Source organism: Suncus etruscus, chromosome 6 (assembly GCF_024139225.1).
Source record: "Suncus etruscus isolate mSunEtr1 chromosome 6, mSunEtr1.pri.cur, whole genome shotgun sequence".
Classification (NCBI taxonomy): Eukaryota; Metazoa; Chordata; class Mammalia; order Eulipotyphla; family Soricidae; genus Suncus; species Suncus etruscus.
The window spans coordinates 1214898-1340634 of NC_064853.1; the positions used below are offsets into that span (position 1 = coordinate 1214898).

At 58.5% G+C, this 125737-nt stretch overlaps 12 protein-coding genes across 15 annotated transcripts; 5 read left to right on the forward strand and 7 right to left on the reverse strand.

The window, feature by feature from the left end:
- Window positions 1-1439: 1439 nt before the first annotated feature.
- MRPL20 (mitochondrial ribosomal protein L20) lies at window positions 1440-6422 on the reverse strand. The gene is made up of 4 exons (XM_049774535.1): window positions 6274-6422; window positions 6075-6185; window positions 3789-3866; window positions 1440-1847 (listed from the first exon to the last, which is right to left on the reverse strand). The coding sequence occupies exons 1-4, from the start codon at window positions 6358-6360 to the stop codon at window positions 1674-1676; spliced, it is 450 nt and encodes a 149-aa protein (XP_049630492.1). The 5' UTR covers window positions 6361-6422; the 3' UTR covers window positions 1440-1673.
- Window positions 6423-15031: 8609 nt separating this feature from the next.
- ANKRD65 (ankyrin repeat domain 65) lies at window positions 15032-20069 on the reverse strand. The gene is made up of 5 exons (XM_049774556.1): window positions 20051-20069; window positions 17145-17405; window positions 16867-17041; window positions 16216-16753; window positions 15032-15496 (listed from the first exon to the last, which is right to left on the reverse strand). The coding sequence occupies exons 1-5, from the start codon at window positions 20067-20069 to the stop codon at window positions 15032-15034; spliced, it is 1458 nt and encodes a 485-aa protein (XP_049630513.1).
- A 362-nt stretch (window positions 20070-20431) lies between these two features.
- TMEM88B (transmembrane protein 88B) lies at window positions 20432-23089 on the forward strand. Its single transcript, XM_049774557.1, has 3 exons — window positions 20432-20925; window positions 22605-22847; window positions 22925-23089. Exons 1-3 carry the CDS (start codon window positions 20662-20664, stop codon window positions 23087-23089), a joined length of 672 nt encoding a protein of 223 aa, XP_049630514.1. The 5' UTR covers window positions 20432-20661.
- Window positions 23090-28507: 5418 nt separating this feature from the next.
- On the reverse strand, window positions 28508-76511 carry FNDC10 (fibronectin type III domain containing 10). The gene is made up of 2 exons (XM_049774529.1): window positions 75642-76511; window positions 28508-28522 (listed from the first exon to the last, which is right to left on the reverse strand). The coding sequence occupies exon 1, from the start codon at window positions 76442-76444 to the stop codon at window positions 75689-75691; it is 756 nt and encodes a 251-aa protein (XP_049630486.1). The 5' UTR covers window positions 76445-76511; the 3' UTR covers window positions 28508-28522; window positions 75642-75688.
- On the forward strand, window positions 30571-34189 carry VWA1 (von Willebrand factor A domain containing 1). Its single transcript, XM_049774518.1, has 4 exons — window positions 30571-30693; window positions 31339-31884; window positions 33171-33455; window positions 33772-34189. The coding sequence occupies exons 1-4, from the start codon at window positions 30621-30623 to the stop codon at window positions 34092-34094; spliced, it is 1227 nt and encodes a 408-aa protein (XP_049630475.1). The 5' UTR covers window positions 30571-30620; the 3' UTR covers window positions 34095-34189.
- On the forward strand, window positions 38721-47444 carry LOC126010913 (ATPase family AAA domain-containing protein 3). The gene is made up of 16 exons (XM_049774516.1): window positions 38721-38922; window positions 40219-40295; window positions 40421-40522; window positions 40618-40677; window positions 40803-40872; window positions 40963-41128; window positions 41221-41290; window positions 41576-41731; window positions 41908-41964; window positions 42068-42193; window positions 42303-42427; window positions 42594-42645; window positions 42919-42989; window positions 43287-43454; window positions 44163-44271; window positions 46938-47444. The coding sequence occupies exons 1-16, from the start codon at window positions 38721-38723 to the stop codon at window positions 47067-47069; spliced, it is 1743 nt and encodes a 580-aa protein (XP_049630473.1). The 3' UTR covers window positions 47070-47444.
- Window positions 47806-51336, reverse strand: TMEM240 (transmembrane protein 240). The gene is made up of 4 exons (XM_049774533.1): window positions 51232-51336; window positions 51019-51125; window positions 48341-48549; window positions 47806-47982 (listed from the first exon to the last, which is right to left on the reverse strand). The coding sequence occupies exons 1-4, from the start codon at window positions 51286-51288 to the stop codon at window positions 47834-47836; spliced, it is 522 nt and encodes a 173-aa protein (XP_049630490.1). The 5' UTR covers window positions 51289-51336; the 3' UTR covers window positions 47806-47833.
- On the reverse strand, window positions 52154-65332 carry SSU72 (SSU72 homolog, RNA polymerase II CTD phosphatase). The gene is made up of 5 exons (XM_049774539.1): window positions 65179-65332; window positions 58622-58765; window positions 52629-52768; window positions 52418-52536; window positions 52154-52264 (listed from the first exon to the last, which is right to left on the reverse strand). Exons 1-5 carry the CDS (start codon window positions 65256-65258, stop codon window positions 52163-52165), a joined length of 585 nt encoding a protein of 194 aa, XP_049630496.1. The 5' UTR covers window positions 65259-65332; the 3' UTR covers window positions 52154-52162.
- Window positions 76512-82789: 6278 nt separating the features above from the next.
- MIB2 (MIB E3 ubiquitin protein ligase 2) lies at window positions 82790-89087 on the forward strand. The gene is made up of 18 exons (XM_049775420.1): window positions 82790-83000; window positions 83685-83948; window positions 84030-84201; window positions 84466-84572; window positions 84653-84847; window positions 84934-85076; window positions 85812-85916; window positions 85987-86149; window positions 86229-86362; window positions 86476-86624; window positions 86702-86858; window positions 86942-87102; window positions 87196-87322; window positions 87411-87626; window positions 87894-88072; window positions 88325-88500; window positions 88588-88653; window positions 88738-89087. Exons 2-18 carry the CDS (start codon window positions 83702-83704, stop codon window positions 88974-88976), a joined length of 2736 nt encoding a protein of 911 aa, XP_049631377.1. The 5' UTR covers window positions 82790-83000; window positions 83685-83701; the 3' UTR covers window positions 88977-89087.
- A 208-nt stretch (window positions 89088-89295) lies between these two features.
- MMP23B (matrix metallopeptidase 23B) lies at window positions 89296-92449 on the forward strand. The gene is made up of 7 exons (XM_049775426.1): window positions 89296-90127; window positions 90376-90515; window positions 90582-90721; window positions 90786-91355; window positions 91457-91567; window positions 91645-91771; window positions 91856-92449. Exons 1-7 carry the CDS (start codon window positions 89960-89962, stop codon window positions 92028-92030), a joined length of 1431 nt encoding a protein of 476 aa, XP_049631383.1. The 5' UTR covers window positions 89296-89959; the 3' UTR covers window positions 92031-92449.
- LOC126011602 (cyclin-dependent kinase 11B) lies at window positions 92269-106234 on the reverse strand. Of its 4 annotated transcripts, none has more exons than XM_049775425.1 (18): window positions 106116-106234; window positions 105613-105728; window positions 104112-104209; window positions 102434-102572; window positions 96886-97022; window positions 96190-96315; window positions 95930-96025; window positions 95675-95851; window positions 95506-95571; window positions 94849-95024; window positions 94457-94547; window positions 94057-94178; window positions 93874-93979; window positions 93552-93781; window positions 93365-93481; window positions 93089-93237; window positions 92820-93009; window positions 92269-92735 (listed from the first exon to the last, which is right to left on the reverse strand). In XM_049775425.1, exons 1-18 carry the CDS (start codon window positions 106224-106226, stop codon window positions 92643-92645), a joined length of 2340 nt encoding a protein of 779 aa, XP_049631382.1. In that variant the 5' UTR covers window positions 106227-106234; the 3' UTR covers window positions 92269-92642. The 4 variants fall into 4 exon arrangements, with proteins under 4 accessions (XP_049631382.1, XP_049631379.1, XP_049631381.1 ...); XM_049775422.1 differs by having other exon boundaries at window positions 95675-95848; window positions 104082-104209; XM_049775424.1 differs by having other exon boundaries at window positions 95506-95568; window positions 104082-104209.
- A 3291-nt stretch (window positions 106235-109525) lies between these two features.
- On the reverse strand, window positions 109526-119390 carry SLC35E2B (solute carrier family 35 member E2B). Its single transcript, XM_049775803.1, has 9 exons — window positions 119270-119390; window positions 115525-115880; window positions 115316-115451; window positions 115065-115192; window positions 113598-113718; window positions 113288-113341; window positions 113005-113077; window positions 112000-112145; window positions 109526-110054 (listed from the first exon to the last, which is right to left on the reverse strand). The coding sequence occupies exons 2-9, from the start codon at window positions 115859-115861 to the stop codon at window positions 109814-109816; spliced, it is 1236 nt and encodes a 411-aa protein (XP_049631760.1). The 5' UTR covers window positions 115862-115880; window positions 119270-119390; the 3' UTR covers window positions 109526-109813.
- Between the last annotated feature and the right edge of the window lie 6347 nt (window positions 119391-125737).

Here is a 125737-nt window from a genome sequence, read left to right on the forward strand (position 1 = left end):
TTTCTGCTGCTGCTTTGTCCACCGCAAGTGCTATATGCTAACTTCTGGTGTTTACCTATGACAACTCTAAGGCTCTGGACAGTCTAATTTGTTTCCTCCTAAGCCTGGCATTATGCTCCGAGAAAATATTGGAAACCAAACAGCTGTCCAAATCTTAGTAGGCTGTAGCAGCTCTTGATTTTCAGAAACAGTGCAGGTTCCATACTAAATCCAAAACCACAATGTTACCCCATCTTCTACATAACTTTGCCTTAGGTTAAGGGTTTTTTTTCTGGGAGGGATCTTTGGGAGGTTTGAAGATTACCTGAGGGACAGAGAGTTTGGAGGATTGATGGAGTCAGCAAGAGAGAGCTGGCAGGATAGGCCCCATGTGGTGGCTAGGGCCCTGAATAAAGCTGATGTCTCCTGAAGCTTGAATGCCTGTGAGTTTTCTACCCACCACTATCCTGAACCTGCAGACTGCCAGGTGTAGGGGGTTGCAGATGCATGATGGAGCTGGAGGAGAAAGGCCCACCCCCACAATCCCATCACATTCCAAGGGCTTTTACTCAACAACACTGAGGCAGGAGTTAAGTACAGAGGCTAAGGCAAGGGTCAGCAGTAGTTCAGTGGACAAGAGCACAAGGCTCTGCATACCAGAGACCTGGGCCAATCTCTGGGACTGTATGGTTCCCCCCAATCCATATGGGGACCAATCCTGGAGTGCTAGTACAGTGGGGAGGGCATCTGCCTTGCATGGTCTACCTTGGTTCAGTCTCTAGTATCCCATATGGTCCCCCAAATCTGCCAGGAGTGATTTCTGAGCTCAGAGCCAGGAGTAACCCTTGAGCACCACTCAAGGTGGTGGCCAAAAAAAATCAGAAAAAACGAAATTAAGAGGTTTCAGGGGCTGGAGATCCAGTTCAGGTTAGACCCTTAGCACCCCAGAGTACTAATTACCACACGAAGTAATCTGCAACTCTGCTGGGTGTGACCTGAATCCTGTCCCCATCCCTTCCAAGAATCTGTCACCACGTATACAGATAGTTGGGTGATTGAAGACGTGAAGGGCTAGACTCCTAGTGGACATTGATGGAAGGGGAGGCACTAATTACAGGGGCATGACAAGCTGCAGCACAACTGCTTCCCAAGCCTTTGGTGTGCCCCAAAGGTGGTGAGCTGCAGACACAAGGCACAGGCTCTGTAGGAATACATATTTGACAGGTGGGAACCAGCAACCACAACTTCTGGGGAAGTGGGCGGAATGGGGTTTTCGCAGGCAGTGGAGTCTAGTCCCCACAGCACCGCCCTGCCTGTGTCTCCAGTGAGCCCCCGAGGACCCCTGCTGCAGATAATTAGTGGAGGGTGGCAGGGTGTGGGCCAGGTGCAGACTCCTCTGCCACATGCAAAGGCACGGCCCTACATGCGTCAGCCAACAGTGCAGAGAACAGAGCTTACAGTCCCCGGTACCATACTCGCTTTATTTGCAGTCCGCGCTGTATCTGGATCCGGGACTCAGCAGACAGGAGACTGGGCCTTCCACCTGCTAATATGAAGTGCGCAGAGATGGAATCCCACTTACACGACATAGGGCAACCGGCATCTGTTTTCCTGTCCCTGGGTCCAGTGTGGGGTTTGTGGGCAACCTCCTCTGTGCCACATAGAGGAGGGCAGGCAGCAGGAAGTATCTCTGTTCAGCGGTACTGTACCACTCTGGAGAACACGCCTTCCGGTTCCTTCCCATCCCCAAGGGCAGCAGCAAAACCTTCCTCTCGCCGCCTTTTGGCCAAAGCAGCCAGAGATTTAAAAGTCTTTGGTTCATAAATGGCAAGATCAGCAAGGACTTTCCTGTTGAGCTCCACCTGGCACTGGAAAAGAACCAGAGTCAGTCGTGAACCTCAGAAGCGGCTCTAGGGTGACATCAGGGATGGGTGCAGTCTGCAGAGGTAATGAGGCCCCTACCCCAAGGCCTGGAGAAGAGGAAATCACAGCACTTTGAGTTTTTTGTTTTGTTTTGTTTCGTTTTGGGCCACACCCGGTGGTGCTCAGAGGTTACTCCTGGCTGTCTGCTCAGAAATAGCTCCTGGCAGGCACTGGGGACCATATGGGACATCCGGATTCCAACCAACCACCTTTGGTCCTGGATCGGCTGCTTGCAAGGCAAACGCAGCTGTGCTATCTCTCCGGGCCCATAAGACCGAGTTTTATGAAGAACTGGCAGTCCCAAATCCTAGGAAAGCCAGGCAGAGTCATAGATCAACTCAACAGGCAGTTTCTCTCCAGAGAACCGATGAACAAACAGCCTATAAGTCTGCAGAGCAGGACTCGGAGAGATAGCACAGTGGCGTTTGCCTTGCAAGCAGCTGATCCAGGACTAAAGGTGGTTGGTTCGAATCCCGGTGTCCCATATGGTCCCCCGTGCCTGCCAGGACCTATTTCTGAGCAGATAGCCAGGAGGAACCCCTGAGCACCGTGTGTGGCCCAAAAAACAAAACAAAAAAAAAGTCTGCAGAGCAGACAAGCAGCCACCAGGGGAGAAGGTGGCATGGTCTGGCCCTGCTGTCAATTTGCAGAAATTCACTCCACTATGTGCCGCACTCAGATACAGCACCCAGACATCAGCAATCCACTGAGGAACACAGGGATGATGGGTGTCAGGAAAGAGGACTCTCTCTACCAGCTCTCTGCCCATACCACAGGCTCTCAGGACCTATGGTAGTGGGGACAGAAACAGGCTTGGTCAAAAACAAGCCAAGTGCTTTAACCCCTGGACTATTTCTCCAGCCCTACAGAGAGTGTTTCCATCTTCTTCCCCAGATAAGGAATTCCTAGCACTAAATGACATTTCCCATTTCATTACCAGCATGGTAAGAACAAAGCGAGTGTGATAAAACCCCAAAGAAGCCAGAAACCCAGTCTAGAAAAACGGACTTCATTAAGTTGCCAATGCCCAGGACTGACAGTGGAGGGCGATGGCTTGCAAGCAGCTGACCAGGTTTAAGCCTCAGTGTCCTATATAATCCTGCCTTCCCAAGACCCCCCATATCCCCCTCCAAGCTGCCAAGTATGACTCCAGAGTACAGAGCCAGTAGTAATCCAAATACTTCAAGTGGGGCCCAAATACCCCCATGGCCCCTCTCAAAAATACCTGAGGTTTGATTTCGTGCACTGCATGATTTCTGATCATTGATGCTATGACCCAAACCCCCAATCACCACCAAAAACACAAAAACAAACAAAAAAAAAACACACAGTAATACCACCACCAGAAAAAAAAAAAAAACACTGACCTAAGTTTAGTCCCTGGCACCACATATGTCCCCCCCCCCCCCCCAAGCAGGTCTGAAGACTCCTGAACAGAGCCAGGAGTAAGCCCTGAGAACAGCCAAATATGGCTGGGTTAGCCAGGCCAGGTTCTGTAAGCCAGTATTTCCCCATGTAGGTGACGACACACTAGGTTTTAATGATGGTAGAGGCCTTGGGCACAGTTAGCAAGGGGGTGGGGTACTTCTTTGGCTCACTTAATACATTTCTTTTGTTTTGTTTTGTTTTTGGGTCACACTGGGCAGTGCTCAGGGGTTACTCCTGTTTCTGCACTCAAAAATCGCCCCTGGCAGGTACAGGGGACCATATGGGATGCCGGGATTCGAACCACTGTCCTGCATGCAAGGCAAACGCATTACCTCCATGCTATCTCTCCGGCCCCTCACTTAATAGATTTCTAGGGGATGCTGAGTGACCCCTACACAGTGGAAGAAGTACAGGAGCTTCTGACCTCCAGGGCAGCAGGCCCGAAAGCTCATCCATACCTTAATTAAATTGATAATGAAGGCTGGGTACTTTAGGCCATGCTCCTGGGAAGCAGCGGTGATTCGATTGATCCAGAGCTGAAGAAAACAATAGTAAGCTTAGTATTATTCTTAGAGCTGAACAGATAGTACAGTGGGTAAGGCACTTGCTTTGCATGTGGCTGATCTGGGTTTGATCCCCAGCATCCCAAATGGTGCCATTCCACAAGGTGTCCAAGGCCTCTAGGAATATCATAGTAGGTGGGACACTTGCCTTGTACACAGTTCAATCCTTGGCACCCAATATAGTACCTCAACACCACCAGAAATAATCTGAGTGTAGAGCCACGGCTGGTCCAAAAACAAAAAGAGTGATAACCGAGTTCAGCGCCAAGCCTAAATCCTAAGCCAAAACCAAAACAAGACAGCATGGGGTGCAGCCGACCTCAGCTAGATCATCAGCAACACTCAGTCCCGCAAGCACTGGTAGTTCCTAAACATCACTGTTTATGGCCCAATTCCCCACCACACAAAATGCCTAGTAGAAGGGAAGGAGGGAGGAAGGTGAGGCCTGACTGCAACTGCCTGGACCCAAGACAGTCTAAGCACTACAGGACAAGTTCCAGAAAGAAGGTGTGAAAGATTCTGAATAGGACTGATCAGTCAAAAAAGAAAGTCTACATAGAGTAAATATTTGGAGAGGCCACACCTGGCTCTAATAGGCTTGAGTGTAGCTATAATCTGGGGGCCACTTTTATCATGTACAGGGATGAACCTGAGCCAGCACGACAAGCACCCTACCCAATGTGCTTGGTCTCTAGCCCCACACTTCATTTTTCTAGGTTCGTTTCTGGATCACCAGGCTCTGTGCATAGTATTAAGGACCATGTGGTGCCAGGATCAACCCTGGATCTCCTGCATTTACATGCCAGTTCCTTGAACTATCTGCCCTTACCCCAAGTAAGATTTTTTTTTTCTTTTTTTTCCAAGTAAGATTTTAAAAAAATTCTTATGGAGGCTGGAGAAATAGTACAGCAGGCAAGATGCTCATCTTATGTAGTCAGCGAAGGTCTGATCCTGGTACCACCAGAGCCCTGAGCGCTCCTGGTGTGACTCAATCCCATCCAACCTTAAGGAAGTCCATTGAGTGGGCAAGGAGCGACAGTACAACAGATAAGGCACTGGCCTCGCCATCGGATGCCTTGGGTTTGACCAAACCCAGAAATAAGCCCCGTGTACCCGCAGATATCATAGTTCCCCTCCCCCCACAACATAAATACTCCACTCCTTTTTTGTTTTGTTTTTTTTTTTTTTGGTTTTGGGCCATATCTACATGTGTTCAGGACTTACTCCTGGCTCTGCACTCAGGGATTACCTGTTGCTAGGATCAGGCCATCAGGATCTAATGAGTATCCGCCTATACCAAGGGTCTCAAACATTTTGTGGCACTGCCCTAGAGGAATCTTTTTTTGTTTTGTTTTGTTTTGGTTGTTTGGGTCACACCTCCCAATGTTCAAGGCTTACTACTGACTTTGCACTCAAGGATCACCCCGACTTTGCCTCCTGCGGCCCCCAGGTAAATTGAGTTTGAGACCCCTGGATACAAAGCAAGAGCTTTAACTCGATCCCCAAACACTGCGTCCCTTATTTTTGGCTTTGGGGCCACACCCATCTATGCTCAAATCACTCTGGGCAAGCTGGGAGGGTGGGGACAATATGGTTCTGAGAACTGAACTCCATGTGCTAAGTAACTTTCCTTCTGCAGTTAGACTATGGCCCCAAACACACACGTTTCTTTTTTTGAGGGGGAGTTTGGGTCACACCCAGCAGCGCTCAGGGGTTCCTTCTGCATGCGAGGCAAATGCTCCTGGCAGGCACGAAGTGTGTGTGTGTGTGTATGCTCCTGGCAGGCGCGCGTGTGCGTGCACGTGTGTGTGTGTCCACCGTCCTTCGGCATGCGAGGCGAATGCCCTACCTCCATGCTCTCTCTCCAGCCCCTAACACAAGCAAGCATTTCAATCATCTTCACGCCGGCTTGAATAAATGCCCACTCTCAAGACGTGCTGGGAGATCCCTGGACACCGTGAGTGGGGAGGGGGGAGAAGGAGGACGGACGCTGATCCCTGAGGAGGCTGCGGACGAAGAGGAGGGAGGGACCCCACAGAAGAACCTCCGCTCCCTCAGCCCCGAACTCAGCAGCAGCAGCAGCTCGCAGGGCCTGTGTGGAAAGCCATCCGCAGCGTGGGGATCCGGGGACGACGCGGCGGGGTCAAGGAGCAGCCCGCCCGCCCCGCACGGCCCGCTCACCGTGCGCATGTGCGCCTTCCTGCGCGCGCGGGCCTTGGTGCACTTGACGAAGGCGCGGGTGACGGCGCGCACGGCCAGGCGGTAGCAGCGGTTCTTGCGGCCCCGGAAGTGCTGCGGGGAGACAAGGGCGGCGGTTGGCGGGCGGCGCGCGGGGGGCGCGGGCGCGGGGGGGCCGGGCCGGGGCGCGCGGCCGACTCACCCGCGCGTGCCGCAGCACCTCCTGGATGCGCCAGTAGCGGTCGGTGACGCGGTTCCGCAGCCACAGCTGCCCCGTGAGGAAGACCATGGCGCGTCCTCTCCGAGCCCCCGCACGCGCACGCAGCCCGGCCGAGCGCCGCGAGGAGGCGACGGCGGGGAGCACTTCCGGGTCGGCGACCCCGCGCGGAAAACTTCCGGGTTACCGCGCAAGCGCTCTCCCGCCGCGTCCGCGTCCGCGTCCGCGTCCGCCGCAGTACGCATGCTCGTAGCCGGCTGCCTCCTGGAACCCTGCGCGCAAGGCACGTAGAGCGCAGCCGCCGCCGCCACCACCGCCCCGCTCTGCAGTGCGCGGGCGCGGGCGCGTGCGCGGGACGAGGCCCCGCCCAAGTGCGAGCTCGGTGTTGATGTTATTCGAGTCTTGGACTGTTAGGGCCAATCAAAACCCGAACGAGAGAGAATCAGAAATAGGATTTAATTAAGGGAGAGGCGAAGCAGGGAGCCCAGGGCCTTACGCCAGTCCCCCGAGGCCGAGAGAGAGAGAAGGTCAAAGGTGGGACTTGGCCAAGGAGTCACCCAAGGGAAAGAACACACACACACACACACACAAGGAAAAGACCAGACAAATACACACCCCACACACAAGCCATACACACACACACAACACACACACACACACACACACAGTTATCCAAGCAGACAAACACACACCCCGTTCCCCCTAGGCCGGGAAACAGAAAGGGTCAAAGGAGGGACTTGGGCAAGGAGTCACCCAAGGGAAGGAACACACACACACACACACACACGTGTCACCCAAGGACACACACACATCACCCAAGGAAAGGACCAGACAAACACACCCCACACACACATCACCCAAGCAGACAAACACACACCCAACACACAAGAGAGAAAGGTTCAAAGTGGGACTTGGGCAAGGAGTTACCCTAGAAAGGGAACACACACACACATACACACACACACACACACACACACACATGTCCAATGGCAGTTACAAGGGGCAGGCATCTGATCTGGTACATCACATCTTCACCCTTAGAGGGACTGGAGCCCACTTATGGTTGACCAGGGTCCATAGGAGTCTCTGTCTCCTTATCCTTACAAGCAGGAAGGGCGTGTGTCTTGCACATCACTGACCCAGTTCAATCCCTGGCATTTCTTATGGTTCCCTGAGTGCCACTGGGTGGGACCCCCCGGTAAGACCCCCCCAAAAAAAAGTCTTGCATAGTTGTCCTGTGCTGTTTTAAGGCGGTGTTCAGGTGGGATGGGGCTGTGTCAGCAACTTGCTCGACAAGCGTTATACCTACTGTATTTTTGCTCTGACCACAGGGTGTGCTTTTTTGTTTGTTTGTTTTTGGGCCACATGGCCAAGGGTTACTTCTGGCTCTGTGCTCAGAAATAACTCCTGGCAGGCTCTGGGGACTATGTGGGATGCCGGGGATCGAACCCAGGTCAACCACATGCAAGGCAAACACCCTATTCGCCATGCTATCACTTTGCTCCCCACCCCAGGTTGCTGTTATTTTTAAAATTGAAAAAAAAAATGGGGCATGATTGCTAGCACAGTCAGTAGGGCACTTGTGGTCAACCAGGAATACATTCAGGGCATCCCATAGCATCACCCAAGCATTGCTAAGAGTGATTCCTGACTGCAGAGTCAGGAGTAATCCCTGAGAATCGCTGAATGTGGCTCAAAATAAGAATGAATAATAAAGGGACTGGAGATATAACACAGAGGGTAAGGCACTTGCCTTGCACCTGAGTTCATTCCCCAGCATCCTACCATCCCCTAAGCCTGCCAGGAATAACCCCTGAGAACTGCCATATGTGGCCCCCCAAAAAATAAATAAAACAAAGCAACCTAAAAAAATAAAGCAAAAATAAAAAAAATAAAATAAAACAACCTATGGGACTGCAGAGACAGCATATGGATTAATGCAGTTATGTTGCACACAGATGACCTAAATTAGATCCCCAGCACTTCATAAAGTCCTCCAAGTACTACTTAGAGTGATCCCTCAGCAGAGTCAGAAGGAAGCAATGAGCACAGTTGGGTGTGTTTGTACTTAAAACAAAAGGATAACACCAAATCCAAAGCCAGTGACAACAGAATCGACACCCAATCTACAACATGCTAGACATAGGGGACCACTTATAGTAGCAACCCGGGTTGGGAGGGGGTAAAGAGGGGTATATGAGGGCCTGGAGAGATAGCACAGCGGCGTTTGCCTTGCAAGCAGCCAATTCAGGACCAAAGGTGGTTGGTTCCAATCCCAGCATCCCATATGGTCCCCCGTGCCTGCCAGGTGCTATTTCTGAGCAGACAGCCAGGAGTAACCCCTGAGCACCGCTGAGTGTGGCCCAAAAAACAAACAAAAAAAATTTACTGTGAAAGATTTGTAATCCACTTTGATAAAAATAAAAATTAAAACAAAAACAAATAAAAACACCTTTAAAACAATTTTAAACACCCTAAAACCTGAACCTTAAAGATCAGGTGGCCGGATCCAGAGGGATAGCATGGAGACAGGTCCTTTGCCTTGCATGCAGAAGGAAGGTGGTTCCAATCCCGGCATCCCATATGGTCCCTCAAGCCTGCCAGCAGCGATTTCTGAGCGTAGAGCCAGGAGTAACCCCTAAGCGCTGCTAGGTGTAATCCAAAACCAAAAAAAAAAAAAAAATCTGGTGGCCAGGGGCAGAGAAAAATTACAGCGAATAAGTCGCTTTCCTTGCAACAGACCTAGCTCTATTCAACATCCATTTTCTCTCCCGCATCTCTAGATTTGATTCTTTTTTTTTTTTTTTTTTTTTTTTTTTTTTTTTTTTTTTTTTTTTTTTTTTGGTTTTTGGGCCACACCCGGTGACGCTCAGGGGTTACTCCTGGCTATGTGCTCAGAAGTCGCTCCTGGCTTGGGGGACCATATGGGATGCCGGGGGATCGAACTGCGGTCCATCCAAGGCTAGCGCAGGTAAGGCAGGCACCTTACCTCTAGCGCCACCGCCCGGCCCCTAGATTTGATTCTTAAGCACAGAGTCAGGAGCATCCGCTGGGTGCGGGGAAAAAATAGTTTCCCGTTTGTGGTCACCCTTTGTTTTGTTTTGAGGTTTTTTAGTTTTGAGTCACACCAAGCATTGCTTACAGATTACTCCTGGCTCTGCAGTCAGGAATTACTCCGTTCAGGCTCTGGGGACCATATGGGATGCCAGAGAATGGCCAGAATGTCACATGCGAAACAAAATGTCCTTGAGCTGGAGTGATAGCACAGCTGCAGGGCGTTTGCCTTGCACATGACCAACCTGGGAAGGACCCAGGTTTGATTCCCAGCATCCTATATGGCTCCCCAAGCCTTCCAGGAGTAATTTCTGAGCGCAGAGCCAGGAGTAATCTCTGAGCGCTGCCAGGTGTAGCCCCAAAACAAAACAAAAACAAAAAGTGCCCTGCCGACTGTACTATGTCTCACACCCCTGTGGTTACACTAGTTATGTAGATATAATTTTATTTACATTGGGGCTTTCCAAGCAGTTCGCAGGAGGCCTAAAGACCAATCTCGGTGATCTCAGCCACCCTGGCCAGTGGCTTATTGTTTGCCTGTTAATGAGGCACTGCTCCTCCAGGATTCCCTGAGGTCTAGGACTCAAATGGCTGAGCAACCTAGAGTTGCTCCGGCACCATTTCGCTGCCTCCTAAGTCTTGTGGAATAGAATTTTGATTTTACAGAAAAGTCACTGTGCTGGTTCCAGGAACTCCCAATGTGCTTTACCCAAATCTCCAAATGTTAATATTTTGCTCCACTTTAAACTCGTTTTTATAAATATTTATTAACACACCAGTGGAGTTTTTCTGAACACTTTAGGAAACGTTGGATATTTTCTGAATACTTTGGGAAGAAGGAACAAGGACATTCTCTTCCCGACCACAGAGCTGCTGTCTGGAAATTGGGAAACTCTGCAGAGGCTCAGCCTGGCCGCCCCCCTCTCTGTCCCCAACCCTGTGTCAGGGACTAGATCAGCTTTTACCTTCCCATGGCCCTCCTGTGTTTAATTACTTTTTGGTTTTGTTATATGGGGATATATATATATAATTTTTTTTTTTTTTTTTTTTTTGGTTTGCTTGGTGGGTGGGGACATGCCCAGAAATGCTCAGAACTTATTCCTGGTTTTGCACTTAGGAATGAATCACTCCTGGAGGGTTTGGGGACCATACTGGAATGTGGGGGAATCAAACTCAGCTGGGCCTCATGTAAGGCAAATGATCTATCGGCTGTGCTGTGTGATCATTCAGCCTCTGTTTTTGTTTGGTTTTGGTTTTAGTTTTTGGGTCACACCCACTGGCATTCAGGGGTTACTCCTGGCTCTGTACACAGGGGTCATTCCTGGCAGTGCTCAGAGGATCATATGGGATGCCAGGGATCAAACCTAAATCAGCTGCATGCCCTACCCACTGTGCTATGTCTCCAACCCCTGGTTTTGCTTTTATGGTGAAAAAGGCTAGACTAGTTTAGATGATGCCAGTTTTGCTGGCTACGTGGATGTCATCCTCACTGAGAACTCGCTCACTTCATGCCTTCTCTCTGCAGGTCTGACCTTGAGGCCCTCAGCTATTTCAGGGGTACACCCAGTGCCAGCTGGATGCACTGACCTTGACACCCATAACAGCCAGTGCCCTAATGCCCTTCACAGCTTGGGCTAGACAGAGACTGGTGGGAACATGGTGGCTGAGCTGGTTCTTCCTGAGGATGCCTCTAGGGCTATCTTCTTGTCAAAGTTTTGGACCCTTGAAAGCTGGGTGAGGCCTCCCTGGTCCTTCTCTGTTTCTTGGACTCCCTTCAGAGCTACTTTATTTTTTAGTTATTTGTTTTGGGGCTTGAGGCCATACCCAGCAATGCTCAAGACACAGTCCTGGGTCTGTACTCAGGATCTCTCCCGAAGGTACTCAGGGACCATTTGGGGGGCTGGGATCCAACCCAGGCCAACTGTGTACGTTGGAGTCCCGGCATGATGGAGTAACCCCTGAGCATCAAACGGGTCTGGCCCCCAAAAAAATTATAAACAAATTTCTTTTTTTTGTTTTGTTTTGTTTTGGTTTTTGGGCCACACCCACACGCTCAGGGGTTACTCCTGGCTATGCGCTCAGAAATCGCCCCTGGCTTGGGGGGACCATATGGGACGCCGGGGGATCTAACCGCGGTCCGTTCCTTGGTAGCGCTTACAAGGCAGACACCTTATCTCTAGCGCCACCTTCCCGGCCCCGAAAAATTATAAACAAATTTCTATGCACACTGCATATATCTTATTTAGAAGTGAAGAAACAAAATGGGAATAAATTCAATATGTGGCCCGTGAGCCATAGTTTGAGGACCATTGCTATAGACCATCACTCAGTAGTCCAGGCTGCTGACCATCTCTGGCAATCTGACTCATACACCACGCACCCTAGATCACAGATTGGAATATTTATATTGTCTCTGCTGACCTGTTGTGTCTGATTCTTTTTTTTTTTTTTTTTTTTTTGGTTTTTGGGCCACACCCGGCGGTGCTCAAGGGCCACTCCTGGCTGTCTTCTCAGAAATAGCTCCTGGCAGGCATGGGGGACCATATGGGACACCGGGATTCGAACCAACCACCTTAGGTCCTGGATCGGCTGCTTGCAAGGCAAACACTGTTGTGCTATCTCTCCGGGCCCCTTTATTTTGTTTTGTTTTGTTTTTGAGCTACACCCAGGGTGCTCAGGGGTTACTTCTGGCTCTGCTCAGAAATTGCTCCAGGCTGGCTCAGGGGACCTATTGCGATGCTGGAGATCTAACCCACACTCCCTATTGCTGTGTTATCACTCCAACCCCGTTTGTGTCTGATTCTTAGTCCATTTGGTCTGTTTGTTTTGGGACCACTGTCTGGTGGTGCTTAGTGGTTAATCCTAGCTGGGTACTCAGGGGACCACGTGGTGCTAGAGATTTAAGCAGGCCACCCACAAAGTTTGTCTGCAGTGGAGGTATCAGGGTACTCTGGAAGTGCCAGTTGCCTGGAGCCCGACCTCCACAGCCCCCACTGTCTGGTTGCCAGCTCTATGCAGGGTGGCTGTCTTTTGCATCAATCTGTACAGGAGGCAGTACTGGGTGGGAGGAATTCAGAAGGCAGGAGGGGACATTCTGCAGCATGAGAGCTCTGGGACAGGAAAGAGTGTGTCAGTGGAGTCCCGAGTGTGCCTGGGATGTGTACAACCTGCCTTGACACTGAGGGACCAGTGTGCTGGTTGACGGTTGGAGCACTGCTGCTCAGAGGCACAGGGAAATCCTGTCCTGCATCAGACCTTCTTCCTCCCTGAGCACCGTGGTGAACTGTTTGTTTGTTTTGTTTTGTTTTGTTTTGTTGGGCCACACCTAATGATGCTCAGAAGTCACTCATAGCTATGAGCTCAGAACTCACTCCTGGCTTGGGGGACCATATGGGATGCCGGGGGATGGAACCATGGTCCGTCCTAGGCTAGCACTTGCAAGGCAGATGCCTTACCGCTTGCACCACCGCTCCAGCCCTGTAGTGAACTTTCTTTGTTTGTTTGTTCTTTGGGTCACACACATGGCATCGTTCAGGGGTTGCTCCTGGCTCCATGCTCAGAAATCGCTCCTGGCAGGCTCAGCGGACCCTATGGAATTCCAGGATTCGAACCACTGTCCTTCTGCGTGCAAGGCAAATACCTTACCTCCATGCTATCTCTCCAGCCTCAGTGGTGAACTTTCTTTTTTTTTTTTTTTAAACCCTTCCCTTTTCTTTTCTTTCTTTCTTTTTTTTTTGGGGGCGGTTTTTGGGCCACACCCGGTAACGCTCAGGGGTTACTCCTGGCTATGTGCTCAGAAGTCGCTCCTGGCTTGGGGGACCATATGGGACACCGGGGGATCGAACCACGGTCCGTCAAGGCTAGCGCAGGCAAGGCAGGCACCTTACCTTTAGCGCCACCACCCGGCCCCTGAACTTTCTTTAGCTCCGTCACTAACCGGAATGATAGGTTGCTTCAACACCAACCTTACCTTTTTTGGAATTTTTATTCTTTCTTTTGCTCTTTATTATTTATTTATCTTTTTTGGGTCACACCTGGCAGTGCCAGGAGCTTCTTTCAGCACAATGCTCAAGGTTTTCTCCCAGAGGTGCTGAGAGGAGTCCAGCCTATTGGGCCCCAGATCCTGAACATTCCAGACCCTGAAGCTATAACTTGCCTCAAGGAACAACAAGCCTGAAGTTGCTTAAAAGTTTCCCAGACCTTGAAGCTATAATAAGCATCTAGCCTGTAGAGGCTTGAAAGTTTATTTACCCCTTTCCCCTCCCTTCTCAGATACTGCTCCCCCTTGCATTCTCAGGCCAAAGCCTTCTTGTTATGAATGCCATTCTGTTTTTCAGCCCAAATGATATCGTATCATACCAGAAAGGGGGGGGGGGGAACAGGAGTTAGGACATCTGTGAGACGTGAGACACCTGTAAGGAATGGACACAGGGAATGAAAATGAAAATTGAACCAATCACATATACTGTGGAAGTTAAACTATTTGTATCAAACAATGAAATTCTTAGCCTGCTGAAGCCTGTTAACTCTATATAACCCGGATGTTAAGTTTCATGGGGCCTTTATTTCATGACAGAGTGCTCAGCTATAGCTGAATAAACTCCCTTTTGCATTTTACTTTATCAGAGGTGGTCTTTGACTCTCAGTGCCAGTCGGGTTATCTGCTTGGACCCTAACAAGCTGAAGGAGCAGGTTAAATATGGGTCTTCCTGTGTCCCCGCCCTTCTCTTTGAGCATCTCCCTGTCTCCTGGGGTGCAATTGCACATAGTGTTAAGAGTCTGCTGTTGGGGCCGGGCGGTGGCGCTAAAGGTAAGGTGCCTGCCTTGCCTGCGCTAGCCTTGGACGGACCGCGGTTCGATCCCCCGGTGTCCCATATGGTCCCCCAAGCCAGGAGCATCTTCTGAGCACATAGCCAGGAGTAACCCCTGAGCGTTACTGGGTGTGGCCCAAAAACCAAAAAAAAAAAAAAAAAGAGTCTGCTGTCACAGATGGTGTCTGTTTCCTAAAGAAGGATCTTTCTGGGCCAAAGCGGTGGTGCAAGCGGTAAGGCATCTGCCTTGCGCGCGCTAGCCTAGGATGGACTGCGGTTCAATCCTCCAGCATCCCATATGGTCCCCCAAGCCAGGAATGATTTCTGAGCGCAGAGCCAGGAGTGACTCCTGAGCATCACCGGGTTGGCCAAAAACAAAAACAAGAAGGAACCTTCTAATCAGGGCTTGCAGAGACCTGAGAGAAAGCTGTGCCTGCTAAAGGCTCTGCCCATGAAAAGGTCCATGTGGTCAAGTTTAGCAGATGCCAGAGGGTCAGGGTGCGTCCCAGGGTCAGGCCCCTGTGACTCATGGGCCTGAGAAGGAGGACAAGAAGTTTGTAGGGGTTGCCAGTGCCCTGTGGCCAGGCTGCAGAAGAGATCACCCTAAAAGGAGAGTCTTGAAGCAACCATTTGATTTGGTCATTCACTGCCTTCAGGACTGGGGACTTTGGGGGACTTGGTGGTCATGTATAACTCAGTCCTCGCAGAGCTGCTGTCTGCAGTGGAACCACCTCAGCCATGCGCTGCAGGATTGAATGAGAATCTCCTCCCTGGGGCCTTCCCTTATGTGGTTGAAACTGCTTCGGGGAGCCCCAGGCTCAGGAGTTGCACAACCAACGCTGCTTAGTGCTGCAGTGCCAGGGCACTGGTGAGCATCTTCAGGGCTTGTCCTCAGGGGCAGGACCCTGGTTTGCTGAGCTACTCAAAGCTGGGGGGCTCTGGGTGTCCCCACACTTCTCTGTGCACTGCTCCACGTCCCAGGCCACCTCACCCCATGGTGTCCTCGGGGCCAGGCTGGCCCCTCTGCCCAGCAGGAGCTCAATGGTTGGACGATGCCTCTGCTCCTGGGCCAGGTGAAGCGCCGTGGTGTGGAGCGGCCCCGCCGTGTCCACCTGGGCACCTGTGTCCAGAAGGTGCCTGGCCACCTCCACGTGGCTGCCACGAGCTGCATGGTGCAGGGGCGTGAGGCCCAGAGCATCCTGGCCATTCACCTTGGCACCCCGGGTAGTCAGTAGCTGGGCAGCCAGCAGGTGTCCATTGGCTGCTGCCCTGTGCAGGGCAGAGCGGCCGTGCCTGTCCTGAAGGTTGGTGTCGGCACCTTGCTCAAGGAGAACCTCCATATCCTGGAGAGGGGACAGGGCAGAGGGCACAAAGCAGGGGATAGAATTTGGCACAGCCAGAGCGACAGATGGCCCCGTGTGTGTGGGACCCCAAGTGTCCTCCACTGCCTCTCGCCCTTCACGCTGTTTCCAGGCAGCCCTGGCCAGCTAAATACCTTCGGTGTTCTCAGAGCCAGTCCCAGCCCCGATGATCTCCAACCCAGCCTGAAGACCAGAAGGGCAATGAAGGTAGAAACCCAAGATTAGTCACACCTGGCAGTACCAGGAGCTTTTTCCAGCACAAGCTCAAGGTTTTCTCCCAAAGGTGCTGAGGGGAGTCCAGCCGAAGGGGGCAGGTTAAACATGGGTCTCTGTATCCCCATCCTGCCCTTTGAACATCTCCCTTGCTCTTGGAGTGCAATTCTATTTATTGGGGGTGGGGGGCACATCCTGCGGTACTCAGGGGTTACTCCTGACTCTGCGCTCAGAAATCGCTCCTGGCTGGGGTGACCAGATTGGGGTAACAATACGGGATGCCAGGGATCGAATCCGCATCTGTCTTGGGTCAGCCGCATGCGAGGCAAATGCCCTACCCCTGTGCTACCACTCCGGGCCCTGGGGTGCCCTTTTAAATAGTGTTAGGAGGAGCCAGGTTCGGAGGGGACACCATAGGCCAGCCCCTGCGGTCCTGTCCACCGGGGTCCGGGCATCAGGGGCAGGTTCCTTCCTCCACCAGGACCTACCTGCTGGCGGCCCAGGCCGGCGGCCACCCCGAGCGCCGGAGCCCCGGAGCTGTCCCGGGCATCCGGGTGGGCCCCGAGTGCCAACAGCAGGCGCAGCGCTGCGCCCTGGCCGGCCGCCGCCGCCACCACCAGGGAGCCGTCCAGGTCCGCTGCCCCGCGGGTCGCCAGCAGCTCGAGCACCGGCAGCCGCCCGCCCGCCGCGGCCCAGTGCGCCGGGGTCCAGCCGCGCGCGTCCACCGCGCCGGGGTCCGAGCCCGGGGCGCCCAGCAGGCGGAGCGCCAGCAGCGGGCGGCCCAGCGCGGCGGCCCAGTGCAGAGGGCGAGAGGCCGGCGGGCGAGGTCGCCATTGGCCGGGGCCCCCGCGGCGCAGCAGCAGCTCGGCGGGCAGCGAGTGGCCCTGCCAGGCGGCGTCGAGCAGCGGCGTCCGCCCCGCGCCGTCCTCCGCACCCACGGGCGCCCCGCGCCGCAGCAGGAGGCGCACCAGGGCCACGCGCCCGCGCAGCACCGCCAGATGCAGCGGGGTGCGGCCTGCGCCGTCCCTGGGCAGGAAGAGGGGGCTGTGGGCGGCGGGGGTCGGGGAAGGCCGCCCTGCCGCGCCGTGCTCGCCTTCCAGGCAAGGCGGCCTCTCCAAGCGCTCCAGCCCCGGGCTCACCTCGAGGCCACGTCAGCCCCCTGGCGCAGCAGCTGGGTCACTCGGCCCAGGTGCCCTCTCCACACGGCCTGCAGCAGCAGGGCCCCGGGGCCCTGGGCCGGAGGGTCCTGGGCGATGGCTCCAGGGGGTCCCTCAGAGCTAAGCGCCACCCACTGCAGCTCCAGCTCCGGGTCCCCTGCAGCAGACAGAAACCTCTGACCCCTTCTTTCTGAGTCCCCCTGGATTGCACCATGGTGCACCCCACCCCGTAGCTTGGCAGGTTCTTGGCTCCTGGTTACCCTCAGGTGGAGGTTCCCCAGGGGCTCTGCCATCTGGTCCCACCGGCTGCAGCTCCTCTCCCATGGGTGGGTGTGGGGTGCATGTGTCTGCAGGGACGGGGGCAGAGCTGGCAACGTCAGCTGCCAGCTGGGCCTCACTGCGGGCAAGGTTGTCCTCCTCATGTTGTGGGCTGCCAGCGCCCAGCTCCCCTGTCAACCGACAGCCCCCCTCCTGCTTGGCCTTCCTCCCGAAGACAAAGGCCAGGCAGGCTGGGACAAGCCCTGCAAGGCAGCCTCTAAGGATACACCTGAGGGGCTGCACCCCCCTTTTCTGACCCAGCCCAGCCTCTTTTCATCTTTCTGCACCACAGGCTGGGGAGGCAGGTCAGCTGAGCTGTGGGGAGGGGATGGGGGCCAGCAGGGGTGCTAAGGACCCCTCCCGGGGCGTGGTCACATGCAGCCTGTCTCCCCATGCAGAGCAGCAAAACTTTGGGTAGTTACATCTACCCCAGTGTCCTGCATCTCACATCCCAAAGGGTCCCTCCGGTGCCGGAGCAGGAGCAAAGGTGGACCCTCACATGAGCTGTACTGATCACACCTGTCACCCTGTCTGCTCAGGGCCACCAGCCCCCACAGTCCTTGGACCCAACCTCTCAGACTACTCATCTTCCTGTTCTCAACTTGTTTTCCTCTTTGTATTCTCTGCCCCACCCTGATTCCACCAAGATTCCTAGCCAGCCCTGGAGAAGTCACACAGGCCTTTGGGGTGGGGGGGGGGATCCTGTGGATTCTCTCAGGCCCCTCTCTCACAGGCTGGCACCAGAGCATCTGGGCCATGTGGAAGATACTTGGTTGAGCATAGGTCAGGGACATCCTGCTCCCCCAGGATGTCTGGATTTGCCCACCAGGAGACTCCCAGTAGCCACGCCCCAAGACACAAGATGGGGCCCCAGCACACCCCTCGGACACGCCCACCAGGACTCAACCTCCTGGTCGAGCCCCCTGGAGCCAAGTCCTGCAGCACTAGAAAAGTGCCGCCTTAGGGGCCGGGAAGGTGGCGCTAGAGGTAAGGTGTCTGCCTTGCTAATGCTAGCGTAGGACGGACTGCGGTTCGATCTCCCGGCGTCCCATATGGTCCCCCCAAGCCAGGGGCAATTTCTGAGTGCATAGTCAGGAGCAACCCCTGAGCGTCAAACGGGTGTGGCCCAAAAACCAAAAAAAAAAAAAAAAAAAAAAAGTGTTGCCTTAGAGCTGGAAGGACAGTACAGCTGGGAAGGAGCTGGCCTTGCACAGGCTGACGGGTTTCTGCACCCTTCTGGGCTCCTGCAGCACCACCAGGAGTAATTCTTTTGTTTGTGCTTTTGGTTTTTGGGCCACACCCGGAAGCACTCAGGGGTTATTCAGGAATCATTCCTGGCGGACTCCCGAGACCAGATGGGATGCCAGATATTGAACCCAACCCCGGGTCCGCTGCATGCAAAGCAAATGCTCTAATCCCTATGCTATCACTCGAGACCTTACCAGGAGTAGGGTCATTCATTCTTGAGTGCAGAGCTAGGAGTAACCCCTGAGCACCCCTGGCAGTGGTTCAAAAACCTAAAAAACAAGGAGCCAGGGGCCGGGCGGTGGCGCTGGAGGTAAGGTGCCTGCCTTACCTGCGCTAGCCTAGGAGGGAGCCAGGGCCCAAAGAGATAGCACAGCGGTGTTTGCCTTGCAAGCAGCTGATCCAGGACCTAAGGTGGTGGGTTCAAATCCCAGTGTCCCATATGGTCCCCCGTGCCTGCCAGGAGCTATTTCTGAGCAGACAGCCAGGAGTAACCCTGAGCAACGCTGTGTCTGACCCAAAAAACAAACAAACAAAAAAAAAATCAGGGGCCGGGTAGGTGGCGCTGGAGGTAAGGTGTCTGCCTTGCAAGCGCTAGCCAAGGAAGGACCTCGGTTCGATCCCCCCAAGCCAGGGGCGATTTCTGAGCACATAGCCAGGAGTAACCCCTGAGCGTCAAACGGGTATGGCCCAAAAAAAAAAACCAAAAAAAAAAAAAAATCAAGGAGCCAGAGCTATAGGTGCTTGCCTTGCTCGCAGCTGATCCAGTAAGACCTGGGTTCGATCCTCAGCATCCCATATGGTCCTCCAAGCCAGGAGCGATTTCTGAGTGTATAGCCAGGAGTAACTCCTGAGCATCACCAGGTGTGGCCCAAAACAAAACAAAACTAAAAATCAAGAGCCATCAGCTGAGCAGGGCTGTGGATCTCTCTCACTCCTGAACACAACCCAGACAGAGCACAGGGACTGGCTGTAAGGAAATAACCAGCACAGAGGAGATACTGAGGAAAGGGATAGATCTTTATTAATTAATTACTTACTTAATTTGTCTTTTTGTTTGGTTGGGCCATCACCAGTGATGCTCAGGGGTTGTTCCTGCCTTTGCCCTCAAGAATTATTCCTGGCAGTGCTTGGGGGACCTTATGGGGTGCTGAGGATCAAACCCTGGTTAGTCACATACCAGGCAAGTGTGCTCCCCACTATACTCTCTCCAGTTCCCAGAAAGACACCACTTTGGGGGGAGGTGGAAGGGCACAGCAGTGGTGCCCAGGGGTGAGGGGACATGTGGGTGAAGGAATTTTCATGCCTTCACCAAGTCCTGTCTCCCTGGCCCCAGATGTCCCATTTCCACCTTCTCCTCCTCCTGCCTGCCCTGAGATTCAGTCCTATAGGGCCTGAGCCGGGGGCTAAGAGAACGTCCTTTCCATGGTCCCCCCTGGTTGAACTTGATGGCTAAAGAGGTAGCAATGCCCATGAAGACCTGGAGGGACTGAGCTGAGACTGGAGAAGAGCCCACCACCCCCGTGTGGTTGAAGGCCCAGGGATAGCAAAATAGTGCTCTGCCTAGCTGTAGGTGCAGATGGGGTGAACCCCGGAACACCACCTCCATCAGGGAACTCCATGGTCTTTTGCAGGATGTGGGAAAGTTCCCCTGCTTGGCAGTCACAAAGGGTCAGTTTCCTAGCTCGGGATGGAAGGTCCCAGCATGGAGGAGCCTCTGTCACTGCTGTCTCCGAGACCAGGCACCAGATCTAGTACCACACTTTGTTCCACCATGAAGATAGGCATGTAGAAGGGCTCAGATCAGGCTGTGGATGACAGACTAGGAGCAGCAGCTCTGGGATGCCATGTGGTGACCATCTCTGAGGGTGGCTGCCATGGAGAGGCTAGGAGATGACATCACTACGGGGCCCTGGGCACCGGGTGCCACAGTGAGGGAGGGGCTTGAGGGAGGAGGGCCCAGGGCAGGCTGCAGGGACAGATGTGCCTGGCCAGAGCACAGCGCAGGGACACCTGGTGCCTGAAGGAGAGGCTGGGCAGCACCAGGGGAAACTGAGGCCAGGTAAGGCTCTGGAAACCAGTGCTCAGGGCTTGACCTACCTGGGCCAGTGTCCTGCCCTCGTGCCTGCCCGTGACCTGCACAGTGGTGTCCAGGGCGGCTGGCCTCACGCACGGACCACCCTCGTCCTTACTGCCTTGAGTGCTGGGGAGAGCATGATCGAGCTGGAGAGGGAGAGGGAGTCGGAGGAGGATGAGGAGGGTGGGGGCACGACGGACACAGCTCCCATGCTGCCGCAGAGCCTTCCCAGCCGCCGGAGCACAGCTGCCCAGGGCCTGCGGCTGCTGCTCCACCTGCTGCTGTCCGGCCGGGCCCTCGCGGGACTGCTGCTCTACTTGCTGCTGCCGGCCAGCGTCTTTCTGCTGGTGCTGCTGCCCGCAGCCACCACGGTCTACGTGGGATTCCTGTGCCACTCCAGGGTGAGCAGAGACCCTCTGCACAGTGGGATCCGGGACCCAGGACGGGGGGGGGGGTGTGGGGCATGGCTCCTTGCCCCTTCCCGCAGGGCCTCTTCTGCCAAGTCCCTCCCTGTGCTTTTGTTTGCTGAAGAAGAGCTTTTGTTAGTCGCCCAAGTGGACAGTTCCCCCTGCCAAGCATCCCTGCCTCCTCGTACCAGGGGCCACCAGGGAGTGGGACAAGGAGGGGGACAGATACCCTGTCCCATGTCGTCATGCAGTCTCACAGCCCCTTCTGCCTACAGACTTGGCTATGGGGGGGGCACCACCCTAGGTCTCTCCCTCTGCATTGGTGGGGAGGAGACCTAATAGGAGTACCCATGGGGGAGACATGGAAAGGCTTTTGTCCAGATGCCAAGAAAGGGCCAAGGAAGTTCCCATGGAGGAGAAGGGATGAGGCAACCCCTGAGTAGCCTTTCAAGGGTCTCCTGCCCTGGCCACTGCCCAGACTGCTGGATGTTCGTTTCCACCCTGACCCACTCACACCACTGGCTGACAGTTCCTCCAGGGCCTGCTCAGAGACTCTGCCCCCAGCAGACAAGTATTTGCATAGCCCCGCCCCGGCAGAGAAGTTTTGCATAGGCCCCGCCCCAAAGCGCTCCTTGACCCGGCCCCGCCCAAGTAACCACCCAGTGATCCAGGCCCCGCCCCCATAAAGTTCCATTGACCCAGACCCCACCCCATAGACGCCCATTTTTTCATTCCCTCCCAATGAATGACCATTGGTACAGGCCCCGCCCACAAGCACTCTGGCTCAGGCCTCGCCCCCGGAGACGCCCATTCGCCTAGGCCACGCCCAGTGAGCACCCACGAGTCAGGCTCCGCCCAGCAAATGCCTATTGATGTAAGCCCCGCCCATCAGCATTTTAACTCAGGCCCGTCCCTCAAAAGGCCATTTGCTTAGGCCCCGCCCCATAGGCGGCCATTGGTCCAGGCCCCGCCCCCAAAGCCTGCCCTATAAGTACTAGTTGGTCCAGGCCCCGCCCCTGTAAACTTCCATTGGCCCAGGCCTCACCTCGTACACGCATGGCTTAGGTCCCGCCCCAGGCCACGCCCATACGTACTTATTGGTTTAGGCCCCGTCCATAGAGCTTATTGGTCCAGGCCACGCCCCATAACGGCCATTGGTCCAGGACCCACCCCAAGCCACCCCATATAGACTTATTGCCTTAGGCCCCGCCCCCGCACGCTTCCGTTGGCTCAGGCCCCGCCCATTGACGCTCATTGGTCCAGGCCCCGCCCAATAGCGCTCATTGTCTCAGGCCCCTCCCCTGTAAGCTTCCATTGGCCCAGCCCTCACCTCGCACACGCCCACTGGCCCTAGCCCCGCCCATCTATAAGTATTGGCTTATGCCCCGCCCCTTGCGTTCATTGGCTCGGGCCCCGCCCATAGACGCCTATTGGTCCAGGCCCCGCCCCATAAGCGCTCATTGACTCAGGCCCCGCCCACTCGCGCGCTTCCCGGGTTCGAGCACCCAGCCCCAGCCCCGAGACTGCCCAGTCCCGGGGGCTCACTCGGGGCCCCGCCACATCCAGGCCACGGCCCTGAGGGTGTCGGCCTCCGGTCCCGCCCCGTGGCCCCTTCGCCCGGCCCACCCTGGGGCCCTCCGGCCCGGCCGCCCTGACCCGCCGCGCCCCCGCAGGTGCACCCGGCGCCCCGGCCCGCCTGTCGGGCGCTGCTGTCGGACCGCGCGGCCGCCGCGCTCATCGTGTCCGGGTTCCTGGCGCTGCCCCCGCTGGTCGTGCTCGCCGCCGCCCTCCGCGCCCGCCTGGCCCGGCGCCTCCGCCCGCTGCTGCCGCTGCCCGCCTGGACCCCCGGGCGCTGCCGCTGGCCCGGCGCCGGCCACCCCGACGGGGAGCAGCCGCAGCCGCAGCTCTGCGCCCGGGCCTGACCCCGGGCCTGACCCCGCGCCTCGGAGCCCGGAGGGGGCGCCCCGGGCCGCCCCTCCGCGAGTCGCCCCAGCCCTGGCGGGACCCGGCCCGGGCTCCCCACCGGCGCCGCGACGCTCCGCGAGGTGGCACCCGCGTGCCTCGGACGGGACCGGCTGGGAGGCGCCCTGCCCTGCGGGCGGGCGAGGAGGGAGATGGGAGGCCCCCCGCACGTTGCCCCTCGGAGCGCGCCCGGTGAGCTCTGCCCACGCGGCGCCGGCCACCCCGGCCCAGCCTGCCTGCCGCGCCTTGCTGAGAGGCCGGTGCTCAGGACCAAGGGCTTGCAAGGCCCTGAGGTGGGCATCGGGACTCGGCCTAAGATAGACATGGGGGGCCCGGAGAGATAGCACAGCGGCGTTTGCCTTGCAAGCAGCCGGTCCAGGACCAAAGGTGGTTGGTTCGAATCCCAGTGTCCCATAGGGTCCTCCGTGCCTGCCAGGAGCTATTTCTGAGCAGACAGCCAGGAGTAACCCCTGAGGACCGCCGGGTGTGGCCCAAAAACAAAAAACAAAAAAAGACATGGGGAGGGCATTTGCCTTGCACTAGGCCCATCCGGGTTCGATCCCCGGCATCCCATAGGGTCCCCCCGAGCCTGCCAGGAGTACTTTCTGACCTCGGAACCAGGAGGAACCCCTGAGCACCGCCGGGTGTGGCCAAATACAAACCAAGAAAGGTACCAGGCGCCCACTCAGACTGGTCCGACTGAGGGTCAGCCTTGGCAGGGCGGACGGGGGGCTCAGCCTGAGACCCAGGACAGGCACGATGTCAGTGTTCTATCCCCCTCTGCATCACCCCTGTGCACTGAGCTTCTCTCTCTGGAGAGTAACAGCGTGTGGTCATCCTTCTCGCATCCACTGCCCTGTCTCCACGTACGCTCTGGTCTGTTATGGATCCTTCTGAGCTTCTCAGCCTCCTGTTTTGGTTTTGGTTTTGGGGCCACACCTGGCGATGCTCAGGGGTTACTCCTGGCTCTGCACTCAAAAATTGCTCCTGGTGGGGCCAGAGAGATAGCATGGAGGTAAGGCGTTTGCCTTTCATGCAGGAGGTCATCGGTTCGAATCCCTGCGTCCCATATGGTCCCCCGTGCCTGCCAGGAGCAATTTCTGAGCATGGAGCCAGGAATAACCCCTGAGCACTGCCGGGTGTGACCCAAAAACCACACACACAAAAAAATTGCTCCTGGTGAGCTTTAGGGGAGCCTAGGATGCCTGGGATCAAACTTAGGTCAGCCATGTGCAAGGCAAATGCCCTCTCTGCTGTGCTCTCACTCTGGCCTCCCTCTTCAGGCAGGGTTCAGGCTTCCCCTCTGGGACTGTGCCTCCCCCTGTAAGTAGCCTGTGGGGCCAGCCCAGCCACACACTTGCTCAGCAACGGCTCCCCCAGTTCCCTCACCCAGCCCAGCCCTTCAGTTCCCAGATTTAATGTCTTAAAACCCGAGAGAAAGCACAGTGTTGGTAAGTTGCTTACTGGCCAGGCAGCTGACCAGGTTCGGTCCCCATCCCTCTCACCCCACCCTGTACCATGTTTGTTCCCCCCAAGCACCACCAGGAGTGAGCCCTGAGCAGAGAATCCCTGAAAGCAATGCTAGGTGTGACCCCCCCAAGCCCCTCAAAATATATTCAAATAAATTGTATTTGTTGTGTATTTGATGTGTATCTGGCGGCCTTGGTCTTGGGTGCATGTGCTCCATTTGTGGGACCTAACTTTTGTCTCATCTCAGGATTGTGTTCCCCGGAATACAATCTTTGTGGGGTGCTTCCTGCTGTCACTGACTGTCTTGGAAGCTTCACTAATGTTTGTTTGGGGTCACACCCGACTGTGCTCAGGGGTTACTCCTGACTTTGTGCTCAGGAATCACTCCTGGTGGAACTTGGGAGACCACATGGAATGCCGAGGATCGAACCCAGGTTGGATGCATGCCAAGCAAAGACCCTCCCCGCAGTGCCATCTCCCCCTTTGGCCCAAGATCTGTTTATTCTGAGTGTCACCTTGGAACTCAGGCCCCCCCATACATGGCCTGGAGTTGTGTCCCCAGCACCATGCACAGCACTAGGTCTAGTGCTCCTCTGGGCCCACTGACTCAGGCAGGACACCTCTCTTCCCCAAGGCACACAGCTCTCCTTCCTCAAGCCTTGGAGTCGTCTGTTCAGAGCCTTCTAGCTCTTTGGAGGCGCCCTGGGGTGCTCAATTTCCAGGAAGCACAAGGAACTGCTTCTTGCACTTTGGACTTTAAAGGGGCCTTGGCCTCAGACTCGCCCTCGCCCAGCCCTGCCCTGTCCAGCAGTGCCCAAAGGTGCTCAGTCCTTTTCAGCAGCACCCAGCCTCGCCCAGGCTCCCTTCAGTCAATTGTGGGATCCTCAGGCCCAGCAGCAGGCCGACCGCTCTGGCCTAGCCTGAGCCCACCCTGATCCCGGCAGCTGCGCTGGCCCTGGCTGCTCCCTCCCCGAGGAACTGAGCTGCAAACAACAGCTGGGTGGGGGTGGGCAGGATTCAGCTCCTCCCTCAGAGGGAGCATTTGGGCAAGGGAGACACAAGGGGGCAACACCCCAACACCCTAGATCAGGGGTCTCAAACTCAATTACCTGGGTAAAGTCTGGGTGAGGTAGGGCCACATAAGGAATTTCAGTTACCGAATATTCGCAATAAAAAATCGCATTAGTGGGCCCAGAAAGATAGCACAGCGGCGTTTGCCTTGCAAGCAGCCGATACAGGACCAAAGGTGGTTGGTTCGAATCCTGGTGTCCCATATGGTCCCCCGTGACTGCCAGGAGCTACTTCTGAGCAGACAGCCAGGAGTAACCCCTGAGCACCGCCGGGTGTGGACAAAAAAAAAAAAATCGCATTAGTAAGAAAAAAACTGCAAAAAATCGCATTAAACATTTGCATACCCCTAAAGGAACTGCTCGGGGTATGCAAATGTTTAATGCGATATTTTTCTTACTAATGCGATTTTTATTGCGATTTTGAAGGCCGGCTGCGGGCCACAAAATGTTATACGGAGGTCCGCACATGGCCCACGGGTTTGAGACCCCTGCCCTAGATGGAGGTGGTGAAGGGTAGTGGGGTGGCCTGTTTCTGCCCAAGTCCTCTGAGGCCTTGGTCTCCCTCCTGGTCTTCAGGTTCATGGCTGCCATGAATCCTACACTTTCTTTTTTCTTTTTTGGGAGTTACTCCTGGCTCTGCGCTCAGAAATCACTCCTGGCAGGCTCAGGGGTCCATATGGGATGCCGGGATTTGAACCACTGTCCTTCTGTATGCAAGGCAAACACCCTACCTCCATGCTTTCCCTGGCCCCCAGGAGCGATTTCGGAGTACCATGAGCATCTCTGGGAGTGGCCCAAAGTACAAAAAAAAAAAAAAAAAAAAGCTCATCAGGGTCCAGTTTCCTCTTTGCATGACCCCACCGGCTCCTCAAGATGGGGACACTTGGGCCCGGAGAGATAGCACAGCGGCATTTGCCTTGCAAGCAGCCGATCCAGGACCAAGGGTGGTTAGTTCGAATTCCGGTGTCCCATATGGTCCCCCATGCCTTCCAGGAGCTATTTCTGAGCAGACAGCCAGGAGTAACCCCTGAGCACCACTGGGTGTGGCCCAAAAATCAAAAAAAAAAAAAAAAAAAAAGATGGGGACACTTGGCGGGTGAGCTGGGCTGCTGAGGGAAGCAGACAACTTCCTGAGGGGTTCCAGCAGTCCCAGCATGTACACATGTGTGAGCTGAGAGCATGTGCATGTTGGCATGTGCTGTGTGTGGAGGCACATGCATGTTTTATGGGACACATGTTTATCCATGTGTGTGCAAGTACACATGTATTGTGTTCACATGTACAAGGCTATATACAGATGACATGCATGTTGGTGTAGGGTACACCGTGCTGTTCAGATGTACATGTATGTTATGTGTTCATACATATGTCATACAGCTATACAGGTATGAGCTGCTCTACTGACTCGCCAGGGGCCTCTGACTAACATGCTGTCCAGCTCCACTGAGCTCTGTCCTTGGCCCTTTTGTTTTGTTTGTTTTTTGTTTTTGGGTCATACCCAGCAGTGCTCAGGGGTTACTCCTTGTTCTACGCTCAGAAATTGCTCCTGGCAGGCACAGGGGACCGTATGGGATTCAAACTACCATCCTTCTGCATGCAAGGCTATGTCTCTGGCCCCTTCTTTCTTTTTTAAACATTCTATTTATTTATTTATTTTTATTTTTTTGGTTTTTGGGCCACAGTCGGCGGTGCTCAAGGGTTACTCCTGGTTGTCTGCTCAGAAATAACTCATGGCAGGCACGGGGGACCATATGGGATGCCGAGAATTGAATCCAGGTCTGTCCCGGGTCGGCCACTTGCAAGGAAAACGCCCTAACGCTGTGCTATTGCCTTGGCCCTTCTGCTCTGCTCCCTGCTCTGTCTCGGCCCCACAGGTGTGACGCAGCCCTGAGCTCAGTTGCTGGCTGAGGTACCTTCCTGTCCTGGCCCCTTGGAGGCCCTGGGTCCTGACAGCTCTGTGGCTCCCTGCTGCATGGACATAGGTGGGCCTCAGGCAGTTCAGCTGAGCTCCTGGAGTCCGGCGGGGGCCAATTGCTCCTCTTGCCCTCACTCAGGCTTTTCATCCCCAGACACTCAAGTGCCTTATCCAGGCTAGACCCACAGTGGCCTATGGATTTCGCTTGGTTGGTTTTGTTTGGTTGGTGCTCAGGGCCAGCTCCAGGCTAGGTGCTCAGGGATCACTCGTGGGGGCTCGAGAGATCCTATGAAGTACTGGGGATCAACTCACTTGTACTGTCTGTGGGGCCCTTTTGGTTTTGGTTCTAGTTTGGGGCCACACTCTGCAGCTTCAGGGACACTGCCAGCCTCAGGCTCAACCTCAGCCTCAGCCCAGCGTGGGGGCTTAGCCCGCATGGCTCCCCGCACTCCTGGCCGCTGCCTTTCTGTTGTTCCCTGATGCCTTCTGTGGCTCACTCCAGGTCTCCACAGAAGAGACAGAGAGGTGCTCGTTGCCTGTGGCTGGTCAGGCTGACAGCTGGGGATGGCATTCCTGGAGCCAGCAGGACTGGGAGGGGAGAGAGAACAAAGTGAGGTCAGCATTCCCAAAGGGGGCAGCCACTCCAGGAGCATCGTTTTTGTACCAAAAATCATCTCTGGGGCTGCTTCTCTTTCTGAAAAGGGGTCTAAGCCATGGCAGGGACAGTTCCATCAACCACGGGTGTCACTTGCTCTCCAGGCTTTGGCCTTGACTCTCAGAATGTGGGGAAGTGTGAACTCTGGAGGGCAGGACTGGGCCCTGGGGGTGACAGGGACCTTCTGGCCCCCCAGCACAGTCCCTGAGCCCACCTTGCCTGTAAACAAGAGTTGGGGGTGGGCTGCAGCCTGTTCCAAGGGACTCACTGAACCCCAGCCCCAGGGCAGCTCCGTTCCTGTTTCTACGCCTCCTGGGTGTACTGGGGGGTGTGGGGGACACACAACACAGAAAACAGGAACAAACACGCGCAGGGAGGGGGCGGTGGGCGCCCCGAGGGGTCAGAGGCCCCGGCTGACCTCCCTGGAGGCCTTCGTGGCCCAGCGTGGACAAAAGGCCCTTCTTCTCCGCACAGGCCGATTGTGTGTGGGAGGCGCTGGGTGGGGGCGGAGCGGAGGGGGTGGGCAGGAGCACTTCGGGTTCCGGCTGGATTTCGGGAACCCCTCCACGTGGGGGAAACAGCTCCGGGAAGGATGCAGGGACTCCGGGCTGGCAAGGCAGAGCCGGGACGACGCCTCCACTCCAGCTGCACCTTCCTGTGGGGACCCCAGTCGCCAGGGCCGGGCTGGGGGTGTCTGGGGGCCATCCGGCTGTGGCCCCCCTGTCGGGCCCTTTGCTCTTAGAGAACAGGTTTCCCGGCCATTATATTTGCATTTCCTCTACGTCTGTCTGTGAGCTTCAGCCCGGCTCTGACGCTGAGCCCCTAGTCCCTGGGGACCCTCTGCCCAGGTCTCTCCTTGAGATTCCGGGCAGCTGGGGTACAGGGTGGGAGGCAGAGCTGGCCAAGGAGCACCGGGTGCTCAGAGCTGGGCCTGGGCAGCCTGAAAGGCCTGGGCAGAGCCGAGCCACGCAGGTGGTGGATGGAGCCCAGGGCGAGACAGGGAGGCCCTTCGGGACAAGGAGGGCAACTGTCCTCGAGGGCTGAGTCACGGCCAAGACGCCCGCTCACTTTTTCCAGAGGGACGGAAACTTCCCCATCAGCCCAGCTGCAGGCAGCCGCCCTGGGCAGGAGCAGCAGACAAGTAGGCACAGCTGCCTGGCGCTGGCTCCCGCCTCTGTGGTGCCGGGGCCAGCAGGTGGGTGCCCGGGGAGGTGGGCCCAGGGAGCCTGGCCTGCTGCCTGTCCTCACGCCCCGGCCCTGGTCAGCCTGGGAGTGGGGCACACCCTGGGCTGGAAGAGGCCCCCTGCGTCCCCGGCGGAAGCCCCAGCAGTCTGGTCCCCTCAGAAGCCTGTGGAGCCAGTGGAGCCGGGCCAGCGCCGCCACTGCCAAAATTCCCCAAGATTCCCGCAGCGTGAGGGGGGTGGCTGGGAGGCCTTTGGGGTGGCTGTGCTGGTTCTGCAGCCCGGGCTGCCGCACTTCCTTTTTTAGGCACAGGCCTGCTGGGCTCTCACCTGCCTCACGGGGAGGAAGGAAAACCATCCAGCCCCATCCGCCCGCCCTGCTGTGCATCATCCGGGGGCAAGAGGGGGTGACATCCTGGCGGCCTGCAGAGAAGAGGGTCTCCGGTCTGAGCCGCTTGGCAGCGGGGACGTGATGGCCTCCCCTAAGGGAATGTGCCTACTTGAGCACCCTGTGGCGTCCATCCTGGCGCTCAGGCCTGGGCCAGGGAGGGCACAGAGATGGTTGGCAGGATGGCATCAACCTAACCCGCCTACACTTCTTCCTTCTCACAGTGGGCGACACTGTCCCCAGACAGCCTTCAAATCCTCGGGGACACCTATACATATGTCCAGCTGCCCTTCACCAGTCCTGTGGTGTGTGTGTGTGTGTGTGTGTGTGTGTGTGTGTGTGTGTGTGTGTGTGTGTGTGTGTGTGTGGACCATGGGGACTTTGCTCCCTACACACCTACTGAGTCATTTCTCTCTTTTTAAAAACACGGTTTCGAGCCACCCCCGGCGATGCTCAGGGGTGACTCCTGCAGGGGGACCCTAGGGGCTGCCGGGGACGCCCTTTCTGCCCTTTCTCCCCCGAAGCCCTATGGCTCAGGCCCCGCACCAGCTGACTTGGGAGACCGGGGGAGGCTGAGCAGTGGAGACACGGCAGGGTTCTGCGGATGGCCCAGTCCCACGGCCGCCAGATGCGATCCTGGCTGGGGGCGGAGGGCGCGGGGTCAGGAAGGGGACAAGGCCCGGTGGACGCGCCCACGTGGACGGCGCCTGCCTGGAGCGCGCTCTGGCACCTAGTGCGCGGCAGGGGCGGAGCCTCGATGGGCGTGGTATAGGTGGGCGTGGTCTCCGCGGGGCGGGGCCTTCCTGACCCGCGCTGTTGGGCCCTGGGCGAGGCAGAGGCGGGGCGGGGCTTAGGTGGGCGTGGTCCTAGTGGGCGGGTTCGATCGGGCACACACGATTGGTCCACCGGCCGCGGGGCGGAGCCAAGGTGGGAGGAGACTGCACGGGCGGGGCCTCCATGGGCGGGGCCGGCCCCGATCGCTACCCGCGGACGCGGAGCCCGCAGCGAGCAGCGGCCGAGCGAGCGCGCCGGTCCGGTCCGGTCCGCGATGCTGCCGTGGACGGCGCTCGGCCTGGCCCTGAGCCTGCAGCTGGCGCTGGCGCGGAGCGGTGCGGAGCGTGGTGAGTCCCCGGGGCTCGGCCTCGCCCCGCGGGAGGTCGATCAGCCGGGCACCGGCGGCACCCACCTGCGGCTGCCGCCTGGCAGGTGCTCCAGCCCGCGCGGGTGGCGGGTGGCGGTGGCGGCTGCCCCGTCCCGCCCACATCTCCCTCCCAGCGTGGCCAGGCCAGCCCTGCCTCCGCTTCCCGCTCCTCGGGCAGGGCCGAGCACCAGGGCTGAGCTGTGAGGAGCTTCTCTTTGGGGAGGGCAGGGTGCCCTCGGGTCAGACGGCGAGGCTGGAGGCCAGGGCAGGGGCCTTGCCAGTTGCCCTGGGGTGACCCCTTCGGTCACCTGCCAGGGAGCCTTAGTCCAGGGCCGTGCTGTTCCCTCTATTCTGCTTCTCTGGGTGCAGCCCCCCCAGCCCCCCTGCCACTGCCCGGACCCCCAAGGGATGTGGGACTGGGTGGGCCAGAGCAGGCCCCTGTGCTGGGACTCCCGCTGCTTCCCCTCCGTTGGAACGGAGGCACCTCGGGGTGGTGCCACACTGGCCTTCAGGGCCGGGGTGGGTGGGATGGGGCAGTGCCAGGGTCTCGCGGTGGGGGTGGGTGGGTGGTCTCCGACTCGGCACCTGGCCCTGAACTCCCTCCTCTCCCGTCTCCCCGCTGCAGTGGCCTCCCAGGGGGACCTGCTCTTCCTGCTGGACAGCTCGGCCAGCGTGTCACACTACGAGTTCTCCCGCGTCCGCGACTTCGTGGGGCAGCTGGCCGCGTCCCTGCCCGTGGGTCCCCAGGCCGTGCGCGCCAGCCTGGTGCACGTGGGCAGCCAGCCGCACGCCGAGTTCCCCTTCGACCAGTACGGCTCGGCTGCGGCCGTGCGGGACGGGGTGCTGGCCGCGGCCCAGCGCATGGGTGACACCCGCACCGGCCTGGCGCTGGCCTACGCCAAGGAGCAGTTGTTCTCCGAGGCGGCGGGGGCCCGGCCGGGGGTGTCCAAGGCGCTGGTGTGGGTGACCGACGGGTTCTCGAGCGACCCCGTGGGACCGCCCATGCAGGAGCTCAAGGACCTGGGCGTCGCCGTCTTCATCATCAGCACCGGCCGGGGCAACCGGCTGGAACTGCTGGAGGCTGCCTCGGCCCCTTCCGACTCGCACCTGCACTTCGTGGACGTGGACGACCTGCCCATCATCACCCAGCGGCTCCAAGGCGCCATCCTTGGTAGGGGCGCCCCCCCCCCGGGGTGCACAGGGCTCCCCATGCATCCTGCAGCCGCGTGCAGCCACAGCCCGGAGTCACCCCCCAGCTCTTGGGCGGCTCAGGGGGTAGCACACTAGGCACCATCAGGCACTCTATCACTTATAGACCACCGGGGTGCTCAAGGACTGATGGGGAGGACAGAGCCTGCCATCTGCCTCCCTGCATGATGCCAGCTGTGTGTCCCCAGGAGACTGGATTGCTGCCCACCTCCATACCATGTCATTCTTTTAATTTACATGTTTTTGGTTTTTTGGGGGCAAGGTACACCCAGCAATGCTCAGGGGCTAATCCTGGCTCTGTGCTTAGGGATCACTTCTGGCAGTGCTCGAGAACTGAACCTGGGTCATTCACCTGCAAGACAAATGCCATCCCCACCATGCTATCATATCACACCAGCTCCCCACTTCCTTCTTTTCGTTTTACTTGATTTGGATTTGGGGTGACAGTTGGTGGTGCGCAGGGAGGACTCCTGCCTCTGCATTCTGGGCTGGCTCTAAGTGGGTTCCAGGGTGCGGTGCCAGCATTGAACCTGGTTGGCCACATGCCAGGCAAGTGCCTTCGTTCTTTGCCTATCTCTCTGCCCCTCCAACTTCTTCTGGACCTGCTGAGCCCTGGGCTCTGCCTGTGAGAAACGCTCTCCAAGTCCGTCGAGTGTCTCTGGCCCAAGGCCACTACTCAGTCCTGGACCTAAAGCCTGTGGCTGGGGGTGGCAGAGGGGTCATGCCTCCTGTGTCCCTTGGGGGCCCTTCCTGGGGCGCCAGGGCTCAAGCCCCAACAGTCTGGGAGGAAGCGGGCAGGCAGCCAGGAAGGCCATGTCTGGAGAGCTTGGACGTGAGTCTGGGTGGTGGGGGGAAAGCTTGGTGGGGGGTGAATCAGTGCCAGAAGCATGGGAGCCAGCGTAGCCCCGGGCTCTCCCAGTAAATGTCTGCAGTGGGCTGTTTGCTGTGCACCCTGGGGACCTTAGTGTCACCTCTCCACAGCCCTAGTGAGTTCTCCTACACTTAGGATTCCCTCAGGTACTCTCTGATGCACCTGGGGGCCTTGGAAGGGGGGAGGGGCATGGGGCTTCAGCTGGTGGCAGGTGACTGGGCACTAGTGGGAGCCGTGTCTCCTTCCTTCCCCTCCCTCCACCCACACTCCCAGGCTGCTTCTTCTCCAGGGTCTGACGCAGGCCCTGGTGCCTTCCTCTTGGGGCTCATGGTGGGTCCCTTCCCTGACACACTGACACCCAGCCCCGGCCCCCGCAGACGCTCTGCAGCCTCGGCAGCTCCGGGCGTCTGACATCACGTCCAGCGGCTTCGTCTTGGCCTGGCCGCCCCTGCTGGAGGCAGACTCGGGGTTCTATGTGCTGGAGGTGGTGCCCAGCGGGCAGCCGGTGTCCCCACTGCGCCAGCAGCTTCCAGGAAACGCCACCAACTGGGCCTGGACCGGCCTGGAACCCGACACGGACTACGAGGTGGCACTGCTGCCCGAATCCAACGAGCAGTTTGTGGCACCACAGCGTTTGCGGGTGCGAACGCTGCCACCCCCGGGTGAGTTGGTGGAGTCTGGCTAGTGCTGGAGTGGGTGTGGTGGAGGCTGTGGTGCAGAGCAGGCTTGAGGGACGGGATCTGAGGGTTGGGGTGTGTTTTGGGATATGATGGAGGGCAGAAACAGAGCACGCAGCTGGGTCTGGGTGCGTGCAAAGGGGTGGGGAGCCCCGGGGACTCGAGTGGGGTCTGGAGTGCAGGTCGTGGGTGGGTGGTGTAGGGGCCTGCGAGGGCCAGGCCTGGGGCGTGGTGAAGGTGGGATGGGGACTGGGTCTGGGGGTGCCTGCCCTCCCCAGCGCTCACTGATGCTTCCCCGCAGAGGAGGCTGGGCCAGAGCGCATCGTCTTCTCGCACACACGACCACGGAGCCTGCGGGTGAGCTGGGCCCCAGCTCTGGGCCCGGCCTCGGTGCTAGGCTACCACGTGCAATTCGGGCCGGTGCGTGGTGGGGCAGCCCAGTCGGTGGAGGTGCCTGCGGGCCAGAACAGCACCACGCTGCAGGGCCTGTCACCCAGCACCACCTACCTGGTGACAGTGACCGCGTCCTTGCGCTCCGGCCGCGAACCAGCGCTCTCTGCCAAGGTGTGCACGCCCGAGGGCCAGCGCAGCCGAGCACCACGCCCACTGGCACCTGCAGCCTGAGCCCACGAGCCCTGAGCTGTGGCTCCATCCAGAACCTGGTGCGCGTCCACGGCGGAATTCAGCTCGGTGTGGGAATTGGTCACTTTTGCCTGACGCCCCCAGTTCCGGTTCTTCAGGGGCCGCCTGCCTTGCTGCCTGCCAGCCTCACCCACTCTGGGGCACTATGCTTGCTGTGCGACCACACCCTTCCTGACCAAGCTGGACACACAGATGACCTTGGGATGGGGCTTAGCAGCGTGAGGCCAGGGTCCTGACCAGCCTCTCTGCAGGATGGAGACATAGACACTTGCCCCAGAGGCGAGGAGCCGATCCGGCCTGGCCACGGGTCTTCAAGGTGCTCCAAGGACCTGGGGGGTGGTGCCCTCCCGGCGAGGACCCCACAAGGCAGGCGGCAGAGGGCACTTTGCAGAGGACTACCCTGTGGCCCGGCCGATGGGCTCTGGAGAGGAGGAGAGGGCCACCCCAGGCCAGGGCGAAGTCCCTGCATTGTTTCCTGACCCCCTCTGGACCAGGTCCAGCCCTCTCCGCTTGACTCAACGCTCACTCGTGTCCTCTTGCCCACTAACACCCCAGACACCCAATACAGGCAGTCAGCTGTCAGCCGTCTGGTCTCCTTCGAGTCCCTGCACCCTCTGGGGCCTCTGGCTGGTGTCGCTGCCCTACTTGGGGGAGTGGTGGTGCACGTGGCCCTGCAGGCCTGGAATCTGCTCCCGACTTTCTGACTCCGCAGCGGCCTCTGCGGGGCAAGCTGAAAGTTGCAACTCTGGCCGCAGAAGATTGCAAAGGGCGGTGGGTGGAACCGCCTGTTATGGTTGGCCTAGCCCTCCGGGCCCACCAGGTGCATGTTTATGTGTAGGGGGGCTGGGTGCCCACCAGGTGCATGTGGCATGTGTGTGTGTGTGTGTGTGTGTGTGTGTGTGTGTGTGTGTGTTGCGTTGCTCCCAGAACGTAGACCTGTCCAGCCATGCCGAGACCCTGGAATTGCACTAGACTTGACTGTGTGTGACGCCCCACGCCCAGATCTGGGTATTGATCAGAGGGTCGCAGGGCCAAGGGTGTGGTACAGAGTGCCGGGCAGTGGGCTTGTGTTGGACTGGATGCGAGAGCAGGAGCTGTTCAGATGCAGGACTGTCCTTATACCCTCACACTGATCTGCATAGTGTGGGGAACAGCCTAACACAAGGGGGATTTGAGTATTTGGGCATGGAGGCCAGGACACTTTGTTTTTGTTTTTGAGTCACAGCTGGTAGTGCTCAGGTTTTACTCCTGGCTCTGCGCTCAGAAATTGCTCCTGGCAGGCTTGGGGGACCATATGGGATGAATTGAACTGGAGTTCATCCTGTGTTGGCCAAGTGCAAGACAAATGCCCTACTGCTGTGCTATCGTTCCAGTCCCTGGACACATCTTTTGCAGAACAGGATCCAGCTGGGCTCAAGTAGAGGGACAAAGAGAAGGGACAAAGAGACCTCTCATCCCAGTGCTGGGAGAGACCCCACCCCCAAGCCTGCACCAACATGACTGTGCCCGAAAACTCTTCCTTCCCCCTGCCTACTCTGGCCCTGGAAACTGGTCCTGTGACCTCAGCCATAACCAACCCCCGAGTTCTGACGTGCTCCCCACCCATATGCATCCCTGGGTACTCCATCTTGTTGGCCCCCAAGATCGCCACCCACTGGACCTTTATGAAGCAGCAAAAGCAGTAAGTGGGCTCCAGCAGTGAGGCTGGGGGTGGCTTTACCCCAAACCAAGGGGCTTCCCAGGAAGTCAGTGACCAGATCTTTCTGTTTTGTTTTGGCTTGGGGCCAACCTAGCGGTGCTCAGAAAGTCACATTTGGAGCTGACGATCAAACCTGGGCTGGCCGATCAGAGGGCCAATGGCCTCCCCCACTGTGCTGTCCCTCAGTCCACATCTTCTGTGACCACTCTCCTCAAGGCCTGAGAGGATGGGCAGTTATGTGGGGGGTCATTCCTGCAGGAAGGCAGGCAGAGCCACTGTGTGAGGGGCCCTTTGGGTGTCTTGTCTGGCCTTCGTGCTGGGACAGCTCTTGGAGATCTTGAGCGAGAGGACAGCACTGACTGTGCAACCAGCTGCCTGTCTGGGGCCAGAGCAGGCCCTTTGGCCATGCTCCAATGTCACTTGGCTTTTGGCCCCTTAGCTCTGCCGCTCCTTAACCTCTGTACTGGGAAGCACCGCTGGTCGTGAAGCCAGCTATAGACTCTAGTGCTGAGGCCCCAGCTGTCCAGAACGATTCCTGCGTATGGCCAGTCTTTGTGGAAGACACAAGGGCAAGGCCAGTTGCTGCTGTCTCAGTGTAGTGGGAACTTAGCTCTAGACTGTGGTCTGGACCTGGACTCAGCCCAGGCCAGTGGCCTGGCTCTGAAGGAACATGAGCAGAGTTTGCCTTGTGCCTGCCACTAGCTTGGGCCTGAGGGCAGCTGTGTTCCCTTTGTATGCTAACACTCAGGCTGTGCTTTGGGCGGGGTGTCAGCTGGCTACTGAGAGCAACTCCTCAGCCCTGGCCAGTCTTGGGGAGCCTTTGACCACAGCCCTAAAGCAGCTGGTGTTGTAGGAAAAGGCGTAGCTGACCTTGACACTGGCTCCTAAGGCTTGGGTGATTCTTTTTGGTTTTGAGGTCACCCCTGGAGGTGCCTAGGGTTCATCCTGGAATGCTCCAGGACCACAGGCTATGCTGGGATGGAACCTGGGTCAAATACTGGGTCGGAGAAGGAGGGGCCATCCCGCCTATGTTCCTTCAGCCGCCAACTGTCCGTCATTTTTTTTTCTTTTGGGGCAACACCCAGTGACACTCGGGGGTTACTCCTAGCTATGCGCTCAGAAGTTGCTCCTGGCTTGGGGGACATATGGGACGCCGTGGGATCGAACCTTGCAGGCAAGGCAGGCACCTTACCTCTAGCATTACTGCCCGGCCCCAACTGTCATTTTAGATTAGCGTGAAAGAAGCGTGTCAGTTCAGTTTTATTCTCAGGGCACTGATGCCAAGCTGCAGAGGGAGCCAGAGGTGGCGAAGGTGCCCCTCCCGGCCTGGGCAGAAGCTGTGGCCTGCACACACCTCCTGGGGGGTACTGTGGGAGAGCTCTTCTGTGGCTCGAAGCTCACTGGCATCTTCAGGCTTGAAACTGAAAATACTTCTTTTTTTTTTTTTTTTTTTTTTTTTTGGTTTTTGGGCCACACCCTGTGATGCTCAGGGGTTACTCCTGGCTATGCGCTCAGAAGTTGCTCCTGGCTTCTTGGGGGACCATATGGGACGCCGGGGGATCGAACTGCGGTCCATCCTAGGCTAGAGCAGGCAAGGCAGGCACCTTACCTCCAGCGCCACCGCCCGGCCCCGAAACTGAAAATACTTCTATTTTTTTTTCTTTTCTTTTCTTTTTTTTTTTTTTGGGGGAGGCCACACCTGGCAGTGCTCAGGAGGTACTCCTGGCTTTGTGCTCAGATATCACTACTGGCAGGTTCGGGGGACCACATGGAACACCGGGATTCGAATCAACGTTAGTTGGTTGTATGCTTGCAAGGCAAACACCCTACCAGTATGCTATCTCTCCGGCCCCTTCTTTTCTTTTTCTTGCTTTTGGGCTACATCTACCTATGGGGTTCCTCCTGGCAGTGCTCAGGGGACCATATGGGATGCCTGAGATTAAACTCGGGTTGTCCAAGTGCAAGGCAAATGCGCTCCCTGCTGCTGTCCTAGTGCTCCGAACTTTTCCTTTCCTTTTCTTCTTCTGGACGGTGCTCAGGCGTTACTCCTGGCATTACTCCTGGCTCTGAGCTCAGAAATCACTCCTGGTAGTGCCAGGGGGACCATGTGGGTTGCCGAGGATGCAACCTGGGTCTGCAGCAGGCAAGGCCAGCGCCTTGGCCGCTGTGCCAACGCTCCACACTTGCCCTTTTCTTACTGGGATGTGCAACGAGGCTGCGGCGGGGACTCTTCGATGCATGAGGAACGAAGACGGGCCCCAAGAGAACTTTGGCTCATGAGCCACGTGGCCTCCGTCCACCTTGATCCCTGCATCGGGCGCTGCAGCAGCAAATGACCTCGGGGCTGCAGAAGGACCCCCGGTCCTCGGCGGGCCCAGCCTTTCCTGGAGCCCTGGGCAAGCTCCCTCAGCGTGCAGGGGAGAGAGGTAGTCGCGGGAGGCTCTCACTCGAATCAGCAGGCTCGGGTCAGGGCTGCCCGCGGCCAATCCCGCGCTCGGATGCTCCGCGCGCCCATCGCATCCCGGGTTCTGGACCACGGGTACCGAGGGAGCCCCTAGCAACGGGATGGGGAAGCGTTGCTAAGCGGAAGCCACGTGTAACTGAGTTCGCGGCACTGATTTTGTCCCTGACTGCTCTCCGTAAACAGGCGCCCCCAGGTCCAGCCCCACTGTCCCGCTCCGGCCAATAGAAGAGCAGCCTTCAAAGGCGTGGCTGTCCCCTCAGCCAATCGGAGGGCACGCGCGGGCCGTAGCCCTCGGCGCTTCCGGGTTGGGGAGGAAGGGGCGTGCGCCGCGCCTGCGCAGTGGCTCTGGCCGCCGGCTCCCGGCGCGTGGAGGCTGCTCGGGGCTGAGCGCGTCCCGCTCCGCCCGGTCCGGCAGCTGCAGGGGCGCGCGCGGGGCCAGCGGGCCATGTCGTGGCTCTTCGGCATCAAGGGCTCCAAGGGCGAGGGCGCGGGGCCGCCGCTGCCCCTGCCTCCCGGGCAGCCCGGGCCCGAGGGCGGCGGGGAGCGCGGCGCGGGGGACCGGTCGGCGCCCAAGGACAAATGGAGCAACTTCGACCCGACGGGCCTGGAGCGCGCGGCCAAGGCGGCGCGCGAGCTGGAGCACTCGCGTGAGTGCGGGGCAGGCGCGTGCAGGCGACTCTGCACCGGGCCGGGCCTCCACGTGGAGCAGCCGCCGAGGGGCGTCGGGTGCAGAGTCGCAGTTTGGCACCGCTTGGCGGGGAGGGGCTCCGCCTCCAGGCAGGGCGATCGGCCACCAGCGAGACCACCCAGCCTCGGGGGACCCTGGCCCGGGTCTCCTGGGCCGTAGGAGGAGGCGAGCGCCGCCTCACGGGGACTGCTGCGGGGACGTGCCGAACCAGCGGCCTGGGGAGGGCAGGCGGAGAGGAGGGACGGAGGCTGAGAGGGGATTTCAGGGTCACTTGAAGCGTCAGCTGGGCTGAGAGTCCGGGGTGCTGCGGTTCTGCCGCTCCCCACACTCTCCCGCCCGCGTTCCCGGGACTTTGGCCTCTGCCCGCCCTCCCACTACCAGGCAGGCCCTGGTTTCCCACCCGCAGCTCATCCCGCGCAAGTCTGCGGCCCTCTGCCCCGGTGAACTCTCAGAGACCCCGCCTTTCCTCACCTCGTTGCCCCAGAGTACAGAGGCGTGGGCGGCTGTGGGCTGAGCCTGCCTGTGGCCACTTAGCTCCAAGCAAACCAGGACTCTTCCTCTTGGCATTCTCTGCACCTGGTTTGGGAGCTGGAGGGGCTGAGGGAGGCCAGGGATCTGCAGCTGCCATAGGGCCCATTCGAGTGCCCAAGGGAAGGCACTGACCTGGCACACAGAGGGCCTGTCCTATCCCATCCCTGCTTATGCCCAGAGAAAGCTAGGACTAGTGAAAGTAAGACTGGGGGACAAAAGGCTGGAGGACAGACAGGAAAGTGGGGTCCCAGCTGGAATCATTGTCTTTTGTGTGGAACAAGCTGAGGCTCTGGTGTGGGTTTGTGCTTCCCACGAGCCAACCCTGGGCCTGCCAGTTTCTCTCTGGGGGTGTCACCACCTGCTGACAGGACAAGCCTGTGTGGTTTGTGCTGGGTGGGCTGGTTGACTCCTCCCCCTGCTCCTGCTCTTCCTCCTCCTTCTGCCCCTTCTCCTGGCTCTGCTAGACGATGGTGCCCCGTGGGCAGTGCCTTGGGGGGAACTGAGGTGTGGCCATGCTGGCCTCAGTTGGAACGACCATATCTCTCCATAGAGCTCCTGTCCCTAGTGGACGTGGACAACCTCTTGGTGGGCCTCGTGGCAGGCATTGTTGGGAAAGCCTGGGTGGGCCGCTGTCCTATGGGCGAACAGGAGGGGCCATGGTCTTCCGCTGGGTTAAGTGCCCACATAGATGGCTGCTGTGCCTGATCGCCTCCTGTACCCCCAGGTCATGCCAAGGAGGCCCTGAGCCTGGCACAGATGCAGGAGCAGACGCTGCAACTAGAACAACAGTCCAAGCTCAAGGTGCGTGGGGGCCAGGCGGACAGGCAGGGGAGCAGGGGGTCTGGAGCTGGGCTGCGCCTAGGGTGCCTTCTGCTGGCTGCTGTGGGCCGAGCCCACCCTGAGCCACTGCCCGTCTGCTGCTGCAGGAATACGAAGCCGCCGTGGAGCAGCTGAAGAGCGAGCAGCTCCGTGTGCAGGCCGAAGAGCGCAGGAAGACGCTGAGTGAGGAGACGCGCCAGCACCAGGCTGTACGGCCCGGCTGGGCACAAGGGGGTGGGGGGGCAGCGGGGCTGGTGCGCCAGATCAGAGCCCCATTCGCATGACCACTCTGTCCTCCCCACAGAGGGCCCAGTACCAGGACAAGCTAGCCCGGCAGCGCTACGACGACCAGCTGAAGCAGCAGGTGGGCATCCAGGGCGCTGGGGCAGGAGGGCTCAGTGAGCATGTGCTCTGGGCCACTAGGGTGGTGCCGGGGTGGCAGCGCCTTCCCATAGCCCAGCCCTCACCTCTTCCTGTTTGGCCGCTCAGCAACTCATCAACGAGGAGAACTTGCGGAAGCAGGAGGAGTCAGTGCAGAAGCAGGAGGCCATGCGCAGAGGTGGGCCAGCAGGGCAGCGCCTGTGGAGGATCAAGGTCAGGTTCAGGGCCTGGTGAGGCTGCTCACCCAGGCCCACCGCTGTCTCCACAGCCACGGTGGAGCGGGAGATGGAGCTGCGGCACAAGAACGAGATGCTGCGAGTGGAGGCCGAGGCGCGGGCCCGGGCCAAGGCAGACCGTGAGAACGCAGACATCATACGCGAGCAGATCCGCCTGCGGGCCGCTGAGCACCGGCAGACGGTGCTGGAGTCCATCCAGTGAGGCGGGAAGGAAGGCCTTGCCCTCTGCTCTCTGCTCTTTGCCCACCGCCCACCTCTCTTCACTTACTCACTGCCCCTCCTTCCCACAGAACAGCTGGAACCCTGTTTGGTGAGGGCTTCCGGGCCTTTGTGACGGACTGGGACAAAGTGACGGCCACGGTAAGCCACAGTATATGGACTGTGATCTGAGTAGACAGGGATGGTCTTGGGACACCTGACTGGGTGGATGTCTCTGATCACAGTGGTGGTCGTTCCTCATGGTACTGGCCAAGCACCTGCTCACCAGCCCATTGGGGAGGGTGCTGAGAGCCCAGGTCCCACCTCACTGTGTGCTGTGGCTTCTCATTGGCTGGACCCTCTGTGGCAGTTTTTGGTCAGGCACATGGGCTGCATTGGGGGGAGGCTGGAGGCCATGGGGGCGGGCTTACGCTGTGCCCATCTCAGGTGGCTGGGCTGACCCTGCTGGCAGTCGGTGTCTATTCTGCCAAGAACGCCACGGCCGTTGCTGGGCGCTACGTGGAGGCGCGGCTGGGGAAGCCGTCTCTAGTGAGGGAGACATCCCGGGTCACTGTGCTCGAGGCTCTGCGGCATCCGATACAGGTGAGGGCAGCCCCTATAGGTCCTGTGCCACTCATCCCATCCTCTGGGCCTGGTCCTTCTCTTGGGTTCACAGCTGCCCCCTGTGGTCTGCTCTGGTACGGCGTTCGTGGCCAGCCCATCCCGGCTCTCAGAGCTGCCCTGTGCTGTGCCCCTGCTGACTCTGCTGTCCCCCACAGGTCACCAGGCGGCTCTTCAGTAAACCTCAGGATGCATTGGAGGGTGTTGTCCTCAGCGTAAGTGGGGCAGAGCCCCGGCCTGGGGGAAGCCGCCTGGTGCCGGGCCAGGGCTCGGGGATGGAGAGGCAGCGGTGTCCCCAGTCTGTGTGTCCCCTGGTAGCCTCGCCTGGAGGCCCGTGTGCGGGACATCGCCATCGCCACCAGGAACACGAAGAAGAACCGGAGCCTCTACAGGAACATCCTGATGTATGGGCCCCCTGGGACCGGCAAGACACTGTTTGCCAAGGTGAGACCAGAGTGGGAACTCCCCAGGCCAGGACTGCAGCTGGAGGGGGCCAGTGAGGCCTCAGCGGGGACATGAACTGCACGCGGCCATTGACCCTCTGCTTTTCCAGAAACTGGCGCTGCACTCAGGCATGGACTATGCCATTATGACGGGCGGCGACGTGGCACCCATGGGCCGCGAAGGTGTGACCGCCATGCATAAGGTCTTCGACTGGGCCAACACCAGCCGGCGAGGGTGAGTTCCCGCCCCCACCGTGCCATCACACACACATGCAAACACACCGTCTCAGCCACACACACTCTGACTTACACACACAATCTCAGCTACATGCAATGTATTTGGCAGTGACCATCACATCTGGTCACCTGATTGTGTTGCCTGGTATGTGTCCCCTTTGCAGCCTCCTGCTGTTTGTGGATGAAGCAGATGCCTTCCTCAGGAAGAGAGCCACGGTGAGCACTGAGCAGTGTCCACTGGAGCCATCAGGGCTGAAGGGCCGGTTATATCCACGGGTGGGAGCCAGGTTGAAGGTCCCGGGGCCTCTGCCCTCTGCTTCCTGGGAAGGTGACTGGCATCCCCCACTGTGGCTTGGTCTTGGTGGCCTTTGGTCAACTTGCTCTCAAGTTCTGGCTCTTATTTGGGCTCAGCTGTTAGGGAGCCAGGCCCTAGCTCAACTTCTCTGGGGCCTCAGCTCCTGGTGCCTGATGCGGGGCCCTTGTGTGCAGGAGAAGATCAGCGAGGACCTCAGAGCCACTCTCAACGCCTTCCTGCACCGCACAGGCCAGCATAGCAGCAAGTGAGGCCCGAACAGCCCCCTCCCCCTGCAGGCGTGTGGCAGCACCAGTGTGTCCATGGGGCCCAGGCTATGCCACAGCCTGCCTTGTGCTGGCATCTTAAGCTACAGAGAGATGCCCACCCAGAGCCTAGGGCCCAGTGTAGGGACCAGGGCATGGGCAGTGCTGGGGAGGTGATCATTCCTGGGGTCTCCTCTGCTTGCTCCTGGCAAGTGTGGCCCCAAAGGGACATCCGCAGGGCTCAGGGACTCTCCCTTCCCCCTGGACCTCGGGCCCCTCTTGAGGTGCCTCTGGTGCAGGTTTATGCTGGTCCTGGCCAGTAACCAGCCAGAGCAGTTTGACTGGGCCATCAACGACCGCATCGACGAGATGGTCAGCTTTGACTTGCCGGGGCTGGAGGAGCGGGAGCGCCTGGTGCGGATGTACTTTGACAAATACGTGCTGCAGCCAGCCACCGAGGGGACGCAGTGAGTATTCAGGCCGCCTGCGTCCCTTCCCTGTCCTCTGAATGTCCCCGGACCCTTCCCCTGCCCTGGACTGTTCATCCAGTCCATGTTTCTACCCTGCTAGGCCGGCTTGGCTCTTTTGGATCCTGCAGGCCAGTAATGGGGCTTCCCCACTCACATCCAAGGCCTAGACGAAGCCCCGCTGTGCCTGCTGTGACACCCGTCCCTCCCACCCCCAGCCTGCTCCAGATTAGCCTAGCCTACTTGCTTCTCTCAGGAACAGAGCTGCCCACAGCGGCGCCAGCCGGACCCAGGTCCTTGTTGCCTCCTAAGCCCCTAGGCGTGTCTCGGCCCCGCTGCCCTTGGTCAGGCCTCCCAAGGGCACTTTCTGCCTTTGGGTCTGTGAGCTTTCTGGGGCTCCTTGGCCCCAGGCAAAGGCAGCTGCAAAGGTTTGGCTCAGCACAGCCCCTATTCCTTGTGGACACTTGCCCTGCTGCACATGTTTGCATTCTCAGACACGTTGACAGACACAATGCTTATATTCAGAAAGGTTCTCACACTCACAGACTGCATGTTCACTCACACAGACATACTGACATACTCAGACACACATTCACACACAAACTCACACTCGCAGACATGCTGACAAAGATGCTTGTACTCAGATACACACACGGCACACACAGCCGGTGAGCGGGCACCATTCTGAACATCTTGGCCTCCTTGCAGGCGCCTGAAGCTGGCCCAGTTCGACTTTGGGAAGAAGTGCTCGGAAGTGGCACGGCTCACAGAGGGCATGTCTGGCCGTGAGATCTCTCAGCTGGCTGTGGCGTGGCAGGTGAGGAGGGTCGGTGGGAGTGACGGGCAGTCTCGGGGCGGTAGGCTTCATCATTCAGCTTCTGCTCACACCTGGCAGTGCTGGGCGGTGGCTCCTGCTCTGCGAGGGCACCATGGATACCCATCCCATCCTTACACCACCCCATCATGGCGCATGGTGGGATGTTTCATCTGGTGTGCAGGTCAGCAGGGCCCTGTCCTCAAGGGTCCCAAATACTGGCCTTGATATCTGGCACCCCACCTTTCCTCAAGGGGCTCCCATTCAGAATGCCTGTCTGCAGGTTGCCCAGCTCTGTACAGAGGTGGCCTCGTGGGCCTCTGCTCTTGGCCCTGGAGGTCAGTGGGGCTTGTCTGTGTTAGAGCAGCATGATGCTGGCCCTGGTTCTGAATGCACAGGTGGACTATGAGGGCAGCATTGGCATGGACAGTTGCTACATGGTACCAGCCTCTGTGCGGGCCCCATCGCTGCCTGGCCTTGGGAATCAGAGACTTACGGCTTTCGGTGGTGGCTGGAGCAAGGCCAAGACTGTATCCCCCACTCTTAGGAACCCCATCCATCCCTTCTCCTGTTAACCCCATCCCCCCCAGGATGCAGATCCCAGAACTCAGGTCTGGTATGTGTTGGAGTGTGTTCCCATCGAGCCTGGCTCCCAGAAGGCAGCTTCCTCTTTCTCCTCTTCCTCCTCTTTTCTCGACAGCTCTGCAGAGCCCCTGGGAGTGAGGCCTTTTGCTTTGGGGTCCCTTTCTCACTGGGTTACCCCTGAGGGTGCCAGCACATGTGTCCAGTAGCGCCTGGCCCTCACAACCTGGCTGTTAGTCCTTCCTTTGAGACCTTTATTTGCACAGAACCGTTGGGGTAGACAAGCCTTTGGGCCTGGATCTGAGGATCTACTCTCCTGCCTGGTAGCTGAGGGGTCCCTTCAGATGGGGCACCCACAGTGCAGGTCAAGTTCTGCTCAGTCCCCTGCAAGTTACTGTTTTTTTTCCCCTTATGTTTGGGGTCACCCAGCATGCTCTGGGCTTCCTTCTGATGGATTCAGAGCATCCTGTACAGTACCGGGGATGGAGTCTGGGTCACCACACGAAGGACCAGAGCCTACCCAATCCCACTCCTTGTCTGTGGTCCCATCGAGGGTGATCTTTCCCGTGCGAAGGACCCGCCTTTGCAAACCTTTTTCCCTCATCACCCCTTTCTCTCTGCTTAGCCTTTTGGTGGAAAAGACTTGCTTACTTAGAAAAATGCTATAGCACAGCAGGAAGCTACTTCAATGCCCAGGTCCTACCTGGGTTCACTTTGGCATCCCTTATGGCCCTTTGAGCACTGCTAGGAATGAGCTGACCTGAGAATGGCCAGGTATGGCCCCAAAACCAAAACTATATCCACTTGGATCAAACCCACTTCACCATTCTTAGAAATCAGGCAACAGAGGCCCAACGACTGACTTCCTTCATGGTTGAGTGCGGTGGCCACGTGACGCTGGGTGTGGAGCCACAGAACCTGAGCCTCCTGTGCCACCTTGTCTCTAGCTGCTTTCTGAGACTGTTGAGGCTTCCTCAAGGCCATAGAATAGGATGGAGATTTTTCTGCAGCTGAGTGAAGAGTGCCCCAGTTTGATCCCTCATACAAACTACATGACTCCAAGGCCTATGGGCAGCAGCCGGTTCAGGCCTGGGAATGGTGTCTGGAACCAGGCATGATGATGATGGGATGACCCCCCTTCCTGTGATGCTAGGGCAAGGGGCCACAAGCACAGTTCTGGGTGCAGGGGTGGAGGTAAGCACTAAGCTGGTGTGCAACCCACACCGGAGGTCTAGGGAAGGAGGTTCCTCGGCTCTGCTGCCTCTCCAGCAGGACCATCACCACTGCCACTGCTAAGGGCACACTCACTTGTTTTCCTTTCTTTGTTTCTGGGTACCGAGTGATGCTCAGGAATCACCCCTGGTGGTGTCAGGGGCCATTTGGGTGCTGCGTTTCTCCTTGCTGCACTCAGAAATCACTCTTGGTGGTCTCGAGGGATCATGGAATGCCGGGTATCAAGCCCAGGTTAACCACATGCAAGGCAAACGCCCTCACCACTGTGCTGTCACTTCAGCCTCCATCCTTCCGTCCCAATTCGAGGTTGCTCACTGTTTTCTTTTGGCTTCTGGGGGGCAGCCAGCTGTATCTGGGGCCTCGCCTCTCATACTTGGACGAAGCCTGGCAGGACTGGGCTGGAATTGGGGCCAGTTCAAGCTCTGCTGTCTGTCGGTCCCCAGCCCCTCAGCAGCATCAGACCCAGCGGTCCCCTGAGATTACTTATGGGTGCTGGGCTTGTCTTTGGGGTTTGCTCACTCCAGCACCCCTTCCTTCACCAGCAGACATGTCTTCCTTCCGCAGTGTCTGGCCACTGTTCCCTCTTGCCTAATTGCTCTGGGGCGGCAGCCTGTACTGTCCTCAGGACACTCCTGTTCCTATTCTCAAGTGGCTGGAAATGTGCTTGTGCCTGTGACACGCTAGGTCCCTTGGGAGCTCTGTACCGTCTGCCCTGGGCCACACTCTGGAGAGTCTCTGTCCTGGTTTCTTGGGGCTGGAGGGGGGGGAGTTGACACCCATAACTAGCTCTGTGCAGGAAATCTGGCCTCACCTCCACTGCCAGGCCCTCAGCATCCTCTCCCCTCTCCCCACAGGCCATGGCATATGCTTCTGAGGATGGGGTGCTCACGGAGGCCATGATGGACGCGCGCGTGCAGGACGCAATCCGACAGCACCAGCAGAAGATGGAGTGGCTGAAGACCGAGGGGGCGCCATCCCCGTCCTGAGGGGCCCTAGGGCAGCCAGGGCCGTCCCCTGATGGTCAGTGAGGCACCACAGCCGCTGAGCAGGACGCGTCCGCTCAGGGTGCCTGGGCTGGGTTGCTGCCCCCCTCCCCTGCGGGCGATCCTGGCCGAGGCTCAGGCCTGGACTCTAGCTGGCATCGACTCCAGCCCTCCAAGGACCAGAACCTAAAAGAGGGTTGAGCAGGGCAGGCCCCCGGAGCTGCCGCTGCTGGATGACTGGGCTCCCCCAAGCGCGTGCACCCCGCGGTCCAGGGGTGTCTCACGCATCCCTGTCGGCTGGTGCTGAGACTGGGCCGGGGACATGAGCGCCCGGGCGGACCCGAGCCTCGAGCAAAACCTAATAAAACGTTGTCCGAGCTCTGAGCGGTTCGAGGCTGGCTGGCGCGAAAGACAGAGGCAACGCTGGGGCGTCCGAGGGTTTACTGACCGGCAGGGGTGGGGTCACAGTGAGCGCCCGCCCGGGGATGCCCCGGCCACCGCCAGACCTGGGGCCTTATTGCTGCCGCCCAGCCGGGCCGCCCCAGAACCCCGCCGCGGCCCGCAGACGCACACGCCCGCCCCATGCACATGCTCCCGCGCGCGGCCGGCCCGGCCTGCCCTGCCCGCCGGCCAGCCGCCCGGCCCCTTGGTGGAAAGGAGAGGAGACAGCACCTTCCGCGGGCGCCCTGCCCTGCCCTGCGGCGCCCGAGCCGGCGGCGGCGTCCGTCGGTCCAGTCCCGCGTGCCTGAGTCCTGCCGGCGGGCGGCTCACAGGTGCCGCGGGCTCGGGTGGCCGTTGTGGTAGAGTTTCTGTTTGACGTGCACCATGTTCCCCGTCGCCTCCTCGAACGGGCGGTGCGGCCGCCGGCCCAGCTCCCGCAGGCCGCACAGCTTGGGCAGCCAGGTCCACGAGCCGTCTGCGGGCGGGACGGACGGCGGTCGGGGCGGGGCTAGACGGGCGGGCGGGGTGTCCTGATTGGAGCGGGACCAGGGCCGGAGGGGCGTGGCCATGTGGGCAGGCCCGGGCCGGGCGTGGCCAGTGTTTGGCAGGTGGGTGGAGCCACGGGGTGTGGGCGGGGCCTAGGCAGGTGGGATCTGGTCGGAGCTGTAAGGCGGGTGGACCCGAAGGGGCGAGGCCAGGTGGGTGGGCGTGGCCCTGGGCAGGCTCCAGTCCCGCAGGCTGGCACGCGCGGGCCGACTCAGGGCTCCGGGAGGTGGGGGCGTGGGCGTGGGCGGGCGTTTCGGGGCTCGGCGCCCCCCGCACGGCACACTCACCGCAGCGCCTGCCCGCCCGCCAGGCGCGCACCGCGCAGTGCAGGACGCCGTCCATCCACACCAGGAACCAGCTGATGCAGAAGCCGAGCAGCAGCCCCAGCATGAGGTCGATCTCCTGCTTGGTGACGTTGTCGGTGACGAAGTAGTTCTCAGAGGCGTCCACCACCGACTGGTCCCCGTCGTACGGGATCACGTAGTGGATGTGGTGCCTGGGGGCGGCAGGGCGGGCTGGCACCTCTCCCTCCGGCTGGCAGGGACCCGGGCCCCACGGAGGAGGGCAGAGACCAGTGGGACCCCTGCTGGCCAGGGGTCCGCCGCCCTCCGCCGGCACCCGTGCTCAGGGGTGGCCCCTGAACGCAGCGAAACTCGACTTTCCCCGGGGTGGGGCCGGGGCAGGGTCCCAGCACAGCCGCAGGCACAGGGGAGCAGGCCCCGGGGACCAGCGCTGGCCTCTCCCTGTGCCCAGTGCTACTGACCGGGACACGGACAGCAGCACCTGTGCTGCCCCAGAGTCCAGCCGGGTTCAGGCACTGCCCAGGCCTCCCGCTTCCCCTGCGCTTCCCTACCTGCACCTGGCAGATCCATCCTCGGCAGCCGGCAGGCCCCACTCTGGCTGTGGGTCCCCTGGGCCTGTCCATGTCTGGTTGCTGGAAACCTCCAGAGTCGCGGGGATCCCTGCCCCCACCTCTCCCACTACCTCGGGAGCCCCATTCTGGATCGCACCCCTTCCAAGGCCCTCGATTGGTTCCTCCCCCTCCACCGCCACCCCCGGGACGGCTCTGTGTACCAGATGCCTCCGCTCCACGTGGGATCCACAGACACCTCAAACTCGCACCTAAAAATAGCTCCTCCCGCCCAAACCCGCCTCCGGGGGATGCTGCCACCGGCTCCCTCCCCGCCCCTCCCCACTGGCCAGCCTCCAGGCCTGTCCCCTCATGCCTCTATCCCTGAGCTCTGGACTCAGCCAGGAGCCAGGGGGTGGCGGCAGGTGGGTCACCCCTCCTCGCTCCCTGTCCATCCCCTGGTCCCTACTGTCCCTGCCCATCAGCTTGCTCAGCCGCCAGGACTGGCTGGCTCACCGACCTCAGTGCCCCGCCTGACCTAGCCTAGCCGCTTGACACCCACTGTCACACCTCAACGGGATCGGCACCTTAGGGGGCCAGGCGGAGTTGCGGCCCCTCCTCCGCCCCCAAACACCCTGACCTTGGCTCTTCAAGAGGCCTGAGGGTTAGTTAGTTCGACAGCACGCTCCAGCCTCAGCCTCTGTGGAGCTTCTCCTGGCTCAACACCCTGCAGTGGAATCAGGTCAGGCCTGAAGCCAGGCTCAGCACTCTCAGGGCTAGTCGACGCCCCCCAGGGCCTGCCGCTGCCTTTCCCCGTCTCACTCACTCAGACTCGGGCCTCGAGTTTCTGTCCAGACCCCCTGTCGGTATCACGCATAGCACATGTGTCTGGCCTGTGACGCATGGCACGAGCACAATGCACATGCACGGATGTAGACCCGGGATGCGGCCCGGCACACGTGTGCACGGACATGCCCGTGAGAGCGCAAGCGTGTGTCACGTGTAGGCGCATGCAGGCTGCGGGCACCACCGAACCACAGAGGATACCCCGTGGGTGCGTGGGGTGCGGCCGTCCGGTGGCAGGTCCGCCCGCCGCAGAACACGGAGCGCACGCTTGGCTGCCCCCCGGCCGCACACAGCTACAAGGGCAGGCAGACACATGACCTGGGGGTGCATGTGCTGACACACATGTGGACACTGCAGACGGGGCTGCCCGCGGGCGGCTGGCATGAGTCCACATGGGCCCTGGACGCCACACAGGGACGCGCGCACACACAACGCCAGGCGTGGCCTGTCCCACACAGGAGTGTGCAGGCACAGGGAACCGTGCGTGCGTGGGCTGGGGCCTGATGCTTGAGCGGGCCAGTCCGGGTCGGTCGCCCTGTCCAGGCGGTGGAGCAGGCCAGGGCCCCGGGGGGCCCGTGGCCACCAGCACAGGTGGGTGGGCGGCACCTTTGCAGGCCCTGCCCTTCCTGGCGTGCAGGTCAGGTTCCCTGGGTGCCTGCCACCGTGACCAAGGCGGCAACCTTGGGCGCTGCGAGCCCACCTGCTCCTGGCCGGGGTGAGGGTAGGGACATGCGCAGGCGTGCGCCGGGGGCACATGTAGACCAGACAGTACACACATGCGCGCCTCATGAGAAGATGTTTATTTGGTCAATGGACAGACAGACAGACATGCGTGGCCGGGGCACAGGACGGGACGGGGGTCCCACCGCGCCCCGCCGCCTGGGTGACCTTGAGGCAGCCCCTGCCCCTGCCTCACTCAGGTCCTCAGCGGCAAGCGTGGGCAGGCCCGGCGCCCCTGATGGCAGGCAGGCCCTTCCCACCTTGACCTGCAGCGGTCCGGGGAGCGGCGCCCCGTGACCCCCTGCCCGGCCCTTCCTCTCCTCTCCTCTCCTCTCCTCTCCTCTGCGCTCCGCTCCTCTCCTCTCCTCTCCTCTCCCCGGGCGTTCGGGGAGGGGTCCGGGGGCCGGCCCGCCCCCGCCCGGCAAGGCCAACCGCGCCGGCCTCCCCGGCGGCCCGGCCTAGCGCGGCCCAGCGGGGCTCCCGCATCCGCGGCCGCAGCGGCGGCGCCCGTGCGGTCGGTCACGCGTGTGCCCCGCTGGGCGGACTCACCGGCCGCAGTTGCAGTGGCAGACGCGGTCCTCGCCCCGCAGGTGCGGGAGGATGTAGTTGTGGAAGCGGTCCAGCAGCGCGTTCATGTCCATCAAGCACGCGATGGCCTGGAAGAGCCCATGGCGTGAGCGCGAGGGGCGGCCGCGGGCCGGGAGGGGGCCGGGGCGCGGGCCGTAAACAAGGCGCGGGCGCGGCGGGCGCCCCTCGGCTCACCATCACGATCGACGCCCCCAGAATCATGAAGATCATGGTGTTCGCGCTCATGGGCATCGGGCGGGGCCGGGCCGGGCCGGAGCGCCGCCCCCCGGCCCCGGCGCCCCCCCGGCCCCGGCCCGATGCTGAGCGCCCGCCGGCCGCCTGGGCAGAGGGCAGCGCCGGTGCGCCGAACAGCCGGGCCGGGCAGGGCAGGGCAGCAGCGCGCGGCGGGGGCGCGCGGGGGACACGGCGCTGCCGCTGCCGCTGCCGCTGCGGGGTCGTCCGGCCGCCCGGGCCGCCGCGCCGCGCTGCGCCGCGCTCCGCCCTCCCTCGGCCCTCGGCCCGCTCGGCCCTCCCTCCGCGCCAACGCCGCCGCCGCTTCCCGGGAGGCACCGACCGGCCGCCCGCCCGCCCGCCCGGCCGCGCCGCCTGCCCGCCGCCCGCCAGGGGCCGCCCCCGGGCCGCTCCGCCCCCCGCGCCCGCCCCCTCCCCGGCGCGGAGCCGCCGCGCCGCGCCGCGCCGCGCCGCACGCCCGGCCCGTCCGCGGCCCGCGCTCCGGCCCTGCCTGCCTCGCCCCGCGCGACCCCGCCGGCAGCCCCGGACCCGGACCCCGGCACCTGCTCAGGCGGCCGGGCGCAGCGGGTGCGCCACCCCATTGGCGGAGGCCTCGCGCGCGGAGGCCGGCACGTGGCTGGTAGCGGCGGAGGCAGGGCGCGGGCCGGGGTCCCTGGGCGGAGGCGGCGGCCCACCCGCGCCCACAGGCGCGCGCGCAAGAAGCCAGACTCGGTCGCGACTCTCCAAGGAACAACTTTATGGTCAATATTCACTCCTCAGTAAAAGGGGCAGGAACCCGAAACCCGAGCGCTCCACGGCTGCCTCCTGGGCCGCCCTACAGTCCATTGGCGCGGCCGGCCACCGGCCAGGCCCTTGCGATCCGTCCCGTCCTCGGTCAGTAGAAGCACACGGTGTGCAGGAAGGCGCGGCCGCTCTTCTCCTCGAACTCCTGCAGCAGCTCGTCCATGTCGTTCTCCATGTCCTCCGTGTGCTGGATCTGCGGGCACAGGCCGCTGAGACCCCGGTCGGCACAGGCCCCCACACCCCACTGGGCTGTGTCCAGAAGGTGCAGGCAGGCCCCGCGGGCGTAGACCCGGGGCCCAGCGGCAGCAGGCAGCGCCGTCACCCGCCAAGGCCGGGCAGTACTCACACACTGGCACAGCTCACAGATGAGAAAGGCGCCCAACGTGGCCTCCTCGTGGTTGTCCTGGATGTCCACGTTGATGACGTGCACCGGCTGGCAGGTCTCCTGCTCTCTGGAGTTGAGGTCTGTGGAGCGGCAAGCGGGGCAGGATGGGCGCCGTGCCCAGGCCTGTACTCCCGTGGGGTGCCCCTGCCCGCGCCCCCGCGCCCCCACTCACCTTCCACCACCTGGTCGTACACCCGCTCCTCACACGTGAGGATCAGGTCAAACAGATCCTTGCAGTTCTGGAACCTCTCGGGCCGGGGCTTGATCCTCTTGTTGCGGTCCAGCATGTGCAGGATTCCGTTCTGCGTGTAGCTGGTGCCGCGTTAAGGAAGTGGTGCCTGAGCCCAGCGGGGCTGACCCCGATCCACCCCGAGACACCCAGTCTGGGAGCAGAGGAGAGGCCCCCAACCCTGTGACTGACAAAACTGTTGTTCTCCTTTCCCTTCATGCTGGGACCAGGCACCCTCCCTACAGCCCTGGAGCTAGGGCAAGGTGACAGCAGAGGGTAGAGAGCAGTAGCAGGACAGGCAGGTGATCCTAGGTGGACCACCAGGACCGGACCCGCTGGTTGGTGCCCAGGACCACCACATGGGCAGGCCCAAGATCACTATGAGTCCCTCTAACAGTTGTTGGTGTGGCCAGCCCTGAACACCCTCACCCCGACCACAGCACAGCAATTGTAACAGGGTTGGGGAACAACTCAGGGGGAGGGTCTCTGAAGCGAGGGTTCCCAGCCAAACTCAAGACGACTGAGTCGCAACAGCTGTTCCACCCCTCAGAGATACCCGCAGGCCCCACAGTGGCAGCAGGAATACAGGCTCACCACCAGAGCACTTGGAGACCAGCTGAGTGGGGAAAGAGGCTCCCAAGGCCAACAGTTGGAGGAGGTCCTGAGAACCACAGGCGGCTGCACCCTTCAACTTCAAGGGTCTGTGGAGGTGCAGTCTGGCCCCAGCAGACACCCAGCCCCAAGCACGCAGTGCCTGCTGAACTGCACCCAAAGTAGGAAGGGCACCCAGACAGGCCAAGGGTGATGCTGCGACAAGCCTAGACCCAGGAGAACTGGGAACTGTTTATATCTCCTGAAGCAAAGTGAGTGGTGTTGGGGAGGCTGGAGGCAGCCTCAGAGGATGGGGCTAACTCACCCCATCCCGCTGACTTGGTGGGCATGTGCTGCTGGGCACTACTGCATCTGCTGCATGAGCGCCGACTCTCTTCAGCCCCTGAATTTGGGAGGGGGTCAGGGGGTGCAGCTTTTGGGTCCCACTTGGCGGTGCTGGGACCAAGACCACACAGGCCAGCACAAGCATGGTGAGTGCCCTCCCTACTCTGCTGCCCCAGCTCTCCGCCCCACCAAGGTATTTGTTTTCCAACTCACTAAACTATTTCAAGCTTTAGTGTTTGATCGAGAACAAACACCCCTCTGGGGAGGCGGCGAGATAGCATGGAGGTAAGGCATTTGCCTTGCATACAGGTCAGTGGTTTGAATCCCCGCATCCCATACGGTCCCCCGAACATGCCAGGAGCGATTTCTGAGCGTAGAGCCAGGAGTAACCCCAGAACGCTGCCGGGTGTGACCCACCTCCCCCCACAAAAAAAAACAAAACACACCACTGTAGGGCCAGAGAGACAGCATGAAGGTAGTGAGTTTGCCTTGCATGCAGGATGGTGGTTCGAATCCCGGCATCCCATATGGTCCCCTGTGCCTGCCAGGAGCGATTTCTGAGCATAGAGCCAGGAGTAACCCAAGTGCTGCCGGGTGTGACCCAATAAAATGCAAAAAAAAAAAAGAAAAAAAGAAAAAAAAAGAAACACCCCTCTCCCTGAACCGCTACTGATTCCAAACAAAATCAATGGCAGCTGAGCCATAGGCCAAAAATGTTGGGAGCAAAGGGGTGTGCCCAGCAGGTGGGAGGCAGATTTTGGGCACTGTGCAAACCCCAAAGCATCACCAGTCTATAAAAGGCCAAAGATAATGCGACAGATCTGGGGAGACTGTGTCACACGCATCATTCCTCTACCAAGAGCCAAGCCTGAAGCTCTGGTAACAGAAAGTCTGGGGGTCACTCCAGGCAGTTGGCCTGAGTCTGATAGAAGGCTGGACCTCATCCAGCCAGACGTCTCCTCAATCTCTGACTCTTTTTGAGGGCTCAGTTTGCAGGAGGTCCCTGGTTTCCGAGGCGCAGAAGGCTGGGATCCTCCTCAGGGTAGTCTGGCATGCCTGGTGCCAAGGGAGGTGCTGTGGACCCAGTAGCCCAGCCCAGGAGATCCTTGGTTGTCCCCACAGGCCCTAGCTCCCCATTTGAGGTGTCCATAGTCCTCCCAAAAGGGGCTTTGGGGCCCTGAACCCTGCCTCCCTGTCCCAGACCATCCATCCCGAGCATCCATCTATAAGCTGACCCTGGGTCCAAGGGACCTGTCAGGGAGATCTGGCCTCATCTAGGAGGGTAGGTTTGCCAAGTGCCTTGGGGAATGATCCCACAACACAAAAAAGGACGCCAGAGCCAGAATCCAGCCCCCAGTCACTCTCCTGGCCACCCAAGTGGCCCAGACCCATCCCCAAGTACCACTGGGCCCAGGGGTGAGTTCTGGAAACAGGGTTGGGCCCAGGACATTTCACTTGCTAAAGGACACCATGAGCAAAGCAAGAGGCGGGACTCAGATGCAGCAGCTAGGGGCCCTCAGAGGCCATGCACTGTCCCCACCTGCAAGGATGGGAGGACCCAGGATAGTGAAGCAGGGATATCCCACCCCACTCCCCACCCAGTGGCTCTGGGACCCACATGATGTCACTACCTTGGACCTGGGTTACAGATCTGGGGCTGGAATGCAGGGGACTTGGGTCTCAGCCCAGAAGGGACCCCCAAACCAAAGAAATCATCCAGAGTAATAGAGGGGTGAGGTCAGGGCTGGCCGTAAGGACACATCTATGATCCAGCCAAAAGCAGCCGGAAGCACCAGGCCAGAGCCGGCCTAGCACAGCCCAAAGGGGCAATCTTGTTGCCACCCAGCAGAGGGCAGTGACGGGCGAGTCCAGGCCCTCTCCCAGGCCCCCAGCCAGCCAGCCAGAGTGACATATGGGAGGGGGCTGAGGGGTGGGCCATCTGGTCAACAGCAGACACTACTGGTCTATAGACTCAGGGAAGTCTGACAAAAGGTGGAAGAGCCAGACCTTCCGTGGCCAGGGATGTCCAGGTGTTCTCGAGGCCATGGGGCCTTTGATGTGGGGTGAGTAGGGGACAGACCAAACCACATGCTCAGTGTTCAGTGAGTACTTTAAGAAATGTGGTACCCAGGGGCCAGGGAGGTTGCGCTAGCCATAAGGCATCTGCCTTGTGTGCACTAGCCTAGGACAGACCGCGGTTCGATCCCCCGGCGTCCCATATGGTCCCCCAAGCCAGGAGTGATATCTGAGCGCATTGCAAGGAGTGACCCCTGAGCGTCACCAGATGTGGCCCAAAAGCCACAAAAAAAAAGGGGGGGTACCCACACAGGTGAGGGATGTGCTGGAGTGTGTCCATGAAAAACTATTTACAGCCTACCCTAGACCCTCAATGGCGAACCTATGGCACGCGTGCCAGCAGTGGCACAGGAAGGCCTTGCAGCTGGTATTCGGGAAGGGGTCCACAGTTCAGATATGCAGCGAGACAGGAGGCAAGTGTGCCGGTGTCTGCTTTGCAGCTCACCTGGCAACAGGGCCGGACTGGCCATTGGGAGGACCGGGCATCGTGTGGCAATTTAGGCACTCGGCTCAAAAAAGGTTAGCCATCACAAGCTAGACCAACATAAAAAATTTCAAAATAGGGACTGAGTGATAGCACAAGTGGTAGGGTGTTTGCCTGGCATCCAGCCGACCCGGGACAGACCTGGGTTTGATCCCATATGGTTCCCCGGGCCTGCCAGGAGGAATTTTTGAGTGCAGAGCCAGGAATACCCCTGAGCGCTTCTGGGTGTGGCTCCAAAATAAAGTTAAAGCAAACAAACAAAAAACCCTCCAGAAGAGCTGGAGAGAATTCAGTAGGAAAGGTGTTTGCTTTGCACAAGGCTGACCCAGGGTCCATCCCCACCCCATATGGTTCCCTGACTACTGCCAGGAATAATCTCTGAGTGGCACTGGGGGTGGCCCCCAAACAAATCAAAACAAAATCCCTCAAGAATCCAAGGGGGTGGGCCGGGAGAGATAGCAGCGGTGTTTGCCTTATAAGCAGCCGATCCAGGACCAAAGGTGGTTGGTTCCCATATGGTCCCCCGTGCCTGCCAGGAGCTATTTCTGAGCAGACAGCCGGGAGTGACCCCTGAGCACCGCTGGGTGTGGCCCAGAAACCAAAAAAAAAAAAAAAAAGGAATCCAAGTGGGGAGACAGAGAGATAGCATGGAGGTAGGGCATTTGCCTTGTATGCAGGATGGTGGTTGGAACCCCGGCATCCCATATGGTCCCCCATGCCTGCCAGGGGCAGTTTTTGAGTGCAGAACCAGGAGTAACCCCTGACCACTGCAGAATGTGACCCAAAAAAACAAAAAACAAAACAAAAATAAGGGAGAGAGAGGGGAGCTAGAGAGCACAGTGGTAAGGCATTTGCCTCCAAGGAGGCTGACCTAGGACGGACCTAGGTTCAATTCCTGGCATCCCATATGGTCGTGTCCCCCGCCCCCAACCTGCCACAAGTGATTTCTGAGTGCAGAGCCAGGAGTAACCGCTGACCCCTGCTGGGTGTGGCCCCAAAACAAACAAACAAAAAAAAAACAGACAAGAGAATCCAAGAGGGGCCAGAGAGATAGTATGGTGGGAAGCTATTTGCCTTGCATGCAGCTGACCGGATTTGATCCCAACATCACTGAGCTCCCTAGGAGTAAACAAAGAGCATCGCTGGGTGTGGCCCCAAAGCAGAACCAAAACCAAGCCACACACAAAAAACAGGTACCTTGACAGCAGAGTTACCAGTTGCTGCAAGGTGTGGGAGGGAATGGGGAATGGGGCAGGCAGGGTGGCTGGGCCAGGTGGGGTGGCTGGGTCAGGGTGGCATGGGAAAGGCCCTGCACGCACAGCAGAAGCAGCCCTGGCCACACACAGAAGCAGGCACGGTGGGGAAGTCTTGCCCAGCCCAGCCCTCCAACTCCCTGATCCGAGACACGGTTCCTCAAGTATTGACTGGCCAGAGAGAGTATGGCCTGCGGGGCTTTCCTGCCTTAAGGTGTGAACAATGCATCAACCTTTTATGTGACTAAAACCCAACTACAAATATGCCTGTAATCATGGTGATTAAAGATATTTATAAAAATAAAAAACAAACAAAAATAACACAATGAATCCACAGCCCAACCCTGTTCCCCAGACACCTGGGCGCTGCAGGGAGTATGGTGGAGACCCACAGTGCCCTGCCCTGTCCCTCCACTCTGCTCTTCCCAGAATCCCCCAATCCCTCATGTGCAGAACCTAGAGGGACCTGGTCAGGAGGGCAACTCGGCACGCCTTGCTAGCGAGCAGTCTGCAGGCTGGGGCCCAGTTCTGGGGTCCACAAACTGCTGCCCCCACAGCCCTCTCCCGTCTGTTCCTGGGGGTACTACCTGCTTCTGCGGTCACAGGTCATGCACGCTGTCCTGTGTGACCAGGACACCCATGGGCACCCTCAGGGGGTCAGCACAATGCCCAGATAAGAGGCAATCTGCCCGGATGTCACCCAGAGTGAGGACACCTGTCAGACTGTCACCAGAAAGGGGATATCTGAGGGGCTGTCGCTGAGGGAGAACGCCTGTCACCGATGGCAGTCATACCTGTTGGACTGTCACTGGGGTGGGCACAACTGTTCATTAAGACTGCCACCCTGGGTGGACATATTTGTCAGACTGTCCTGGTGGTTTCAAGAGTATCACCAGGGGGCAAGAGTGACAGCACAGTGGGGAGGGCATCTGCATACAGGCAACCCAGGTTTGATCCCCAGCATCCTGTATCGTCCCCCAATCCCGCCAGGAGTGAAGCGATTCCTGAGTTTAGAGTCTGACGGAGTCCCTAGCACCACTGGTTTTGGGTGCCCCCCCAAAATAAATGAGTATCACCAAGTGGGTACACCTGTCAGATTGTAACTGGAGCGGTCACACCTGTCAGTGTCACCAGGGTGGGCACAGATCCGACTGTAGTGAGCAGCCCGCACTGGGCACCCAGGATACAGCTCTTTGTCTTTCCTGAGCAGGTCGTTGTACATCTGGTCGTAGGTGGTCTTGAAATCGTAAACATTGGGCTTGTCAGGGGCGGGCCCGGGAAGCTTCACATGAGTCCCCGTCCCGAAGGAGCGAACGATGAAGCCGCGTTTGCTGAAAGACACAAAGGGAGAGAAGAGCCGTTGGGCGGCAGGGACCCAGAAAGCCCGAAATCAGCGCAGGAGGTGGGCACGGTTTAGCCATGGGTGCTGACTGAAGTAGCACAGCCCGGGTGAGAGGGCCAAGCCCTGCAGTGGGCTCCCCAGCAAGCCAGACCCACGCCACTCCTCAGGTGCTAACAGCCGTCGACCAGACCCAGATGGGGTACTCAGAGCTGAGTCTGGGCCACTGTGGCGCACTGCCACCTCGTGGGTGCCAGGGCCTTTCCACGGGCCGTCGACCAAGGGCTGTCAGGACAAAGGCTCTGGTGACTCCAGAATGTCACAGAGGAGCCAGGCTGGGCACAGCCCCAGGGAGACTAGGGGAGCTGGCTGCACTAACATGCCCAGCTGTGAGATGAGTCCAAGCCAGTCCATGTTCACAGAATGGTCCTGGTCTGGAGACGTCTGCAGTGTACCCACCCTCCTGAGCAAGGCTGGAACAAACCCACAAGCCCCAGGAGGTCTGGCTGCCCCATCTAGAAAAGGCTGTTGCCGCCCTTGGCAATAGCCAAGGTGGCTCTGGGGAGCACCAGGCAGCTGGGCTTCATCCTGCAGTGAGTGACATGTGTCTGCCTGTGTCCCAGGGTGCCAGGACATGACAAGAGCTGGAGTGGCCCTTACACCAGCCTGTCTCTAGGAACCACACCCGCATGCCTACATGGAGAGGCTTCAGAAAGGAGAATCAAAGGTTGTGGCCCCAAGGACCAGTAGAGGAGGAGCCACTGTTCTTGAGGTTCCTTTGGCCTCCCCCAGTTTAGAGCGCACCGCTTTTCCAGCAGGGCCAAGCTCTAGTCTGTCCTGTGAGAGCAAGAAGGAACACAGGGACCCACTGACATGGGCTTCCTTGTCACTTCCTGGGCCTGTAGGAGACTCGGGGCTCACCTCACACTTGGGACACAGCAAGGGTGGCAGGTGGTGGACAGCCCTGAAGTCCTCAGCCCCAGCCCTCTGCCACATCAGGGCTCCAGTGAGGCTTGTCAGGCCTGAGCAGACCCAGAGCAGAAGACACGACCCCAGAGGTTAGAGGTCCCTGTGGCCAGCAGGGAAGGAGGAGCGTCCTCTTCCGCACATTGACTCCTTCTACAAATGCACCATGGCTCCCTAAGCAGCAGAGCTGAGGTCTCTGGGAATAGGGGTCAGGTCTGCTGCCTCCCCAGACTATCTCAGCACAAATGCCACATGGGTCCCTCAGAGCTGAGCCAGGGTGGCTCGAGGGGAGGCCTAACCAGTGAGAAGTCTCCCAACACCTCAAGGACTCTGGGACGCAGCCCATCGCTGTGCCCAGGACACACTGGCATGGGGCACCAGGGTGCCAGGCTTTGCTCCCCACAGGGTAACTGCAGATCCGTCCTGCAGTCGTGTCCCCGTCCTTCCTCAAGGCACCTCTGCACTCCCCACAAGCAGCACCTTCATCTAGTCTGGGGGCACACCAGGCTGTGCTCAGGAATCACTCCTACTAGGGCTTGGGAACCAGATGGGGAGCCAGGACTGGCCGTGACACACCAAGTGCCCTCCTCCCTCCCTGCCGTAGAGATCGCTCCAACCCCATAATCAGGGCTTTTACACGGGACTCATCTTCAGTTTCATACTCACACAGTTTATGAAAGCAAACTATTAAGTACATTCCTTGACGGTGCTTTAAAAGCCCATAAGTAATTCCAACAAGATACAAAACACATACTTCTCAAATAAAAAATAAAATGCTGGGGCCAGAGCATGGCACAGCAGTAGGGCATTTGCCCTGCACGCGGCTGACACAGAACAATCCACGTCTGATCCCCTCAGAGCCAGGAGTAATCCTGAGCATCACTGGGTGTGGCCCAAAAACAGAAACAAAAACAGGACATGGATTAAGGAAGATTAAGAGCTAGACAGGGGGACAGAGATAGCATGGAGGAGAGCATTTGCCTTGCATACAGAAGGACGGTGGTCCGAATCCCGGCATCCGATAGGGTCCCCAGAGCCTGCCAGGAGCGATTTCTGAGCATAGAGCCAGGAGTGACCCAAAAACCAAAAAAGTGGGCTGGAGAGATAGCACAGCGGTAGGGCGTTTGCCTTGCATGCGGCTGACCCAGGATGAATCTGAGTTCCATTCTCGGTATCCCATATGGTCCTTCAAGTCTGAGCACCACTGGGTGTGGCCCCAAAACCAACCAATCAATCAATAATTTAGTTTTTGGGTCACACCCAGCAGCGCTCAGGGGTTATTCCTGGCTCTTTGCTCAGAAATCGCTCCTGTCAGGCTCGGAAGACCATATGGGATGCCAGGATTCAAACCACTGTCCTTCTGCGTGCAAGGCAAATGCCTTACCTCCATGCTATCTCTCCGGCCCTGATCAAAAATTAAGTCTAAAAAAAAAAAGATTGGGCCCGGAGAGATAGCACAGCGGTTTGCCTTGCAAGCAGCCAATCCAGGACCAAAGGTGGTTGGCTTGAATCCCGGTGTCCCATAGGGTCCCCCGTGCCTGCCAGGAGCTATTTCTAAGCAGATAGTCAGGAGTAACCCCTGAGCACCGCCGGGTGTGGCCCAAAAACCAAAAACCAAAAAAAAGGGGGGTACAGGAGCAGTGGCACAAGCTATAGGGCATTTGCCTTTCACATGTTAACCTAGGACGACCATGGTTCAATCCTCTGGCGTCCCACATGGTCCCCCAAGCCAGGAGCAATTTCTGAGTGCACAGACAGGAGTAACTCCTGAAGTCACCAGGTGTGGCCCAAAAACCAAAACAAACAAACAAACAAACAAAAACAAAGGGGCAGGGCCCCGAGAGATAGCACAGCTACGTTTGCCTTGCAAGCAGCCGATACAGGACCAAAGGTGGTTGGTTCGAATCCCGGTGTCCCATATGTCCCCCGTGCCTGCCAGGAGCTATTTCTGAGCAGACAGCCAGGAGTAACCCCTGAGCACTGCTGGGTGTGGCCCAAAAACCACAAACAAACAAACAAACAAAAAAAAAAACAAAGGGGCAGAGATATGCATGGAGGTAAGGCATTTGCCAGTAGTGATTTCTGAGCATAGAGCCAGGAGGAGGAGGAGGAAGAAGAGGAAGAGGAAGAGGAGGAAGAAAGAGGAAGAAGAGGAAGAGGAAGAAGAGGAAGAAGAAGAAGAAAAAATAGATTAAGAGCTAGATTCTGGCCATCACCACCCAAAGGGGCTCTTCCCAGAGGGCCCCTGAGAAAGCGTAGGCAACCTTAGGGATGCCTACATACCACGCAGGGTCTGCTCTCTAGGAAGGAAACACCAGGACATACAGAGCTCTTTTAGAGCAGATGTGATCAGAATAACGAAATGAGTACCAGGGCCAGAGAGATGGGGCAGTGGCTAGGGCACAAGCCTTCTACCAAGTGTTTAAGCCTGCCTAACAGGGCTGACTGAGCACAGAGCCAGGAGTAAGGCCCAATAACAGAGAACAAAGGGTCCTAACCCAATGTACTAAAATAGGAGCTCTGAGACTCCAGAACCTCCTGGGAGCCCAGACCGGTGGAGCTCTGATGGGCTCTATGACCCTGAAGGTGTAGGTTGTGATAAGAAACTATAAAGGGGGGCCAGAGAGATAACAAGGAGGTAAGGTGTTTGCCTTTCATGCAGTAGGTCATCGCTTGGAGACAGGAATTACCCCTGAGCATTGCCGGGTGTGACACAAAAACAAAAGAAACTATAAAGGGGCCGGAGCAGCTGCACAGTGGTAGGGCGCTTGTCTTGCACGCAGTTGACCCAGGACGGACCTCGGTTCAATCCCTGGCGTCCCATATGGTCCCCCAAGACAGGAGTGATTTCTTTTTTTTTTTTTTTTTTTTTTTTTTGGTTTTTGGGCCACACCCGGCGGTGCTCAGGGGATACTCCTGGCTGTCTGCTCAGAAATAGCTCCTGGCAGGCACGGGGGACCATATGGGACACCGGGATTCGAACCAACCACCTTTGGTCCTGGATCAGCCGTTTGCAAGGCAAACGCCGCTGTGCTATCTCTCCGGGCCCGACAGGAGTGATTTCTGAGAGCATAGCCAGGAGTAACCCCTGAGCATCACGGGTGTGGCCTAAAACGCACCCACCCCCAGAAAAAAAGAACCTATAAAGACAAACATAGTGGTTTGGGGCGAGTCATCTTCACCTCCCAGCAGTTTAATAAAGTCAAACACAGCTGACCCAGAAACTCTAGGAATGGACGAACCATGTAACATGTTAACTTAGGGACCTCAGGATATGGCTCAGTACTAGGGCTTCAGTTGGCAAGTGGGAGCCCCCAGCTCTTTTTAGGAACAGCCTGGCCCCTGGCAATGCTATCTGGGGCCAGAGGGATAGTACCATGGGGAGGGCACTTGCTTTGCACTGGGTTCAATCCCCAGCACACCTTATGTGCCCCCCACCCCAAATCCCACGAGAAGTCCTGAATGCAGAGGCAGCAGTAAGCTCTGAATACTTCAAGTGTGACCCAATACCCCTCCCACACCCCCACCAAAAAAGAAAGGGTAACTATATTTCCAAGACAATGACGAGGTATGTTTACCAGACTTACCTCCTCTGCCCTCACCTAGCATGCCTGTTCTAGGCCAGGGCCAAGAGGCAGATCCTGGCACACAGCCCCGGCCAGCAGCCTCTGGCTGGGCGGAGCAGAGAGGCCACTGGGAAATTCATTTCATTACCCAAGATCCCAGGCCTACAAGCGGCCCGGCAACCAACAGAGCACTGCTGACTCAGAGAAGATACAAGCCTCGTTCTCAGGTGGTTCTGCATTGTGGGAGCTAGCAGACTAGGAGCACACACTGGGCTGGAACAAACTCTCCCCCAGACCCCAGCCAGGAGCTGCTCTGGCAATCCCATGGCACAAACGGGTACAGCCCAACATGGGAAGGAACACCACGGTCAGAGCAGTGCGCAAGGCGCTGGCCTTGCAAGCAGCCAACCCTGGCCTATCTCCAGCACCATACATGGCCCCCTAAGGCCTACCAGGGTAATCTCTAAGAAGAGCCAAGACAAGTCCCTGGGGCTCAATTCCCACCCAAATACCAAGCTCTTTTTGGGGGCCTTTGGAGCCATATCCAACTGTGGTGGGGATCATTCCGGGCCGTGCTTGGCTATGGGGGTGGGGGAAGAAGTAGGGGATGAAGCTCAAACCTGGGTCAGTCCCTGCAAGGCAAGCGCTAACTTACGCTGCATTATCTCTGGCCCACCAAGTGCCAATGAGTCCCAGACCCAGCACACAAAGTATTGTAGTGCGTTTTCAGTTTAAAATAAAACGTTTAGGGGCGGAGAGATAGGACAGCGGCAGGGCATTTGCCTTGCAAGCGCCAGCCTAGGAAGGACCGCGGCCTCCGCGTCCCATATAGACCACCAAGCCCTAGGAGCGATTTCTGAGCGAAGAGCCAAGAGTAAACCCTGAGCATCACAGGGTTTGACTGCCCCCCCCCCAATCCCCAAAACAATAGATCTGGAAGGCGGGGCAAGCAGTAAGGATTGTTTGTTTGTTTTTGGTTTTTGGGCCACACCCGGCGATGTTCAGGGGTTACTCCTGGCTGTCTGCTCAGAAATAGCTCCTGGCAGGCACGGGGGACCCTATGGGACACCGGGATTCGAACCAACCACCTTTGGTCCTGGATCGGCTGCTTGCAAGGCAAACTCCGCTGTGCTATCTTTCCGGCCCCGCAAGCAGTAAGGATTGTCTGCCTAGCCCATGCTAGCCTAGGGCGGACCGCAGTTCCATCCCCGGTGTCCCATAGGGTCCCCCAAGCCGGGAGCGATTTCTGAGCGAAGAGCCAAGAGTAAACCCTGAGCATCACAGGGTTTGACTCCCCCCCAAAAGAGAAAAAATCCCAAAATCAATAGGGCTGGAACGGCGGCGCAAGCAGTAAGGATTGTCTGCTTTTGCCCATGCTAGCCTAGGGCGGACCGCTGTTCCATCCCAGAGGGTGCCCCAAGCCGGGAGAGTTTCTGATCGCAAAGCCAGGGGTAACCCCTGAGCGCCACCGGCTTTGACCCCCAAAAAACAGAAAGAAAACTTTTAGGGGGTGGCTGGAGTGACAGCACAGCGGTAGGGGGCTGCCTGGCACGCCGCCCACACGGGACGGACCCAGGCTCCATCCGCGGCACCCCACAGGGTCCCCGAGCCTGCCAGGCGCAGTTTCTGGGCGCGGAGCCAGAGGAAGCCCCGGGCGCTGCTGGGTGTGGCCCGGGAGACAATAAGGTTTCGTCCGGAGCGTGGCCGGCCGGCGCAACCCCGCAGGTCCAGGGCGGGCGGCGGAGGGCGGAGAGCGGAGCGGAGCGGAGAGGAGCGGAGGCTGCGGGCGCCGCCGTCCCAGTTTGCGGGGCGCGAGCCCGCCCGAGACTCTCCTGGCCCGGCGGGTCCGCGCCGTCGGGCGGCGCCGCGCTACCTGAGGATGTTGTGGGCCTCCATGCTCCGGTTCTGGTTGCTCGAGCACACCACCGCCACCCGCAGCGTCGGCAACGGCATGGCGGCGGCCGCAGCGCACCCGGCGCTCCCACCGGCCCGGCCCGGCTCGGCTCGGCTCGGCCGCGGAGCCAAGATGGCGGGCGGGCGGGCGGGCGCGCCGGAAGTGCGGCGTGACGTCACGGGCGCGACGCGGCGCGTCCGGTGACGTGGCCGTGCGTCCTGCGTCGCGGAGGGTCCGGAAGTCGGGCCGCCGGAAGTGACGCGCCGGCCCGGGGGTGCGTCTGGCCGCCTTGAGCAGCCCTTGGCCTGGAGGGGCTTTGCGGCCTCGGGGCCTTCCTGAGAGAGCTCGGGCGACGCGGCGGCCCCTGTCTGAGGGAACCCGGGCGACGGGACGACCCCGCCGCTCCTGCCTGAGGGAACCCCGCTGCAAATAGGGGAAGAATGATTGGAGGGGCCGGAGAGAGAGCATGGAGTCAAGGCGTTTGCTTTGCATGCAGAAGGACGGTGGTTCGAATCCCGGCGTCCCACAGGGTCCTCGAGCCTGCCAGGGGCGATTTCTGAGTGTAGAGCCAGGAGGAACCCCTGAGTGCTGCCGGGTGGGACCCCCCCTCAAAATCTGCATCTGCGTCAAGCAGTGTTTTGTTGTAGAACACATCCAGCAGTGCTCAGAGCTCACCCCTGATGGTACTCAGGGATTTACTCCAGGGGTGAATCCTGCACCAGATTACTCCTGGTGTCCTCGACGGACATATCGGGAACTAAGGATAGAACCCCTACATTCACGTCAGGATTTTGCTAGTCACAAATAGATGACGAGGGCAGTGCAACAACGGACACTTCTCCCCACTGTGCAAAGAGTGGCACTGCCAATGCCAGCTGGGGTTCAGTCCCGACATCCCATATGAATCCCGTATGATGTCCTGAGCCTGCCTGAGAGCAGAGCCTGGAGTAGCCCCTGAGCACCACTGGGTGTGGCACAAAAATATAAAAATCTCTGGATCAGTTATGGGGGGACACACCAGCCCTGAAGCAGAGGCTCACTTCTGTGGAGGTGGGGATTTGAACTGTCAGCCACAGGCAAGGGCAGTACTCAGTCCCTGCACTCTCTCCAGACCTGGATTGAACTGTATCCCCAAAAGAATGTCTGATATCCAACCACATGTGGGCACATGATCTGAAGCAAGGGTCCCTGCAGTGGGCCCAGCCCTGTGATGGATGTCTGGGTGAGTGAGGAACAAAGCCCAGAAAGGTCTCAGAGCCAGGAGGGGGCGTGTCAGGATCAGGATGACTGGTTGGCCGCAGAACCAGCCTTCCACAGACCCGCAGGTGGCCCCTACCAGCACTTCTGCACACATGCAGAACACATGAGGGCTATTGCTTAGGCTCTGTTTGTTTTGTTTTGTTGTTTGTTTTTGGGCCACACCTAGTAAATACTCAGGGGTTACTCCTGGCTCTATGTTTAGAAATCGCTCCTGGCGGGATGGCAGCGGCCTGCAGGAAGCCTGAGCCCCTTGTGCCTCCCATGACAGGGCCTCCCAGGCACGCCCACACGCCCACCCAGCTTGGGTGGCCCAGGACTGCTCGGATCATCGGGGCACAGCCAAGGTCGCCGGCAGGACTCGCCTCGCTCTCCCAGTTTCCTGTTACAGGTTTTTCTCCCACTAATCATTGTGCCCAGGTAAAGCCAAGGGAGCATCTGGACCCCAGAGATATTTTTCAGGTCCAATTCAAAGGGTGCCCTGGGTGGGGACATGTTTGTGCATGCCCCAGGGAGATGGTGTGTGCAGAAGATCCCATCCCCATGTGCCTGGGTGGAGCCTGCACCATGTATTTGTTTTCTCAGCCCCAGCTCTGTACTTGGCGGCAATCTTAGCTTACAGCTCTTTTATCAGAGTCAGCTTGGTTCGAGCAGTTCAGTTTGGGGGAACCACAGGGTCCCAAGCCCCGGGCTGTGGGTTGGTCCCTGAGTCCCTTGTTGTCCAGCACAAGCCGTCTAGCCCCGCTGTTCTGGCCCTGTTTCTCCTCCCACAGGGCCTGGGGGCCGATACATCTGTGGGGTAGACTTGGAGCTGCACCCAGCCTGCAACCCCGGGGACTTCACAAACACAGTGTCTCAGGGCCCAGCAGTGTGGTTCTCCTGCCACCTACTTTCTGGAATTGTAAGATAATTGCCCCTGATGCAAATGCTATTTCTGTTGTTTTTTTTTTTTTCCTTTGAAATAAAATTCTAGAATTAAAAGGCAAAAAAAAGAAAAAAGAAAAGAAAAGAAAAGAAAGCGCTCCTGGCAGGCTCGGGGGACTATACGCGATGCCGGGGTTCAAATCCGGATCTGTCTAGGGTCAGCCGCGCACAAGGCAAATGCCCTAGTGCTGTGCTATGGCTTTGGCCCCACTGCTTAGGCTTTGAATCTGCCCTGTACCTGGCTACTTGTGGCAGTGGTCCCAGGAAATGCTCCTCTCTAACTTTGGAGCCTCGACACTGAAGGGCCCATACTGCCGGTGGAGCTCTGGGAGAGGATCAAATCAGTCTCAGAAACACGCAGAGGGAAGAGTGTGAACAAGCAGAAATGAAAGTCAGGAGGAAAAAAGCCAATGTTCAAGCCCCCAGGAAACTTACAGCTGGGTTCCTGAGCTTGGGGACATTAAATGCAGCTACATACGAGTGTCAGCTTGCATGGCACATCAGCTCTGCCAAATGAGATCCAGAAAGTGGCCGTATACAGGGGCACAGGTCCCTGAGGATGGCAGGAGCGATTCCTGAGCACAAATCCAGGAGTAACCCCGACCACCGCCAGGTGTGACCCAAAAACCAAAAACCAAAAAAAAGAACACACCTACATACCTACACACACACACACACACACACACACCAGAGTACACACCACATCCACCCACCCATACAACACACTAGAACACACATCTATACACAACACATACGCCACAGAACACATATGGCATATGCCCACATACCACAGAGCATACATAGCCTACACACATTCCACAAACCATATACTCAACACCACCCCAACCACACCCACCTCACAAACCACACATCTCATAACCACATATGTGGGTATCTCCTTCCCCAACTTCTATTTCTCCCACCTGAATGAGCAAAACTGCCCACACCTGGAATGGGCCGGGAGAGGAGTCTGCAGGGGGAAGAGAGTGGGGATAAGGTCTGGCGTGGTGGCGCTAGAGGTAAGGTGTCTGCTTGCGAGCTCTAGCCTAGGATGGACCGAGGTTCTATCCCCTGGCCTCCCATATGGTCCCCCAAGCCAGGAGTGACTTCTGAGCATATAGCCAGGAGTAACCCCTGAGCGTCACCGGGTGTGGCCCAAAAAAAGGAGAGATAGGGAAGTGTAGGAGAGGCATCATCATCGGAGATTCAGCATTATCACTTGAGCATCATCAAAGAAGCAGCAACAGTAGCCTCAGCAAAGGGAGATAGTCAGCCTGGAAGCCAATTACGAAGCCTGGAAAAGCAGCTGAAAGGGAGACAGAGGCCGAGAGAGCCAAAAGGAGTAGAGAAGTAGCTGCTAAGAAAAGGCTTAGTACTGTCTAAGAGGCCATGTGGAGGAGGTGTGCATGGCGGTAGGGACCGTGAAATAAAATTGGCTGATTCCTGGAACTTCATCAGACTGCCTTGTGAATCTTTCCGCCCTCACCCTGCCACCTTCAGACCTGCCAGACCATAGGGGCTGTGGGAGCCAGGTCAAGCCCAAAAAGGCCTCACCATTGCAGGCCACACCCCCACACCACAAAGCACACAAAGCAGACAAGCCATAGATCACTACATGCACACCATACCCTCTTCACTCCCCAAACCTCACATCCACCCCACAGAGCATATATCCTACAGAAGTACACCATGATCTCATTCCCTCATAGCCCACAGACCAAACACGCTCCAACACAACTCATAGAGCACACATCCGCATCAACACATGTTGAAAAAAATTTTTGTGGGCCCGGAGAGATAGCACAGCGGCGTTTGCCTTGCAAGCAGCCGATCCAGGACGAAAGGTGGTTGGTTCGAATCCCGGTGTCCCATATGGTCCCCCGTACCTGCCAGGAGCTATTTCTGAGCAGACAGCCAGGAGTAACCCCTGAGCACCACCGGGTGTGGCCCAAAAACCAAAAAAAAAAAAAAAAATTTTTGTAAGTATGAGTGAGTGTGGTGGCCATTTTTGTGATTCTGTATTTGTCTGTCCGTACTGTATATTTTGTATATATTGTTCCTTTTTCTTAACTTTATCTTTCCCGTTTATTCTTTCTTATTTATCCTTCCCTCTCTCCACCTAGTCCTTAACATTCAATTTTCAGGAATCCTTTCATATGTGCAAAGCATTTCCTTCACCCACAACTACAAGCCTCCTGATTTCGGCCTGAGGAAGAAATCCTCGGCTTTTTTTTTGTTTGTTTGTTTTTGTTTTTGGGCCACACCCGGTGTTGCTCAGGGGTTACTCCTGGCTGTCTGCTCAGAAATAGCTCCTGGCAGGCACGGGGGACCATATGGGACACCGGGATTTGAACCAACCACCTTTGGTCCTGGATTGGCTGCTTGCAAGGCAAACGCCGCTGTGTTATCTCTCCGGGCCCGAAATCCTCGGCTTTTGGAGTTCGTATCCTGTACCAAGCTGCGACCTGCTTTTCCAGACTCCTCAAGTTTCTTTGGTCGGACTTTTCACAGTTCCAGACCCCTCATCGTTACAGTTTGGCATTGGACTCTGTAGAAATTCACCTTTTGTATTTTTCTTATGACTGTAATCCTTTGAATTTACATTTAATACTAGACTTCTTTTGACTATTGTAATTAATGGCCTTCCCCATTTTAATTTTTACTTTTAGGAATTGATGTGTGTTACTTTAGGATTTTTGCTTTTTAAACTTTAGGTTAGTGGGTTGGATATTGCTGTCAATAATTTCCTAAATGATATTTCTGTCTGTTCTCACGGTTTTTTGCTTAGGCGCATCATAGGAAAAATATAGTAGGTTCAAAAGGAGGTTCTATCCATTTTGGATGGAACCTCAAGTTTTTTTTTTTTTTGGTTTTTGGGGTCGACACCGGCGGTGTCGGCACTCAAGCGTTCCTCCTGGCTCTATGCTCAGAAATTGCTCCTGGCTCGCTCGGGGGACCATATGGGACGCTGGAATTTGAGCCACTGTCCTCCTGCAAGCAAGGCAAACGCCCTACATCCACGTCATCTCACAGACCCCAGAACTTTAAATCTTTTACCTACATGGGGAGGTTCTTGGCCTTAGACGTTTTGTTTTGGTTTGTGACTTAAGCTCCCATCTATAAATAATCGGCCGTACTTGGTACATCAATTTCGGACCTTAGATGGACTTCTGCCTGAACTAAGAACTTGGATTAAGTTCAGATACCTATTGATCACCTTTACAGTTGCCCCCCACTGATCATGTGGGTGTGCCAACTCCTAAGTAGGGGTCTAATTCAGTGCCCGCAAATATGGGCTTCCTTGTCAGCCTGGACAAGAATGGAAAATGTGCTTCTTCCCGCCTGCTACACAGCCTGCCTAGCATCACTTTGAAGGATCTCTGTCTCTGGATTACAATTGGGCTTTTCGAGTGCTTTGATCATTGAATTTTGTATACTCCACTTGTTCTTCCAAGGAAGAACTTATTTGGAATTCTTCATCTTGTATGTCATAGATCTATCATTTCTGGGGCTTATAGTTGACACATGTTTCTGGTTTCTGATTTTGGACACCCTGTTAATTGTTTCTTTTTTTTTGGGGGGGGGTCACATCCAGCAGAGCTCAGGGGTTCCTCCTGGCTCTATACTTGGAAATCGCTCCTGGAAGGCTCGGGGGACCCTATGGGATGCCGGGATTTGAACCGCCATCTTTCTGCATGCAAGGCAAACGCCCCACCTCCATGCTATCTCTCCGGCCCCTTAATTGTTTCTTTTATAATTATAGGGAATGTTACTTACTTTTGTATCTTATTATTGTTGTTTTCCTCAAGAAGGGGAATTGTTCTATATGAAAGCATTTCCCTAAGATCATTATCTCTGCCTATTGTCCCACCTACGACCTTCCAGGTGGGGGCGTTGTTGACAGCCGAATAAATAGTTTGGGAGGGAGTTGCTCAGGGTCTTTTGAGCAGTTTACTAGCTGGCTCGAGTTTTTTTGGAGCTGGTTGGTGGTAGACTGACAAAGGACTCTGCATCCGATCTTCTTACCCTTTTACCTTCCTGTCTGTGTGGATTATTTGTCGTGGATAAATATTACCAAGATCTCGTCCCCCTCCAAGGGAATAGGAGAGTGGGAATCGATTTCTCATTCTGGGAGCTCTTTGAGGATTCATTGATAACCAGTCAAGGAGTAAACGGGACCCATCAGACACAAGCACCCTAGAGTCCTATACCCTACACATACCCACACTCACACACCATAGATCATAGAGCCCACACATGCAACCCACATATACCAATGGACATCACAGACCACTATACTCACAAATACATTGCAGGCCACACACATCCCCACCCCCCACCCCACCCACACACACACGAGACCACATATGCTGGGGACGGAGAGATAGCCTAGCGATAGGGCGTTTGCCTTGCACATATGCTGCCCAAACCACACACACCACAGACCACACACTCCACACACCAGTCCACATAGACACCTACAAGCCACATGTCCCCAATTCAGGCCTAAAATACATCACACCATCACAGTCACCAACACACAGACCACACACTATGAACCACAAGAATTTCCAAGCCAGAGACCACATATTCGCCCACACTCACCCAAAAACATCCCATAGACCACACACCCCATTCCACGTGCACTCCCCCCACCACAGATCACACAGTCCAGACCCCAGAGCCCGCAGACCCCACATGCCCAGATACACCAAAAGCCACACTCCACTCCCACACACACATCTCAGCCTATAATTAGGACATACCCTACTACACTACATATCCACCCACACACACATGCTACAAACCGCAGTCCACACACACATCATGGACCACAGACATACCACGACCCACACTCTGCCAACCATAGGCCACATATGCCCAGGCACTATGAATCACAGACACTCCATACACACCACATATCACACAGCCCAGTCTCCGGACCCTGGGTCACACGCTCCCAGATATGACACAGACCACGCCCCATACACACGAACACATCGCAGACCGCATCTGCCCCACAGGCCATATCAACCCACATGCGCCACAGACATACTCCCCTCACACTGTAGACCACAGATCACAGTCCAAACCCAGATCCCAGACACACACAATAGACCACACACTCCCACATCCCACATGCCCCACAGACGACATACACTCCTGTTAATATACCTAAGGGGATTACTGTTAATGCATCTCTTTGTTTTGTTTTGTTTTTGGGTCACACTGGGCTGGGCGGCACTGAGTTACTCCTGGCTCTGCACTCAGAAATCATTCCTGGCAGGCTCGGGGAACCATATGGGGTGCTGGGAATCGAACTGGTATCCATCCTGTGTTGGCCACATGCAAGACAAATACCCTGCCACTATGCTATCGCTCCGGCCCCCGTTAATCTTTAAGGGATGATGATACCCCCCTTAACACCCAATGGACTGGGACACATCCCCTGTAAAGGTTAACTGACTAGGTATAAAAGGAGAAGCTTGGTAGTTGGTAGGGGGACCCAAGAAAATATCAAGGGGGAAACTTGGCCTAAAATGCCTTCTCTTTCCCTCTGCATGAAATACAGCAGTTCGGCCCTGGAGCTACAGGCTTCCTCCCGTTTCTCCCCGCTCTTCTGTGCTCCTTCTCTTTCTCCTCCCACACACATCACACCCCACATACAACCAGACCATTTCCTACACATCTCACACACAACACACACACCCATAACATTCCCGAGCAGACCACACCCCCAGACCACACACATCTCACCCCCTACAGCAGACCACACATGACATAAACACCCTAATGCACCCAACACACATACATCCAAACCACAGGTAACATGTCTACTCATAATGACACCCCACAGTTCAGACCACACATCATTGAATCACACATGCCCCGTGTGTGAGACACGAGGCCCCACACAACCCAGCAGACACCCATACGCATCCACACTGCACATACCTAGAGCAGTCTTTGAGCAGGCAGAGTGGTGGGAACAGGGAAATTGGGGGCCTCACCCACTAGGTCCTTGCCCCAAAGCAGATCCCATCACTGTCCCCTGGTGGTGGCCTGGCCTGGCCGACAGAACCTCAGCCTTGGGTAGGTTCCAAAGCCTTTGGAGCCTTTGGAGCCAAAGAGTCTAGGACCCCTACAGGGTGCAGCTGAGGGGTTCTGCAAGGAGGAGGTATGTTCCTCCAACTTGGCAGAGAGGTGAGGACTCTACAGGGGCTCTGGGTGTCCTGGGTCCTCCTGTAAACCAGGCAGACACCAGGGCAAGCAAAGCAGTACCAAGGACTAAGTCTAGTCACGCCCTGAACCAAGTGCCGGAAAAGGGGACTGGGCCCCCTTTCAGGCGGTGAAAATCACCCAGAGGGCCCGTCACCTGGGATCACTCGCCAAGGGTCAGGTAGCTGCACCTGCAGCTCAGAAAGAGCAGCTCCAGGGCCCAGAGAGACAGTACAGCAGAGAGGGTGCTAGCATGTTGCAGACCCTGGTTCCATTCTTGTCACCACGTGGTCCAAGCCCACTGGGAGTAACCCTGGAGCATCGCAGGGTCTGGCCACTCCTCCAAAAGAGCTACTCCATGAGGGGCACCCACAGTGCAGGGGAGGAGTGCGGCATCCGCAGAGCAGGGCTGTTGGGTGGGGTGCATGTGCTCAGGGAGGGAGACTCCCATCCTGCCGCCAGGGACCCCAGACTGGTCTTAGTCAGGGCAAGGAGCACCCAGAGGTGCCCCCAAGGTCAGGGTACCTCACGTGTGTCCAGCATCAGTCGAAGGCCTGCGCTCAGAAAACCCATCGCACAAGGGCGTTAGGAACAGGCGCACTCGGGAGATGAAGCAGGGGAGCCCTGGAGGTGGGTGGGACATCCGGGTGCCCGCTATGCGCGCCCCAGGGAGCCTGGCAAGGTGTGGGACGTGGAGGCAGCTCCTCCTGCATGTGGGCCCCTCTTCCACCCGGAGCCAGGAGGCCCTTCTTGGGGGCCTTCCTCTCAGATCACAGAGCTCCCTTCAGCCCGGGAGGCTACTCTCAAAACAACAAGTGTATCTGGGGTCGGGCCGGTGTATCCTAAGGCCACAGGGACCTGGACTTGTGGATGCTTCTGACCAAGCAGCGCCGAGAGGGGCTCTGCGGGCGCCCACGCTTAAGGGCAGCAGTAGGCCCAGGGCCCCACATGAGCTGCCAGAGTGGCGGCGGCAACACCCACCCGGGCATGAGTCACCTCCAGCCTGCCAGCTGCGGGCTCCCAGGATCCGAGTCCCAGAGCTCGGGGCGGCCCTGTGTCCCTCCCAGCCCCCGACACCCACGGCCACCTCGGTGGAGGGGTCTGCACCCAGCCCAAGGACCACTCTCCCTCGTTCCGCGCCCCACGGCCTCCCAAAAAAGCACACTGGACGCCGTCTCGGTGTGAGGACGATGGACTGTGGAATGGACACAGGCTCAGTGGGGCGGGTGGTGGGCAGGGACGGGCCCAGGACAGAGGTAGGGTGCGCGCAGGGGGCGCCGCGTGTCCATCGGGCCTCGAGTCCACGGTGCTCTGGGCGCTGGACGGCGGCGGCACCGATCTGGGCTTCAGGCCCCTGGCAGGGCGGGCCGGGACCGACTCGACGATGGTGGCGCAGGGGATCTGCCGCCTCCCACCCCGCCGCTCCGGCTCCGGCACATCCCGCAGCTGCACCGGCACGGCGCGCACAGGCAGGAGCTGCCCGCAGCCTTCACGGCAGCCCCACTCCCATTCCCACCGTCTCGCACGGGGCCAGGCCTCCCGTTCGGGTCCCCTTCAGGGCTGGTCACACTCGCGTCACATAGGTTTGCGCTGGCGAAGCTACAGGGGCCTCCCGCGGGGCAGCGAGGCCAGAACCCGGGGGCCACGGACGTGCGCCCTGGGAAGGCAGAGAGAGGACAGGGGCGGCTGCGGGGGTTGGGAACTAAGGCACGAAGCTAACCTAAGCCCACCAGGGTGGGGCGAGGAAAAGAAAACCAGCTCCAAGGGCTCCCCTCGAGCCGGCCAAGCGCCAAAGGGGGCGGACTCTCGGCGCCCGGGGCGCGGGGGTCTCCGCAGGCTTCCAAGGCCTCTGGGGCTCTCCGGGGGCAGCACCCCGGTCGCGCCGGGCACTCGTGCTCGGGGCCCAGGGCCAGTGGCAACCGGGTGGAGGAGGAGGAGAAGCCGGCGCGATGGTGATCCCGGTCCGGCCCGTCCAGCAGGCCCCGCGGACGGTGGGGCGTGGACGGCGCCGGGTGGAGCGGAGCGGAGCGGTGCGATCGGAGGGTGGGGCGGCGGCGGCGGCGGCGGCGGCTCGGGCTCGGGCTCGGGCTCAGGGCTGCCGGCGCAGGCCCGGGCGCCCGAAGGCCGGGTGCATGAGGTTCTCGGTGATGTAGGCCACGAGCAGGCAGATGACCACGAGCATGACGCAGATGGAGCCGCCCACGGCCGTCATGGCCACGACGATGTCCCGCATGCCGGCCGGCTCGGCGGCGAACTCGACGCAGTCGGCGGCGTGGCCGGGGTCGAGGCCGGGGCCGGCGGCTGCGGGGCCGGGGTCGGGGCCGGGCTCGGGGCCGGGGCCGGGGTCGGGGCCGGGCTCGGCCGGCAGCGGCTGCAGGCACAGGCGGTAGCGCACGCCGTCGTGCACGTCGGCCAGCAGGTAGTCGCGGCAGGCGGCGCCGAGCAGCACGCGCTCGCAGGGGAAGCGCGTGTAGGCGCCGCGCCACGAGCAGTTGAGCGCGAAGGCGCGCACCCGGCGCGCGGCGGCCGGCGCCAGGCGCCACTGCAGCAGCACGCTCCGGTTGCGCAGCACGCTGGCCCGCAGCGAGCCGCCGGCCGCGGGGTGCGCCGCGCAGCCGGGCGCCCGGCACTGGAAGCCGCGCGCGGGGCTGCGGAAGCACAGGCGCCCGCCGCCCGCCTCGGGGCCCTCGGGCAGCACCTTGTAGGGGCACCAGGGCGCGTCGGCCGGCGGCTCCCAGCCCGGGAAGGCGGGCGCGGCGGCGGCGGCGGCGGCGCACGGCGGCGGCGCGCGGGCGGCCAGCAGCAGCAGCAGCAGCGGCGACAGCAGCGGCGGCGGGGCGCGCATCGTGCGGCGGGGCCGGGGCGCGGGGCGCGGGCGCTGGGTCACGCGGGCCGCCCGCTCCGCTGCTCCCCCGCGCTCGCCCCGCGCCGCCCGCTCCGACCCGCCCCCGCGCCCGCGCCCCGTGCGCGCTCGGACCCGCGCGGCGGAGGTGTGGCCGCCCGGGGCCCGCCCCCCTTAACCCTCGCGGGGCCGCGGGCCTGGAGCGTGGCACCCCGCCCCGCACCCCGGGCGTTCGAGTCCTCGGCGTGGTCTCCTGGCAGCCCCGGACGCCCCACCCCCGGGGAGAGGACCCGGCCGGCCGGCCTGCCTGGACCGACCGCGGGGAGGAAGGGAACCAACTGGCTTCCAGTCTCTCCCGTTGATTCAACGGCGGACAGCGCGGACCGAGTCTCACCGGCCACCGACTGCGGTCCCCTCCCCTGCCTCGCCAGCAAGCCCTCTGATGCCCTTCTCTGGGCCCACGCTGGCCCGCGCCTAGGACTCCCCCAGGTCAGGGGACAGGTCACCCCGCAGGGGTCTCCCGGCGAGGGACATGGCAGGCCCTGGCTTTGGAGGGACAGGGCTGCTTTCCAGGCCCCGTCCTCTCTGTCGCCGCAGCCGCTGCGTCAGTCCAGCTGAACCGCAGTCCCAAGGGCATTCGTGCTGGCCATCCTCTGCACCTACGGGGCACAGGCACCTCTGGGACCTCTGCCTAGCATGGGGACCCTGCTAGGGAGCAGAGCGTGGTCCTGGGAGCCCAAGTCAGAGGGAGGAGCCTGAGGGATGGTCACTATTGAAATACATATTAATTTTAAAGTCCTTGCTGTTTGTGGATACGGTGAGGGTGAGGGTGAGGGTGGAAGCCTTTCTCCTCCAGCCCAGAGCCTGCAGTCCCTTCCAGCCAGCGGGTCTGAGGTTCAGGGTAGCAGCGAGGAAATGATCTACAGTAGTCATGAAGTTTCAGGAGACATGAAGCTTTATTGATAAAAAGCACTAGCCACCATGTGTGACTTCTAAGCTAACCTTTTAAGCAGTCTACTTCAGCTGTCCAGCACCTCAACCCGTTTTTTATCCCTCCAAGCTGCCAACTCCTCCAGCCGCTTCTTACTTTCTTCTTTTCTGTCCCTGAGGCAACCCCTTTATTAGCAACCACAAACCCCTCCCAGAAGTGGGCAGGTCTATCAGGTAATATTAGCATTTTGTCTATGGTGGGGTGACAGTCACTTGTCTGATCAGAGCTGCACCTGGACCGGTTTCCACCCACCAGGCTACTCCGGAGAACAGCAGCTGTGGGCTGTGGCCGGGGGTGCCACCCAGCCTGAGATCACGGGCACCCCAATACCCCTCACCCTTTCTCACCTGTCTCGACCAGGGTAGTGGCCTAGGGGGAGCTGAGCATTTCACGAACTCTGGGGCCAGAGGTGAGGATCCCACTTTGAGCCATGTAGTCCTCGCCCACCTCTGCCTCTGGGAGTCACCCAGGCTCAGCTCCTGAGTGCAATAGGACAGCCACCTCCAGCCCCAGCCCTCAGCCCAGGGGTCATTTTGTCCCTGGTCCCATGTCCTACAGCCTGAGACATGCCAGCCTCAGCCTGGGGGGACAGACCCCAGCCTGAGCAGCTGAACCAAACCAAATGGTCTCAGCTGTGTGCTGGTCTCCTCTGTCACTGCAGGGGCAGGCCAGGGGTCTGCTCAGTGTCCGCTATGGGGTCCATCCAGCCTCCCTGCCTGGCTGTGGCTCCAGGTATCCAGGAGCCTTTGGAGCTGGAGGGGCTGTTTATCCACAGCCAGCCTCCAGCTCACGGCGGGTTCCCGTCTTCGGGAGAGACTCTCACTCTTGCACAGGTACTAGAAGCTGCCAGAATAACAAAGGTTCTGGACTTCTCCTCAAAGACGTCACCGTCACCCCAAGCTCTGCAGTCCCTGTTCCCCAGGTCCTACGCTGTGACAGTCCTGATGGGATGCTCACGGACACTGAGGACTTCTAGAAGAGCAGAGGGAGTCTGGCCCTGGGAAGCAACACAATCTGTGAACCCTCCCTGTCACCCCAGGAACACTCCCAATTTGCTCACTAATCAGTGAAAGTCCTTTGGGTGCAGGAGCTCATGGCTCTGGGACATCCCCAGACCAGGGAGGGCAGTTACCGTGAGGGCTGAAGGTTGTCAGTGCTCACTGGACCCATGTCCTTCTTGGGCGCTTCTTTCTCTTCCCCTTGGGCCCAGCACTCAGTCCCTGGGGTGGGAGCCAGAGCAGCCGTGAGAAAGTGAGGGGTTGGGACAGCCCTGGATCCCACAGCAGGAAGAGCATCAAAGACACACACCTTTGCCCTGAGACAGTGTATGAACCAAAGATTGGAGCCCAGGACATCTGTGGCATTCCCTGAGTTGGGGCCCTGAGAGGTGGGCCACCTGTACTTGTCTCTAATTCTCAGACTGTGAGTCCTGAACTTGGCCAGGCCTCTGGGTGCTAGAGCAGCTACTGTGGTCACTGTTCAGGCTACTGGAGTGCTCTGGAGACCCTGACCAGATCCTGGGGTCTCTGTGACACCCCACTCTGAGCTTTGGGCTCTGTGCTACAGTCAACTGTCCTGAGACCCCTCCCATGGGAGCCATAGGGACTGGACTGGGGGCGGCAGTGGCATCTTGGAGGGTTCTGTAGCCCTCAATGGGGAAAGTAGGGACTGACCAGTCTCCTCACTGTGTATGGGGAGCCTGGGGCTTTTCTGAGTTTCCTGAGGGCCTCGAGATATGAGATGGTGAGGACGCAGCTTCTCCCTGCAGTCCCCTGGGTCTGAGGGCAGCTGTCGGGCTGACTTTATTGCTGGGTCGGTCTGAGTCCTGGGGTAGCTCACCTTGCCCTATCTTGGTGCACTGCCCTTCAACCTGATTTTCTGGACGTGCCATCACTGACACCCGTTTCTTTGGGGCACATCCAGCACGGCTCCTCCACAGGAAGTCTGTGTTCAGCCCTCCAGAACTCTTTCCCCCCTCGTCGGCCTAAAGGGGCACCAGCAGCTCTGTTGTCAGCTGTCACCAGGGAGTAGGGGAACTTGCAGCAACTGTTTCTTCATCCTGAAGCCTCCAAGCTGTTCATAATGCAGGAACCTAGTGCCTCAGACTCCTTGGGTGCAAGGCCTCACCACAGGACTCTGTGGAGGGGCCCCAAATTCCTTCCACTTTGTCCGCATGCAGTCCCTGGAACCCTAGGCTCTTATCCTTCCTCTCTGGGACAGACTCGTTTCCCTGCCCATTGGTACAGGGCACGTATGTCCACTGCCTATGGGGATGGAGTGGCATCATGTACCTCAAATGTGGGCTGAGGGATTGTGCCCCCAATTCCCATGATTGTGCTGCCTTCTTTGCCTTGCATGGGCTCATGTGTTGTTGTAGTTAGGGCCCTTCTTTATTTGTGTTTATTCCTTTTTTTTCTTTATTGGGTTTTTGGGTCACACTCAGAGGTTCTCAGGGGTTACTCCTGTCTCTGAGTTCAAAAGTCACTCCTGGCAGGCTCAGAGGACCATATGGGATGTTGAGATTCAAACCAGGGTCCATCCTGTGTTGGTTATGCGCAAGAAAAATGCAGAATGAAAACTACTCATATGTCACTCTGGCCCCCAATGGGGACCATATGGGATGCCAAGGATTGAACCTGCAACTTGCCTGCAAGGCAAGTATCCGACACACTGCACTATAGCTCTGGCCCCTATTTGTGTTTAAATTTTTTTTGTGTGTGTGTGGTTTTTGGGTCACACCCGGCAGTTCTCAGGGATTATTCCTGGCTCCCGGCTCAGAAATTGCTCCTGGCAGGCACGGGGGACCATGTGGAACGCTGGGATTCGAACGATGACCTCCTGCATGAAAGGCAAACGCCTTAACTCCATGCTATCTCTCCAGCCCCATTGTGTTTAATTTTTTAGGCCACACCCACAACTGGTGGTGTTCAGGGCTTATAGTGGATACACGCTTTTTTGGGGGAGGGCATCACCCGGCGATGCTCAGGGACTGAGATCAGAATCACCCCTGCAGGCTCGGGGGACCAAATGATATGCTGCAGATTGAACCTGGGTCAACTGTGTGCATGGCAAGTGCCCTACCCACTGTGTGTTATAGCTTGGCCTTTCTTTTATTTTTTATCATATATGGGCTCAATTGCTAAGCTCTAACCTACAAAAATCTTACTCTTGGGTTTTTACTGACTGTTATGTGTGAAATTTCACATTAGGTGCTGATTTTTTTTTTGGGGGGGTGCCACCACCGGCGGTGCTCAGGGGTTACTCCTGGCTGTCTGCTCAGAAATAGCTCCTGGCAGGCACGGGGGACCATATGGGACACCAGGATTCGAACCAACCACCTTAGGCTCTGGGTCGGCTGCTTGCAAGGCAAACGCTGCTATGCTATCTCTCGGGCCCAGGTGCTGAGTTTTGTTTTGGGGCCACACAGAGCAGTGTTCAGGTCTTGCTTACTCTTTTTTTTTTTTTTTTTTTTTTTGGGTCACACCCGGCAGCACTCAGGGGTTACTCCTGACTCTGTGCTCAGAAATTGCTCCTGGCAGGCACTGGGGACCATATGGGATGCCAGGATTCGAACCAACGCCAGTCCTGGGTCGGCCGCTTGCAAGGCAAACGCCCTACCGCTGTGCTCTCTCTGGCCCCTCTTGTTTGTCTTGATTTTGTTTTGGGGCCACCCCTGGCAGTGCTCAGGGGTTACTCCTGGCTCTGTGCTCAGACATTCCTGGCGGTGCTCGAGGACCATAAATGTTGGGGATCGAACCGGGTAAGCCAGGTGCAAGACAAACACCTTCCCACTCTGCAATGGCTCCCAGGGAGCACGCATTTGGGACCTGGACCCCCGGGGCTCCCATCTCCATCCCCATCCCCATCCCCATCCCCATCTCCGCGTGGGGCTGTTGTCAGGTGACGTGGATCCCCGCGCGCAGCCAATCGGGACGTGGCTGTGACGGAAGAAACACGCGTGGCCGCCCCCCGCGGGGCTCAGGTGCCAGGCTCGGTTGGGTCGCGGGGTCGCAAGGCCAGAGGGACCCCGAGCTCCGTGCACGGCCGCCGTGCTCACCGCGCGCGCCCAGCCCCGTCTCCACGGCGACCGGACGCGCCGCAACCCCGCAGCGCCACGTGGGCGACACGCACGCTGCAGGGGCGCGAGGGGCGCGGTGCGTGCGGAGCCGGGCGCTCGGAGGCGCCTTGGGGAGCGGTGACAGCCGTCGTCCGCGTCGCAGGCCGAGCTCGGGGCGCCCTGGGCGTCCGTCCCGCTGCTGTGCGGGGCGCGCGGCGCGGCCTTGGCGCCGCTGCAGGTGCCGTCGCAGCCGCCGTGGCCTCGAGTCACGCGCGGCGCGTCCGCCGCCCGCACCTCCGCCGGCCCCGGCCCCGCCGCGCCCCCTGCCGGCCGCCCGAGCCGTGCCGCCGCGGGGCCTCACGGGAGTCGTAGTCCGGGTCCCGCCCCCCGCCAGCGGCCCCGGCGCGCCGCGAACTACAACTCCCGGCAGGCGCCGCGCGGCCCGGCGCCCGGTGCGGGGGGCTTCGGCCAGGCTCTCCGGTGGGCTGGCGCGGCGCGGCGCGCGGGCGCGGGGATCGGCCGCCGCCGCCGAGCACCGGCGGGTGTGCTTCGGCCCTCGGAGCCCCGCGGCGCAGCGAGCGCGCGGGTCGGGCGCTCCCGGGCAAGTGGCGGCGCTGCGGGGACGCCGGGGCCCGGGTTGGTGGCGGCGCGGCGCGGCCCGGGCGGCTCCCGGGGACGGCGCGGGGGACGGCGCGGGGCGGGGCGGGCTCGCTGCGGCGCGGCGCGGCGGGGTCCGGTTCCAAGGTGGCGGGTGCCCGCGCGCCCTGCAGCCCGGCCCCGGCGCTGACAGGCCGCGGGGTGCGGGTGCGGGTGTGGGTTCGGGCGCGCGCGTGCGGGGCGCGGGTGCGGGCGAGCCGCAAGGTCGGGCCGGGCGGTCGCGCGGCCAGGCTCGCCGGACTCGGGGCTCCCAGACTCCTGGTGCGGGCCCCGATCGCCGGTGCGTGTGTCCCGCGGGTCCCCGCGGTCGGTGCGGTGCGGGGCCGAGCTGAGCGCCCGCACCGAAGCCCCCTCGGCCCCCTCCGGCCGGCCTGTTGCTCCGGGCGCAACAAGTAGCCGGTGCCACCTCGCGCCCATCTAAGCCGTGCCCCTTGCGGGTGCCCGAGCGCCTCCGTCCCCATCGGGGTGACGTCGGCGCTCTCCCCACAGGTGTCCCCCGCGGGGTCATGCCCTGGCCTTGGCCTGGCCCTCTGGGCCTCTGGCCACTGCGCCTGACTCACTCTTGGCCCAGCGCGTGCACAGCGTTCCTGACTGCAGCCTCCTCTGCCCCAGACGCTGCCGGGAGCCCTCTGGCCTTGGGCTGTCCCGTGGGCCGCGCCCCACCTCCCCTGCCTGGTCCCCGGGTCTGATGTGGGATTGAGCAGCCCTGGGCCCTCAGGAGGCCAACAGCCGTTCCCAACCGTCTTCCCCAGGTCCGCTGCCCGGCCGGCTGTGGGTCCTGGGTCGCAGATGTTCAGAGCCTGGCAGGAAAGCCCGGTGGTCGGTGCCCGCGCCCCTGGACTCTAACTCTCTAGGTAGGGGTCCTCCTGGGAGGGTGGCGGGGCAGACGTCAGTAGCTGTGCCCGGGTCTCCTGTGGCCCAGTGAGGATGAGATGACAGGAGGCTCCGTCCTCATTGTCCTTGCAGTGCGCCTGGGTCACTTGAAGCAGCCCTCTGGAGAATTTTGGGGACACAGTGCAAGGCCGTGGGGTCCTGCTGCTTTCCTCTTCAGGGTCCACATGCAGAAAGTCCTTGCCAAGTCCACTAGACTGGGTGGTCTAGCGAGACACCGCACACCCCGCGGGACTGGCCTGACGCCCCATAATGCACTGACAGCAGTAGTTTGAACCCCTCCATGTTTTATTTTTTGGTTTTTCGGCCACACCCGGTGATGCCCAGGGGTTACTCCTGGCTCTGCACTCAGAAATCGCTCCTGGCTTGGGGGACCATATGGGACTCTGGGGGATTGTCTTGGGTCAGCCGCGTGCAAGGCCAATGCCCTACTGCCGCGTCACCTCTCTGGCCCCTCGCCCCTCCATTTTGAACTGACCCGGAGTCCTGCTCCTTGGGGCCAGCGCTTATCACCAGCTGGGTTCCCCGTGACAGGTGTCAGGATCCTGGGTCACGTCGAGGTGTTTCCACTGAGTGCCGGTGAGAGGTGATGGGGTTCCCCCGCTGCTGGCCCCACCCATGTACCTGAGGGTATACGTTACCCACAGGCCCGTCCTTACCCACCATGGACCCAGACCCCCAGGCAGGCGTGCAGGTGGGCATGCGCGTGGTCCGAGGCGTGGACTGGATGTGGGGCCAGCAGGACGGCGGCGAGGGGCTCGTGGGCACGGTGGTGGAGCTCGGCCGCCATGGGAGCCCGTCCACTCCGGACCGCACGGTGGTGGTGCAGTGGGACCACGGCATCCGCACCAACTACCGCGCTGGTTACCAGGGCGCGCATGACCTGCTGCTCTACGACAACGCCCAGATCGGTGCGTGCCGGTGCGGGCCTGCGTGTATGTGCGCTGCGTGTGCGTGCCCGTGTGTGCCGCCCTGACCCCTGCCATCTCCAGGCGTGCGTCACCCGAACATCATCTGTGACTGCTGCAAGAAGCACGGGCTTCGGGGCATGCGCTGGAAGTGCCGCGTGTGCTTCGACTACGACTTGTGCACCCAATGCTACATGCACAGCAAGCACGACCTGGCCCACGCCTTCGAGCGCTACGAGACGGCCCACTCTCGCCCGTGAGTCCTGAGAGGTGCCTGGGCACCCTTGGCGTGGTCTTCGCCACCCCACGTCTGCATGCTCTGCAGAGCCGCCCTGCTCTGGGGTTTCCCTGGTCTCCTCCCCACCTGCAGTCAACTTCTAGACCCTGTCCTCTGGCCTGAAGGGGAGCCGCCTGCTCTGGTGGGGAGACTTAGGGGCACCTGGCTCCTGGAGGGTGGATCCTGCAGCCTCAGAGTTTGCAAGAAGTGCTCCCCAGCCCAGACTTCTCCCCTCTCTTCCAGGGTGCCGCTGAGCCCCCGGCAGGGCCTCCCGAGGACCCAGCTGAGGGGCATCTTTCAGGGCGCAAAGGTGGTGCGGGGCCCTGACTGGGAGTGGGGCTCCCAGGACGGTGAGTGAGGGTGGGGTGGACGCGGGAATGGTGAGGCCTGTGGCCCCCGGCTCAGCCCCACGGGGCCGCTGTCTCCCTAGGTGGGGAGGGGAAGCCAGGCCGAGTGGTGGACATCCGGGGCTGGGACGTGGAGACGGGGCGGAGCGTGGCCAGCGTCACCTGGGCGGACGGCACCACCAACGTGTACCGCGTGGGCCACAAGGGCAAGGTGGACCTGAAGTGCCTGGTCGTGGCGCCTGGCGGCTTCTACTACAAGGAGCACCTTCCCCGGCTAGGTGAGCACCCAGGAGGCCTCAGCAGTGACACCAGCTTGGCCTGGAGTGGGTGCCCCGAGCATGTCCTGCTGCGTGTCCCCACCCAGGCAAACCAGCGGAGCTGCAGCGCAGGGTGAGTGTGGACGGGCAGCCCCTCCAGCACGGGGACAAGGGCAAGTGCACGCTGGACTCGGACACCCTGCGAGACCTGCAGGAAGGCCACGGTGGGTGGAACCCCAGGATGGCGGAGGTGAGCTGTCCATGCCGAGCCCAGCCTCCATCCTCACCCTTGGGCCCTGGCCAGTGTGTGGGACAGATCCCAGGGACGGCACATGCGTGAATAGACAGCCGCCTGACCTTTCACCCTGGGGTACCTCCATGGTGTGTGTGGGGCTGGGCTGAGCTCAGTCTCTACTCATTTACTGCCCTGCCCCAAGGAAAAGGGTTTTTAGTGTGAAGGGACCTGGGAAGGCTGGACTGGAGTGCCCAGGAGACTGGCTACATGTCCTCTGTGGGCCCAGGGCAGTGGGGGTGTGTCCTGAGAGTTGGGGTAGGGCTGCAGGAGGAGGGAGGGCTGTCCTGGAGGGCCACAGGCCTGAAGCATCCTGGGTGGGTGGGGCACAGGTGCCAGCAGGGAGTGCCCCATCCACGCTGCCAACCCTGCATAAGGTCCACCCCATGCAGCAAGCCCCACCCACCCAGCTAACTGGACTTAAGGTCAACCTGTCTAGCAAACCCCGCCCACCCGCACATGGCCACGCCCGTTCCCCACCTTCCCTAAGCTCCACCCACCCACCTTCCCGTTACCTTGTTACCTTGGCAGCCCTGGCTGGCCCAATGTGGCCACCTGCCTGCCCTTTCCACCTGATTGGGGTCCTTGATCCTTGTCTGGCCTGACCCACTCGTGCCCCAGGGAGGGAAGGGGCTGGGGTGCTCGCCACCCGCTTACTCAGGACCGCCCCTGCCCTCCTCTTCTCTCGCTCAGCGCCACTCCTTCTGGGTGGGCGACGTGGTGCGGGTCATCGACGACCTGGACACAGTGAAGCGGCTGCAGGCCGGGCACGGAGAGTGGACTGACGACATGGCCCCCGTAAGTGCACCCACTCTGCCTCCTCGCTGCGCCCTGGGCCCGCCCGTGACCCCCGCTGTTCTTTCTGCAGGCCCTGGGCCGCGTCGGTCGAGTGCTCAAGGTGTTCGGAGATGGCAACCTGCAGGTGACTGTTGGCGGTCAGCTGTGGACCTTCAGCCCCTCCTGCCTGGTGGCCTACCGCCCCCAGGAGGACGCCAACTTGGATGTGGCCGAGCGCGCCAGGGAGAACAAAAGTGCGGGCAGATCACTGTTTGTCAAGGGTGGGGGAATGCACCAGGATGCCTCTCAACCCCCACCTGTCGCTGCCCCCAGGTTCACTGGGGGTTGCCCTGGAAAAGCTCCGGGCCCAGAAGAGTGATACGGAGCGTCCCGGGAGGCTGGTGGTGGAGGCGGCGTTGGGCGACATGGCCAGAGCTCTGGACATGCTGCGGAGACACCCAGAACAGGCAGACTGGGCCTGGGGAACCTGGCTGCTGCCCTCTCCCCAGCCCCATCTCCCTTCATCCCCGCCCCTGCAGAGGTGACCAGGGGCGAGGCGCTGACCTGGGCCTCCCCACAGGTGGACACCAAGAACCAGGGCAGGACGGCCCTGCAGGTGGCTGCCTACTTGGGTCAGCTGGAGCTGGTGCGGCTGCTGCTCCAGGCTCGCGCCGGTGTGGACGTCCGGGACGAGGAGGGCCACACCGCCCTGCACTACGCGGCCCTGGGGTGAGGCCCAGGGCAGGACAGTGGGGAGTACCTCAGGGTCTGGTGCCTCCTACAGCACCTCTGCCCCTCTCTGCCAGGAACCAGCCTGAGGCCGCACGGGTGCTGCTGAGCGCAGGCTGCCAGCCTGACGTCATCAGTGGCACCCGCAGCGCCCCGCTGCACCTGGCCGTGCAGCGGGGCTTCCTGGAGGTGGTGCGGGTCCTGTGTGAGCACGGCTGCGACGTCAACCTGCCCGTGAGTGCGGTGCCCCTGCCCGGGCCCTGGGACCTGGTGGCCGTCATCACTCACGCCCAGTGACCATGACCAACTGCCGGCAGGACGCCCATGCGGACACGCCCCTGCACTGTGCCATCTCGGCGGGCGCTGGTGCCAGCGGCATCGTGGAGGTCCTCACGGAGGTGCCCACCACTGACGTCATGGCCACCAACAGCCAAGGCTTCACCCTGCTGCACCTCGCGGCCCTCAAGGGCCACACGCTGTGAGTGGGGGCAGATGCGTGGTGGCTGCGCCGCCCCCCCCCCCCCCGCCTTGGCTGCTCCATCCCCAGACGCAACCCTTGCTGCCTCTGCAGAGCCGTTCGGAGGATCCTGGCACGGGCACGGCAGCTGGTAGACGCCAAGAAGGATGATGGCTTCGCTGCGCTGCACCTGGCGGCCCTCAACAACCACTGCGAGGTGGCCCAGATCCTCATCCGAGAGGTGCGGGACAGGCCAGGGCAAGGGCCAGCGGCTGGGGCCCCGCACCACCAGCCAGGGCCTGTGCTGAGCCTGTGCCCCTGACCCCCAGGGCCGCTGCGATGTGAACGTCCGCAACCGAAAGCTGCAGACGCCGCTGCATTTGGCAGTGCAGCAGGCCCACGTGGGGTTGGTGCCCTTGCTGGCGGCCGCCGGGTGCAGCGTCAACGCGGAGGACGAGGACGGGGACACGGCCCTGCACGTGGCCTTGCAGCGTCACCAGCTGCTGCCCCTGACAGCTGGTGGGGCAGTGCCACTGCTGTCCAGGGTGAGGAAGTGTGAGCCTGGGTGTGGATAGAACAGTAGCTAGTATGGCGAGCAGATGCGCTGCTGTGACAGGACTTGGGTCTGTGGGCAGGAGGCCTCTTGGGGTTCGCACCAGAGCTGGGTGCAGTGTGCGGGGTGTGGGGTGGGGGGGAATGTCACAGTTGTGCTGGATGCCAAGGGGGTTGCCCTGCCCTGTCCTGCCTGGCTATGCAACATTTTCCCACCAGCCCCCTGAATCCATCCATCCTGACTTTTCTCCCGCGCCCAGCTCCAGGCCTCCGGCCTCCCGAGCAGCACCGAGCTGTCGGTGGGCATAGCGCTGGCCTGCTTCTTGGCTCTGGAGGGCGCCGACGTGAGCTACACCAACCACCGTGGCCGCAGCCCCCTGGACCTGGCCACTGATGGCCGCACGCGCAAAGCCCTGCAGGGCTGTGCCCAGCGCTTCAGGTGAGCTCCGCGAGGGAGCGGTGCTCGGGTCCCCCCCAGCCCAGACGATGCCTAGCCTGTGGGGGGGCCTTTGCAATCCCCCTTTCGTTGTCCCATTGCGGGCCGGAGAGATAGCGTGCAACCGATTTAGGACAGACGGTGGTGGTTCGAATCCCGACATCCTACATGGTCCCCTGAGCCTGCCAGGAGTAACCCCTGAGCGCCGCCGGGTGTGACGCCAAAAAAACCAAAAACATCGTCTTCCCTTTGCAGGGAGCGGCAGACCGGTGGGGGGCCCGTGGCCCCAGGCCCCAGGATCACCCCCAACACCATGACCAACCTGCACGTGGCTGCCGCGTCGGGCCCCGAGGCCGCCGAGTGCCTGGTGTGTTCCGAATTGGCCCTGCTGGTGCTCTTTTCGCCCTGCCAGCACCGCACGGTGTGCGAGGGTGAGTGTTGGGGCAGGTTGCGGGGCGGGGGGGCAGTCCTGGAGACCCCCAGTCGCCGCCCAACGCGCGCTGCCCGCCTCCCCGCAGAGTGCGCGCGCAGGATGAAGAAATGCATCAGGTGCCAGGTGCCCATCGCCAAGAAGCTGCGCCCAGGTGGGTGCGGGTGGCGGTGGGGTCCCCGGCCCCGGCCTGGCCCGGCCTGGTCTGACTCCTCCCGGCCCGCCTGCCCGCCCGCAGACGGCTCCGAGGTGGCGGGCCCTGTGCCCCAGGCCGGGCCGCCTCGCGCGCTGGTGGAGGAGCTGCAGAGCCGCTACCGGCAGATGGAGGAGCGCATCACCTGCCCCATCTGCATCGACAGCCACATCCGCCTGGTGTTCCAGTGCGGACACGGTGCCTGTGCGCCCTGCGGGGCGGCGCTCAGCGCGTGTCCCATCTGCCGCCAGCCGGTGCGCGACCGCATCCAGATCTTCGTGTGAACCCGCCTGTCCGCCTGCCCCGAGCCGCCGCTTCCACTCCCGCCGCCGCCACCGCCGTCCCGCCCCGTCCCGTCCCGGCGCTTCTTGTGTTTTATAAAAAAGATTCTCGGACTTGGCGCCTGGTGCCTGCCTGGAGCGAGGCGGCGGGGCGGGCCGGGCCCGGGCGGGGCGGGGCGGGGCGGGGCTGGACGGGCCGGCAGCAGTCTCGATGGGACTAGGAGGGAGGAAGGGGAGCACTCCGGGACCTTGGTGCCTGTACCCACCCCAGGACGCGCGGCGTCCCGCTCTCGGTTCCCCAATCATCCCGGCACCCCAGCCGCGGGTGCGGTTCCCCCAGCCCCGGGCCCTGCACAGACCAGACGCGGCTCCGAGCCGGCGCTTTGCGAAGTTCCGTCCCGCCCAGCTTCCCGGACACCCCAAGCCCACCCTGCGCCCCCAGGCCCTTGAGATTTCGGTCCAAACCCTGCCCCTGTGCGCTTCCCTCCGTTCCACCTGCGGGCGGCAGGGTGGGGAACGGGGAACAGTCTCGGGCCCGCGCCGGCCCAGGTGCAGCCCCTTCCCCAGCTTCTTCTCTCGAGCGGACGCGCCACGTCCCCACTCGCCGTGTGGCCTCCCCCGCGGGCACCCAGGCTGCGCCCAGCAAGACGCGGCCTCCTCGGCTCGTAGTTGGCGTCCAGGGTCTATCGAAGCCCATTTAGGGGAAAGCCGCCAGTCCGCGCCTCCCCGGCCCCGGGGTCCCTCCCTCTCCGTCCCTCTTGCCAAAGGCCGGGCCGGGGCGTCCTTGGCTTCCCCAGAGGGCTCGGGGCAGCAGCGGGCCAGCTGGTTCGCTTCAGGGCGGTCGCCGCCCCCACCCCCCGGCAGGGCTGTAACCCGAGCCGGGCCGCCGCCACCTCCCCTCTGACTCCCTCGGCCGCCGCTCAGCCCCGTGCCGCGCAGTGCCGAGGCGGCCCCGACAGACAGCCCGCCGGCCCGCAGACGCCGCCATGGAGCTCGGGGCCTGTGCGCCCGCCGCCACCGCCGCGCCGGGGGCCCTGGGGCGGGGTGGCCATCGGCCGGCCTTGCTGGGCACTTTGTTGGGCACCTTGTGCCTGCTCCCCGGGCTCCTGCTGCTGGCCCGGCTGGGGTTGCCAGCCGCCCGGAGCGCGGTGCAGGTGAGGCCACGTCGGCGCGCCGTGGGTCCGAGGTGCCGGGGCACACCCGCCGCAGGGCAGGAGAGGGCCTGGGGACCGGCCGGTTGGGTCTGGGGGTTTGAGGGACCTTTTTCCTGGTGACCCCACGTTGAGAGGACCACGTCGAAACGGAGAACCAGAGAGCGCCCAGGGAAGGGGGCGGCTCGCCCGGCTCGCCCTGGAGACCGGCCGCCCGTGCCGCCGATCCACGGCTGTCGCTTCCCTCCAAGGGGGACGTGACTTCGCCGACCCCTGCCGGAGTCCCGGCCAGGCTGGGCCCGGGCCCGCTGCCCCCGCAGGCGCCCCGCAGACGCCGCTACACGCTGACGCCAGCCCGGCTGCGCTGGGACCGCTTCAACCTCACCTACAGGTGCGCGCGGGGTCCCGGGGAGCCGCTGCGGCCCGGCCGCCGCCCTAACGTGGCCCCGCACCCCAGGGTCCTGTCCTTCCCTCGGAACCTGCTGAGCCCCAGCGAGACGCGGCGGGGTCTGGCCGCAGCCTTCCGCATGTGGAGTGACGTGTCCCCCTTCAGTTTCCGCGAGGTGGCCCCGGAGCAGCCCAGTGACATCCGCATAGGTGGGCGCCGCCCCCGCCGCCCCCGCCCGCCCGCGGCCGCCCGCTCAGCCCTGTGCACCCGCAGGCTTCTACCCCGCCAACCACACCGACTGCCTGGCCTCGGCGCTGCACCACTGCTTCGACGGGCCCACGGGCGAGCTGGCGCACGCCTTCTTCCCCCCGCACGGCGGCATCCACTTTGACGACAGCGAGTACTGGATTCTGGGCCCCACGCGCTACAGCTGGAAGAAAGGTGACGGGGCGGCGCAGGCGGGCGGGGGCCTGGAGGCCGCGGGCCTGGGTCCCAGATGCCGCGTCCCGCTACAGCCCGCACCCTGGGGGAGGCGGGGCTGCATTCCTGGGGGCCGAGCTCAGCGCCTGGGCTGGGCCCAGTCGGGGCGCATTCTTATCTGCGCCCGGGGCGGCCCAGCAGCACAGCTGCCGGCGTGGGTGGGCGGGGGCGGCGCGGGCTCTGACCACGGCCCCGCAGGCGCGTGGCTCACCGACCTGGTGCACGTGGCGGCGCACGAGATCGGCCACGCGCTGGGCCTGATGCACTCGCTGCAGGGCCGCGCGCTCATGCACCTCAACGCCACGCTGCGCGGCTGGAAGGTGCTGTCGCAGGACGAGCTGTGGGGGCTGCACCGGCTGTATGGTGGGTGCCGGGCTGCGGGCCTGGGCGGGGCGGCGGGCGGCGGGCGGCAGGCCGACCGACCGACCGACCCGAGGCCCCACCGCGCTCCCTCCCTCCCGCAGGCTGCCTGGACCGCCTGTTCGTCTGCGCCTCCTGGGCCCGGAAGGGCTTCTGCCAAGGCCGCCAGAGGCTGATGAAGAGGCTCTGCCCCAGCAGCTGTGACTTCTGCTACGGTGAGCCTGAGCCCTCGCGCCCCTGCCCTGGCTCCCAGGCCTGGCCGTGGCACTAATGGCCTGCCCTGCCGGCGCAGAGTTCCCCTTCCCCACGGAGGCCACCACCCCGCCTCCTCCCAGGACCAAAACCAGGCTCGTGCCAGAGGGCAGAAACATGACCTTCCGCTGTGGCCAGAAGATCCTGCACAAGAAAGGCAAAGTGCAGTGAGTGGCCGGCCAGGCCCGCATGGGGTCGTGGGGTGGGCGGCCCGGGTCGGCCCGCTCGACTGAGCCGCCCTCTCCTCCCAGCTGGTACAAGGACCAGGAGCCCCTGGAGTTCTCCTACCCCGGCTACCTGGCGCTGGGAGAGGCACACCTGAGCATCATCGCCAACGCCATCACAGAAGGCACCTACACGTGCATGGTGCGCTGGCGCCGCCGAGTGCTCACCACCTACTCGTGGCGCGTACGCGTGCGTGACTGATAAAGCACTTTCGGCTCCATCTCGGCCCTTCTTGGGGGGCGCGCAGGGGGCCAGTGTGGCCGAGTCAGACCCCACACCTGGACTGACCAGGAGGCACAGAGAGGCAAGAACTCTTCCAGGCAGCTCCTGGGAAGTGGAATTCAGTGAGGCCAGATGCTCGGGACAGGGGGCCAGCACCGCACCCCTCAGCCCTCCCGAAGGCCAACAGGCCGTCCTGAAAGAACAGACCAGACCAGACTTTCCTCTGAGAAACTTTACTACATTTTGGAACACGACGAACTTATACAAAACCAGGTGGCCCTCTGGGCTCAGCTCTGGGCTCCGGGAAGGCCCGAAGTTCAGTCCATCAGGCCCTCTCTGGGCCTCTGGCGGGCCAGCCCGTCTCAGCTGAAAAAATACATCCTTTGCTTCCACACGGAGGAGATGTGGCTTAATTCTACACATTTACAGGCCCACAGGCAGTAAGAAAGAAATGTGAAAACCAAATCCCGCAGTCCAAGAGCTGCGCTGCTCCAGGCAGATGGCAGTGGCATGAAGTACCAGGCCACCCTCAGCGGCCCCAGGGCCTTGACTGGTGTGTGTAGAGCCTTGTGGGCTCTGGGCTGAAGAAGCTCAGAACTTGAGGCTGAAGCCAGGGCCGGCGGCTGAGGCCCCCTGGTTGGTGGTGGTGAGGTGGAATCCCGTCTCCTTCAGGTCATCTTCCCCCTGGAAGGTACAAGTGCTGTGAGGCCCCTACTGGGCCCTCTCCCTCAGGGCACAGAGGCGACCCCAACCCGGTAGCCTCCTCACCAGCTGGCTGTAGCCCAGACCGCCCTCTGGGGGCCGAGGGCTGGTGCCCCGCTTGACCCGCTGCTGCTCACTCTTGGCAGGCCATGTGGGGAACATGGAGGGGTCGATGGGGAGGGGGGTCTCTCGGAAATACTCATGTTTGAGTCCGTCCTCTGCACTGACCCTCCGTCCAGGGAAGTAGGTCAGGAACCTGTGAGAACAAGGTGGGTGAGGCGCCCCCTTGTGGGGAGAGGGGGCCTTGCCAGGCAGGGCAGGGCCAGGCCACCTACTTGTTCATGAGGTCGAAGCCCTGGTCTGAGAGCAGAGCCCCGAAGCGCTTGCGCAGGTTGTTGTAGGGGTACTCGGTGAAGCTCATCTTCTTGACTGCAGGAAGGTCGTTGTAGCCCGGCCAGATCTTCTCACTGGGGGTCCCCAGGTCCTAACAGAGAGACACCTCAAAACACCCACACCCTGCAGGAAAGCCCGGCAGACACCCAGTGAGAAGGGTTCATTTCTGAGGGTTCGGAAGAACATGGCCCCCACCCTCCGATCACACCCACCCCCACCTTAAAGACTTTGTTGATCTGGTCAATATCCGACTTCCCGGGGAACAGTGGCTTCTGAGTGAGGAGCTCCCCGAAGATGCAGCCCACTGACCACATGTCCACGGCAGTGGAGTACTCCTGGAAGGTCAGAGATAGGCTCAGGTGGGCAATGCTTGCCTCCGCCCCCACCCCTGCAGCAGGTACTCACCTTGGCACCTAGCAGTAGCTCTGGGGCACGGTACCACAGGGTCACGACGACTGGGGTGTAGGCCTTCAGAGGAGAGCCATACTCTCGAGCCAGCCCAAAGTCGCCCACCTTGAGGATGCCAGCGTGGCTCAGGAGTAGGTTGGACGTCTTGAGGTCTCGGTGTAGGATCCAGTTATCGTGCAGGTGTTTGACCCCACGCAGCAGCTGGATCATCAGTGTCTTCACCTCTCCTGGACAGCAGAGCAGAAACATGCTTAACACAGGTGGACCCCACCGCCTTCCCAGTGGGCGCCCCAGCACTGACCCTGTGGGGAACCCCTACCTGGCAGGAAAGGCTGCTTCATGGTTTCCATCAGGCTCTTGAGGTCGTGCTCCACATAGTTCATAACGATGTAGATCTTGTCCATGTTGCTGCCCACCACGATCTCCTAGGAGACAGCACAGGCCAGTGTACTGCAGCCACAGGTGTTCCCCACTCCCCCAAGCCCCCCTCGAGACGCCTTACTCTGACAGTGACGATATTGGGGTGCTGGGCTTTAAGGATGGTGTTGATCTCCCTGAGTGAGGTGATGGGGAAGCCCTCCTTTTCCTTCTCCATCTTCAGTCGCTTCAGAGCCACAATCTCATCTGGAAGATGAGGTACCCTTGCTTGCGGACCCTGACCCCCATGATGTGCCCTCCTTTGTCCTCCAACAGCTCTAATCTGGTGTGCATCAGGAAGCGAAGCCTCAGCTCATGCTCCCTGACAAATGTGGTCCTGAGTGACATCATGGCACACCGGAGGGCCTGTGAACCTCTGTCCCCACAGCACCCCCAGGGACCCTAGAGCTGATTCTCAATACAGGTGTCTGCCTGGGCTACATAGGCTACTGTAGCAGTAAGAGCTGGTTGCCACCCCGGCCCACCTGTCTTCTTGTCCTTGGCTCTGTACACCACCCCGTAGGTGCCCTCCTCGATCCTGTTCAGGCACTGGAACTCCTCCACGCTCCGACAGCCCTGTGAAAGCAGTGGTGAGCAGGGTCTGACTGTGGGAACTCCTTCAGCCAAGTGCCAAGGACACAGGGTGGAGCACCCTCTCCCATCTGCTGCAGCAGGGGCCCTTCCCAAGTTCCCCCTTGCACCTTGAATTTCCAATACCAGTCTATGGCGCTGAGGGTATGCTAGGGACCATGACACAGTTTGGGGTTCAAAGTGGGGAGCCTGGTAGGCTTCCTGCCAGCAGAAAGCTCGACAGGAGGCCAGACTTCCAGGCCCTGGACACCCACTGGGCCTGGCCCCTGCACTCTACCAGGCTTACCTGCAAGGCAGGTAGGTATTTGGGCAGCTCCTGTTTGAGCTCAATGGGTGACAGGGCAGGGGAGTCAGGCACAAAGTCCCCTTCCGTTAAGGCGCTGCTCTGTGGGGTGCCCTCTCCCGCTTCTTCTTCTCCTTCCTCGCTCTCCCCAGAATCACGATCAAATCTCGACTCTGGAACTGCAAAGTGACAACATATAAAGAGCCACAAGCAGGAATGTCAATGGGGACATGGTGCACAAAGAGGACACACAAGGAGGTCTTGGGGAAGACCAGCAGGGTAATGAACACTCAGAGCTCCCAAGGAGCGTGCCTGGGGTTAGGGCGCAGGCACCTCCTTCTTAGCTGGGTCCTTAGGATAGGACCCCAGGAAGTGCTTCTTGGTCTCCCGTGGGGCCTAGATTGGGGGGGTGCCTGAGGCACAAGGCTGAGTGGTACTCTGAGAACAACAACATGGACACCACATTGTCCTGCTCACAGCTCTAAAATGACCACACAGGACAGGGGTAGTATGGCTTAGTATGCGGCCAGCCAGGTTCTGGCACCGCTACAAGTGACAGCTGTATGTGGCTGAACACCATATTTCTCTGCAAACAAAGATTAAAACCTGCCACAGTGCTCAAAACCCCAAAAGAGAGGAAGCAGAATAAGGTGCTCTTACCAACTAAGATGTGGTTTTCATTCTCTCGCTCTTCCTCCTCGCTCATCTCCTCTTCACTCACTTCTTCTATAAAAGAAAGGTGAGGGCTGTAGACTGAATGTACACCATACAGCTGAATCTCGGGCTTCAGGTGGTTTCGTGGCTCCGGACCCAGTGCCTATGCCCTTACCAGCTGACTGCCCAGAGGCATCCTCCGAGTTGCTGCCAGTCTCTTCCTCCTCCTCTTCTTCCTCTTCCTCTTCTTCTTCTTCCTCCTCTTCCGATTCTTCACTGCTGCTCCCTTCCTCCTCCTCTTCCTCTTCCTCCTCCTCCTCTTCTTCCTCTTCTGATCCAGAACCGGACTCTGCTTCAGGAAGAAGAGTGAGGCATGACCGTGTGGCACCCTGCTGCACGATGGCTGGTGCCCCAGCCCAGCGAACACTACCTGAAGAGGATTCCGCTGAGCTGGTTTTCCGCTCGCTGTCGCTGATGTCCTGTAAGTCAGAGAGCAGGTCTTTCTCCTCCATTTTCTCTTCTTTCACTTAGGAAGAAACATGACATCAAAGGGACAAATGGGCAAGGCCACATAGCAGTGCTGAGACCCACCTTCCACTCAGCCCATGTTCTGAGCAAGAATGGGATGTGCCAGTCTCCCCAGACTAGGCACCAGCAGACACAGGCCCAACAGGCACTTCCTGGTCTCACCTGGCTTTCGGCTGTCTCCCAGCTCAAACCTCTCTCGAGGCGGCCGCAGAGGGCTGCGACTCCAGTGGCTTGCTTTTCCCTTCTCGCCATAGTCCTCCCTCATGGTGCGGTGATGAGCAGAAACGGCTGCAATGAGACATGACAGGAGACGCTGCTATCAGCGGGGCATCCCTCAGCTCCAGAGACTGAGAACAGGGCCTGAAGCAGATGTGCCTGTAATGTAGGTTCCTGCTGACAGCAATGGTGTGAAGGGGCAGGAGGCCCAAAGAGAGAACCGTTTCTACCCAGAGCTATGGGCAAACCGAGAACTTGGATGGCATATTCAGGCTAGGATTCCTAAACCTTCAGTCACAACCCCTTTCCACCCAGAAAATGCTCACAGGTGAACACGGTCACAAACACCTCGGGTGCGTTTAGGCGGTGCTGGGAGCCAACCCAGAGCCTGCAATGGGAGAAGCCAATGTTCTGCTACTGAACCTAGCCCAAGCCCATAGCTGGCTTGTTAACTGTTATTGTTGCCAATGCTTCAAGGCCCATGTGTAAGCAGCTGGGATCTCAGACCGTTGGTTTGCAACCACCACGTGGGCCAAGCACTGGGTCCTACAGTGGAAAGCCACAGACTTCAAAGAGAAGAGGCAGAGTCCCAGTGGCAGGAGGGCCTGGCCTCAGACGGGCACTTGCCCACTAGCTGGTTACCTTCCCTCCGGGCCTCACGCTCCTTGCGCCGCTCCTCTGCCCTCCGCTCCCGCTCCTTCTGCTCCCGCTGCTCCTTCTGCTGTTCCCGCAGCTTCCGCTCCCGCTCCCTTTTCCTCTCTAACTGCTCAAGGCGGTCCCTGCAATAAGCACATGCCAGCCATTTCCCAGCTGTCTCTTTCCCCTCCGGTGTCCTAGGAGTCAGGTTACAAACTCAGTCAGTCATTCAACACAAGCCCTGGAGCCCTGCTCTGCCACTGCTCGCTGAATCTTGGGCAGGTAAATCCTTAGGCCATGCCACAGCTATCTGAGAATGTAGGCACTCAAGGGAACAGGAAGGCAGTGAAGGGCTGGTCTAGAACTTTAGTGAAACAGATGTGACTGACTACTCCATCAGGTGGCCAACAAAGGGGAAGTGAGTAGACACTGTGAAGGCCCATGTTCAGTGACAGACACTGTGAAGGCCCATGTTCAGAATGACTGCCAGATAGAACTTAGTGAAACTGAGCTTTGTTTCTACAGGGACTATACAGACGAGTATACAAGCGAATACAGGAGTATTTGCCACACATATGGCCTACACACACTTGATACCTGACACCACATAGGCTCTCCCAAGCCCTTTCAGGAGTGATCTGAGTGTAGAACTGCATGTGGGTCAAAATTCCCCAAAAGTTCCATGAGCCCCTGCCTTTGTGTGAGGTTCTAAACTCAAGGGCAGGGAATAGTGGATTCCTGTTGTAGGAGTAGAGTTTATAATCTCAGAGCCACTGATTCTTTTTTCTTTTTTTGGGGTCACACCCGGCAGTGCTCAGGGGTTATTCCTGGCTCTGCGCTCAGAAATTGCTCCTGGCAGGCTTGGGGGACCTTATGGGATGTCAAGATTCTAACCACCATCAGTTCTGGATCAGCTGCATGCAAGGCAAATGTTCTACCACTGTGCTATCTCTCTGGCCCCACTGATCTGTTTTCTAAACTTTCTCTAATACTATTTTTTTTGTTTGTTTGTTTTGTCTTTGTTTTTGGGCCACACCTGGTGTTGCTCAGGGGTTACTCCTGGCTGTCTGCTCAGAAATAGCTCCTGGTAGGCATGGGGGACCATATGGGATTCAAACCAACCACCTTAGGTCCTGGATTGGCTGCTTGCAAGGCTAACACCACTGTGCTATCTCTCCGGCCCCATGTTTTTTTTGCTTGGGATGCTACCAGGGATCAAATCTGGGCCTCTTGTATTCAAAGTCTTGTGTTGAGCCCTTTGAGTTAGGGTTCCATATTGACAGCCTCCTCAGAGACTGTCAGGAATGATTCCTATAAGGAGTAAGTCCTGTGTACAACCAGGTATGGTCTAGTTAGTACAACAACAAAAAGGAAGAAAAAAGGGCCCACATGTCAGAGAAAGTCTAGCACAGCAGGTATGACCTAAATACAACATTGCGTGTAGCCCCTAAACAAAGCCTGTAGCAGCACCAGGTGTGGCCTGAACCAGCACGAATCCACCCACCCTCTGCAGAAATCTGAGTCTTGTAGAAGGTATCGAGTTGACCATGCCCTTTTCTCTTCCCTTTCCTTTGGTGGCTGTGATAATATGGGTCATCTGGACATGGGCCTCGCATGGTTAGTGCCAGAATGACAGAGGCAGGGCTGGGAACAACTCATGACAGCTACGAGGAACCGTTCTAGGGAATGGAATTTAAAGTGGTCCACATATGCAGGGTGAGCTCCCTACCAGTTAAGTCCCAGCCCACAGCCTGGGAGTCATTCTTCTTTGATAGTCTTCTTTTTTTTTTTTTTTTTTTTTTTTTGGGCCACACCCGGTAACGCTCAGGGGTTACTCCTGGCTATGTGCTCAGAAGTTGCTCCTGGCTTGGGGGACCATATGGGACACCGGGGGATCGAACCACAGTCCCGTCCAAGGCTAGCACAGGCAAGGCAGGCACCTTACCTTTAGCGCCACCGCCTGACCCCTTTGATAGTCTTCTTATTTGGGATACTGAAACTATTTTATGTGTAATTATGGATCATGGATGTAACCAGACTTACAGTACTTTCTAAGTTTTTTGCGAAAGGTACCGTATCTGGTCTTCAGATGTTCCTGATTCATCACAATTTTTATTTTTTGTTTTCCCATTGTTTCTGGGCCACACCCAATAGTGCTCAGGACTTACTCCTGGCTCTCCACTTAGGGATCACTCCTGGCATTGTAAGGGGTATTGGGGATAGAACCCAGTTCCAGCTCTCATTACAAACTTTATTTTATTTATTTATTGTTGTTTTGACTCTTCAGATGATGTTATGTGGTTACTCCTGAAACTACACTCAGAAATTACTCCTGGGGCCAGAGAGATAGCACAGCAGTAAGGCGTTTGCCTTAGACGCAGAAGGATGGTGGCTCAAATCCCGGCATCCCATATGGTCCTCCGAGCCTGCCACGAGCTTAGAGCCAGGAGCAATCCCTGAACGCAGCCAGGTTCTAGGGAACAAAAGAAAGATCCTGAACTGGATCTCCAGCACTCCATGATCCCAGCCCCACTAGGATAACTGAGTGCAGAATGAGGAGTAAGCACTGAACATAACCCTGTATGTATAACCCCCAAAACAAGCAAACAAAAACCACATAAGGTCAATCAAGTACTGCCAGGAGTGATCTCTAAGTACAGAACCATGAGACACCCCTGAGCATGAACAGGTGTGGGTCTAAAATAAAAGAACAGGGGCTGGAGAGATAGTGAAGTGGTAGGGCGTTTGCCTTGTACACAGCAGATCCAGGACAGATGATGGTTGGAATCCCGGCCTCCCATATGGTCCCCTGAGCCTGCCAGGAGTGATTTTTGAGCACAGAGCTAGGAGTAACCCCTGAGCACCGCCGAGTGTGACCTATAAACAACAACAACAAAGAAAACTCAACCAAACAAAAAAAAAAAAAGAAAGAAAGAAAAGGACAGAGGCTGGAGGTATAGCACAGTGGGTAGAAGGCTTTTGCCTTTTAAGTAGCCAACGTGGGTTTGATCCCCAGCATTCCATGTTTTCTTAAGTCTGCCAGGAGTATTTTCTCAGCACACAGTCAAGAGTAACTCCTGAGCACCATCAGGTGTGGTTCCAAACCAAAAGACAACCAAAACCCAAAAAATGAATAAACAAACAAATAAAAACTACAAAATTATACATGTAAGCTGGAGAGAAATATAGAGCAGTGCTTACCTTGCCTGGGGTCAACCATAATTCAATTGCTGGTACTGCCTATGGTCCCGAGCACTGCTAGGGGATGGCCCAATCCCTCCCTCAGCCTATGTTTAAAATAACATATTTAGGGGCTGAGCAATAGTATAGTAGTTAAGTCACTTGCCTTGTACTGGCCAACTTGGGTTCAATCTCCACCACTCCATACTCCATTACTCCAAACCCCGTCAGAGTAATCTGAGTTCAGAGCTAGGAGTGATCCCAGGTGTGTCCCCCAACAATAGCAACACCAGCAAAGTCTGGCCACTCCTGCTTCTTCAGAAGCTTGGCTGATCAGGTGGATAGGGTAGCAGCAGTCTTGAGACGGAACCTTAGTGCATGGCTTTCTGAGTTCTTCTCGCCCTGCACTTTCTGCACTTTGACCCTTTCAGCATTGCCAGCCCTTCAGCTTCTCCCTGCCCTGTAGGTAGCATCTACCAATCTGGAAATATCCCTGATGAGCTGTGGTGGTAGGAGTCACTGCTGACACATTGGGCCAAGGTGAGCAGAGCAGGGGCTAGAGAGATGCTTTCTATAAGCACCTGCTTCCACATTGCTCCAGGCCTTAGGCATTGCCTGGTTTGTTTTTGCCATGCTAGGTTGAAATTCCAGATCTTACACAGCGAGGCTGGCACTCTCAGCATGTGACTAGCAAGGGACTCTACCACATCCTTGGCTCTTTCCCTTTGTTTTATGATTGAAAAGTCAGTTTCTGCTGTGACCTAAAGGACCTAAGCTATTATATATAATCCCTTAGTCTTCTCACTCAAACCACCTAGATGGAACACTGGAGAGATGTATTGGGGTTAAGGCGTTTGCCTTGCACAGGGCTGCTCTGGTTAGATTCCCCCCAGCACTGACAGGGGTTGCTCCTCCAGAACTAGTCCTTGGGCACCCCAGGGTGTGGCCCTCTCCAAAAAAACGAGTCTACAACAATCTGGACTGACTTTCTGAGAAGGTCCAGAACACAGGCACACTTCACCTACCTCCTGCAGGGCAGCCCATTTATCTTTCCTGCCACCAGCTACCAGGCCTAGAAGATCACTAGCTAGTTCATTCTTTTTCCCTGTTGTCTGTCCCAGACCTCACTACACACTGCTTCAGTCCCATCAAACCCTGGGTCTCCAGCAGGTCCCCACACACGCACATACTTCCTTTTTATATCTCCCAACCAATCTACATCTGATTTTATCTTTTTCTTTAAGTTAAGGCACCGTGATTTACAAAATTATTCAGTTGAGTTTTAGGTATACAATGTTCCAGAACCATTCCCACCTTCAGTGTCACCTTATGTCTACCAGTTTCCCCAGGTTCCTATTGCCCCACATCCCCCAATATCTTCAAGAAACTTACTTCGGGGGACCCAAAAAATAGGACAGCAGGCAAGGCACTGGCCTTACATGCAGCCAACTTGAGTTTGTCCCAGCACCAGAGATGGTCCCCTGAGCACTGCGAGAAGCACCCCAGAATGCAGAGCCAAGAGTAAACCCAGAGCATGGAAAGTTGATCATTCTATGCCTCCTTCACTTCCTTCCAGAAAATTCTCCCAGGGAGCACCACCTAATATTGACTGTGGCATGACATCCAGATATCCTTTTGTATTTAATTTATCTGATGCGGGGCAAGTTCTTATTTGTTGCCAAAATGCTCAGGGCCAGAAGAGAGAACAGTGGGGAGACATTTGCCTTGTAAACAGCCAGCTTGGGTTTGATCCCTGAGCACAGAGTGAAGAATTCATCTGGAAGCTCCACCAGGCTTGGCCCTCCACAGCCCCTCCACCAGCCAAAAACAATCAGTTCTTTCACTGTTCCTAGAGATATCAAACTTCCTAATGCTTCAACTGAGTTGCAGTGCCAAGACCACTCACCTCTCTCCCAGAATGCTCTCATCTATCATAAAGAATTCTCACCTTTTCTAATCACCTCTTCCAGAATGCTATCATCTCTCCTTCACTTCTCCCAAAATGCTCTCTTATCATTTCCACTCACCTCTCTTCCAGAAGGTTCTTATCATCTCCACTCCCCTCATCCAGAATGCACACATCTCCAATCACCTCTCCAAGAATGCTCTCATTATTTTCCACTCACCTCTTTCGAAATGCTCTCATCATCTCCTCTCATTTCTCTGACAATGGTCTCATCTCCCACCACCTCTCTCTAGAAATACTCTCACCATCACCCATTCACCTCTTCCAGAATGCCCTCGATAGCTCCTGCTCACCTCTGTCCTGGAAGCCTCTCTTCATTTCCCACTCACCTCTTCCCGTCTCCTGAAATGCTCTCTCCCCATACCTGCTCACCTCTAACTCTCAAGTGCTCTACCATCTTCTGCTCACCTCTCTCTCCTGGAATGCTCTCTCGCCATCTCCCGCCTCTTCTGTCTTTCCCATTCTCGGCGGGCTTTGTCCTGTTCTTCTCGATGCCGCTTCCGACGTTCATGTTCTCTTTCCTTTTCTTTCACTCTAGCGTGCTTGCCTAGAGAAAAATGATGATTGTCACACAAACAAATGTAGCTCCAAAGAACTTAACAAAAAACTACACAATGAGACATTTAACAACTAAGATATTCCGACTCAAATTTAAAACAAAACAAAAAGGCCTCTGCAATAATACAAAGAAACGCAGTTACCACAGTAATGAAATGACTTTTTCTTTACTATTCTGTAACAAATCATGGACACTGTATTAGTTTCCTAATTTAATATGAAGTTCTGACAGAATTCTAGCTCCTGTAAAAACCCATGTTTTTTTTGGGGGGGAGGGTTCAGAACTATAGTACAGCACATAAGGTGCTTGCCTTGAAGTCAGCTGACCTGGGTTCGATCCCTGAATCCCATTATTGTTCCCAGATCACTGCCAGGAGTTAATTCCTGAGTGAGAGCTAGGAATCCCAAGCACGCTAGGTGTGCCCTCCCACACATCAAAACAAAAATTATTATTGATCAGACTTTTTTCTGGGGGAGGGGGCACACCAGAATTGCTCAGGGTTACTCCTGGCTCTGCACTCGAAAATTACTCCTGGGGCCGGGCGGTGGCGCTCGAGGTAAGGTGCCTGCCTTACCTGCGCTAGCCTAGGAGACGGACCGCGGTTCGATCCCCCGGCGTCCCATATGGTCCCCCAAGCCAGGAGCGACTTCTGAGCGCATAGCCAGGAGTAACCCCTGAGCGTCACCGGGTGTGGCCCAAAAACCAAAAAAAAAAAAAAAAAAAAAAGAAAATTACTCCTGGAGGTTCTAGGAGCACTATACAAGATACTGGGGATCAAACCTGGTTCAGCCTCGAGCAAGGCAAGCGCTCTACCCACTGTATTACTGCTCAAGTCTCAATAAAAAACTTATTGAACTCTACCAAATAGCTTTTTGTTTCCAAATAAAGCAGTTTAACATCAAAGGGCATTTTCCCCCTACACTTACAATCTTATGTTAGAGGGCCAGAGAAAAAGTACAGTGGGTAGAGTGTTTACCCTGAATATGCATACCCTGGGTTCAATCTCAAGCATCTCATAGTCCCAAGTCTGCCAGGAGTGACTCGTCAAGGCAGAGAAATAAACCCTGAGTACTGCCAGATGTGGCCCCAAACCAAAATAAAGAAAAAATTTTATGTTAAAATAAAGTATCCCGGGCCCGGAGAGATAGCACAGCGGCGTTTGCCTTGCAAGCAGCCGATCCAGGACCAAAGGTGGTTGGTTTGAATCCCGGTGTCCCACATGGTCCCCCGTGCCTGCCAGGAGCTATTTCTGAGCAGACAGCCAGGAGTAACCCCTGAGCACTGCCGGGTGTGGTCCAAAAACCAAAATAAATAAATAAATAAAGTATCCCAAAACAAAGAGAAAAAAAAAGAGGACACATGAAATAACTTCAGAATAATTGACAATAAATTTATATGCTTTGTAACTGATAGTTAGCAGTGGACTATGCAGAGGACAGATTACAAAACAACAAAATAAACTTATATATGATTCAAAAGAAAACAAATGCTCTATACCCCCTTCTGCTGAATGACTACGATGCCTACGTTTCTCTTTTCTCTTTTCATCTTTCCTGTGATGAGCCTTTTCTTTTCGAGACATTTGCTGGGGTGGTTTGATAGCCAAAGAATCATCTTCCTCTCCTCTGAAATGGTACAAGACATCATACAGTGCTTATAAAAGTCATATGAGCAGTTTTAGGTACTAGCCTGCTTCTCTAATCAACTTCAGAAAACCTGTTAACTCTGAGGTTATAACCTAAACTGCAATTATAGTTTCAGCTGAAAAGGGTGACATGGAGCGCTCTAAGGCTGGGAACAGCACAAAGGATTGGGGTGTATGCTCTGCAGAAGATACAGGCACAACCACAACCCCTCCGGGAGTAGACCCTCAGCAGTCTTAGTGGTGGCTCATTCAACAAAAGAGGAAGGCTAGAGATAGCACAGTGGATCTGGAGTTCATGCCTTGCCTATGGCTGACCCGGGTTTGATCCCTGACATCCCATAGGTTTCCCAAGCCTGCCAGGAGTGATTTCTGAGCACAAAGGCCAGAGCAATCCGAGTGCTGCCATGTGTGGCCCAAAAACAAACAAATGAAAAAGAAAGTAGCTTGGGATGAGGGACAAATTACTTTGATTATGCTTAGGTTTAATGGGCATGTAAATACATATCAAGCTGCATGCTTAAATGTACAGTTTATTATTTCCAGTTGTGTCTCTGTAGAGCTGTTTTCCTTAAAAATGTAAGAATCCAGGGGCCGGAGAGATAGCATGGAGGTAAGGCGTTTGCCTTTCATGCAGGAGGTCATCGGTTCGAATCCCGGCGTCCCATATGGTCCCCGTGCCTGCCAGGAGCAATTTCTGAGCCTGGAGCCAGGAGTAACCCCTGAGCACTGCCGGGTGTGACCCGAAAACCACACACACACACAAAAGTAAGAATCCAACGAGTGGGAGAGCAAATGATTTGCATAGAGGCCCATGCTTGATCCTTGACACTGCTAGTGGGCCCTGCCAGAGCATAGAGCCATCGACGCGGGTGGGCGGGGCAGCACCCGAGTACCACCAGTTCTAAGCCTAGGATGACGAACGTAGGGCTGAAGCGGTAGCACACACAGACACACGGTGGTTACGGTTTTTGCCTTGCATGCAGCCGACCCAGGTTGGGTCCTCATCATCCCATAAGCCTCCACTGCCCAGCACAACCAGGAGTAACCCCTGCCCTCAAGAGAACAGTAAGAAGAAAAAAAAAGAACAAGCCAAAGAAAGTTCTACCACGCAAAGCCATCTTCACCATTCTCTGAGGACACGAACACGGTCTTCAAGTGACTCAGTGTCCGAAGTCAAGAGGAGCTCAGTCCCTATGCCTCCCCAACAAGCTATTTCTTTCCTTAATCACCCCCACCTGGAAAATCCAGGTGGGATGACAGGCAAAATCAATATTACAACACTATCCACATGGCGCGCGCCAAGGCTACCGCTCGCTTCGAGTCTCACTCTGGACCGACGACCTCCAGGCGTTTGGCACCGGCGTGAAGCCTCGGCGCACTCACCGGTCCTCCGTGGAGTCCTCGCGCCGGTAGGGCGAGTTCCGGATGGTGATCTCCATGCGGTGCTCCCTCAGCTCCCCCTCCTCCAGGGAATCCCGCTTGGAGTCCCGGTCATCGGCCTGCGGGGGTGAGAGCGGGTCTGGGTCCCTGTGGAGACCGGCCTGGCCTGTCCAGTCCGCGGGGGACGGAGAGACGGCCAGGCGGCCAGCGTGTGCGTGCGTGCGTCCGTGTGTGTGTGTGTGTGTGTGTGTGTGTGTGTTTATCTGTGTGTGTGCGCGCGCTCAGGAAGGAGGCAGGACGTGTTTGCGTGTGTGGTCATCGGCCTGCGGGGATGAGAAAGGGCTTAGGGCCCCTGTGGGGCGGTGTGTGTGCGCGCGCGCGCATGTATGTGTTTGTGTGTCTCAGGAGGGAGCGAGCATTCGCGCCCAGAGGCCGCACGGCGAGGCCGGACCAGACCCGGGCGCTGGCCAGGGCCGGTGGGTGCGGGGCCCGGGCCGGCCACTCACGTTCTTCAGGCGCTTGACCTCGGCCTTCTCCTCCTGCTCCTTGCGGCGCTTCTTCTCCTGCAGAATCTCATCTAACGTCTTCACTTTCCAGGAGTCCTTTTCATCACCCATTGGGGTCGCCCCGCTGCGAGAGGCGCGCGCGTCAGGGCGCCGACAGGGCCCTCCCGCCCCCCGACGGCCCCGGGAGCCCCGAGGGCCGGCCGCGGGGGCCTGGCCTGGAACGCGCCGGCCGCCACTCACTCACTCACTCACTCACTCACTCACTCACTCACTCACTCATTCACCCACTCACGCACTCACCCCTGCGCCGCCGCCGTCGCCGCCGCCGCCACCGTCGCCGTCGGACCGGAGCCTGAGGAGAAACCGCGGCCGGCGCGCGCCACGAGCGTCACTTCCGGCTCGACGCGCGCGGATGACGCAGGGGCGCCCGGCGCCAGCCTCGCGCAGCCGCTCTGGGTCTCCGCGCGCGAGGCGGGCCCGAGATCACGGCGGGGGCGGGGCCTGGCGGGGAGGGCCTGCGGCAGGAGGGGCTCCTCGAGGCTGAGGAGACGGGGCGGGGAGAGGCAGAGGGGACGGACCCGGATGCGAGATGGAGGCGAGCGGAGGATGAGGGGGGGGAACCTGTCGGCGCCGGAAGTGGAGGGAGACTGAGGGATCTGAGGCGAGTCTCGGGCGGCGATTGGTGGAGCCCGAGGGGGCGGGGCGGGCACGAGAACCGAGTGGGGGCCTGCGGGGGCGGGGCTCGAGGCTGAGGAGACGGGGCGGAGGGACAAAAGGGAAAGGGAAGGGCGAGGAGAGGCTGAGGGGACGGACACTGGCGAGAGACGGAGATGCGAGGTGGAGGCGAGCGGAGGATGACGGGGGGGAACCTGTCCGCGGCGGAAGTGGAGGGAGGCGGGACCGAGAGGGAGCGCGGGAGTGAGGTGCGCAGCCTGGGGCGGGGCCTGACGAGGGCGGGGCCTGAGGCGAGTCTCGGGCGGCGATTGGAGGAGCCTGAAGGGGCGGGGCCCGCGGCGGGAGAGGCTCGAGGCTGAGGAGACGGGGCGGGGGGAGGCAAAAGGAAAAGGGGAGGGCGGGGAGAGGCTGAGGGGATGGAGACTGGGGAGGGACCCGGCTGCGTCGGAAGTGGTGCGTGGAGGGCGGGGCCTGAGGCGCGTCTCGGCGGCGATTGGTAGAGCCCGAGGAGGGCGGGGCCGGGTGAGCCTCGAGTGGGCGGGACCGTGAGCACCACGAGGAGGGTCTTGGCCAGGAGGAGGAAGCCGGGATGAAGGCCGCGCCTCGCTCAGGGGGCGCAGCTGTCGTCCCCCTCGGTCAGGGGCTAGGCCACAGGGACAGTCTACGACGACTGGGGAGAGAATAAAGCGTTTGGCAGACACACAGCGACGCCACCTGCCACGTTTCCGCGTTGAGCTTCTTGGCTTCCAAAACTAGGCCTGGGGCCCCGGTGCCCTCCACGTTAGAACACGCGCAAACCACCCGAACCTCGCCAGGAGCCCTGCCTAGCTCCCACTTCCCCATCGGATCGAATCTGTTCAGTTCCTCATGGGTCACACCTGCTGCTGCGCGGATCAGTTATTTCCGGCTGTGCACTGAGGAATCACCCCTGGCGGTGCTTAGGGGACCTCGTGAGATGCTGGGGAACGAGCCCTGGTCAGCCTTCAAAGCACTGGAGGCCGAAGAGAGCACAGCAGAAGGGCGTTTGCCTTGCACAAGGCCCGCCCAGGACAACCCGGTTCAACCCTAGCATCCTGTATGGTCCCCTGAACCTGCCAGGTGGTATTTCTTAGCACAGAGCCAGGAGTAACCCGAGGGTCACCTGGTGTGGCAAAAACACTGTACTATCGCTTTGGTCCCTCAGCAGTCTCATCAGAACATATTCAGACTTCGCAAGAGGTCTATCACCATTGCCTTTTTTTTTTTTTTTTTTTTTTTGGTTTTTGGGCCACACCCGGCGTTGCTCAGGGGTTACTCCTGGATATCTGCTCAGAAATAGCTCCTGGCAGGCACGAAGGACCATATGGGACACCGGGATTCGAACCAACCACCTTTGGTCCTGGATCGGCTGCTTGCAAGGCAAACGCCGCGGCCCACCATTGCCTATTTTTAATGCCAACGTGTAGGAAACACCCAGCAGAGATTAGGAATCAATCTTGGTAGGACTCATGGCGACTGAGGTGCCAGGGTCCGTTGTGTGAGAGGAAGCACCCTGCCCACTCTCTCTCCAGCCTCAATTATCTGAATTTTTAGCAAAAATTACCATTGTTTACTAGTTGAGCATTCCCTTATTGATGAGAGCTGCTTCTGTCCCTAAGTTTTCATGTCTGTGAGCTGATACCCAATTAAAAAATCCGGCTCAAGTGTGTTTATACAAAGGCAAGGAACAGGACAGAGACACAGGAGTAAGAGCCCGTCAATGGTTGTATGGTCTGACATCACTAGAAAAATGATGCAGTAAGTTTATAAAAGTGTCCTGCCTGTAGAGTCAGTCGGTTCAGCACAGGGCTACAGCAAGTCTGCAGGATGTCAGCCTGAGCCATGGAAGGTGCTCCATTGGCTCATCTGTCCAAGAAAAAGGTGTTCCCTCCTCTGGACTAAGAAAATACTAGTTTTTCTAGCCCACACATTTAGAAAATCAAAACAATCTAAAAGCTGCTATGGGGGGCACATACCACAGCACTGTCCAGCAACACAGCCGCGGGAAGCGGTCTTCTGGGCTTCACGGAGCCACATGACCCACCTCCCACCTGGGATCTGAGGAAGGTAAGAAGCTGGAGACTGGGGTTGTAGCACACGGTATAGCAGTGGGCCACCAACCAGATCCCAGACTCATTGCCCAAGAAGCTCATTTGCAGTTCACAAGGCTCATTTTAATCCAACATAATGGCACACTTTTCCAGAGGCAGATCTTGGACATTATTGCTGTTCCTGACATTGGGTTTTAGAAAGGAGACTGATGTGGTCAACTGGAAGCCAGGGAATGGCTCTGGCGCCTTGGGCCAGAGAACAGGAAGATGGAGCCTGGAACCCCTCAGCCTGAAAGCGAAGCACACCTTGTGCACTGGATTGGGCCATATCTGAGTCCCCAAGGCAAGCTCAAGGACAGAGAGTTCCCAAGACCCTCTGTGACAGTGCTCTGTAAGACATGGCGAGAGGACCGCACTGGCCAGGGCCTCTCCCAGGCTGCAGGTTCAGCGAGTGGACAGACCCTGGTCAAACCTGTCCATGCTGAGCCATCTGAAATGCAGTCGACGGGTGGGAAGTGCTTGCTCTTCCCAAAGATGCTCCTGTACCAAGGGTGAAAACAGCTCGATGTCTGCCAGCTGAGGGAAGGGGGGGCCTATGGAGGCCCGACAGCTTCACAAACTGACTTCACAAAGTCAGGGAGCCCTAGGTAAGGGGATATGCGGAGATGGCACAGTATAGACCTCAGTCAGCAACCATGCCTTCCCATAAGTGGTGAAGGCAGCCTGGGACCGACGCATGTGCCCACCTCGTGCCCTCAGCAGCAGGGAGCTGGCTGCCAAGGCGCAGGCATGGGGGCGGCACTGCCGTCCCGTGATCCCAAGATTGCAGGCCAGCCTGCATGCTAGCAGCCTCCCTGGCATCCACTGCAGCGAGCCAACATCTGGGTCCCAAAGTAACTTCCGCTGCTGTGGACCGAGTCCTGGTCCCACCCTAGTTTCCCAAGCACAGGAGGTTCACTGCAGGCTGGGCCTGGGGTCTTTGGGGACTAGAGGCTCAGTGTCCTCCTCTAGGGAGCGGCCAGTGGTCGTGACGAGGCTCTGCATGGCCTCCCGCTGGTGCTGCTTGGCTCTGTTGTACAGCAGGACGCCTGCTGTCACGAGGATGGTGCCGATGGCCGACAGGCTGGTGACTCTGTTGCCAAAGATGAGGATGCTGAGCCAGATGGACAGGGCGTGCTTTGCGGTGCTGGCCACACTGCAACAGAGACAGGCCTGAGTTGGGGGGGGGGGTGGTGGTGATGTTGGCAAGTACTCGAAACAAGACTCAAGGCCTAGCTCCCTCCCTGTATTGCTTTTTCTTTTTCCTTCAGTTCACGAAGTTGAACTTGGGTCTTAAACATGTGAGACACTTGTCACTGAGCCCTACCTCAGCCTCTCCTGGGCACATCTGCACAGGGAAAATGAAGTATTTCTTTAAAGAACAACTGACTTCCTATGGTCATTTCTTGTCCTCATTTGATATTTTTTTTGGTTTTTGGGTCACACCCGGCAGCGCTCAGTGGATACTCCTGGCTCTACACTCAGAAATCGCTCCTGACAGGCTTGCGGGACCATATGGGACGACAGGATTCGAACCACTGACCTTCTGCATGTGAGGCAAACGCCTTACCTCCATGCGATCTCTCCGGCCCCTGTTCTGATTTGATTTTGGACCAATGTTTAGGGGTAACTCTTGCTCTGCACCCAGGAATCACTCCTGGTGGTGCTTGGGGACCCTCCACTTGTAAGGCATGATGTGTAAGGCAAGCACCCTACCCAATTCCTATTTTCCGACTTGTATCAAAAACACCATGAAGAGTCATGAAAAAGTTTCTGGTCGAGAGATGGTACAGTGTGGAAGGAATTGGTCATGCTTGCAGCTGTTCGGTTCAACTATATACATCACTACCCAGGAAGCCCTGAGTCAGGAAGACCAGGGAGAAGTACAGCTCCCTCCTATGACTGAATGACTAGTGGGCTGAGGGTAGAAGGCAAGGCCCAAAGGCAGGAAAGAGAAGTCAACCACAAGGATATTTGAATGTAAGGTTTCAGGGCCCACAGCGATAGGACAGCGAAGAGGGGGCTTGCTTTACATGAAACCAACTAGGTTCGATCCCCAGCACCCCAAATGATCCCCCAAGCAGTGCCAGGAGTGATCCCTATGCACAAAGGCAGGACTAAGCCCTGAACATCACTCGGCATGGCCTCACAGCAAAACAAATAAAATGTGGGCCAGAGAGACAATGCAGGGAGGAAGATGCTGGTCGTGAGTGTGGCCAGGCCTGGTCTGACACATGCACTATGTGACTCCCAAGCATCACAAGCCTGGGTGCCACAGAACTGAGGTGGTGATGTCCATGGGTTACCTTGCTGAGAATTGTTGGGAGGGGCCCCCAAAAGTTTCAGGGATACCTAGAAGTAATTCTTTTGCTATGGCTCAGTGCACAGTTCTGTTTTGTTTTTTTTTTCTTCCTGGTTTTTTGGGTCACACCCGGCAGCTCTTAGGGGTTCCTCCTGGCTCTATGCTCAGAAATCGCTCCTGGCAGGCTCAGGGGACCATATGGGATGCCGGGATTTGAACCATCGATGATCTGCATGCAAGGCAAACGCCTTACCTCCATGCTATTTCTCAGCCCCATCAGTGCACAGTTCTGACTATGGGAATGACCACTGATGTCCACACTAGGTGAGGGTGTTGTCTGTTTGCCACCTGAGGATGAGAGTGTGGCCTTTGCCCTGTGTGTGGAGAGTCAGGCCCCGGAGGGAGGTGTCCCCGGCTCACACGGCCCAGAGCCCTGCCTGCCTCAAGTACCCCAGGCCACACCAACTCACATGAGGCCACTCAGTGCTACAATGAGTGGTGCTCAGGCAACATTCCCTGGGCCCTGGGCTTGTTCTCTAGGACCCAACAACTTAATCAAAGAGAGCAGGACAGCAGGCCAGTGTTTGCCGTGAACACATGGCCAACCTGGGTCTGATACCAAACACCCAGAGGGTCCCCAAGATTAACCACGATCCCTAAGCAGCAGTATCGGGCGTAGATCCAAACCACCCAACCAAGAAAAGATAAGGTACCACTCCATGGGAGAGCACCAGCCCTAGGTCCAAACCCTGGCATGGCCAAGAATGCCCAAACCTCTGGAGCAATGGCCCAGGCATACCTGAAGGTGACAGGGGAGATCTTCCCCATGAGCGCATAGGCCGTGACACTCTGCAGGTGGAACAGCGCCCCGTCCAGCAGCAGCAGCACCACCACATCCTGGCTGTAGTTGAAGCTCCTCCCACTCTTCCCAATCACGGGCAAGTCCTAGTGGCACAACAAGAGCACTGAAGCTGCCACCCTGGGAAGCACCGGGGGGTGCAGGACAGGAAGGACAAATGACCCTCAGGCATGGGACAGAGGTGGCAACGCCGAAGACATGGTCTCACCCGTGGAAGGGGGTGGCATGCAATAGCTCATCTAGGCTGGGGGAGCGGGACGAGTCATTCTGCAAAACTTCTCTATGAGCTCACTGGTGGACACCCTAAGTGGCACTTTCACCACTGTGAACCTTCACAGCAGTGTGACCTCGAAGGGACCATGAGGACACTGCTGGGGACAAGCTGGGACCAGACACAGTGCTGAGTGTGGGATTCAAAGCACATGCCCACCCCCAGCATCAGAAAGACGTCCACAAGAGGCATCCTGTAACCTGCGTGTAAAGACCCTCAGCAGGTTTGGGAACACAGACCCAGGGGCAAGTGCCTGCTCCAGGCCTACCAGCGACTTGGCCTGACTACAGAAGTGCTGAGGTGTAAGCTGAGGACAGAGGCTCCTAACTAGCTCAACAAGACAGCAGTGACTAGAACCCGACTCTTGGCACCCCACAGTCTCCTGAGCCTACTAGAAGTAAACCCTGAGCATTGCAGGGTGGCCCAAACACCCCCAAAACCAAAGGAACAAGGACTCAGGAGGGGGGGGGGTCGAAGTGATAGCACAGCATTTGCCTTGTACGCGGCCAATACAGGACATCTGGTTCAAATCCCGGCATCCCATATGGTCCCTGAGCCTGCCAGGAGCAACTTCTGAGCGCAGAGCCAGGAATAACTCTGAGTGCCGAGCCAGGTGTGACCACCCCTCCCCCCCAAAAAAAAGAACTCCGAAGGGGCTGAGTGCCCACACTTACCATGAAGAACACCCAGGCAGGGACCAACATGGCTACGGCTGCTGCGCTGGTGTAGAACTGGAGCTCTGCAGCCCTGTGGAACAGAGGCACTGATGCCCGCCTGCCCCACTGTGGAAGCCCAAGGGACCTGCCCTCAATCCAGACTGCACAGCCAACTACGGGTTCCAGTCCAGATTCAGGGACTTTACAAGCACCAAGGCCACATGAGAGAAGAGCAGGCCCGCTGTGGAATCTGGGTGTGTCATGGGCAGAGCCCTTGGAGGCAACTGCCTTTAGTACTTACGAGAACCGGTATTTATCCCCGCTGAGGAGCTTCTTTGAGAAAACATTCTGCAAACTGAAACAGAAACCAGGAGGTGATGGGAGGTGACGCTGTGGACAGAACCTCTTTCCTTCACCTGGGAGAGTACCATTCCTGTCACTTCCAGTCCCCTGAGCATGGGTAGAAGAAGGTGGCCCCAAACTTAAAGCAAAGGGACCTACCTGGGCCCCCTTCTGAAAAGGAGCCTCAGAGGGCCTGGCTTTGAGCCTGCAGTGGCCACTCAGCTAGCAGTGATAGGACCCTGCCTCCAGGATACACTGACCCCGCTCACCAGTCCATGATGTTGGTGGACAATGCAGCTGAAAAGCCCAGAATGTTAAAGCTGATCTCAGTGGCAGTGCACAGCGCCAGCCCTCCCATGACAGGGATGAGGGAGAGGTTGACAAACAAACCTGCAAAGAATGGAACCGGAAACATCAGCATATGGGAAGAGAATCTGGTCACCCAACAATGTCTCCCCAACACACCTCCCCCTCTCCATTCCTTAACTAGCTTCTTGGCTCCAGCCAGCAGTGCTCAGAGGCACATACAGTGCTGGGATCAAGCCTGGGGTGCTGGGATCTGGCAGGCACCGCTTACTCAACCCTTCCAGCTCTCTAGACCCCCAGCACACTCACTGCCTTTGCTCCAATGTACCCAGGTTTTCAGACTGTTCTCAGGGAGGATCTGGTCTCTGTAACTCCCCACACTGCGGGTTCAAATCCATCACGTGGTCTCCAGTCTGAGAACCAACAAGGTCCCTGTTCCATGCTGCTGCCAACAGCGCAGGAACGGAACACCCAGAAATATTGGCATGGCCCCAGAGGCATATCACCAGTCCAGTGAGCCCTTGTCACTTTTTTCCCCTTTATGTTTCTTGGCCACACTGGAGAGCCAACCTGGGTTGGTTGTGCAAGGTTTAACCCATCCTGTCCTATCTCTGGCCCTTCTTGTCATTTTTTTTGTTGGCTTTTTTTTTTTTTTAGTTTTCTGGTCATAACCAGTGGTGCTCAGGGGTTACCTCTGTCTCTAGGCTCAGGCAATCACTTGGTGTACAGGGATCAAACCCAGGCTAGCTGCAGGTTAAGTGCTCCATCTGCTTTCCATCTGCCTAATCCCTCTGGTCATTTTCTTAATGACAGCAAACAGGTGCCATCCAGGTGCATGTCCAGGCCTGCACCCTTCCTTGCATCCAGTGTGTCCACACCTGCCCCCCATACTTAAGTCCATGACTATGTTTCCATACCCACATCCCTGTCTATGAATCTCCTTCCATGGCCAGGTCTGCATCTAATCTGCATCTACATCTCAATCCATTTCTGTACCTGTGGAGCTGAGCTCAGCCATGTCTGTGTCTCAACACTCTTCTCTGTACCCATGGCTACACCTGAGTACATGTCTGTGCCCAGAACCTTAGCGACTAGACTGACCCAAAGCCCTCAGCTAAGAGATACAACGCTAGTGCATCACTTTCCCTGTATTCAGGGCAGAGAATGACTCTGGGGAGAAGGGATGTGAACATAGTGTGGGGACAGCCCGTGGCTCCCTCAGGGAATGTGCCAAACTTCAGGGGAACACATGCAGGGATGCAGGGATGCAGGGAAGAGGTGTTCGTCAGAGTGTCTGCCTTGACCTGTCCATAGGTCCCTTCTGCCCTGACGACTACCTACTTCTCTGTCAGGTGTCCAGAGCCATAGATGGAGAACCACACAGACATGTGAGCCTAGAACGAAGACATTCGTGGGCAGGGTGCAGTTACCTGTATACTCCCCCAGAATCATGCGGGACATGATGACAGTAAAAATGGGGGCCGAGCTCTTCACCGTCTCAGCAAAGGAAACTGCCACATTTTTCAGGCTGACTAAGCCCAAAACTACTGTCGCGAATCTAAAAGTGAAAAGAGCATGAGGCGGATCTGTGCACCCAACTGCCTCGGGTGCCGTCCCAAGAGGAGAGGCACGTCACAGCAGTTCTGCAAAGGGCAGCTGAGGAGGGGCGCACCCTACCCACCTCATCAGTCCCACAAACAACATGGTGAGAATGAAATTGGGTGGGTAGGAGAGGCGGGCTTTGTGCTGATACAAGCAGCAAGGCACGAAGATCTTGACGCAGCCAATGCAGGCGGTGGACAGCATCTGTACGGCACCTGTGGGGGACATGGCGTCATGGGGGCTGTGGGCTGTGTCCTCCCCTCCCCCCAAGGTCTGGGCAGGGATTACCCAGCACGCTGGGCTCGCCCTCCAGCAAGGACAGGATGTACTTGTTGAGGAAGAGGGTGCAGAAGCTGAAGAAGAACCAGAGGCTGAGGTAGACCAGCGCACGGGTGCTCCACACGCCCAGGTCTGACTCAAGTGCTGTGGTCTCGGTGATGGTGATGGTGAGCACCGGCTCCTCGGGCACACCCTCGGCCCTGCTCAGCCCCAGCTTCTCGCTCCGCGGCCCAAAGATGGAGGTCCAGGACAGGAGCGGCTTCCCACGGGGCTCCTCCAGCACGGGGGACTTCACAGACGCCATGCTGAGGCTCAGCACCAATGGGACGTCCAGGGCAGCCAGCATGGGCCCTGCCGCATCCCGGCTGCAGGAGAGAGGGAGAAAGAGAGGGAAAGGGGGGCCGGGCGGTGGCGCTAATGGTAAGGTGCCTGCCTTGCCTGCGCTAGCCTCGGACGGACCGCGGTTCGATCCCCCGGCGTCCCATATGGTCCCCCAAGCCAGGAGCGACTTCTGAGCGCATAGCCAGGAGTAACCCCTGAGCATCACCGGGTGTGGCCCAAAAACCAAAAACCAAAAAAAAAAAAAAAAAAAAGAGAGGGAAAGGGAGAAGAGGGAGAGGCGGAGGGGGAGGCCAAAGGGTTCAGTTGCCAGACTCAGATGCTGCCAGACTTCAAGGCAAGCCCAGGCCACACCCACTCTTCCACCCATGAAGGACTTTCTTTTGGGGGGGGGGATTGGGGATCACATCTAGTAATGCTGAGTTTGTGGGACCATACAGGGTGCTAGGGGAAATGTAATCTAGATTGGCCTCATGCACAGCAAATGCCCTGCCCGCTGCCTTCTTTCCAACCCCCAGAACATTCTGAACCTGCAGGGGAGGCTGAGGGCAATGAGGATGCTGATTTCTGGGCTCCTGCCTGGTCTCTGGTCACATATCTGAGGACACCACGTCCCTTACGGTTGGCTGAGTTTCCCCAGGCCTGTCCAGATCACCTTTTGTTGGTCTCGCCAGCCCCAAGCCCTTAGTGGCTTGCAGGCCGGAGTGGCTTTCTTGGCATCCCCACCAGCGTGGGTGCCTTCTCGGCATGCCTGCTTAGCCAAGGTCCCAGCTCAAGGCAATGTGACCCCACAAACCAGAATGTGGATGTAAAAAATCTAATAAGGCAAAGTTTCTTTTGTGCTTTATCTACTGCTTGATTTGGGGGCTACAACTAGACCTACAATCAGGAGTCACTCCTGATGGGAACTGAACCTAGGTTGGCTGCGTTCCAGGAAAAGGCCCTCCCCACTCACTATGCCATAGCTCCAGCCCCACGAAAAGGGTCCTAAACACGCAATGGCCCAGATTTAATTCAAACTCATCATAAATCTGTGCTTCGGGCAGTGCTTGTCTGTTTCATTTCTCAGGAAAAAGAACCCCAAGTAAGACAAGTCAGCAATACAAGGGCCCTTCCTTTACCCCCCACTCTTTTTTTTTTTTTTTTTTTTTGGTTTTTGGGCCACACCCGGTAACGCTCAGGGGTTACTCCTGGCTATGCACTCAGAAGTTGCTCCTGGCTTGGGGGACCATATGGGACACCAGGGGATTGAACCGAGGTCTGTCCAAGGCTAGCGCAGGCAAGGCGGGCACCTTACCTTTAGCGCCACCGCCTGGTCCAACCCCCCACTCTTTACATGTCTGAAAGATAGGGCCAGAAAGCTCAAAAAGAGTAGCACCCCACATTCCCTTCAGGGACATTGGGCCACGGCAAAGCTTCTGTGGGGTCCTGAGCCCCAAGATTGGGACTCCCTACACCCAGTGCAGGGATCCTACCTGCCCACCCAGACAACCCAGCCTGGTTAGGTGCTGACATGAGGCCGAGAGCAAGGGGAGCCGTGCAAGACCTGGGCAGAGCCTGCCCATTTGTGCGCCCAGCATCATCTCTAGAGCCCTATCTGCCCTCCTGTGGGCCCCATATCTCCCACCCCAGGGCAGCCACTATGGCCACCCTCACCCCCCCTTACAAAGATATCACCCTATCACAGGTATTCCCAAGCCAAAGCCTCCTCTCTCCAGAACAGAAGTTTCAAGGGGGAGTGTGGCACCAGTTCTGCCTCAGGGCCACTTGAGTGAACCTGTCTACCCAGAGCCAGGCCCAGGGGGAGCCAAGGCCTGCTGGCCTCAAGCCACTGAGAAGCCAATGGAGTGCAGAAAGTGTGGGTGAGGAGATGGGAGACAGGCACTCCAGGAGATGCACATAGTTAACCCTGTCCAAACCCAGCTAGGCACCAAGGGCCACTCCTGAGCAGTCACAAATAGCGCTGAACACCTCCAGGAGTGCCCCTAAACCAAAGCGCTTCAGAGCTGTTGCTGTTCCTGCCCTCATAGGGAGAGAACAGGAAGGGGGTGGGGGTTCCCTCGCTGGGATGCTCTGGTATCTGCCCCACAGCAAGGGACGTGGTGCAAAAATGTGCCCTCATACAAGAGCCCATGCTGTGATACAAGGGCCATCTGTGAGGCAGCAGGGTCCTGGGGGAGGGTCCACAGCGGTGAGGAAGTTCAGGGCTAGGCTGAGAGGCATGGCAAGCCCAGGAGAGGCTCAGGCAGTCGCCCCACTCCTCAGAGGCACCGGAAACAATCTAGAACCCAGGTCATGACTAGAGAAGCCAAATCTCACCTGGGGCTCCCAGGGAGCACTAACGGGTCAGCATGAGACCTGGGGGCTCCAAGCCCCCCCTAAATTTCACAGGGAGCCAAAGTTCACAATGGGCCAGAGGCAGCCATCCAGAGGAGCAGCCACGATTCTGGGGAAAAGGTCCAGGTGGACCTTTGCCGATGGAAGATCAATGGCTGAGGGTCAAAGATCGCAGAACACAGGGAAACTAGGCAGGTGCCAAACACCCCATAGTCCACAGGGACATGCCAAAGCCAAACCAGCAGAGAGTTCCAGGACCACAGGTGCTGGCCTCCAGATTACCAGGGTGGGTGGTCCCAGCACCAAGGTCAATCCCAGGCACACTCGCAAATTCACCAGCACCCACAGGCACAGCGTCTACTACAGAAGAAACTCAGAACCAGCACAGGAAAATGGAAGGTGAAGGTCTGAGTGGGAGTCACCCAAAAGGAGGAAAGGAGGAGGGTTGGCCCGGAGAGATGGCACAGCAGCGTTTGCCTTGCAATCCAGGACCAAAGGTGGTTGGTTCAAATCCCGGTGTCCCACATGGTCCCCCGTGCCTGCCAGGAGTTATTTCTGAGCAGACAGCCAGGAGTAACCCCAGAGCACCGCCGGGTGTGGCCCAAAAAAAAAAAAGGAGGGGCATGTGCTGGGCTGGAGGGGACAAAGGAGAAGGGGAGGGAGGAATTAGATGGAGGGGTGGGAGAAGGGGAGGGAGGGGGGAGGGAGAAGGGAGAAGGTGGAGGGAGGCTGGAGCCATTTGGCCCCTTAAGAACGGAGTCCTGGGTCTCACAATGGCCAGGGATCTCGGACAGGGTCTAAGGCGCTTGCTTGCCTTGCATCGTGAGGACCTGGCTTACAATCCAAGGATGACTCCTAAGCAGAACCAGAAGTGGCCCCTGAGCACGGGCACTCTTAAAACAAGAACTAGATGTCTACACTGCAGGTGTTCTCAGGAGCAGCTCTGAATCAATACCGAGCTCCGCCATCAGCCCAGAGTAGAGCCTGAATGAAGAAGCCCACTCCAGGATGGCCGAGACCCAGACTGTGTTGATCTGTCATAAGTGGGGGTCCAGGGGAATGGAGCCCATTGTCTCACCTGTCCGCACAGCTCTCAGTAGAGCGGGCAGGCCAGTTTCAAGAGGAAGTCATTCTTGTTCTGCAAAAACACTCAAGGTCAGACAACAGAAAGCCATCGCTGCCCACACCAGAGTCCTTTCAAGGGGAGCAGCCTGAGTCACCCACAGCTACTCATCTCGGGATCAGCATTGGGCTACAGACCTTTGCCCGGGGCCACATGGAACCAGATATCGGAGGTGCATGTGACCCGCTGCAGGGCTGAGCTGCCCGCCTCCAGCAAGTACAAGTCCTACACCAGAGTGGCCTGAATGGAGTCGGAGTCAGTAACTCTTAAAACCCCACTGGGAAGGGGCCAGCACCCTGAAACAAGCTGTCGATGCCACCCCCAATTCTAAGCTCTGGCTGAGGTCGCGTCCCATTCACCAGATGGAGGGTGCTAAGCAAACTTAAGACAAACATGAAGTCAGCACTGAAATGTGGAACAGAAACAAAGAACTGAACAGGGGAGAGGGCAAACCAGAGATAGTGACAGAGCTGAGACTACCGGGGAGGAAGGGGACAGACGGAGATCCAGGGACAGTGAGGTAGTGGGGTAGGGCGCAGCACGAAGCCCATCATGACCCTGACTGATGTCCACAATGAGTGGCCCTTCCTACAAAGAAAGGAATATGCATTGGTTGGTTCTGGAAAATGCATCAAAAGGTATTTTTGCCTTGCATGTGGCCTAGCCGGGTTCGAACCCTGGCATCCGAATGGCCCCCCAAGCCTGCCAGGAATGAATTCTGTGCCCAAGTGGGGAATAACCCCAGTGCTGGTGGGTGTGGCCCAATAAAACAAAAACAGGCTCTCACTGACCTATGCACCTTGGGTCGGAAACCCCAGTTCTGGACTCCGCTACAGGCCGCGGCCGGAGACCCAGAACCGATCCCCAGGTTTGCCAGAGCCATGAGGAGGAGGGGGGGTCCCTCAAAAATGGAGGAGGACTAAAAGGCTGGAGCCACAGCACGGCGGGGCGGGGCGCGCGCTGGTCCTGCAGGAGGCGGCCGGGACTTGGGTCCTGGCATCCCAGGGGGGCCCCGGGGCCTGCCCGTCGTGATCTTGGACACAGAGCCGGGTGTGCCCCAAAGGAACGCGAAGCCCAGCCCCGGGAAGGCCCAGGAGGGGCGTCGGGCCCCGAGTCGAGACGCTCCGGGGACAGAGCGAGGCTTCACGCGGGGCACGGGCCCCCAAGTGCCCCGAGGCTTCGGCCCCCGGGAGCGCTGCAGCGGGGTGCTCGGGCGGGTCCGGCCGCGCAGCTCGCCCCGGCGGAGGGCCCAGGCCAAGGGCTCGGGAGTCCCGCAGCGCCCGCCCGCCCGCGTCCGCCCCGCGCCGCTCACCGCGGGGCCCGGGCAGGAGACGGCGCCGCCCCCGCCGGAGTCCCTCGGCCTGCTCCCCGCGCCGGGCGGGCGAGGGCGCGCGCGGACGGGGTGGGTCGGGGTCGGGCGGACCCGCCGGAGCGGGCGGCCGCGTCTGTCCGCCTCGAGCGGCGCGCGGGCGCGGGGGCGGGGCCAGCGCCGGAAGTGACGTCGGCGGAGACGCGGAGTCCGGAAGCTGTGGCGGCGGGGCCTTCCCCTAGTCGGCCGAACTACCGGACCCGGGCGGGGAGCCGGCGCGGAGGCTCGAGGCGCGGGGGCCCCCAAGGCGAGCCCCGGCGCCCCCACGCCCGTCACCCGAGCCCGCGGCTGCACTTCCGGCTTCCGCGCCGGAAGCCACGAGCACTTCCGGCCCGGGGAAGCGCGCGAGCCCGAGGCCGCGCCCCGCGCCTCGCTGATTGGTCGCTTCGGGAGCGCCGGGCGAGCTGATTGGTCGTTTCCGAAGCCCCGCCCCGGGCTGTGCGCGGCGGGAGTGTCTCCCGCGCTGCACCTGCCCCGCACCTGCTCGGCTCAGCCGCCGCAGGGACGCCCGCGGTCGTCGTCTTTTAGCCGCCTTCACTAGGTCGGCTTCCCGGAGTAACATCACAGTAACCTCGGGGTAACATCGAGTAACGTCTGAGCCCCCGGGCTGAGGCCCAAGGACGAAACAAACAGAAAAAGGAGGACAGGCGTTTCCTGGCACTACGCGAACCGCCCCTGGGTCTGCCTGCAGGAGTCACTTCTGCGCCTCACCGGACAGACACCTCTGCGGGGCCACAGGGGGACCACCGAGTGGCCAGGCCTGGCTGACCGCGGGACAGAAGGGAAACTGCAGAGTGACATGTGCCTCCCCATAATATCAAGCTCCCTTCTTCTTTTTCTTTGGTTTTTGGGTCTCATCCGGCAGCGCTCAGGGGTTACTCCTGGCTCTTCGCTCAGAAATCGCCCCTGGCAGGCTCAAGGGACCCTATGGGATGACGGGATTCGAACCACGGTCCTTCTGCCTGGAAGACAGGCGTCATACCTCCAGGCTATCTCTCCACCCCGCTTCTTCATTTCTAAATCGAGCTGCAGGGCCCCATAAACCTGAGCAAAGTGGGCTTTGCTCAGCAACCCATCTGCTGGTCACAAAGCCCTGAATTGTTTGCTGGAGGGTTTCTTGCTGGCTGATAGTTTGGGAGTTTTATTTTGTTGTTGTTTTGGTTTTGTGGTTACACTCCGCGGCGCTCAGGGGCTACACCTGGCTCTAAGCTCAAAAATCGCCCCTGGCAGGCTTGAGTGACTATATGGGATGCCGGGATTCCAACCACCGGCCTTCTGTATGCAAAGCAAACGCCTTACCTACATGCTATCTCTCTGGCTCCGGTTTGGGAGTTCTTGGTAGTCCAATAACTTCCAAAGCAGATTGATAAAAAGTTAATTGGGGTGGGGGTTTGAGTCACACCCAGCAGCGCTCAGGGGCTACTCCTGGCTCTATGCTCAGAAATCGCTCCTGGCAGGCTCCGGGGACACATGGAATGCTGGGATTCGAATCACTGTCCTGCACGCAAGGCAAATGTCCTACCTTCATGCTATCTCTCCGGCCCCCCAAAAGTTATTGTTTGCTTTTGTGGGTACTGATGAGTTAAATAGAACCCTGTCCACATTTCAAACAGGCAAACTTCCAGCATGCAAACAGCAGAGCAGGAGCTGCCCAGGGCATAGTACAACCAATGGCATGTCTTGCTAGTTGACATGACAGAACCAGGGTGAGCATTCTGGAAGTCCTGGAGAAAGTCCTAATCTTGATTTGTAACCTTGGTAACCTGGGAATTTACCCCCAAGTGTGCTCATGCCCTTGAGATGGTACAGACAATGCAAGATAACAAGCTTGGGAATTTCTGCTTGTGCTCTGCCGGCTTGCCCACCAATGCCCTGCCAATGCCCCACACTCCTCCTCAGATCATCTAACAGGTGGAGCTCTCCTCTGTCTGGGGCCAGGTTCTGGAACACGAGTTCAGCTGGGTTCACTGGCTCTTCCACTTTGCAAAGCTTGTTGCTTGGTTTCTCACTGGCCTTTGCTGGGAATTTCCACATTTTGGAAGATGGGACTCGGGCCTCACATATGCAAGCCAAGTGCTCTCCAACAACGAGCTGCATCCCAATCCTTGAAAACTCAAACAAAAATTTTGATTTTGGTCCATACCTGGCTGTGTTCAGGACTTAAAGTCTTGGGGCTGGAGAGAGAGCACAGCAGTAAGGCATTTGCCTTACACGCAGGAGGACAGTGGTTCGAATCCCGGCATTTCTTATGGTCTCCCAAGCCTGCCAGGAGCGATTTCTGAGCATAGAGCCAGGAGTAACCCCTGAGCGCTGCTGGGTGGGACCCCCTGAAAAAAAAAAAACACACACACACAAAAACATATATATATATATATATATATAAAGTCTAAAGTTCTAGTGTTGAGGTGAGGCCTTTCTTGGCTCCGTCTGGCTCCTGGCAGCCCCTATGGCCTGGCGGTTCTGAAGGATGTAGGGTGACGGGATGGCACAGAAATTCCCAAAGCAGTCAGATGAAGTTCCAGGAGTCAGCCAGCTTCATTTCACGGTCCTAACTGCCATGTGTATTTCCTCCTGGCTTCTATGCTAAGCCTTTTCCAAGCAGCCACTTCTCTGCTTCTTCTCTGGCTCTCTGCCTCTTTCTCACAGGAGCTCTCTGTCTCTCTTTCAGCTGCTCTCCATGCTTCCTTTTCTTCCCCCAGCCAGCACCTTTATTCTTTATTCCAAACCTCAGGCCCCTCCCAGGTGTGGGTGGGTCTGACCATCCAGGTGAGATTAACATAGGGCATTGAGGGAGGGGTTCCTTACACTTCACCTGCTGTACTTAGTGTCCTGCCCACAAAAATCTGCCTTCCTGAAGATGCAGCAATAGTATAATAGGTAAAGGCACTTACAGATGTGATCCTCAATAGCCTAGATGGGGGGCCAGAGCAATAGCACAGCGGTAGGGCCTTGCATGCGGATGATCCAGGAGAGATGGTGGTTCAATTCATGGCATCCCATATGGTCTCCTGAGCCTGCCAGGAGCCATTTCTGAGCTCAAACCCAGGAGGAACCCCTGAGCTCCACAGGGTGTGACCCCAAAAACCAAACAGGTCCCCTGAGCCTGCTTCCGAGTAATCCCTGAGCACAGAGCCAGGAGTAACTCTTGAGCATCACTGGGGGGTGGCCCCCAAACAAAAATCCGTGTACATTGAAGTTACCACAGTAGAAGTTCCGTGCCTTCCCCCTCCAGCACTGGGACAAAGTCCTCCTGGCCTGGCAACAGTGGTTTGCTCTGCCCTGAAGGGACACAGGGAAGAATTTCAAGCTAGACCAAGTCTGAGTTTATCCGTGACTTTCTATCTTGCCTTCGCTAGCCTCAGCTTCTTTCTTTGAATGGTTGCCAAGTAGAATTTCAGGAAACACACCTGCCCCCACACCTACATGGGCCACAATTCAGACCCTTTGATGGACGTTAATGCACAAACTTCCCATGGAGCCTGCTAAGAAACAGCCCCCAGGAAGGGAAAATCGGGCAACAGCTGCCCCCTCCCCTGCAAGTTCTGAGAGCCCAAGAACACTAAGAACATGGCATCTCTTCCTCTGGGCTGCTAACCCTCTGAGCTCTGGTCCCCTTCTGGCTTCTGTCACCTCCCCAGTCTCCTTCCTAGTATTTCCAGAATTTGGCAAGAGGCTTCAGCAAGGTGGGAGGAAGGTGTCTACAGTTCCACACTCATGGTGTCCCCTGAGCTCCTTTCAGATCTCTGCTACAGACAAAGCAAGAAGAAGGGAACAGACACACAGACCATTAGTTGGTCTTTTATGCAGCCTCGTTTGCATAGGGCAACCCCCAGCCAAGGAATCACTTACTTCCCCAACTAGAATTAAAAGCCTGATTTACACAGAACAAATAGCACAAAGGGCCCAGGGGAGGGACCAGGTGACAGTACAGAGGGGAGGGCGTTTGCATCCTCTATCCCTGGCTTCCTCCACGGCCCGTCCCATGAGTACGGGCCAGCACATCTCTTCCAGGCCCAGGCACACCCCAGCCAGCTAGCCCTGGCATAGCAGAGAGAAATTCTGGAGAGCCCACGTTCAAGCCCAGGTCTGGACCATGACGAGTCCATGACAAGAATGTGCTTGCTCCCCTCAGTAAGGGCTACCAAGAAGGTACCAGGAGGAAGGCAGGTCCCAGGGTTTGTGGAGGGCTGGTGGCGGGAGGAAGCTTGGGGTCTCTGTGGTTGCGAGTGGGATTGTGAGTGCACATGCAGGGTCACTAGGAGATTGGGGGGGGGGGGCACAAACTAAAGCTAAGAGTGAGTTGGAAAGTAACTGGGGAACCTCCTAGGACTAAAACAGGGAGGAGAGCAAGGTGACAGAGGGGAGTTATGGACTAACACAGGAGGTATGTGGTGGTACACACCAGACCCCACCAGAACCCCTCAACACATCTGTGTGACCGAGCATTGCCCACCCATTCCTGACATCTGCAGGCCCTCCCATCTCCCTCCTGTATCAGCCACCCCGTTTGCAGATCCTGAGGGCAGCTCATATTTCATTGGATCTGAACAATGTGTCAGAAAGTGCCAGAGGCCTTGGAGGTTGGCAGCTGTGTCTTCTTAGCTGGCACCTCCTGTCCCATCAGTTCCAGGGCTGCTGGGGAATCAGGGCAGTTGGATCCTGTTGAGGTTCCTGAGCTGGAGCCACCGCCACCGCCACCCACTCCCCAGCATACCCCAGGTCTTTCTACGCCAAGCCTGAAGTTCCGGGCATGAAGTGTGGCAGTCACCACTACTGAGAAGCGAGACAGTGTGGGCAGACCAGGTTAGGCTCCTGCCCCCCAAGGGTGCCAGGGGAGCAGGTCCAGATTGGGATTACAATGCTCCTTCCTCGCCCAGCAAACCCACTGCCTGGGAGACAGACCCGACTGAAGGCAGCAGGTCGCTAACTCGGCGGTAAGGGGGGCCGAGTGCACAGCACAGCCTGCTGTGGGCACTGCACTAGGTGGCAGCTGCTTTTGGGGACCCCTGTGCCCTCTAGGGGCACTGCTGGGGACATGCGTGCAGGGCCCACCT

Bases quoted from the DNA above. Each gene is read 5' to 3' on its own strand.
- TMEM88B (XM_049774557.1), top strand. From the start codon at position 20,662: ATGATCGAGCTGGAGAGGGAGAGGGAGTCGGAGGAGGATGAGGAGGGT. The intron at 20,926-22,604 runs GTGAGCAGAGAC...GCGCCCCCGCAG, and splicing joins GATTCCTGTGCCACTCCAGG to GTGCACCCGGCGCCCCGGCC. The intron at 22,848-22,924 runs GCCTGACCCCGG...GAGTCGCCCCAG, and splicing joins AGCCGCAGCTCTGCGCCCGG to CCCTGGCGGGACCCGGCCCG.
- LOC126011602 (XM_049775421.1), bottom strand. From the start codon at position 106,226: ATGGGTGATGAAAAGGACTCCTGGAAAGTGAAGACGTTAGATGAGATT. The intron at 95,572-95,674 runs GTAAGGGCATAG...TTTCTTTTATAG, and splicing joins TGCCTCTGGGCAGTCAGCTG to AAGAAGTGAGTGAAGAGGAG. The intron at 93,980-94,056 runs GTAAGGCGTCTC...GCTGTCTCCTAG, and splicing joins CCAATATCGTCACTGTCAGA to GAGATCGTGGTGGGCAGCAA.
- FNDC10 (XM_049774529.1), bottom strand. From the start codon at position 76,444: ATGCGCGCCCCGCCGCCGCTGCTGTCGCCGCTGCTGCTGCTGCTGCTG.
- VWA1 (XM_049774518.1), top strand. From the start codon at position 30,621: ATGCTGCCGTGGACGGCGCTCGGCCTGGCCCTGAGCCTGCAGCTGGCG. The intron at 31,885-33,170 runs GTAGGGGCGCCC...CGGCCCCCGCAG, and splicing joins GCTCCAAGGCGCCATCCTTG to ACGCTCTGCAGCCTCGGCAG. The intron at 33,456-33,771 runs GTGAGTTGGTGG...GCTTCCCCGCAG, and splicing joins GCGAACGCTGCCACCCCCGG to AGGAGGCTGGGCCAGAGCGC.
- TMEM240 (XM_049774533.1), bottom strand. From the start codon at position 51,288: ATGCCCATGAGCGCGAACACCATGATCTTCATGATTCTGGGGGCGTCG. The intron at 51,126-51,231 runs GTGAGCCGAGGG...GGGCTCTTCCAG, and splicing joins TGGGGGCGTCGATCGTGATG to GCCATCGCGTGCTTGATGGA. The intron at 48,550-51,018 runs GTGAGTCCGCCC...TGCCGCCCCCAG, and splicing joins TGCCACTGCAACTGCGGCCG to GCACCACATCCACTACGTGA.
- ANKRD65 (XM_049774556.1), bottom strand. The intron at 16,754-16,866 runs GTGAGCCCGGGG...CTTCCTGCCCAG, and splicing joins GGGGCTGACGTGGCCTCGAG to GGACGGCGCAGGCCGCACCC. The intron at 15,497-16,215 runs GTAGGTCCTGGT...TCCCCTCTCCAG, and splicing joins CCGGCCTGGGCCGCCAGCAG to GATATGGAGGTTCTCCTTGA.
- LOC126010913 (XM_049774516.1), top strand. From the start codon at position 38,721: ATGTCGTGGCTCTTCGGCATCAAGGGCTCCAAGGGCGAGGGCGCGGGG. The intron at 38,923-40,218 runs GTGAGTGCGGGG...CTGTACCCCCAG, and splicing joins GCGCGAGCTGGAGCACTCGC to GTCATGCCAAGGAGGCCCTG. The intron at 43,455-44,162 runs GTGAGTATTCAG...GCCTCCTTGCAG, and splicing joins CCAGCCACCGAGGGGACGCA to GCGCCTGAAGCTGGCCCAGT.
- MMP23B (XM_049775426.1), top strand. From the start codon at position 89,960: ATGGAGCTCGGGGCCTGTGCGCCCGCCGCCACCGCCGCGCCGGGGGCC. The intron at 91,356-91,456 runs GTGGGTGCCGGG...TCCCTCCCGCAG, and splicing joins GGGGCTGCACCGGCTGTATG to GCTGCCTGGACCGCCTGTTC. The intron at 91,772-91,855 runs GTGAGTGGCCGG...CTCTCCTCCCAG, and splicing joins CACAAGAAAGGCAAAGTGCA to CTGGTACAAGGACCAGGAGC.
- SLC35E2B (XM_049775803.1), bottom strand. From the start codon at position 115,861: ATGCTGGCTGCCCTGGACGTCCCATTGGTGCTGAGCCTCAGCATGGCG. The intron at 115,452-115,524 runs GTAATCCCTGCC...TGTCCCCCACAG, and splicing joins GGGCGAGCCCAGCGTGCTGG to GTGCCGTACAGATGCTGTCC. The intron at 110,055-111,999 runs GTATGCCTGGGC...TCTCTGTTGCAG, and splicing joins ATCTCCCCTGTCACCTTCAG to TGTGGCCAGCACCGCAAAGC.
- MIB2 (XM_049775420.1), top strand. From the start codon at position 83,702: ATGGACCCAGACCCCCAGGCAGGCGTGCAGGTGGGCATGCGCGTGGTC. The intron at 86,150-86,228 runs GTGCGGGCAGAT...CGCTGCCCCCAG, and splicing joins GCGCGCCAGGGAGAACAAAA to GTTCACTGGGGGTTGCCCTG. The intron at 86,625-86,701 runs GTGAGGCCCAGG...CCTCTCTGCCAG, and splicing joins CTGCACTACGCGGCCCTGGG to GAACCAGCCTGAGGCCGCAC.
- MRPL20 (XM_049774535.1), bottom strand. From the start codon at position 6,360: ATGGTCTTCCTCACGGGGCAGCTGTGGCTGCGGAACCGCGTCACCGAC. The intron at 3,867-6,074 runs GTGAGCGGGCCG...TGTTTTCTTCAG, and splicing joins GGAAGGCGCACATGCGCACG to CTCTGGATCAATCGAATCAC. The intron at 1,848-3,788 runs GTATGGATGAGC...GTTCTTTTCCAG, and splicing joins TCATTATCAATTTAATTAAG to TGCCAGGTGGAGCTCAACAG.
- SSU72 (XM_049774539.1), bottom strand. From the start codon at position 65,258: ATGCCGTTGCCGACGCTGCGGGTGGCGGTGGTGTGCTCGAGCAACCAG. The intron at 58,766-65,178 runs GTAGCGCGGCGC...TGTGTCTTTCAG, and splicing joins GAGGCCCACAACATCCTCAG to CAAACGCGGCTTCATCGTTC. The intron at 52,265-52,417 runs GTGAGTACTGCC...CTGTGCCCGCAG, and splicing joins TCTGTGAGCTGTGCCAGTGT to ATCCAGCACACGGAGGACAT.